General features: G+C 60.4%; 3 protein-coding genes across 10 annotated transcripts; 1 reads left to right on the forward strand and 2 right to left on the reverse strand.

The window, feature by feature from the left end:
* Positions 1–18,504: 18,504 nt before the first annotated feature.
* On the forward strand, positions 18,505–27,542 carry ADCK5 (aarF domain containing kinase 5). 5 transcript variants are annotated; one of them, XM_074986461.1, is made up of 15 exons: positions 18,505–18,567; positions 20,815–20,915; positions 22,479–22,628; positions 22,798–22,873; positions 23,322–23,522; positions 23,893–24,033; positions 24,602–24,715; positions 24,970–25,101; positions 25,530–25,613; positions 26,003–26,084; positions 26,161–26,239; positions 26,339–26,430; positions 26,555–26,807; positions 27,077–27,193; positions 27,277–27,542. In XM_074986461.1, the coding sequence occupies exons 1-15, from the start codon at positions 18,550–18,552 to the stop codon at positions 27,380–27,382; spliced, it is 1,746 nt and encodes a 581-aa protein (XP_074842562.1). In that variant the 5' UTR covers positions 18,505–18,549; the 3' UTR covers positions 27,383–27,542. The 5 variants fall into 5 exon arrangements, with proteins under 5 accessions (XP_074842562.1, XP_074842561.1, XP_074842564.1 ...); XM_074986460.1 differs by lacking the exon at positions 18,505–18,567 and adding an exon at positions 19,737–19,895; XM_074986463.1 differs by lacking the exon at positions 18,505–18,567 and adding an exon at positions 19,933–20,174.
* A 229-nt stretch (positions 27,543–27,771) lies between these two features.
* Positions 27,772–60,391, reverse strand: CPSF1 (cleavage and polyadenylation specific factor 1). 4 transcript variants are annotated; one of them, XM_074986456.1, is made up of 39 exons: positions 60,261–60,391; positions 59,488–59,655; positions 57,319–57,346; positions 56,193–56,326; positions 55,685–55,765; positions 54,589–54,633; positions 53,994–54,145; positions 53,487–53,633; positions 52,831–52,970; positions 51,670–51,780; positions 50,652–50,745; positions 49,670–49,757; positions 48,893–49,018; positions 48,283–48,334; positions 47,870–47,964; positions 47,637–47,711; positions 46,903–46,983; positions 44,963–45,052; positions 44,584–44,694; positions 43,964–44,105; positions 43,520–43,698; positions 42,269–42,405; positions 41,829–42,003; positions 40,838–41,044; positions 39,351–39,440; positions 36,195–36,338; positions 35,533–35,685; positions 34,028–34,144; positions 33,601–33,691; positions 33,336–33,420; positions 32,940–33,081; positions 32,404–32,556; positions 31,633–31,809; positions 31,463–31,529; positions 31,015–31,062; positions 29,862–30,017; positions 29,109–29,238; positions 28,350–28,488; positions 27,772–27,953 (listed from the first exon to the last, which is right to left on the reverse strand). In XM_074986456.1, the coding sequence occupies exons 2-39, from the start codon at positions 59,629–59,631 to the stop codon at positions 27,906–27,908; spliced, it is 4,374 nt and encodes a 1,457-aa protein (XP_074842557.1). In that variant the 5' UTR covers positions 59,632–59,655; positions 60,261–60,391; the 3' UTR covers positions 27,772–27,905. The 4 variants fall into 4 exon arrangements, with proteins under 4 accessions (XP_074842557.1, XP_074842559.1, XP_074842556.1 ...); XM_074986458.1 differs by lacking the exon at positions 54,589–54,633; XM_074986455.1 differs by lacking the exons at positions 57,319–57,346; positions 59,488–59,655; positions 60,261–60,391 and having other exon boundaries at positions 56,193–57,275.
* Positions 60,392–70,448: 10,057 nt separating this feature from the next.
* On the reverse strand, positions 70,449–111,916 carry SLC39A4 (solute carrier family 39 member 4). Its single transcript, XM_074985559.1, has 12 exons — positions 111,364–111,916; positions 106,753–107,037; positions 97,650–97,854; positions 96,054–96,295; positions 91,971–92,142; positions 91,435–91,607; positions 75,522–75,683; positions 73,627–73,734; positions 73,297–73,351; positions 71,759–71,911; positions 71,301–71,488; positions 70,449–70,591 (listed from the first exon to the last, which is right to left on the reverse strand). The coding sequence occupies exons 1-12, from the start codon at positions 111,571–111,573 to the stop codon at positions 70,460–70,462; spliced, it is 2,085 nt and encodes a 694-aa protein (XP_074841660.1). The 5' UTR covers positions 111,574–111,916; the 3' UTR covers positions 70,449–70,459.
* Positions 111,917–140,413: the final 28,497 nt, after the last annotated feature.

The raw sequence follows: 140,413 nt of genomic DNA on the forward strand, positions 1-140,413 counted from the left end.
CTGGGGGGTGGGTGGCTGGCCCCTCTTTCCTGGGCTCGCCCAAGAGGTGGTCCCCTCTGTCGTACGGTCAGGAACTGGTCTCTCTGAGATTCTCGGTCTCTCCGGGACTCCCTCTCTCTCCGGGACTCCCTCTCTTTGTGGGGCTCACTTTCAAACCTGGCCCGGCTGTTTGTGAAGTCATCTGCCAGTTTCCCTGCATTGTACGAATCCCCTGGCCTCCGGTCCACGAGCCACACCCTCAGGTCAGGTGAGCACATCTCGTAGAATCGCTCCAGGACCGCCAGCTCGATCAGGTCCTCTACGGACTGGACTCCCATTCCGAACGCCCACTTCTGGTAGTATTGCTTCAGGCGGGTGGTTGTATCTACATGGGTTTCCTCTGGCTTCTTCTGCGCCTCCTGGAATTTCTTCTTGTACATCTCCGGAGTCAGCCCAAACTTATGCAGCAGGGCCTGTTTGAACCGTTCATAGTCCCCAGGCTGCAGCCCCTCCAGCGGGCTGAGCACCGCTGCGCCCTTCTGGCCCAGCAAGGGGGTGAGGTGCCGGGGCCACTCAGCTGGGAGACCCTCATGCAACTCACAGGCTCGCTCGAAGGCAGTAAGGAACTCGTCCATGTCCCCTGGGTCCTGACACTGGGCCAGCACGTGCGACTCCAAGTGACTGGCCACCCCGAGCCGTCTGGCCCTCTCCCCGCTTACCGCAGCTGGGGCCTCTTGGCGTCTCGCCTCTGCCATGGCCCACTCATGCTCCCGCTCTCACTCTCTCTCCTTCCGTTCTCGCTCTCTCTCCTCCCGCTCTCGTTCTTGTAGCTGGCGCTCGTGCTCACGCTCTCTTTCCCGTTCCTGGCACTCACGTTCCCTCTGCCGTTCCTGGGCTTCCAGTTCCTTTAATCTCACCTCGAGTTCCAGCCGTCGCAGCTCTGCGGCGGGGGACTCTGCCCGCGATGGACCACCGCTAGCTGAGCGCGACCTGGCAGGCACCGTGTGTGTCTGACGGCGTCGAGCCCCTGCTCCTGTCGGAGAATCTGAAACGCTTCCCGAGGCTGATCGGCCACTTTCTGCCGGGACAGGCTCTGCCCCCCCGGATCGGTCATTCTCTTCCAGCTGGGCAATCAGGTGGGCCTCGGTCACCTTTCCCACGATCAGGCCCCTCTCTCTGCACAGCCCCACTAGCTCTGCCTTCAGGAGTCGGGTATAATCCATCTCCCCGCTGTCTCCTGGGGTATCCACTCACCAGCAGCAGCTGCAGGAATTGCTCTGTTCCACCTCTGGCTCTTGTGAGGCTCCTTCCTTCTCTTGCGCTCAGTCAGCCACTGCTGGGAGCTCATCCGTGGGTGCAGTTGTGATGGGGTTCAGGGGTCCCCCTGCACTGCACCCCGTCCGCTGGCAGGAGAGACTCTCACTCAGCAGGTACAACAGATGGTTTATTAGGCAACAGATGCCCAGTTTCTCACAGAAGCGACAGCATAGCAGCCAGAGACAGTCCTTCCAACCTGTCCTGGGGAGAAGACCCCGAGGGGTGCCCCTCTGGGGTGCAGCTTCCCCCTCCTCAGGCTGGCTGCCTTCCAGCTCTCCCTTTTCCCCCGCCTCTAACTGCCGCCCCCGATTCAAAAACCCCAGCTCAGCTCCTCCCTGCTCTTTGTTCAGGCAGAGGTGTTATCTGCCAGTTGTAGCCCCAGGGTCATCCTTAGCCACTGGGAGCTGCTGCTTGCCTCAGACATCCAGCCTGACTCACACATACACCCCCCACTCCATCACAGCAGTGCATCCCACTTCTGACACCAGTGTGATGGGGTTCAGGGGTCCCCCTGCACTGCACCCCGTCCGCTGACAGGAGTGACTCTCACTCAGCAGGTACAACAGGAGATTTATTAGGCAACAGATGCCCAGTTTCTCACAGAAGCGACAGTACAGCAGTCAGAGACAGTCCTTCCAACCCGTCCTGAGGAGAAGACCCCAAGGGGTGCCCCTCTGGGGTGTAGCTTTTCCCCTCCTCAGGCTGGCTGCCTTCCAGCTCTCTCTTCCCCTAGCCTCTAACTGCCGCCCCCAATTCAAACCCAGCTCGGCTCCTCCCTCCTCTTTGTTCAGGGCAGAGGTGTTACCTGCCAGTTGTAGCCCCAGGGTCGTCCTTAGCCACTGGGAGCTGCTCTGCTTGCCTCAGACATCCAGCCTGACTCACACATAGCTGTGTCTACACGTGCACGCTACTTCGAAGTAGGGGCACTAACTTAGAAATAGCGCCCGTCGCGGCTACACGCGTCGGGCGCTATTTCGAAGTTAACTTCGACGTTAGGCGACGAGACGTCGAAGTCGCTAACCCCATGAGGGGATCGGAATAGCGCCCTACTTCGACGTTCAACGTCGAAGTAGGGACCGTGTAGACGATCCGCATCCCGCAACGTCGAAATTGCCGCGTCCTCCATGGCGGCCATCAGCTGGGGGGTTGAGAGACGCTCTCTCTCCAGCCCCTGCGGGGCTCTATTGTCACCGTGGGCAGCAGCCCTTAGCCCAGGGCTTCTGGCTGCTGCTGCTGCAGCTGGGGATCCATGCTGCATGCACAGGGTCTGCAACCAGCTGTCGGCTCTGTGGATCTTGTGTTGTTTAGTGCAAGTGTGTCTGGGAGAGGCCCTTTAAGGGAGTGGCTGGCTGTTGAGTCCGCCCTGTGACCCTGTCTGCAGCTGTGCCTGGCACCCTTATTTCGATGTGTGCTACTTTGGCGTGTAGACGTTCCCTCGCTGCGCCTATTTCGATGTGGTGCCGTGCAACGTCGAAGTTGAACATCGACGTTGCCAGCCCTGGAGGACGTGTAGACGTTATTCATCGAAATAGACTATTTCGATGTTGCTACATCGAAATAAGCTATTTCGATGTTGGCTTCACGTGTAGACGTAGCCATGCACTCCCCCCACTCCACCACAGGTGGTGGAAAGACACTCACCCTCAAACTGCTCCCCCGGCTTAACCCTCACCATCAGGGGTTTGGAGAGTCACACGCAGGGGCTGGAGGGGAGCTGGGGTCACCCTGAGGGGCTAGGAGTCATTCGAGGCTGGAGAAGGCTAGGGGTGTCACACAGGGGCTGAAGGGGGCTAGGGGAGTCACAGGGACCCACCATTTGCTCCAGCCACGCAGGGTGTGGGGGGAACCCTGACCCCCACAGAGAGATACCCTGGGCACCACTCTCAGCTTGTTCAGAGGGTTTCCCACAGCACCCTGCACGTTGTACATTTTGACAGGTTTTGGCACCAGTCACACATCAGCTGCAAACGGTAACAACACGTCCAGGAGGAGGCCACAGGTGTGAAGTGCTCCTGTCGTGCCTGCTACCTGCCAGCTCTGTGTTTGTGGGGAAGCAGAGCACGCTCGCCTGTCAGCCCTGTGTTCTCGGGGAGCCAGGCAGTCACACTCATGGAAAACAAATCCCCCTCTCCCAGGCCTCTGCTAGGATCAAAGACAAAGCGCTGACACGGGCAAGGGTGGACACACCTAAATCTGGCCAACGAGGGTGATTGGATTGAAGAAATGCCCCCAGCCTCATCTGCATTGAAGATGGAACAGAAAGACCTCTTCATTAGCACAAGGAACGGAGACCAGCTCTTCCAAAGCAGGAACCCCACTGAAATATGGGATATTGAAAGCAGAGGAGCATGGCCTGATGGGAAACCTCTGCTCCAGATGCTAATGAACCCAGGCCTGCTCACACCCCAATTAGTCATTATCAGACCAAGCCTAGTCATGGATCCTATTGACACCCAAAATACCGAAACTGCCTAGTTGCACTGTGAGCTCCTTCAGGGAACATCACCCGTAGCCAGACACGAGCAGCCTCTATGGTCTTGCCTGTTTACCCATTATCAAACCCAGAGTTCTTCTTGAACCATTGTCCTGTCTCTACAAAAACCCCGACCCAGGCTCAAGAAACTGTTCTGATGTCTGGATGTGAATTCCACTTCAGTTCCATTGAGACCCACCATCTCCTGCCTGACCTTGCCAGGGGCTCTGCTTGTCTCCTGCCCTCTGGATCGTCAACTACCATCACCATCTGAGACCCCCAGTCAGTGCAAGCTCCACAGAGTGGTGAGATATCTCTCCTTCCCCCTCTCTCTCTAGGCACAGCCTCCTGACCTGCCTTGTGTAAGCAGTTCTGTGGCTTGCCCAGACATCTGTAATCAGTTTATTTACTCTTGTAACTGTTAAATAAGTAACAGCAACGAAGGGTCCTGTGGCACCTTATAGACTAAAAGAAAAGTTTTGAGCATGAGCTTTCGTGAGCACAGACTCACTTCATCAGATGCTGGTCTTGGAAATCTGCAGGGCCAGGTATAAATAAGCCAGAGCAAGGGTGGGGAAAACAAGGTTAGCTCAGTCAGGAAGGGTGAGGCTTACTACCAGCAGTTGATCTGGAGGTGTGAACACCAAGGGAGGGGAAGCTGCTTTTGTATTTAGCCAGCCATTCGCAGTCTTTGTTTAAGCCTGAGCTGAGTGTGTCAAATTTGCAGATGAATTGTAGCTCAGCAATTTCTCTTTGGAGTCTGGTCTTGAAATTTCTTTGCTGTAGGATAGCTACTTTTAAGTCTGCTACTGTGTGGCGTGGGAGATTGAAGTGCTCTCCTACGGGTTTTTGTATATTGCCATTTCTGATGTCTGATTTGTGTGCTTTTATTCTTTTACATAGAGACTGTCCAGTTTGTCCAATGTATATAGCAGAGGGGCATTGCTGGCACACGATGGCATAAATTATATTGGTAGATGTGCAGCTGAATGAACCCACGATGGTGTGGCTGATCTGGTTAGGTCCTGTAATGGTGTTGCTGGTGTAGATATGTGGGCAGAGCTGGCAACGCGGTTTGTTGCGTGGATGGGTCCCTGAGTTAGAGTGACTGTGGTGCGGTGTATAGTTGCTGGTTAGGATTTGCTTCAGGTTGGCAGGTTGTCTGTGGGCAAGGACTGGTCTGCCTCCCAAGGCCTGTGAAAGTGGGGGATCATTGTCCAGGATGGGTTGTAAATCCCTGATGATGCGCTGTAGAGGTTTTAGCTGAGGACTGTAGGTGATGGCTAGTGGTGTTCTGTTGGTTTCTCTCTCTGGCTTGTCCTGTAGTAACAGGCTTCGTGGCACACGTCTGGCTCTGTTGATCTGTTTTTTCACTTCCTCAGGTGGGTATTGCAGCAAATCCTGAAGCAAATCCTAACCAGCAACTATACACCGCACCACAGTCACTCTAACTCAGGGATCCATCCATGCAACAAACCTTGTTGCCAGCTCTGCCCACATAGCTACACCAGCAACACCATTACAGGACCTAACCAGATCAGCCACACCATCGTGGGTTCATTCAGCTGCACATCTACCAATATAATTTATGCCATCATGTGCCAGCAATGCCCCTCTGCTATATACATCGGACAAACTGGACAATCTCTATGTAAAAGAATAAACGCACACAAATCAGATCTCAGAAATGGCAATATACAAAAACCCGTAGGAGAGCACTTCAATCTCCCACGCCACACAGCAGCAGACTTAAAAGTAGCTATCCTACAGCAAAGAAATTTCAAGACCAGACTCCAAAGAGAAATTGCTGAGCTACTATTCATCTGCAAATTCGACACCCTCAGCTCAGGCTTAAACAAAGACTGTGAATGGCTGGCTAAATACAAAAGCAGCTTCCCCTCCCTTGGTGTTCACACCTCCAGATCAACCGCTGGTAGTAGGGCCTCATCCTTGCTGACTGAGCTAACCTTGTTATCCCCAGCCTTGCTCTGGCTTATTTATACCTGGCCCTGCAGATTTCCATGACCAGCATCCGATGAAGTGAGTCTTTGCTCACAAAAGCTCATGCTCAAAACTTTTCTTTTAGTCTATAAGGTGCCACAGGACCCTTCGTTGCTGTTACAGATCCAGACTAACACAGATACCCCTCTGATACTTGTTAAATAGGTATGCACTGCCCAGAAGTAAATCACTTTCCTTGTCACCCTGCTTGCTTCTCTCTTTTTTTTCTTCCTCAGGGCGTTGTTTTGGCTTCCCCGTTCCCTCTGCACCAACGCTTCTTGTATTAAGCCAGAAGATCCCTGTGGTGCCCAGAACTCCTGTGGGGTTGGCCCAGCGAGTGGGTCACAAGTACAATGATTGGGCTGTGAAAGTGGGGACTGAGGATGGGGTGCCGAACCGGGAGGCATATGAGGGTGGCCGCTGAAGGTGCGGTTTAACCCAGCCACTGAGTCAAGCGAAACCAGCCCACTGCGCACAGGGACGTAGCACATCTGGTAACAGCTGCACGTTTTGCAGCCTCAGAGCTGCGGCAGACAGACACCAAACCTTCGCCAGCTTGCCGAGTCTCAGCTGTCACCTCTTCCAAGGCTGCGTCCCATCTTGAAGAGATCCCTTCCCATCCCACCCCATCTGCCTTCTCCTCCCCAAGCTCTGCTTCGCCACGGAATCAAGGGTCATGTCCACTGAGAGGCTGCAAGGCGGGTCCACGGTGTGGAGAGATGGGACTTCACCTGCCCTCCCCTAGCGTCTAGAGAGGTTCCCTGCCCAGTGGTTCTGCTCTGCGCACTCAGCTACCTGGGCTGTCCATGGAACCTGAGACGCTCACAGTGCCCTGACAGAATCAACCCACCATTGTCCTCCCAGAAACCTGGTCAGTCCCAGCCCCTGGCTCATCACAGGCCGTTCCAATTCTCTAGCTGTTTTCGCTTCCCCAGCACCCCTACGTGACCCACCCGGGGTTGGAGAAGGCCCACGTTCAACAGGTAAGGTCTAGCTCTTTTGAACAGAAACAAGTCTCCCTTGAAAGATGCCACCTTCTCCCGACAGATGCGCGCCCTGATTCACCTCAGTCAACTCTCTTCCATGCCCTTCTCCTACAGCAAACTGCCAGCAAAAACCGCCACGAGGAGTCTCGTCCTCGGGAGCTTCTTGGCACAGCAGGTCACCGTCACCTGGCCCTACCAACCGCTGAGCCACAGCCAGCTCCTCCGGCGTCCCACACCACCCCAGAATCGGCTCTGGCCCCTCAGAGAACTTTCCCACAAACCCCTTTCAAGCAGAGACTCACTGGCTTAAAAAGTCAGAGGCGCCCTCCATCCCCTGGCAGATTTGCATCACGCGTGTTCTCCAGCCCAGTACACGCAGGGGTGGGGCTCATTTCTTCCTCCTCGCGGGTTTCCACGCTGTTGAGGGGAACAAAATTACGTCACCTTGTTAATCTCCTCATGCCCGGGCTAGGCTAGCACCTGAGCAGAGAGAGCTGTCTCGCCCTTTGCCAGCAACACACTAGCAAGAGCTAAAACAGCAGCGAGAGAACACTGGTCTCTGGGATTCTGCCGTGATGCTGCCAGGACACCACCTAGTTACAGCACCACGCTCCCTAGCAGACACCAAGGCCCGTTCCCTTTGTTGAAGCAAAGGACTTCTCTGTGTTAGGCGGCTACCATTCAGCTTTATTGAATTCAGTAAGGCAACGGATGAGCCAAACTGGACAGCAGTAAAACCAGGTCCAGCAAGGCTGCTTGATGCAGCTAACACTGGTATTTTATACCCTTCCACAAACAAGTCCAACGTCAGAGGCAATTAGTTAGAGAATCATTTTCAGAGAGAAAACTTCAAACTCTCTTAGACAAAGGGTTAATGGGCACAAAACAGGCATAAAAGCACTCCTGATCCACACACCGGTCAGCCAGCATTTTAACTGGTTAATCAACATTTTAACGGAGTGGGGCCATTCTGTTAATGATTTAAAAGTTTGCATCTTACTGAAGAGGAATTTTCACACTACTCTGGAAAGAGAGGCGGCTGAACTCTCTTTTATATTCATATTTGACACATTAACATGGGGTTTGAACTGGGAAGCGAATTTTCTGGGTCCCTCTAGGGGCTCGTTTGCATATTTGGCTTTATCTAATTCTTGACGCCCCCCCCACAACCCCCCCGGCCCCTTGACTCTCTGATTTGCTCACCTTGATCATTTTTTTTTCTCATTTGTCCTCCTTGCTTGCTGTTTTTGGTTCTCTGTGCCTGAAGTATTGAGTCTGTTCTGGTCTGGCTCTGGTCTGAAGAAGTGGGTCTGTCCCACGCAAGCTCATCACCTAATAAATTATTTTGTTAGTCTTTAAAGTGCTACTGGGCTGCTTTTTTGTTTTGTTATCAGTAAAGAGGAACAGGTATCAGGGAGTAAGAGCCCCAACTCCAAACAGTTGATGAATGCATTCCGCTTAGCTCAGCCTCCCGGCCATTCCCAAATTGGTCAGGAAAAGTCCAAGCTCTTGGGTATGTACAGAAATAAGAAACAAGAAATGGTTCTATGATATAAAATGGCTTCCACACCTTCCTGGGCTTTAGCTGTATTGGGAAGCAACTCTGAGACAACTGCCCCCTCCTCAGCCACCACAGGCTGAGAGGCGCCTCCTGTCTGTCCCCAGACAAGGCAGGGAACCGCTCTTCACCAGACGCACTGCCATTCAGAACGGGCAGACCAGTAGGAATCGCCTGTCGCTCTCCCCAGGCCCTGCCTGGAGATGGGGCAGCTCCCTCCATGGCAAGTCAGAACTGTACCGGCCACAGGGACATTTCCTTCACTGCCAGTTCTCTAGCCCAGGAACAGGTAAGGTTGAGGGACACTCATGCTGCACCACCCTTCCCTGCTGTGACTGCTGATCAGCCCACAAGGCTGCCTGACCCCTCCTTCTCCCAGCACCTGGGATGTTCCAGGCAAATACTGGGGACAGGGTGTGACCCCTTCCCAGCCAAAACGCCACTGCCACCAGATAGACGGCAGCAGAGCACGCCACGCTCCTTCAACCAGTCCCTGGTGTGATGGGGTTCAGGGGTCCCCAAGCTCTGCACCCCGGCTGCAGGCAGGAGTGACTCTCACTCAGCAGGAGAATAGCGGGTTTATTAGCCGACAGGACACAGCGTCGTACAGAGGAATCAGTGCAGCCGGCAGAGACAGCCAGTCCCATCCATGCTGGGGAGAGGAGGCCCCGAGGGCCCCCAGAGCCAGGGCCTTGTCCCCTCCTTGGTCTTGCTCTCTCCCAGCCCTGACTCACTGCTTCCAACTCCCAGTTGCAATTCAAACCCCTCAGTCTCCACCTCCCCCTTTGTCTGCAGCCCAGGGGTGTCACCTGGTCGCCAGGTTACCCTCAGCAGGAGCCCCCCACCCTCTGTGAGCCCCACACGTACACACACATATCCCCCACTCCATCACACCTGGTACCTCCTTTGGATTCACTTCACTGAGAGAAGTGGGGTCTTGCTGGGGGGACTCAAAGATTTGCATCCAGGCAGCGGGGGCAGGGATGGCTCTGCATTTCCCTGGGGGCGACTGATGTAATGAGGGGAAGGGAGAGGGAACTTGTTGGCACCAGCAGGGGAGACCCCAGTGACTGGTGCCCATCAGACCCAGCTGGATCTGGCCAGTGAGAGGACAATGGGCTGTGCAGAGACGATGCTGGTGACCTGATCAGCTGGTCCCAGCCCTCTCCAGCTCCCCATGGCCAGAGGACAAAGGCCAAGTGAGGAGCGGTTGTGGGGATATCAAGGGCTCAGCTGGAAGGAGGGGGCTGCTGCATTGGGCCGGGGAAAGATGGGGCAGAGCCCACCTGGCTGTAGGGCAGACTCAGCTGTGCAGTGCTAGGGAAGCCAGGCCAACAGCCCTGAGCACTCCTGTGCTGTGTTCACTGTGTGTTGCTGGCCGAGAGTCCCTCCGGCAGGAGAACAGGGCTGCCTTGTTCCCTCTGGGGGTGGAGGCCCTGGGGGCCCCGAGTGAGGGGACACCCGCGGGGGCCCACAGCAGAGACCAGTGTGCTGGGGGCTCTGAGAGATGCGGTCCCAGGAGGCCAAGGGGCTGAACCCCCAAAGGAGAAGGGGCTGTTGCATGAAGGGCCCCCCCCAACAACCCCAGGGTCTGTACGGGCCAAGTGTGGGCATGGCCTGTGAGCCGTGGCAAGCACCAGGCAGACGGTCAGCGACTTCATCCATGTCCACAGCCGCACCTTTGGAGACCCCCTCCCCTCGGTAAAGTAAAGCTGGTCACACGGCAACAACCGCTCAGAGCCACGCGCCCCTCCGCACCCCAGAGGTGCTTTGCGCCTTGTGTGTGCCACTACCCACTAAACACACCTCTCCTCTTCCGGCCACCCCACGCGCCAGCCTGGCTCCGTGGGACTTCCCAGAGGGCACATTTCTGCTGTCTTGCTTTGGAGCCTTGCGCCTTGCCCGGGCTTCTGCTGCCGTTAGCAGCTTCTCCCTGCACCTCTGCAACCTTTGGTTTTCCCATTAAGCAGAAGTCAGCATGTTTGGTTCAGGATCCAGCCACGGTTGTTTCCTGCCTCCTGCTCTCACTGTTTCTGCAGCCCTTCTGCCACTAACAAGGAGCTCGCCCCTTGATTGGTGGCTGTCCTGCTGACAGCGATTCCCTTCCATCAACACAACTCTTCCGAGGCTTTTCCGCCAAGCCCCTCAGATCACCAGCCACTCTTTGCAGCACCAACTTTCCCAGCAAAGCTCTCAGTCCAAACGCGCAGATTTTGCATAGCTGGGCATCCCGGTCTAAAGCTTAATGGACCTGGTCCTGTGGGTCCAACCACAGCAGTGCCACAGTAAGAAGGAGGATTCTGCGGAGCACACCAGAAAGTCACACCTTATAGACTAACAGATGTTTTGGATAGTAACAGAGAGAAAGCCGGGTTAGTCTATATACTAGCAAATCACAAAGCAGTCTAGTAGCACGGTAAAGACTGACAAGAGATATTTTGGAGCATCAGCTTTCATGGGCAAAGACCCGCTTCATCACATGCATGTGATGAAGCGGGTCTATGCCCACGGAAGCTGATGCTCCAAAATATCTGTTAGCCTATAAGGTGCCGCAGGACTGCTTGTTGTTCTTGAAGCTACAGACTAACACGGCTCCCTCTCTGAGACTGGACTCCAGCAAGTGTCATTCCAAGGCAAATTGAACACAACAATGGCCAGACTGGGTCAGAGCACAGGTCCGTCTCGCCCGAGGTTTCCACTACCTCCCGGCAAACAGCTGCACAGGTCGACTGTGAAGAAATTATTTCTTGGTTGTGGGTTTAGCTCTGCTGCCTGTGAATTTCTTTGACCAAGCCTCTTGTGCGATGTTAGCGAAGGTGTGCACAACATTTCCTTATTCTGGTTTTCCACACCGCTCGTGATTCCCTAGGCCTCTAGCACAGGGGGTCCAGCATCTTCAACACTGTGGACACATGGACACACCTGTGATGGAGTGGGGGATACCTGTGTGTATGTGAGTGGCTCACAGAGGGTGTGGGGTCCTGCTGAGGGTAACCCTGACAACCAGGTAACACCTTTGTACAGGAGACAAAGGAGGAGGTGGAGCCTGAGGGGTTTGAATTGAAACTGGGAGTTGGAAGCAGTTAGTCTGGGCTGAGGGAGAGAGAAACAAAGGAGGGGGCAAGGCCCCAGCTCTGGGGGCCCCTCGGGGCCTCCTCTCCCCAACATGGATGGAACTGGCTGTCTCTGCCGGCTGTACTGACTCATCTGTACGATGCTGTGTCCTGTCGGCTAATAAACCTGCTGTTTTCCTGCTAAGTGAGAGACTCTCCTGCCTGCGGACGGGGTGCAGAGCTTGGGGGACCCCAGAACCCCATCACACTGGTGTCAGAAGTGGGATGTTCTGCACCCCGAGGATGGAGCATCCAGCAGTAAGTGACTGGGGCCCCGGAAGAAGTGGGGCCTGCGAGACCCAGGTGTGCTGAAAGGCAGTGAGGTGCAGTCCCCAAGGCGGAGGGGCCTGCGGCCGAACCCAAGCAACTGCGGTTGTGGTCCTCGAGAGGGGGTGTCACACCCGAGGAGGGGTTACTCCTGGGAATCTGTTGGAGTCGGTCCCAGAGGGTGGAGGGGCCAAGAGCCCAACCCCCAGGAACAAGTGACCCCTGAGAAGGCTGACGCTAAATGAGTCCTTCCCAAGACAGGGTGCTCATGGTCCCTGAGAGCGGGTGTCACACTGAAGAAGGGGTTCCGCTGGGAGTCTGTTGGAGTCGGTCCCAGAGGGCAAAGGGGCCTATGGCCTAACCCCGGGCAGCTTGTGACCCGCAAGGAGCCTGGCACACTGAAGGGATTCTTCCAGGAATCGTGGGGTGCAGAGGGCATCAGCCTAAGAGCCTGCAACCACACTGAGCAACTCTGCTGTGAAGTGGCAGCACCTGAAAACAAAATCGAGATTAAAAAAGCTGGACAAGGCAGCGTGGATGTGCAGTGGCAGAGGTGAGGGTTAAGGAAAATCCTGCAGAGGTGAGCCCGAATCGGGGCAGGGAACCCTGGACTGCATGGAGCTCTAAACCGAGTGGCCTGCCGCAGCTCAAGGAGGGAAGGAGCGATTCCAACCCATCATCTACTAGTGGCCAAGACAGACCTGCGAAGAGTTTTCCAGGCCTGGGCCAAGGAAGGTGCCTGTGTGTCTGTGCAGGAAAGCAGCTGATCCACTGGGAATGGCAAGTTGTCTGTGAGAGAAGCTGCTTCACCTTCTGTGTGTGTGTGGAGACCAGCCGGGGGGCTGGGACAAAGGAGAAAGTGTCTCCCATTGCCTGTCTGTGTTGAACAGCAGCAGCAGCCTGGGGAGAGAGCAGAGCCTGCGTTTGGAAAAGGTGCCAATGAGGAAACTAGCCCATTGTCTGAGGAGGATTCCTCAGCCTAGGGTGGCTGGAGAGGGATCCACCAAAAAAGAGCATTCCAGGTGTGTCTCTGAATCCAGCCATGGGGGCTGGAGCAGAGGGAATGGCTCTGGGATGGGCAGTGGTATCCCTGCTAAGGACACTGGTCCTTGGTGCAAGAAAAAGTGCTTCTGCTTCTGGGGAAGTGAATCCTTTGCCTGAGCCTGTGGGGGCTCAAGATGGAGCCAAGATCCCAGAGCTGGATCTGAGGGCAGCTGAAGCCCAGATGGGAAGTGGGCCTACCTCTGTGTCTCTCAGGGGGGATGATGCTTTAACTTGGTCTAATCCAGTTAGTATCATCAGGGAATCCCAGAGACCAGACGATTCTGGTACTTGTTCTTTGCCTGATGCTGAGGTGTTACTGGGAGGGGGTGAGAGGACTCTGTCCTACCAGAGTCATCCTCTCACCAGGACACAAGAACAGACGGGCAATGGAGTTACGCTGACTGATGAAGATAAAGGAGCTAGTAGCAGAAGGGAGGAAAGGGATCCTAACCTTCTGTCCGGTGGTACTGGCTGTCTGCCTGGAGGGGGATTACGTGGGAATCTGCCTAATGGGCCAGAAGTGATCCTGGGTGTAGGTGAAACCCAGGAGCTGGTTGTGGCTCAAGGGAGCAGTGCCCCTGTGGAGCCAGATGGGTGAGTTATTGTTTGGCGGAGCTCTTGAGGAAAAGAATTTCCCTAAAACTTTTCCTGACCCGTCTGTGGGGACTGCAGAAAATGGGAGTGAGGTGAAGGAGAGTGAACAGGAAAGGTGCATGTCTGTAAGAGCCAGAGCAGCCCTTTGCCTGGGGAGAAGTTTGTTTCAGCTCCTGATGGCCAGGACCTGCCTCAGTATGAAACCACTGGCTGTGCTCTGAAAGGGTCCAAAGCAGGCAGTGTAAAAGTTTCTCAGAAATTGGAAGTTGGTGCAAGTAAAGTAAAAACTATCAGGGAATGTGAGCAGCCCTGTAAAAACCAAATAAAACAGCTGCACAGTCAGTCTCTGTAGCATGCAGAAGAGCGCCAGCAATTCCCCATCTCCAGATGGTGAAAACACTTATATTCTTATACTGGACTCCACTTCTAATTCCATGGGGAGGCAGTAGTTGGAGGTGGAAGAACAAAGAAGCTTTGGGCCTGGTGGGCCAGTAAGGGATAAACAGGGATTCCTTCATGTGGATTCTGCGTCTGGAACTCACAAAACAACTCTCAAAAAGCAGTTTGGTTTGCAAATTTCCAGACTGGTAGGGAGGGGGCCATCTCCCTGAGATCATCAATGGCCCAGCTCTTGTTAGAAGGGAGGGCACAGCCAGAGAGATCAAATTTCCACCCCAGGGGGCAAGGGAGAAGATTAGAACTTAATGGTGCTAAGAAAGGCCTCAGCCATTTATCCCCAAAATACCAGATTCTCAAGGAGGTTACACAAAAGTTGTGGTCTACCAAAGAGCAACGTAAATGTACAGTTGCAATGGGTTTGTTCTGTTACTCATGCTAACTACTGTAACCAAGGGGGTGCTGCTACCAAAAGCTGTAAAATTGTACCATGCACTAAATGTTTAAAAAAAGCCATTTAACATAATAACATTAATGTAAAAGCATAAGTTGTATGTTAAAGAAGTCTGTAACTCTAAAATGTCACCATTGTTCCCTGTAACTAGTCTTGCAACCTCTCACATGAGGAGGAACATTCCAAACCTATTGTGGGGCATGGAAGGGAAAACTGAGGCACACAACCATTTTGGTGGTCTGGCTAAATGCCAAGGGTGGAAGCATTTGTACCTTCTTTTACTGGACTGTAACTAAATTCCAGACATTGGCCGGAGCAGCTGTATGGACTGGTGGTCAGATGGGGCAGGACCCAGACCACAAAAGACCTGTTTAATCTGTTGGTGCTGCAGCATCTGTATGGGCTCTGCCTGCCCAATTTGAGAACGTGGCTAACGGACCGGGGCTGAAGCAGGGAGACCGACCAACCTAAGGGAACTAAAGGGACTTGCCCGGCTGCATCACATGAAAAGGGCCAATACCAAGCTCCTAAGTTGGAGCCTCCCCCAGCAGGATTATAACATGGAGGTGGTGCACATCAAGGGAATCACTGAGGGTGCAGCCGATGCCCAATCACGAGGGGAGGGCCCCAAACTTCCCCAGGTCACTGGCTGAGTGACCCCGCTCAGTTCGGTCTGGAAGGGGGGAGAGATGTGATGGAGTGGGGGATACCTGTGTGTATGTGAGTGGCTCACAGAGGGTGTGGGGTCCTGCTGAGGGTAACCCTGACAACCAGGTAACACCTTTGTACAGGAGACAAAGGAGGAGGTGGAGCCTGAGGGGTTTGAATTGAAACTGGGAGTTGGAAGCAGTTAGTCTGGGCTGAGGGAGAGAGAAACAAAGGAGGGGGCAAGGCCCCAGCTCTGGGGGCCCCTCGGGGCCTCCTCTCCCCAACATGGATGGAACTGGCTGTCTCTGCCGGCTGTACTGACTCATCTGTACGATGCTGTGTCCTGTCGGCTAATAAACCTGCTGTTTTCCTGCTAAGTGAGAGACTCTCCTGCCTGCGGACGGGGTGCAGAGCTTGGGGGACCCCAGAACCCCATCACACACACCACCGAAGGTTTGCAGACCATGCCTGAGAAGGCGCTGCAGTTTGCCACTTCCCTCACTGAAACAGTATCCTTTGGTGTCTGAAGTTGGCTTTTCAGGTCCATCAAAACAGCATTTTGTGATTTCCCTACATCCTGCGCGCACTGGGCTCTGTGCATTGTCTCACAATGTCGCTGTGATGGAGTGGGGGGTTGCGTTTGAAAGAGTCAGGCTGGATGTGTGTGTGACAGGCAGAGCAGCTCCCAGTGGCTCAGGATGACCCCCTGGGCTGTAACGTAAGCTGGCAGAACAAAAAAGCAGTCAAGTAGCACTTTAAAGACTAACCAAATAATTTATTAGGTGAGCTTTTGTGGGACAGACCCACTTCTTCAGACCATGGACTGCAGTTTTGTTTTGATAGTATATAGACTAGCACAGCTTTCTCTTGATCTTTTTCTTCTGATTTGTCCTCCTTGATTACCGTTGGTGGTGCCTTAAATGTTGAGTCTGTTCTGGTATAGCTATGGGCTGAAGAAGTGGGTCTGTCCCACGAAAGCTCACCTAATAAATTATTTTGCTAGTCTTTAAAGTGGTCCTTGACTGCTTTTTATTTTGATAGCTTTCTCTCTGTTACTAAGCTGGCAGGTAACACCTCTGACCTGAACACAGAGCAGGGAGGAGCCGAGCAGGGTTTGAATCAGAGGCCAGCAGTTAGAAGCTGGAGGGTGAGGGAGTTGAAAGGAGCCAGCCAGGCTAGGGGGGAAGCTGGACCCCGGAGGGGCACCCCTCGGACTCCTCTACCCAGAACAGGTTGGAACAACTGTACTGACACCTCTGTGCTGAGCTGGGCCTCTGTTAGCTAATAAACTTCCTGTTCTACCTGCTGAGTGAGAGTCACTCCTGCCTGCGGCCGGGGTGCAGTGCTTGGGGACCTCTGAACCCCATCACAGTCGCCTCCTATTATAGTCTGTCACGCCACAGTGAGGGTTAGTAGGCACACAGGACATAGCAGCTTTGCGTGATTTTCAAGGAACAGAAATTCTTCCCATTTTGCGTTAAACACTTACCCGCACCAATTTCTTTATCCCTCCCACTCTTCAGGGACGCACACACCTTTACCCAATCTGTAGGGTTCAAGATGCAACCCTGCTCATTTAAACGCCTCCTCAGTCCCTAGGACTCACGGCGTAATTCCCTGCAGTTCTGCAGGATCCGTGCCACAGAAAAAGCCTTACACTGTAATATTCTTATTCTCTATTTATGCAATTACCAAGCAAGCAGAATACATGTTAAGCACACAGCATCATGCTCACCAGTCCTGATAAGGCAGGCAGGCAGCCTTCCACTGTTGGGACAGGCAAAGTCAGGTTCTAGATGCTGGTTGCTGCACCTCGGAGGCTGGCAGTGCTGGTCTGGGTGGGGAGTGGGTGAGTCTTCCCAGGTTCTTCCCTTAAGGCGCTCATTCTTCCAGCCTCTGAACGTGCGCAGCTACGCGGGGGACCTTTTTGAAAGGACCCACACCTTTCGAAATCCCCTTATTCCACTCGCTGAGTGGAATAAGGGGATTTCGAAAGGTGCAGGGTCCTTTTGAAAAGGACCCCCATGTAGCCGTGCCAAGCCGCGCGCTTTCGAAGTGCTGCAGCCGGAAGCATCCTAAGGCTAACGAGGTGCTGAATATCCAATTCAGCGCCTCATTAGTAATCTTCAAAATATGGCTATTTCAAAGATTTGTGCCCGTGTAGACACAGCCCATAGGCGTGGCTATGGCCTGAAGACATGGGTCTGCCCCACAAAAGCTCAGCACCTAATAAATTCTTTTGTTAGTCTTTAAAGGGCTGCTGGGCTGCTTTTTTCTTTCCACACTTAAGCCACGGCGAACGAAAAACGGAAATCAAGGTGACACGTCTCAGAGAGGAGCTGTGTTAGTCTGTAGCTTCGAGAACAACAAGCAGTCCTGGGGCACCTTGTGGACCGACAGAGATTTTGGAGCATGAGCTTTCGTGGGCAGAGACCCCCTGAGTCAGATCTTTGCCCACGAAAGCTCATGCCCCACAGTCTTTGTCAGTCTGTGAAGTGCCCCAGGACTGCTTGTTGGGCTCAGTAATCAAGGTGAGCAAATCAGAAAACAATGGTCATGTTGCCTCCTTCTTAAGGTGGCACAGTGGCAGTTCGTGCCCGGTGTGCAACGCTGGCCCAATAACACACCGAGAGTGGAAGAAGAATCTTTATTTGGCCTGCCAAGTAAGGTGCAGGGGGATCTCTCCTCAAAGCCTGCATGGCTTGCAACAAGAGATGAGCACTACTTATACCTCTCTCCGCCTTTGTTCATCCCCCCTCCTAACAAGCCAGGGGAGAGTTTCTCATCATTCCCTTATCCACTCCTCCAATTCAAACTGAATTCCTGCTGCTCATGACATTCCGCTCTGGTAATTCCCTATTGATCAGGAGGTAAAGTACCAATAGATTATTAACAGAATGTAAGTTACAGGGAGGTAGAGTTATTCAGTCGTATAGAACATGGACCGGATTTCAGTAACAAAACAATGCTGAATTTCATGAGAAAATTAAGCAGGATTCACTAACAATGCTAAATACAATATTGAACCTCACGGGAGCATCAGCGCGCGTTCATTTACAGAACTAGGTTTCTATGAGTACAGAAAATAACAACGTTTCCCCCGCCGACAGTCAAGGTGAGCAAATCAGAGAGCAGGGGCGGGGGGCGGAGTTAAGAATTAGATTAAGCCAAATATGCAAACGAGCCCCGGTAATGAGCCAGCACATTCCCCTCCCGGTGCAAACCACGTGTTAGTGTCTCATTTGCATATGAAAGAGAGTTCGGAAGTTCTCCCTGGGGCGCGTGGGGCGGGGGCGTCCCGCACCCCGGGGTGGGAAAGTCTGGCACGTGACACCCCCCCCCCCAGGGCGGGGGCGGGGCCATCCGGCCGCCCCACCCCCGCCCGCAAAAGACTGCGGGGGCGGAGAATGATCTCAGCGCCCCGGCACTCAGCGTCAGGGGCGGGGCCAGCTCAGGGCCCCGCCCATTCTGCCCACCAATGCGAAGCAGCCCCCTGGCCAATCAGCGCACACTGTGAGTAGGGGGCGAGGCCGGGATCCGCAGGGTTCAATCAGCGCGGGGGAGGGCAGAGGCGCTAAAGGCAGGCGAGCCAATCGGCGCGCGCGCGCGGGCGCGAGGGGCGGGGCCTGGGGCGAGTGGGCGGGCCAATCGGCTCATGGGAGGAGGGGCGCGGCACGGGGTTAGCGGTCAGTAGTGGCGGCCGGGGGCAGCGGTGGATCATGGAGCTGCGGCGGACGGTGAGGAGACCCGCGGGCCTCTCCCTTGGCAGGGTCTTGTAACGTAGCGTTACGGTACCTTCCCCCGTGCTTCCCGGGGGCCGGTTACCGGGTGCGTTACGGTACCTTCCCCCGTGCTTCCCGGGGGCCGGTTACCGTGTACATTACGGTACCTTCCCCCGTGCTTCCCGGGGGCCGGTTACCGGGCGCGTTACGGTACCTTCCCCCGTGCTTCCCGGGGGCCGGTTACCGTGTAAATTACGGTACCTTCCCCCGTGCTTCCCGGGGGCCGGTTACCGGGCGCGTTACGGTACCTTCCCCCGTGCTTCCCGGGGGCCGGTTACCGGGCGCGTTACGGTACGTTCCCCCGTGCTTCCCGGGGGCCGGTTACCGGGCACATTACGGTACGTTCCCCCGTGCTTCCCGGGGGCCGGTTACCGGGTGCCTTATAGTAATCCCCTCCCTGCCTCCAGAGGGCTGGCTCCTGGGTTCATCACGGGTCGGCCCCCCACCCCGGGCTCCGGGACTGTGTGCCTTAGGGCACTGTCCCTTCCCCAGCGCTTGGCATTCTGTGCACGGCACCAGACCCCCTTCCCCCACGCACGGGCGGCTCCTGAGCACTGGTGGGAGTGTGCATGGTTGTGTAGGTGCACACGCATGCACACGCACGCACACGCGCACACACACGCGCACACGCGCGTGCTCTCCGTGAGCCCTGGTGCTGGAGGGGCCAGGGGCACCCATGGGCCGAGAGCCTCAACCTTTGTGCTGCCGGTTTCCCCCTGCCCTGCCCTGCCCCATCCTGGCTCGCCAGCCCCTGAGCAGTGCGGGGCCCAGCTGGCTGCCAGTGGCCGAGTCTGTCCCTGCGAGCCGGCTGCCGTACCCTACAACCACTGGCCTTGGCAGGGCTAGCCTGGGGCAGGCAGCTGCTGTGGACAGCTAGGCATAGGCTGGGCTCCCCATGCCTGGTGTGCCCCAGATTGCGTGGCACCAGGGCCCCTTGCCGGGCTGGGAGAGGAGCCCTGTGCCCAGCACAGGGGAGCCAACCTCTGCCAGGGCACCAGGTCCGCCACCCGGTCCTGCACTGGAACACCGCCCCGAGGCGGCTGAGGAACCGCTCAAGGCCAGCCGGGGTGGCGGCGGGGGGGGGGCTGTGCTGCGGGGGAGGGGGCTGCGGTGGCTGGAGCCTTGAACCTCTGCTGCCAGGAGCGGGTGGGAGGCCCTTTATGTTTCCTGTTCCCTCCTTCCCTCAAGGCCGAGTTGCTCCAGCCTGCTGCACGCGCTGGTCTCCTGGACGGGCGCTGGGAGTGCCCCGTGGGGCTGTGCACAGCCTGGCAGGAGCGCTGCAGGTGCCAGGTCCACGGGGCGCACGGGGAGGGTGCGAGGCGGGAGCCGGGGCGGGTGTCATTGGCAGTGCCTTGGGACAGTGTCCCCAAGCAGCCGCCAGAGCCCAGCCCGTGCTGATTTCTGGCCTGGGAGTGGGAATCCTTCCCCAGCCCTGTGGTTGCAATGCAGCAGCACCCCCACTTCCCTCTGCCTGCCTGCTCCCTGGGGGATCCCTCTGCTTTTCCCAAGCAGCTGCGAAAGTGGGCCTCCTCCGTCAGACTCCTGGCTTCTGCTGCGCGGTGGTAAGAGTGAAAATGGGGCTGGGGGCACAGGGGTAAGATGTGCCCCCAAAAGACAGAAACCTGGCTGCCGAATTGGCTCTGTACAACTGGGGACAGCTCATCACCCTACATCCATGCTCTGCCACTGGTCATGTGCCTGGGTCCCTCTCGCGTCCCCCCTCCAGCAAAATGCAGTTCACTCCTGGGGGGAGGCAGCGACTCTGGCCCCCGCGGTGGTGGTCTGCTGCGGGGGGGCGTAGAACAGCAGTGGAGGCTGCAGGAGGTGGTGGCTCCGGTTCTCCGCTCTGGGAGGCGTCCCACGGGTGGCTGTGCTCTGCCTGAGCCATGACCAGCAGCGTGGTGGGCATCTGTGGGAGGGGGCCAGCCCTGCCTGGCGCTTGGCAGGACACACCCGGTGGGGTTGGCAACGTTACGGGTGCACCTGGGTGTGATGGGAGGCTGCCCCCTGGGCTCTGCTCCAGCCAAGCTCTGCCTGGTGCCCAGCACAGCCAGTTGTGGTGCTCACGTTGCTCTGCTGCTGGGAACGGTGGGGCGAAGTGGCCTGGGTCCCGGCGGCCTGGGGAGGGCCGTGAGCCACGTGTGGGGTGGCCGATCCTCGCCTGCACTCGGGGGTTCCGCTCATCTCTGCCGTGGCCCCCAGGTGCAGCTCTGCCGCTTTCACTCCCGCCTGCTGCAGCGGAGGTGCCCGGGGCAGCTGCTTGCCCTGCACTGCAGACACAGGAGCAGCCCTCCGATGCAGCGGTAAGCCTTTTGCCAGGGTGCTGGGGCGGGGGCTGGCCCCTCGTTACCCTTCTGGGCAGTTGGAAATGCCCCTCCCTCCCCACAATGCCGTGCCAAGCTGAGCCAGGGCCTGTCTGCAGCTGCCAGCCAGGCCGGGGGCGAAATAAGGGGGTTGGTGACCCTTGTGCTGGATGAGGGGCCACGTGAAGATGGCTCAGTCAGAGCAAAGTGCAGAGAACGGGGCAGCCCGTCCCCGAAACTGCTGGGTTCTTCTAACAATGGCTTGGCTGAGCTGGCAACAAACCCGCTTCCCCAACCCCTGCGACTGCCCCCACTCCCCGAGCCACCCAGGCCAGGCGCCTGTCCCCGCCACACCCAGCAGGAGTAGCCCATCTTCCTCCTTGCACGTAAAGTCCTGTTGTTCCCGAGGGACTGGACGTGGCCCCACCAGCCCAGGGTTTACCGAACACACAGAGCCTGGTGGTTCCGAGCTGGGTCTGCGCCCAGAGCAGGGCAGCGACGTGAGCAGCTGGTTACGTCCATGGAGCGGTTGGCGGTGGTTCTCCCTCCGCCAAGGCTGGTGCGGGGAATCCAGGCTGGCCCCGCAGGCCTGTCTCACGGCTCAGGCTTAAGCAGCTGTGAGCTGCGCTGGGGATCTCTGCCCGGCTGCGCCAGCCTCTGCAGGAGAGCCCTGGTTCCAGGTGCAATCCCCCGCCGAGCAGCTCCCGCTGTACTAGACTTCCAGGGGACTACAGCCAGTGGCATTCTCCGAGCCAGTCCCCCCGGGGTGAAGGTCGCCGCCGGAGCGCTGGGCTGCCCCCACGCCCGATGGGAGCCCTGCGGCCCGGGGCGGGGTTTGCCAGCCTGCTTGTGTCCCTGAGCGCTGGGCTGGTTAGCAGGAGTGGCCCAGTTCCCAGGCCTGGGCTTTTCTACAGCTGCTTATGGGCAGAATGGGAGTCAGTTTGTCTGGCTCTGTGTCACAGGGGTCAGGCACTGCCCAGGCCTGGCAGCCTCCCCACTGCCTCTGTGCTGGCTGGGCCCCCAGCCCTGGCCTGCGTGGGAGGGGTGGGGTCGCTGTGGTGGGGCAGGGAGCCCTTGGGGGAAGAGCAGGCATGGGGAGTGTGGAGGCCAGGGGGCAGGGCGGAGGTTGTGGTGGCCAGGGGAGGGGAAAGGTGGGCGGGGAGGGGGGTGTGGTGGCCGGGGGAGGGGCGGGGCAGTCGGGGAGGGGGGTGTGGTGGCCGGGGGAGGGGCGGGGCAGGCGGGGTGGGGTGCGTGGTGGCCGGGGGAGGGGCGGGGCAGGGCGGGGCAGGGGGGCTGGGGTGCGTGGCGGCTGGGGGAGGGGCGGGGCGGGGCAGGGCAGGGGGGCTGGGGTGCGTGGCGGCTGGGGGAGGGGCAGGGCGGGGCAGGGCAGGGGGGGTGGGGTGCATGGTGGCCAGGGGGAGACATGAGTGGGAGAGAATGGAGTTCACCTCGGGGCGCGGTGGGCAGGGAACTGGGCCATGGCAGCAGGAGATGAAAGTCCTGGTGAGGGCAACAGGGTGGCCATGGGGGGGCGTCTCTCACCACTGTCCCTGTGTCCCCCAGCTGGGGCTGGCGCAGGGGGCTGCTGAAGAAGGTGCTGCTGGCTGTGGGGCTGGGGCTGCCCCTGGCTGCCAGCACGCGTTATGGGCTGGCTGACGCCCGGGAGCAGAGGAAGATGCGGCTGCTGCTGGAAGGCATTGGGCGCTTTGGCAGGTGGGTATCAGCTGTACCCCCCGGCCGCAGGGCATGGCCCAGCAGGTCCAGGCCTCAGGAGAGGCGCGAGCTCCCTGGCCCCATTGCAGTGGGAGTCAGGACTCCTGGGTTCTCTCTTGGCCTCAGGCTCTGTGTGCCCCTGCTGAGCTGTCCCGCACTGTCCCTGCAGGTCCCTGCACCTGGGCCTGCAGATCTCGCTGGATTACTGGTGGACGGCCCATGTGGTGCTGCGGGGCATGGAGGAGGTATGTTCCCCGCCACGGGGGGACCCCCCACATGCCTCTGGGTGTGACCCAGTGCCAGTTCCCCCACCCGGAGCCTGGCAGGGCACAGTGGTGGGCACGGGTCAGGATGCTGGGGGTGCCTAGGAGGACTGGGTGGTTGTTTAGAGGGGGAAGTCCCTTTCCTGCTGCTGCTGTGGTGTCCTGGGCAAGCCTGTCTCCTAGTGCAGCACCCCAAGCTGGCGGCCTAGTCCCTCCCTCCCCTGTAGCAGCTCCGTCGCACCCAGCTGGATGTGCCCAGGCACCGGTGTCCCCGCCGTCCATGCCTTCATTAGCCGCAGCCAGATACCAGTGCCCTGTGCCGATCCCACCCAGGCGCCCGCACCCCTGACAGCCCCGGCCAGACGCCCGTGCCCTGGGCTGGCTATGCCTTGCAGTGCTAACGGCCGCTCCCTGCTGCGGCTGCTGTCAGAACAGCCAGGAGTACCAGGAGGTGATGTCAGCCTGTCACCAGCGGGCAGCTGACTGCCTGGTGCTGGGTGCCATCCGCAACGGCGGCCTCTACATCAAGCTGGGCCAGGGCCTGTGCGCCTTCAACCACCTGCTGCCGCCCGAGTACATCAACACCCTGCGCGTGCTGGAGGACCAGGCTCTCAAGAGGGGCTATGGGGAGGTGAGTGCTGGCTCCAGGGCAGAGCCACAGCCCCCCCAGGACGAAGGGCCAGGCTAGCAGCCCTGCCAACTGGAGCCCCTTGGCCCTGGCTTGGCCCAGCTGCACAGGGGGGCTGGGCAGGGCTCTCCATTCTGTACTGCCTGCTGTAGGGTGGTGCTGAGCCAGCCCAGCGCCCTCTGTGCTGTGCAATGTGGGTCCTGGCTGCTCCTGCAGGCTGTGGGAGGGGATACCTGCTCTACAGCTGGAAGCTGCAGATTGGTCTCCATGGCCCTGGGCCTGCTCGGACCCAGAGCCACCCCCAGTTGCACTGGGCATGAGGAATCTGGAGAGCAGCTCCCCAAGGGCCGGCTTGCCCCATCTCCCACCGCAGGTGGATGAGCTGTTCCTAGAGGATTTCAAAGCTACGGCCGCTGCGCTCTTCCGGGAGTTCGACTATGAGCCGGTGGCTGCGGCCAGCCTGGCCCAGGTGCACAAGGCCCGGCTCCAGGACGGCACCCCGGTGGCTGTGAAGGTGCGTGAGCTGCCAGGAGGGGTCTGGCTCCATGCAGGGCCCTTGTCTCCCCTGGGGTCCCAGTCAGCACTGCTGGGCCAGGCTCATGGAGCTGGCAGTAGACCCCCTGCAGCCCAACAGTACTGGCCCTAGCCTGGGCTGACACCCTCCCTGCTGCTGGGTGGGAGCCGGGGCAGGCGGCTCAGGATGATGGAGGGGGGCCTGTGGGGCACAGGACAGGGCAGGATGCCAGGTGACTCCCAGGCCTTGCCAGCATGGGGAACCTGCAGCAGCTGCCCTTCTTCCCCCCAGGGCTGGGATCAGGAGGGAGGGGGGGGGAGCTCTGTCCCGGCAGGTGTGCAGAGCACCCAGGGCAGAACAGCCCTGGTCCAGCTGCTCAGCCGGGGGCCAGGCGCTGTGGGGCTGCAGTCTGAGCTGCTGCCAGCACTGGGGACAGACAAGAGCATGGGGGGCCCGGCCCAGCCCGGCCCTGCCCCAGTGGGGGCTGGTGAATTGCAGGCTGGTGCATGTCAGCCAGGCCCTGGGGCCTGAGGCCAGGTTCCCAGGGCACTGTCTCCGCCCTCCCCAGGTGCAGTACATCGACCTGAGGGACAGGTTTGATGGGGACATCCGCACGCTGGAGCTGCTCCTGCACCTCGTGGAGTTCATGCACCCCAGCTTTGGCTTCAGCTGGGTCCTGAAGGTACCGGCATTGCCGCGGGACCCGACCCTTCCCTGCCTGGGCTGCAGCAGCCAATGCTGGCCCTGCTCGGGGCAGGTGCTCCAGGCCCCCTTCACCTGATTGCCAGCCAGTTCCATGGCACAGGAGCCGCTAGCGCCCACCAGGGGCCCTGCCTCCTGCAGGAGGGTGGGAATGGGGCAGTCAGTGCTGCAGGCCTGGGAATGCCCCAGCTGGCCCAGCACTGCCGGCGCCTGCCCACCGCCCCCGCCCCCCAGGACCTGAAGGGGACGCTGGCCCAGGAGCTGGACTTTGAGAACGAGGGCCGGAACGCGGAGCGCTGTGCTCGGGACCTGCGCCGCTTCCCCTACGTCGTCGTCCCCAAGGTCCACTGGGACAAGTGCAGCAAGGTGGGTGTGGGCCGGCCAGGCCCCAGCTGACGTTTCCACCCACCCCTGGGGGGGGGCCCTGGCTGCCACAGCACCCACCAGGCCCTGGGGGGGCTGACATCACCTGCCTGGGCTGTGGTCCGGGGGGGGGAGGGGGGGTGATAGCCACATCTCCAGGTGTCTGGGGGCAGGATGCCCAGCTGCAGCTTGGGCTAGGGCAGCGACACAGGCACCTCTTCTCCTGGGCCCGGGTGGGTTTAGCCCAGCTGAAGTCACCCCCCACTTCATGGAGACCAGCTCCTTCTCCTGAGGGGTGGCAGATCCTCGCCCTGGTCAGGAAGGGACCGGCCTGGGCCCTGGGGCGGGGGGAAAGGGGGGCCGACCCCAGCTCTCTGCAGGCTGCTCCTGGGACAGCAGGGCCCTGACCCCACCATGGCCGCTCCTGGCAGAGAGTCCTGACGGCCGAGTACTACGAAGGCTGCAAAATCAACAACGTGGAAGGCATCCGGGCGCAAGGCCTGTCTCTCAAGGATGTGAGTCACTGGCCTCGGGCGAGGGGGCGGCTCAGCAAACGGCCCAGGTAGCAGGAGCCAGACGCTTCCTGGGCTGGGCCCTGCTCCCCAGGAGATGGGGAGAAGGGGGCAGGGAGCCGCACGGCTGCCATGTATATCTCCCCTGCAGGCGGGCGTCGCGGCAGCCCCGCTGCCCCCAGCAGTAGTAGTGCAAATGGCTGTCTCCTGGCACGTGCCGGGGGCCCTTCCCTGTTCCACGGAGCCCTAGCGCTACTGGGCTGAGCCCCTCCCTGCCCCCAGGCCGCCTCCGTGGGAGCTGCGCCTTTGGCAGCTAGCCCAGGCCTGGCCCGGCTGCTGCTGTGGGGTGAACAGCGGCCTTGGGCACGCAGCAGCTCTTCCATCCCTTGCAGACTGCAGAGAAGCTGATCCAGGTGTTTGCCGAGCAGATCTTCTACACGGGCTTCATCCACGCGGACCCGCACCCTGGGAACGGTACGGGGGTGGGGGAGGAGGGGGGCTTGCTGGGCTGGGCGGGGTAGGCCGGGCCGTGACCCGCTCTCTCTTGCAGTGCTGGTGCGGAGGGGCCCCGACGGGAAGGCCCAGCTGGTGCTGCTGGACCATGGGCTCTACGAGTTCCTCAGTGAGAGGTAGGGAATGGGGGTGGGGGGCAGCACGCCAGCCCTCCTGCCTGCAGGCTGCGTGGCCCCCCCCTCCCCCAGCACCACGAGGTCCCTCTCCCCTGGCAGGGACCGGATGGCCCTTTGCAAGCTGTGGCGAGCGATCATTGTGCGGGACGACGCAGCCATGAGGGCCTGCTCGGCCCAGCTGGGCGTGCAGGGTGAGTCGTGGGGGAGCTGGGGTACAGCTCTGTCCTCCCTGCGGGGTGCAGAGCCTGAGCCCGTGACGCTCCCAGAGCTGCCAGCCCCGGCTCCCCGCTGACCGCCCGGCCTGTCCTCGCCCAGACTACTTCCTCTTCTGCGAGATCCTGATGCAGAGGCCGCTGCCCCGGGGGCAGCTGCGCCTGGCCAACATGCTGACGCGGGAGGAGACGCTCTACATGCAGACCATGGCCCAGCAGCACTTCGACCGCATCATGCAGGTGCTCAAGGACCTGCCCCGGCCCATGCTGCTGGTCTTCCGCAACATCAACACCGTGCGCAGCATCAACATTGCACTGGGCACCCCCGCCGACCGCTACTTCCTCATGGCCAAGAGGTGAGAGCGGCGGCCGGGGCCCACGTGGCCCCCAGCCCCTCGGTACGGCCCGAGAAGGCTGTGGGGGGGGGGAGCCTGGCCTGTGTCTCTCCCCCCAGCCCCTCAGTATGGCCAGAACAGGCTGCAGCTGAGCCCCACATTGCAGAAGCTGGCTGCCCTCCCTCAGCGACCCCTGTGCTAAGGGCACCTGGCCTGGGCTGTGCCCAGTACAGAGGGATCTAGGGGCAGAAGGGAGCCCTAGTCTACCACTGGCTGGTCTGTCCCCGCAGTGCTGTGAAGGGTTGGGGCAGAATCGCTAGCCACAGATCCTCAGGACTCGGCCGCAGCAGCCTCTTCCGTTGGCTCCGGGTGATGTGGGAGAGCCTGAAGTTTGAGGTCACCCTCAGGTAGGGGCGTGGGCTCCAGCGCGTGGGGGGGGGGACTCCTGACTGCCAGCGCCTGCTCCATGTGTCTTCTGCTCCCTCCCCAGGCTGGAGACGTTCTCCATGAGGCTGACGGTCTCTCTCGTCCGCTTCCTGGTCTACGTGGGCTTCCTCCCTGCCAGTGACCAGCTCTACGAGTACCTCCAGGCCTAGGCGAGCCACCTGTGGCGACCAGGACAGGGCTAGGCCTGCTGCCCGGCGGGCCGGGAGCAGCAAGCTGCCCCGGTGAGAGCCTGGCCCTTTGCTTGTGGCTGCATCAGCTCCAGGGCCAGCACAGACTCTGCCTTTATGCTAATAAAACAGCTGCAGGTGACCCAGCAGGTGTCAGTGATGCTAAAAGGGGCAGGTGGGGGAAAGGTGCCAGCTGCTGATACCATGGGGCAGGGGCACCCGCTTCTCCAGACAGGCTGCCGGTGCAGTCCTGGTCTCTTGCCTGCTGCAGCTTGGAGAGCCAGCAGCTCCCCCGAGCCAGCTGGGCCCCTGCCAGGTAAACACACGCTCCCAGCCAGCCCTCGTACCCAGCAAACACTCCACAGCAGGAGTACAGAGTGTCTTTTCTTTACAAACGCCTTCGAGTGCGTACAAAGCCAGGCTGGCCCCTCTGAGCCCAGGCTCCCAGGCATTTACAAAAGCTGCAGCCGGCGCTGGCCCTGCACCCGGGGCCACCCACAGTCCATCAGAAATGAGCTGTGACACGGTCAATCTCCAGCAAGTCCTCCAGGATCTGCAAGGACAGAAGCAGGCAGGTCAGGAGAGGGGCCTGACGATGGTGGGGTGGTGGTGATGGTTTAGTGGGTTTCAGAGATGTGGTTTCGTAATTGGCAGCAACATGCAAATGAAACAATTAACTGGAATTTTAAACCCTGGCCAGTCACCTGGCCCAGGAAGTTCAGAAACAGGCCATGCTAGGGCCTGACGCCCCCTTGAAGGGCTCTGGCCCAGGCTTAGGGCCTGCTGCGAGGTGGGGCAGCTTTCCCCCTTCTCAGTGAAGTGCTGTTCGGGGGAGGCTGAGCCCCAGCACCAGGCCAGGACGAGGAGATGGGGTGGACAAGGCGACACTGGTACAGGAAGTATTCCCAGTAGGGGCAGGTCGAGCTGGGGGCACTGGGGCCCTACTCACAATGTCGGGCGTGGTGCCGATCTTCTTGGCCAGCTCGCTGCGCTCCATGGCGCTCAGGTAGAGGTAGCGGTTCAGCAGCTCCCCGTCCAGGATGTTGCGGACGGCGTTCTGCAGGATCCGGCGCTCCACGTGCAGCATCCTGCGGGAGAGGAGCCGCAGCTACCTGCAGGGAGGCCAGGGAAGCTGGCCAGGGCAGCGGCCCAGGCTGGTGCACCACTGCTGCCCCTCCCGCATTCGCAGGGCGCTTAGGATGGGCTGGACAAGGTGCTGGGTGACAGCCCCAGGTGTCCCGGCAGGGAGCAAGCTAGGGGAGTGGCGTGGCCCGGCCTGGCCGAGGGGCCCACATGGAGCCCCAGCTCTTCTCCCCCAGGGCCCTGCAGCAGAGAAAGGGTTGGTGTCCCGATCCCAATCAGTCCCAGGAGAGGCTGCCCATGGCCCACAAGCTCCACAGCCCACTCTGCGATCCCTCTGCCCTTCCTGGAGAGCTGGGGGCCCCAGGCCGGAGTGCGGCCCCAGCCAGCACCTCTCTGCCCTGTCTTCCTGGCCACTGGCAGAGGCAGCTGAGCCCAGGCCATGCCAAACGACACAGCCCTTCCCCCTGAGGAGGGAACTGGCACCAGCAGCTTGTGCCTGTGCTCCAAGGTCCAACAGGCTAAAAGTCATCGTCCCGAGGGGGCCCACATGCAGCCACCTCTGGGATGGAGAGGCCGTGGGGCCAAGGGCCCTGCAGCAGCTGGCAGGAGGGGAGCCGGGCGTTACCTGAAGGCCCGAGGGTTGAGGCCAGCATGGTGCGGCAGCATGGTGGTGAGTGCGTTCTGCAGCATCAGCAGACGCCGGTACGTCTTCTCCTGCATGGGGAGGAGGAGGCCAATCCCGCCGTCGAGTGTGGCTGGGGAGGGGAACAGCCCCGTCAGGGAAGCCAGGAGGCCCAGCTTGGAGGGGAGGCTCCCTGGCTGGGGCAGCAGCATGCACCAGCCCTGGGCAGAGCAGGGGCTCCTAGCTGCCCCTCCGGCCTCCCCAAGGGAACCCCAGGGAGCTGGTGCAGCAGCCGAGCCCTGGTGACCCCTGCAAGGCGCCACCCTCCGCTGCGGCAGAGGGCAGGATGTGCAGCAAGGCCGCAGCTCCGGTGCCCCCTGCCAGCCTTGTCCTACTCTAGACAGCAGCCCAGGGGAGTCGGCCCTAGCCTCCAGGGGCCCTGCAGCCCGCTCTCTGGCCTGCCCTGTGGCTGCTCCGGGGTCCCAGCTCAGCCCTTCTGCTGCCGGCCTGTCCCTCCGACAACCTTGTCTCCCCCACTTCCCAGCCATCAGCAGGAGCAACTCCCACCCAGCAGCCCTCAGGCTGCTCCCTACTCCCAGGGCACAGTCCCACTGTAAGGAGTGCAGAGGGGCAGGGCAGGCGTGAGGGGAGTCCCTACCTGACTCTCACCCCCACGGCAGCTGCCCCAGCAGAGAGGAGCTGCTCTGCATTTGGCTGAACACCCCCAGCATGTGAAGGGGGTCGGGCCTGGCCTACCGAACCAGGTGATGTGCTTGCTCTCCCAGGCGTTGGACTTCTTGTTGAGGCCGTCGGAGGCCCAGCGGCACGGCGTCCTCCAGAAGGTGTTGACGTGGGCGCCCACGTGGAAGTCGGCCCGGCGCAGCAGCCGCATCCCCCCGAAGCTCTCCTTGGCTGAGAGAAGCAGCGGGAGCTAGTCCAGTGGGCAAGGCAGGCGACAGAGCACGGCACACCGGGTGCAGGTGTCTCCAGGAGCCGCACTCCCAAGAGGCTCTGGCGGCAGGGGTGGGAACTGACCCCCGGGTGCAGGGAGCTGCACGCTCGGCTCTGTCTAGGGGCCCCCCAAAGTAGGGCAGGCGACCAGACACACCACCACAGCCGGACGGGCTGAAGGACGTTGGCCCAGAACCACAAACCGAACGGGACATTTCCAGGGGCCGCCCCGGGGTCTGGCGGGGGAGGTGCTGGTGGGTGGCCCTGGCTAGTCAGGCTGTGGGCTCGTCAGGGTCGAAGGGTACAGACAGAGCTCTGGACTCTTGCCAACAGAAACTGGCCCTGAAAGAGTTGTCTCCTCCCCCACATGGTGGCTTGACCCCTGGCCCCAACACTCCTATGGCCTAGATGAGTCCTAGGGTCACCCTGTCTGTGCTGGAAGGGAAGGAACCCACCCCACAGCAAGTCCCTGGGAGAGCAGGGGCTGCCCCTAGCTGGGTGTGATGGAGTTGTGGGGGCGGGGGGCGATAGTCAGGCTGGATGTGTGTGACAGGCAGAGCAGCTCCTAGTGGCTAAGGATGACCCCTGGGGCTGTATACTAGGCTGGCAGGTAACACCTCTGCCCTGAGCACAGAGCAGGGAGGAGCCGAGCTGAGTTTCAATGGGAGGTGGCAGTTAGGAGCTAGGGGGAAGGGAAACTACACCCCAGAGGGGCACCCCTCAGGCTCCTCTTCCAAGGATGGGTTGGAATGACTGTCTCTGCTGGCTTTACTGACACCTCTGTGCTGAGCTGGGCCTCTGCTGCCTAATAAACTTCCTGTTCTACCCGCTGAGTGAGAGTCACTCCTGCCTGCAGCCGGGGTGCAGAGCTTGGGGACCCCTGAACCCCCTCACACCAGGCATACCCTGCAGGCTGGGGCCCAGCTCTGACGGAGGCAGGGGCGGCAGCAGGCCTTACCTTCAGGCAGATACATATAGACCATGAGGTTGCGATCGCGGTCCGACACTGCCGGGGGAACAGAGAGCGACATGGTTGCTCCAGGCAGCATTTCAGCCCTTCCAGGAACACTTCCCAAGAGCCCCTGCCCCTGCAGTCACACTGCCCCCACCCCAGCCCTGGCAGTCACCCCACAACTGCCACTGGTCATACTCCCCGCAGCCCGTCCTGGCGGTCACGCTCCCCCACCCTGGGTCCAAACCTGGATCCAGGCCATAGCTGCTGGCTCTGCCCTCACATCCCCTTTACCCCAGTTCCCGGCACAGTCCCAGCACTGAGCAGCGGGGCCCAAGCAGTACCAGCCCCACCAGCTGGCCCAGCCTGGACTGGGGCCTCCCTCCCTCATTGGCCTCCCTGAGCTCAGGTGGCTCTGGCTGAGCCCTATGCGAGGGGTGGAGAAGGCGCATACCCAGGAAGCCCAGCTGGCCCGTGTCCACCATGAAGTCCACACTGTACACCTCCAAGGGCTTGGCATCCTGCGGCAGGAGAAGCAGGGTCAGGGGGGAACTCGGGCCGGGCTGTGCCCTGCTCCCGGACTGGGCCACCCCCTCCTGCCCTCCCAGCTCCCGCCGCCCGCACCCGGCTGACGAGCGAGAGCGTCTTGCTCTCCTCCTGGTAGCGCAGCAGCGAGATGCTCTTCATGACGTCGGCGGCCAGGATGAAGTTCTTGACGCTGATCATCTGGTGGATGTAGAGCTGCGTGTCGATGAAGGCCATACCCGTCAGCTCGTTGTCCTTCAGGCTCCACAGGAAGATCTGCAGCAGGGCAAGGGTGGGGCTCACAGCCACGGACAGGCAACGCGATGGGGGGGGGGACTGCCAGCCCCAAGGCGGGGCCCCACTGGAACCAGGACCCCAAAATACCTCAGGCCCCACCCTTGTCCCTGGGCTGGATCACTCGCCAGGTCCTACACCCCATAACCCAACCACACAACTCCCCCCAGGGCTGGAGCGGAGCCAGTGCTTCCCAGAGGAGGCAGACCGGTTCTCCATAACCCCATCCCCAGGGCCAGCCATTCCCCCCCGCGACCGATCAGAGTCGCTTCTGTCCAGAGGGTTCACGTTCTGCACCCTGCTCCCGGCAGCGGCTGTCCCGTCGTGTCTCAGGCTGGCCCAGGTCCCCACCCAGGGCGCTTGTCTCCTCCAGCTGGCCTCGGGGGGCCAAGGTGCCTGCCTTGAAGTGAAGACGCAGGCTGCTGGGGCAGCCACAGGAACGGGGGGGCTCCGAGGGCTCATTTGTGGCCCCCAGACCCCTCTGGACTGGGCTCCTCATACCCAGTGCCTGGGGAGGCTGCTGGCAGCCCCTGGTGGCCCAGCTGGGGAATGGGCTGGGCTGGCTGCTGGCCTCACCTTCTGGCCAATGGCTGACACCAGGTAGCCATGGCAGTGGCAGAGCGCCGTCACCGGGCCCTTCTGCTCCTTCTCGTACAGCACCTTGAACTTGTTCTTGGTGAGCGGCTGCCCTGGCTCTGGCACCACCTCGATGATGTCCATGATGAGGATCTGCAGAGCCGGGGGGGGGGGGGGGGGGCTGTGAGCAAGGGGCAGCTCCCTCCCTGCTCCCCGACAGCTCAGCCCCGGCTGGGGGAAAAGAGGCAACCCCCCGACCAGGAACACGCAGGCAATGGCCCTGTGGCAGACAAGCCGTGGAGAGCACAGGGTCCATAAGGAGGAAGGCTCCATGGAGTCAGCCCTGGAAGCAACCCCTGCCCCCGCGCAGCCCAGCCACCCCACACGGTGACCTGGCCAAAGTCGGGGTGCAGGAGAGGGGAACACCAGGCCAGGAGCGGCACAGGCCAGCCCCCATGGAGCCACTGGGGCAGCCAGGAAGCGCCAGTCCGGCCCCCTGAGACGCCGCCGCAGGAAGCCAGCCCAGCTGCACTCACCCGGCCACGGCAGGTCACCTCCTCGCCTTGCATGAGGCAGGTGCCAGTGGCGATGTAACCCTTCAGCCCCGACACCGTCTCCTCGCTCTTCAGAGACACCGTCTTCATGCAGGTCACGTGCTCCCACTCCTCCAGCTCTATCCTGGGCAGGCGGGCGGGAGAGGCGGGCTGGGGTCAGGGCCCAACAGTGCCAGGCTTCTCCTCCCAACCACAGCCACGTCCTGCCCTGAACCCTCTCCCCGCTGCTGTGGAGGGCGGGGGGAAGCCAGCACCTGCTGCTTGGCTTCTGCGGCACACGGAGGGGCTCTTGCCCGTGCAGCATGCCCAGGGCCAGCCTCCTTCCCCCGCTTCCCGGTGACAAAGCCCCAGACACCTGCCCCACTCACGGGCCATTACCGGGTGTTGGGGATGGTCTCCCAGCTCACTGGCGAGATCAGCTGGATGGAGAAGGCTTCCTGCTGCGGGTGGATGTAGCGCTCATCTGGGAAGAGACCAACCCACCTCAGCTCCCTGCTGAGGGCGAGGAGTGGGCACCACAGCCTCCCTGCCCCATGGGGCAGACCCTCAGTGCCCCAGGCAGCCAGCCCTGCAGGAACTGCTGCCAGCGTTGTGCACCCAGCGCCAGGGCGTGCCCCACGCGGGCAGGGCAGGGCCTGCTCACCACGCTCGATGCTCTCAAACTCCTTCTCCTCTCCCGTCATGCGGGGGATGCGGGTGCAGGGGTTGACGACGCTGGTGGCCACGGCGTAGACCTGCCGGAGACGTGCTGGTGTTAACAGGCTCCCGGGCGTGGCGCACAGACCAGGGTGCCCCTCCCATCGCCTCCCTGACCACTGCCAGCTGCGCAGAGCAGAATCTGGAGAGACCAGCTGCTTCCCTCTGCCCCCATCTGGCGTGGTGCAGGCTGCCAGCCTGGGGCACCTGGCAGAGCTGGACAGGAGGGGCAGGCGGGTTGGCAGCACTCCCGAAGGCCAGGATGGGGGGAGCAGCGTGGGGGGCCTGGCCTGGCCCGGCCTGGCCAAACTACCAGGGGATGCTGTGCCCCAGAGGGACCCTCAGAGCACCGCCACGGCCAACAGCCCCTGTACCTTGGACTCCACGTGGTAGGCCACGTAGTGTGTGGTACAGCGCAGCGGGATCTTCCTGACGGGCCACGAGGCGTCGTAGGACAGGTACGCGGGCAGCACGCTGATCCGCAGCTCTCCCTGCAAGCAGAGCCGCCGTCAGCCCCACCCTCCGCTGCCCCAGGAAGAGCTGCTGGCCGGTAGGACGTGCCCAGATTGAGCAGGACATGCTGGGACCAAAAGGCCCTCGTGCCCCACTTCCAAGGGGCTACAGCTACCCGCCCCTGCCCGCCACAGCCCACTTCCAAGGGGCTACAGCTACCCGCCCCTGCCCGCCACAGCCCACTTCCAAGGGGCTACAGCTACCCGCCCCTGCCCGCCACAGCCCACTTCCAAGGGGCTACAGCTACCCGCCCCTGCCCGCCACAGCCCACTTCCAAGGGGCTACGGCTACCCGCCCCTGCCCGCCACAGCCCACTTCCAAGGGGCTACGGCTACCCGCCCCTGCCCGCCACACCCCACTTCCAAGGGGCTACGGCTACCCGCCCCTGCCCGCCACAGCCCACTTCCAAGGGGCTACGGCTACCCGCCCCTGCCCGCCACAGCCCACTTCCAAGGGGCTACGGCTACCCGCCCCTGCCCACCACACCCCACTTCCAAGGGGCTACAGCTACCCGCCCCTGCCCACCACACCCCACTTCCAAGGGGCTACAGCTACCCGCCCCTGCCCGCCCCAGCCCACACACCCCACTTCCAAGGGGCTACAGCTACCCGCCCCTGCCCGCCACAGCCCACACCCCCCACTTCCAAGGGGCTACAGCTACCCGCCCCAGCCCACACACCCCACTTCCAAGGGGCTACAGCTACCCGCCCCTGCCCGCCACAGCCCACACACCCCACTTCCAAGGGGCTACAGCTACCCGCCCCTGCCCACCACAGCCCACACACCCCACTTCCAAGGGGCTACAGCTACCCGCCCCTGCCCGCCACAGCCCACGCACCCCACTTCCAAGGGGCTACAGCTACCCGCCCCTGCCCGCCACAGCCCACGCACCCCACTTCCAAGGGGCTACAGCTACCCGCCCCTGCCCACCACAGCCCACACACCCCACTTCCAAGGGGCTACGGCTACCTGCACCTGCCCACCACACCCCACTTCCAAGGGGCTACAGCTACCCGCCCCTGCCCGCCACAGCCCACTTCCAAGGGGCTACAGCTACCCGCCCCTGCCCGCCACAGCCCACGCACCCCACTTCCAAGGGGCTATGGCTACCTGCCCCTGCCCACCACACCCCACTTCCAAGGGGCTATGGCTACCTGCCCCTGCCCACCACACCCCACTTCCAAGGGGCTATGGCTACCTGCCCCTGCCCACCACACCCCACTTCCAAGGGGCTATGGCTACCTGCCCTTGCCCGCACATCCCTCTTCCAAGGGGCTACAGCTACCCGCCCCTGCCCGCCACAGCCCACACACCCCACTTCCAAGGGGCTACGGCTACCCGCCCCTGCCCGCCACAGCCCACACACCTGCCGGTTGAAATAGAGAAAGCCCTTGGGGCAGTTGATGTTGTGGAAGGGAGCAAAGGACTCAATTGAGCCATCGATTGTCATGGGGTGCAGGCGAAGGGCCCCCCGGGCCGTCACCAGCAGCCAGTGGGGGGAGGGCCCACAGATGAACACCTGGGAGCAGAGACAGCGCTAGTCAGAACAGGGAGCCAGAGCCTGCAGACAGGGCCCCACCTCCCGCTCTCCCCTGCAATGCAGGGCTGACCCACCACCCCCTAAGCCCTGCCCAGAGGCTCCCCTCCCAGTGCCAGCCCAGCCAGCCCCCGCTTGTCTTCTAGGCTCTCTCAGGATGGGAGCCTGCGACAGGTCAGGACACCCTGCACTGCCGCCTCCCAAGTGACGGTGGCCAGGGCCACAGTGAACTCCAGGGCAGCACAGCCACAAACAGGCAGTGGCCAACCCCCACCAGCACCCAGAAGGGTCTCTCTGACCCAGGGAGCTACTCCACCGCCGAGCTGGAATCCCCCTCAGACTCCTCCTGGACACACACACTCCCAGCTCCCAGGTAGCAGCAGTCAAATTGGGGGCCAATCTCAACAAGGAGGGACTGCACCAGAGGAACGTCTGCTGCCCTGCCAGCCCCTGGGACAAGCCTGCCCAGCCCCCGGCACAGCGTGGCTCACCCCTGAGTAGCCATAGATGTCCTCGAAGAAGCGGAAGCGTGCCACCCGCCCCCGCGCACCCCCCAGTTCCTCGCCCGTCATGCTCTCCGATTTCTTCTTGGACGGCTTCAGCTTCTTCTCCCGGAAGTTGATATTGTGAGGCACCTGGCAGGGAGAGGAGAGGGTCACAAATGAGGCCTTGGATGACCAAGGGCCTCCCGGCGACAACGGGACTGGAGCCCTGCAGGGAGCAAGGACCCAGGTGGGCCATCCTCACCTTTCCATGCCCACAGGATCTCACCTGCAGGGGGCACTGCAGAACACACCTCCACTTCTCCCAGGTCCCACCCAGCACTGGCCCCCCAGGGAAGCAGCTGGGGCCGCCCAAACCACAGCCTGTCAGCCACCTTCCGCCCCCCAGGACACAAACCCTTCAGCCCAGACCAGTGCCCAGGAAGGACTGAGCTACTTGTGAGTTTTACCTCCCAGTGGGTCAAGATGGTGCCCGGCCTATGGAAGAGACCGTACGGGGTCACGGCAGGGCTCTGAATCCTCCAGCCACCCTTGGAAGGGGTTTGTCTATCTTGATCTTAAACATGACAGAGATTCCCCAACCTCCCCAGGCAATTTGTTCCATTGCTTAGCCAGTTATTCCTAAACCTCCCTGGCTCAATTTAAACCCCACATTGCTTCTTGTCCTGTCCTCCTGGTAGCAACCTTTTACACACTTGGAGACTCTTATCCTGCCTCCCTCAGGCCTCTCCAGACTAAACAAACCCTGGGCTTCGAGCTTCCCTCTCGGGTCACGTTTCCTGGTGCTTTCATCCTTCGGATGCTCCCCTCTGCGCTTTCTGCTCATCCACAGCTTCCTGAAATGCAGCGCCCAGATCTCCCATTCATTGACAAAGGCGGCTCACTTAATGAGCCCCCCCGGGTAAATCTTTTGCGCAGAGAGAAATTTATGTGGGTTTCGATCCCTTTTGGGGATTGATTTCCTAGGAGCTGGGCCCTAGAACTGCACCCTTCCAGAGCTGTGGAGAATCAGTGCCCACATGGCTTTGCAGCGAGGCAGTAGCCCCCAGTACTGTGCCTTGGCTGGGGGAGACCAGGTTCTGGCCCAGCAGAACAGGACAATGGGGAGGCCCAGAGAGCAAGAAAGGTGTCAGCAGTATGATCAGCATCTCCAGGGATTTTCTGTGACCCTATCACAGTACGACTGGTTAGATAACTGGTTACGGTATGTCAGGATCGACGAATAAAATTTGAGTAGAACAACCAGTTACGATACAGCTAAACAGGACTCAGGTTTCACTGTACAAACTGGGGCCCAAGAGGAATTCTTGGGGAGCCCACTCCAGGACACAGCTCCAAGATAAGAGCTGCCAGACCTCAGCTCTCTGCCAATGACGCTGGGCAGACAGAGAGTCCTCCAGATGGACTGGCCACCAAGACTTACTGGGAGTGGCAAGCACTGTATGCTTAGCACAGGCATTCTGGTTTTTATGATTGTCAATACACAGAGGTTAAGCAGTGTATGATTGTGTCAGGCTCTTTCAGAAGTAAAAAACTATCACAGAATCATAGGGCTGGAAGGGACCTCAGGAGGTCATTGAGTCCAGCCCCCTGCCCCCCCTCAGGATCAACCCCCACTAAAGCATCCCAGCCACGACCTTGTCCAGCTGGGACTTAAAAACCTCCAGGGATGGAGAATCCACCACCTCTCTAGGCAACACATTCCAGTGCTTCACCACCCGCCTGGGGACATAGTTTTTTGTTAATAGGCAACCTCGACCTCCCCCTCTGTAACTTCAGACCATCGCTCCTCGTTCTGCCACCTGTCACCCCTGGGAACAGCTTCTCACCCTCCTCTTTAGAGCTCCCCTTCAGGAAGTTGAAGGCTGTTATTAAATCACCCCTCAGTCTTCTCTTCTGTAAACTAAACAAGCCCAAATCCCTCAGCCTCTCCTCACAGGTCTTGTGCTCCAGCCCCTCAATCATTTTTGTTGCCCTTCACTGAACCTGCTCCAGCAAATCCACATCCTTTTTATACGGGGGGGGCCCCCAAACTGGACTCCACAGACCTGCAGAATGTAAGGTTACACCTGAGCCCATAAAAGGGGGGTGGGTGCCCCTCAAGTGTGGGAGCAACAGAGAATTTTGTGCGAGTAACATGCCAGATCCCTTCCTGCTTTACTCTTTCCTAGGGAATCCCATTCTGTGTGTGTGAAACTGACTGCTCCTCCCTAGGTTGGTGTCATCCACAAACTACAAGCGCAAGCTCTGTGCCATTGTCTCAATCGCCGCTGAAGATACTGAACTGAACTGGTCCCAAAAGTGACCCCTGCGGAACCCCACTTGTTATGTGAGACTGTGCACCACTGACAGCTATCCTCTGGGATTGGTTACCCAGTCAGTTACACACCCACCTTATAGTAGCTCCATCTAGGGTGTACTTTGCTGGTGTTTTTGACAAAAAAGCCCCTTTCCAAAGCCAAGAGAGACCTCACTCCCACCATCCCAAGGCTGGTTAGACATGATTTGTTCTAGCTCACAAAACTGGAAGAAATCTTCTGAAGCCATGGAGCCCAGCCCCCTGCCCTCACAGCAGAACCTAGCACCTTCCTGGGCACATTTGAACTCTCAACCCTGGGTTCAGCAGGCCAGTGCTCTAACCACTGAGCCATCCCTCCTCTCCCAACTATGTATTATATGGAGATATACCAATCCCACAGAGCTGTAAGGGACTGAGAAGTCACCAAGTCTGGTCCCCTGCCCTCATGGCCAGGCCTATCACCATCCCTTCACTCTTTTTTTTTTAAATCTACTTGCCCCAGACCCTGAAGTGCTGCCCTCGAGGACTGAGCTCACAACCCTGCGTTCACAAGGCCAATGCATGGGCCTCTGAGCTATCCCTCCCCCTCAGCAACTGCCCACTGACTGTTACTTATCACCTTACCATCCTCTCCACTAACAGCCTGCAAACAGACTGCTGATTTCATCCATTATCTTTCCAGTGTTGCAGTGAAGCTGCCTGGCCTGGAATTCCCCAGGAGCCTTCACACTGGGGTAAAGGGTGGCTGGAGCAGAACACCGTGTGGTGCTTTGGGTCCCCTTGCTCCAGGCTGGCTGGGCCTGCCGGCTGCAGGGCACATGGGTGGGCTTGGACATGCCTGTTACCTTCTTAAACCGGACTTTCAGATTACTCTGGCCCAGCTGGGAGTCGTGGCTGAAAGCTTCATAAATCAGCAGCTCCTGATCCACATGAACCTGCAGAGGGGGTGAGAATGGCTGAGACTCCCGCCCTCCTGTGCCATGACCAGCCCCTCCCCCATCATCCCACAGGTCACCCTCGGTCTCGGCTCCTGGCAGCAGAGCTGGGGCAGCAGCGGAGGCATGTGAGGCTGTGGAAGGAGTCCACCTAGCCTGGGTCCAACCACCCCGACCAGGGCAGCACCTTCAGATCAACACCCAGAGAGGGGCTCCCACGCTGCCCTGGGGAGTCCCTTGTGCAGCAAATGGACCCCATGCTGCTCACCCCCTCTCTGCCCGGCACATTCACACCACCGGTCTGGAGCGCTACAGCCCCCTCCCCTCCCCCAGCACGCTCACACTGCCCCCCCCGCCCCCCCGCCCGGCATGCTACAGCCCCTCCCCTCCCCCAGCACGCTCACACTGCCCCCGCCCCCCACCCGGCATGCTACAGCCCCCTCCCCTCCCCCAGCACGCTCACACTGCCCCCCCCGCCCTCCCGCCTCGCATGCTACAGCCCACCCCCCTCCCCCAGCACGCTCACACCGCCCCCCCCTCCCACCGCCCGGCATGCTACAGCCCCCCCCAGCACGCTCACACCGCCCCCCCCGCCCCCCATGCTACAGCCCCCTCCCCTCCCCCAGCACGCTCACACTGCCCCCCCCGCCCGGCATGCTACAGCCCCCTCCCCTCCCCCAGCACGCTCACACCGCCCCCCCCCCCGCCCGGCATGCTACAGCCCCCTCCCCTCCCCCAGCACGCTCACACCGCCCCCGCCCCCCTTCCCAGCATGCTACAGCCCCCTCCCCTCCCCCAGCACGCTCACACTGCCCCCCCCGCCCTCCCGCCCAGCATGCTACAGCCCCCTCCCCTCCCCCAGCACGCTCACACTGCCCCCCCAGCCTGGCATGCTACAGCCCCCTCCCCTCCCCCAGCACGCTCACACTGCCCCCCCAGCCTGGCATGCTACAGCCCCCTCCCCTCCCCCAGCATGTTCACACTGCCCCCCCAGCCTGGCATGCTACAGCCCCAGCCCCTACCACCCCCCAGCATATTCCCACTGCCCCCCCCCGGAGCGCTACAGCCCCCTCCCCTGCCACTTCCCCAGCACACGCCCACTGGCTTCTTTTAGCTCTACCCTCCCAGGCTCTTGCTGCCCCCCAGCTCGGCAGGGCCGCACCCTCTCTCGGAGCGCTCCCCGTGCCATTGGCTCAATCGCCGACGAGGCTGTGGGACCCCGAACTGCTCCCTGCAGGACCACATGTGTCACACCCTCCTGCAGGACTCTCGGAACGGTCATCCAGCCATTGTGCACCCCAGCCACAGCACACAGCCGCCCGCACGCCGCCTGGCAGGGGCACACAGCCCCCGGGAGGCCTGCCTGGGCAGCACCGCACACCCACCACCCAGCTCACCAGCAGGTACGGCCGGCTCTGGCGACTGCCCAGGGCTACCAGCAGCACCTCCTTCACCAGGGGCATCTCCCCCTGCCGGGTCACCTCCTCCTTCTTGGTGTCCCCCTGGGCCGCAGGCTGCCCGAAGGAGCTGTCCACCAGCACCCGCTGGCCCACGGGGAAGTTCTTCACCAGGAAGACCAGGCGCCAGTCAGGCAGCTGATAGATCTGCAGGGAGCCAGAGAGACGCTGGGCTCGGTGGGGGCTATGGTCAGAGCAACCCTCTCCCCCCGGCCAGAGGAAGCTACAGAGAACCCTGCGGGGGCCACCCTGCCTAGCGGCCCCTGGAGAAACACCTCCCAAGGCCCTCCCTTGGCGCCTGGCTCAGACCCTGCGGTAGGACGGCTGGGGCTGTCACTCACTATCCGTGGGAATGTCCTGGGCTTTTTACACTTGGATTCAGCCTCGTGGCCAGGAGCAACCCTGGATAGTTGCACATGGGGTCAATGTTATTTCCCGGTGTCAGTGTAACTGCTCCCCTTTCGGGCACCTGGGCTGAGGGAGCCATGTCATGCTGGGGGAGCCCCAGATGCACCCCAGAATGGGCCCAGCAGCAGCAGGGCTCATGGCTTGGCAGGAAGCCTGTCCCCAGCCAACTCTTCAGGGGATTGAGATGGGAGAAGGGCCTCACCTCTGTACGCTGGGGGTGAGGTGACTAGAGCCTCAGCTTCACATCTTCCCAGCAGCAGCCCAGTGCCTCCTGGGGTCAGACCCCCAGACTCACTCATGCCAGTGCCGCTCTGGGGAACCAGTCAGCCGACTCCAGGGGAGGCCCTGTGACTCAGCACTGCCACCAGGCCCCGCTTTGAACCCAGGGGTCTCCCATCCAAGCCCCAGTTGGGCCGAACCTTGCCTGGCTGACAAGATACAAGGGGCTCAACGCCAGGGGGCAAAGGCAGCCTCTGGCAGCACCAGATCAGCCTCCTTCGCGTGGGGCTGAGCCAGGCCTCACCTCCATAGCGCCGTTCTCCCGCACCAGCACGCACCAGTGCGTGGGCTCCACCTTGTACTGGTGAGGGTCCCGGTCCGCCAGCGGGAGGCTGCTGCGGCGCGGCTCCTCCTTGCTGGGGCTGAAGAGCGAGCTGGAGTCCCCATAGAGCATCTCTTCTTCGTCATCCACCGTGTTACTGCGCCCGGCAGGGAGAGGCTGTTACGGGGGCCCGGGCTGCTGCCCTCCCCTCCTGTACCCGCTCTCGGGCAGGGGAGGCAGGCACAGAGCACAGGGTTCGGCTGATGGCTCACACGGCCCAGGTGAGGGTACCCCTGTCACAGACACGGAAGCCCTCGTTCACAGCAGCTGTCCACCTCATGGGCTCTCTGGCTTGACCACTGCTCCCCCAACCCACCTGCCTGTCCCTGCCGGCCAGGGAAAGCCCCCTGCCTCTCTTGCACCTGATATCCTGGATGACCATCTCCACCTCCGAGTGGCTCCGGAAGGAGAGCTCGTCCTTGGCGCTGCTCGTCTTACTCTCCGTGGTGAACATGCCGCTGACGTCCCGGTACAAGCACAGAGCGATCACCTTCGATTGCTGCAAGGGACAGGACTGTGGGTAGAATGTCTGAAGCCTGAGCCGGCGCATGCTAGGATGGCACAAGACTCCACCTTCACAGCCTGCATCTACCCTGACAACCTTAGAACTAAACACTCAGCACGTGGTGGCAGCATCAGCCAGGTAAAATGTGTATGCAACACATACGATTCCCGTCTGGCGGGATTAACAAATGCGCCAACTCCCACAGTGCTGCCCAGGCAGAAATCAGCAACCAGGCCTGGCCTACACAAAGGGACGGGCAGGCTGCTTCGTTTGCGTTTATGCAAGAAACAGTCACCAAGCAGGGAGGCAGACAAAGGAATTTCCAACAGGTGAGAGAAAGCAGCAGGGAACATCCTTCCACTCAGATTGTCTCCCGGAGCCCAGCTGGAAATACTTTTCAAGAAGGGGTTCGAAACTGGAGGAATGGGGGAAAAACACCCCACCACATTCACCCCTCCTGAGGAGACAAGGAAAGCAGCTGCTGGATGCTGTGGGGAGAGGTTTGGTCCCTAACCCACTACAGCACATGGTGAGTAACTGTTTGAATCTAAACCAGGTTGTTAGCTTAGTAAATGTCTCATTTTTTATTTCTGTAATCCTTTGTGAGTTGCAGGTCTCATCACCTGGACTCCTAATCTTTCTGTGTGTGGAGCTGATCCGCTATTGTTAGTTTTTACACAATTCAGTGTGTTTAAACTGTAGCATGGGAATACCTACCTGGCGGGTCATTCCCTGAAGTATTTGTACTGCCCAGGCCAGGGCTGGGCAGTGCAGGCTGTACATTTCTAGAGGGAGATCTGGGGTCACCCTGCAGCGTAACCACGGCTGGTGACCCAGGTGCGGCTGCCAGGCCGCAGTCACACACATGCACTCAGGGTATGGCTGGCAAGCTGGCTGTGAGCAGCTCTGGGGGCAGCTGCCGCAGCACACAGTACCCCCGGCATTCTGACCTGTACCCTGGTATGTTACACATGCCCACCCCAACCAATAGCACCAGGGCGAGTGCCTCAGCCCCACCCCGAGGAACAGCACCGGCGTCCCCTGCAAGCACGTGCCAGGATAGGGGCTTGGCAGCATGTCCCCCACAGCAGCCACTGCTCAGACTCACGTGGTGCAGCTGGGGCTTCTGCAAGGTGAGCCGGTGAGTCCTGCCGCCGTACGTATCGCTCTTCAGCACAAACATGGTCACCTGGCCCTCAGCGCTCATGATCACCACGTAGGGGTCAGCCACAGCGCAGTGCACGATGGGGGAGCCCAGGTCCACCGGGATGAAGTGCAGCTGATTCACTGGAAAACAGAGCCACTGCCACACTGGGGCACGGCCACGCCCAGGGCCACGAAGCCCAGCCCAGCAACCCCGCGCCCCCGTCAGATCAGAGCAGCAGGTGCCCCCGATACCCCAGACTAACGGGGTCCCGCTCCCCTATCAGAACGGGGGCCACAGAGGTTCGCAGCCTGCACCAGCCCTGCCAGTGCCAGCCACTCGGTCACAGCACAGTGGTGGGGGTGAACAGGGGGCCTGAGGGTGGCAGCTCAGTCCCATGATGCCCACCTCCTTCCAGCAGCCGAATGCCAAGAGGTGAGACCTGGACAATGTAGCGGTTCTCGCCAATGTTGCCAGCGAACACAGTCGGCCCCTGCGTGGCAAACCCGCTGGTGTCCAGCTCCATGATTTCCTGGCCCGTCTGCAGGATCTGAGGGGCAATGACCAGGGGATAGTCAGCATGGAGAGGGCCCCACACTGCCCTTGGGATGAGCCCCTACACTAACCCGCCTGTGCCCGCCTCGACAGACAGACCAGGAGCCACCCCTGCCCCTTGACAAAGCAACAGGTACCCCAGCACAGCCACCTCGGAGGTGGGGCGTGTCAGTAACACTAGGGAAGGCAGAAGATGAACCCAGGGGAAATCGGGGAGTTGGAATGAAGCCACCAAGCTGAACACGGGGGTTCCACCCACACGTGCTGGGAACAGGGCCAGGGCCTTTGTTCTCTGTTCCTCAAGCAGCACAGTGAGCCCAGGCCACCCCAGCGCCCGCTTCCCCTGCCCGGCCTGCCAGGGCTGAAGAGGCAGCGTGGGGCTGGAGCATCCCCAGAGACCAAAGTGACTCTGCACACACCCAGGGCCCACTGCCTGGGGCCCCAGCGCCCCCCCCACATCAGCAGAGCCTTACCATGGTGGAGTCCTCGCGGCTCAGGATCAGGAACCCATGTCTCTTGCTGTCGTCCTCGTGCTCAGGGGGGCTGGGCTCCTTCTCCGCACTGTCTCCTTCGGCGCTCTCATCCTGCAGGAGAATGACACCGGGCAGGAGAGCGCACAGCACGGCGTGAACCAGCCGGCACGCCACCAAGAGAGCATGATGCTCGGCTCGCCAGGCCGGACACAGCTAAGGAGCGTGCTGTCGGCAGAGTGAAGGGACCTCCCCAGCAGGAGCCTACTCCGCCCTGCACACGCTGGCATGGGTCTGAAGTAACCAGGACTCGCTGGGGAGGTGCCAGCTGCTGGGACAGCCCAGACCTCCCCCTCCACACTACGAGCAACCTTGCACTGACCTCCTCCTTCTTCTGGGGCGAGATCACCGTCCACATGTCATAGCAGCCAGGCAGCTCAAAGGTGGTCACCACTTGGGGGCGGATGCTTTTCTGTTGGCAAGAGGTGGAGGCCAGAGCTGTAGCTTCCCAGCCCCAGCAGAAGCACCGAGATTCCAGCCGTCCTCTCTGGAAGCCCCACACGTTGGCAAGGAGCCAAGGGCCACCCCTCCCCACAGTCCCAGCCAAGAGAGCAGCCTGCAGAGACCAGCACTGTACGCTGGTATGTGGCTGGGGAGAAGGGGCCACGCTCCTGCCAGCCCTTCCAGCAAGTCAGCGTGAGGGGTAGCAGAGTTCATGCACCAGCCACGCCTGCTCCTCCCCCAGACAGGGCCTGTCTCTGCCCTACCGAGGGCTCCCCCTGCAGGGATTCCCAGGCACCCCACGCCTCCCACAGCCTCAAGGCAGAGGTGCCAGGCAGAGAGGCCTGGAGCCCGCAGCATGTGCTCGCCCTGGACTTGTGCAGCAAGCGCAAGGCACTTGGCTACCCTACGAGCAGGTGGCTCAGCTGCAGGCATAGGCTCAGCCACAGGGCAACGAGCCACTCCTGCGTGAACCAGTAGCAGTTCCTGACAGCAAGGGAGCCAAGGTGCTCCCGGCACACACAAGGACCTGCTCCCAGTACCCCAGCTTGTCCTCCCAGTGCCCCCACCCCATGTGCCTGCTGGCCCCCACCTGGGTGTTTACAGAACACAAGAGCAGCCACACCAGGTCAGACCAAAGGTCCATCTACCCCACTGCCCTGTCTTCGGACAGTGGCCAATGCCAGGCGCCCAGAGGAAGTGAACAGAACAGAACAGTTGAGCATTGAGTGGTCCACCTCGTGTCATCCACTTCCAGGCTCTGATGACCATTGGCCAGGGACCCCATTCCTGCTCAGCCTGGCTAACAGCCACTATGGACCTAAGCTCCATGAGTTCATCTACTTGTTTTTTGAAGCCTGTTAAAAGTCCTGGTCTGCACAAGATCCTCTGGCCAGGAGACAGCCCTACCATGCGCCGGGTGAAGAGAAACTTCCTTCTGTTCGTTTTAAACCCGCTACCCAGTAATTTCACTTGGTGACCCCCAGTTCTTATGCTAGGGGAACAAGTAAATCACTTTCCCACATTCATTTTTTTCACACCAGTCGTGACCTTACAGACCTCCATCACCTCTCCCTTAGTCTCCTCTTTTCTAAGCTGAAAAGGCTCAGTCTCTAATCTCTTTTCATATGGCACCTGTTCCAACAACCCCCCTACATCACTTTTGTTGCTCTTTTCTGAACCTTTTCCAAAGCTAATATTATATATATATATATATAATTTAGATGAGGTGACCACATCTCTAGGCGGTATTCAAGATGTGGGCGTACTACGGATTTATACAGAGGTAATAAGGTATTCTGTGTCGTATTCTCCATCCCTTTTTTAACGATTCCTAACTTTGTTTGCTTTTTTGACTCCTGCTGCAGTCAGTGGATGTTTTCAGAGAACTATCCACGATGACTCCAATCTCTCGAGTGGTTATGGCTAAGTTGGTCCCCAGCATTTTGTATGTCTAGCTGGGACTTTTTTCTCCAATGCAGGTTACTCTGCATTTATCAACATTAAAAGTTATTTGCCACTTTGTTGCCAGTCACCTAGTTCTGAGGGATCCTTTCGAAGCTCCTCACAGCCTGCTTTGTTCTTAACTGTCTTGAGCATTTTAGTATCACCAGCAAATTTTGCGCCCCCCCCGTTTACCCCTTTTCCAGATCAACAGGCTGTGTCAAAGATTTCTGAGCACAGGGAAGGCGACAGCACTAATACCTGCCCTGGCCAATCCAGGCCTCTGCATGGGGACAGCTCTCCCAACCGCATCGGACCAGCCCGGGCTCACCAAGCACTCACCCCCGGCCCTGGCACTCCCTGCCACCCTGTGCTCACCTGCAGGACCGACAGGGCCCCGTTCTTCCCATAGCCTGAGCAAACCACGATCTCCAGGTCCGGCTCCAGGCTGTTCTGAAACTGCATCAGAGACAAGCAGCAGGTGTCAGAAGCTGCCTCGCACAGGGACAGACGGTCCCAGCCCACAGAGCAACCTGCCGCCGGGGGGAGCGTGGGCCCCGGCGGAGGGCTGGTCTGCAGCCCTGGGGCTGCTGCTCCTGCATGCTGACCGATCTGCACACCTCAGCCCCACCACACCCACCTCTCCCACTCCACCCTTCCATCACCCCATGGCCCGCATTGGCCCACCTCTGCTCGCAGCCCTCACCCCTGGACTCCCCAAAGCACTGGAGCCAAGCGGCAGCCCCAAGCCTGCTCCAGCCCTGCACCCATCCTCAGAGCCCCGACCTCTCCCCCTGCTGCCCTGCAGCAACAGGGACTCGGGCGGGCAGGGAGGAGGCCAGTGCTAGTGACCCAGCCTTGCAGGGATCAGACAGGACACAATGAAGAGCTGGACTTGGCTGTGCTGAAGGCAGAGACAGAATAGGTGGCTTAGTGGAAATGCACCCACCTTATCCCCTGGCTCAAGCTGCACACAGCACAGCCCTCAGCCCCCAGGGAGCCTCTGGGTCCCAGCATGCACTGCAGCCAAGCCACCTGGAGCCTGTTCGCAGCACACGGCCATCGGGGAGCAGTGCGCTGCTGGCTCCCCAAAGCCGCCAGGGCATACGCACCTCCTCAGACAGGAAGGCAGGCTCCCCCATGGCCGCATTGGCACAGGGCCCGATGTTGAGGATGCTGTCACACACCTGCAGGATACACAAGGGGTCAGTGCCACGCTGCAGACCAAGCCGAGGGAGCTGGGTGGGTCAAGGCCTGGAGAACGGGGGACAGGCCCTGCCACAGGAAGGCCCCCTCAGGGACGGCAAACGTGGGGTGTTCCGACAGCTGCAGGCAGAGAGCATACCTCGAAGGAGTAGGTGGACAGCTGGGTCCCAGACTGGGCCTCGCTGCCGTACACCTCGATCTCATCCACCTCGTCCTGCGGGGCCGACTTCCCCCCTGCAACGTAATGGACAGATGCGGTTTGGGACAGAGCCGGGCCAGCGCTCCGAGCCCAGCCTACTGAGCCCCCGTCTGCCCCCGCCCTGAACCATGCCTGCCTCCCACGTGCCCCCCGCATCATAAAACAACGAGCCAGGGCCTGGGCACTGCTATGCCCCCAGCCTCCTGTGCCCGTCGTGAACCCTCCCAGCCTCCCACATGCCCCCCGCATCACAAGACTGAGCCGGGGAAGGAGACAAGGCAGCGGGCTCAGTTGGCCCCCCCCTCGCTGTGCTCACCAAGTGCCCCACCTGACCCCAAGGGGGCGCCACCTACCAGCCCAGTTCCCAGATGACTCCAACCGCTTCTTCTTAACAGGGGGCTCCTCCTGCAGGGAAGAGGGGCCAGCAGTGAGGGGACTGCCTGCCCCAGGGGTCCATCCCCTCACTCTGCCATGGGAGGAAGCCAGGGGCTGTTCGCTGGCAGGAGCTGATAACCAGGCCAGGGCTGACCCAGGGGCCACTCAGAGGGAGGAACTGGACGTTCTCAGGCCCTCTAAGGGGAGCCACAGCCCACAGCAGCCTCCAGAGAGACCAGGGACCAGCTGGAGACAGAGACTTGTAGGGTGTCACCTGGGCTGGCCGGGCTGGCACAGGGCTGACCCGGGCACTTCTCCCGGTGCTTTCAGCAGCTCCGGTTCCCCAGCTGTCCAGCAGGAGACCACAGAGCCATGCTAAGAGGCCCTTCACCATGCACCAGCGACTATGCCAAGCCCCCCCCCGATGGACAGCGCATCAGCGATGCAGGGAAGGCAGCCAGGCTGGCATGGGAGCCTCAGAAGCCCAGAAGAGGCAGGACGGTACTGCCCAACGGAGCCCAGGAAGGGTGGGGCAGAGACAACAGCCCAGGGAAGAGGGAGCACAGCCAGGCCCTGGGCTGCACTGACCTGTTTGTCGGCCGGGTCCTTGACGACATTCGCAGGGGGCTCCTGCAGCTTCTCCGTGTACTTGAGGAGGAGGGAGTTACCAAGCCGCGAGCCCAGGAACAGGTAGCCCGGCTCCATCGTGATCATCTGAGGGCAGCACAGAAACTGACGCCCTGTTCTGGGACTCGCGTGCCCGTGCCAGGCACAGCCAGGCAGCCCCCGCACCAGGCAAAGGGCCGACGCCACCAGCCGACATGCAGATGCTGCGGCTCAGGTGGCGCAGCCTCGGCGGCAGAGGCACTGATGAACCTCATCCTCACAGCACGGCCTCTGCAGCTCCTCCCGGAGCCTGCACAGACCTGCCCTGCAGAGGGCAGTGGAACCAGGCTCGGGGCCAGGAGCCCCTCCAAGGCCCCAGGGCACCTGGCTCAACCGCAGAATGCTGACACGTGACTGATCCCCCCAGGGCCGGCCTTGCAGCCTGGCCAGTACGACAGCCCCTCTGCCTCCAACCGGTCTCACCCCGCACACCAGTGCCTGCTTGTGGGGGACCCCTACCTGCCCCGGAGACCCCTGACTCCCCTCCCCCCAACTGGGCCACCAGCTCACCCTCAGGCACAAGAGAGGGGATCGCTGGGGAGAACGGCCCCCAGCCCCAGCTTAGGGTCTCTGGAGCTCAGGTATCCTGGCAGAGACATGGGGGAAGAGCCAGGATCCCAGCGCATCCACCACCCAGGCCCAGCAGACTCCCCTTAGCAATCCCCAGCCGGGGGGCCCCTCCTCCGCCCAGTGACTTACGCAGGTGGTGAGGACGCTGGCTGCTGCCTTGTCAAAATGGAAGGAGCGGACACTTCTCATCCCATCTGTGATGAGGGTCAGGACGTAGCTGAGGAACGACAGGGAGAGCAATGAGGCCAGGACCTCATCCCAGGCCCCACAGGGCTGCTCTGGGCCACCTGGAAGCTCTGCAGAGCCGCTCAGAGGGGCTCTGTGATCAGCCCCCACTGCATGGCCCAGGAGAAGACCCCGAGCAGGCTCTTGCCCACCACCCAGCAAGTACCCAGGGGCTGATCTCCACAGCAGAACAGAGCCTGCACCCTGCGTGGCACATGGGTGCAATCGACGGGGGAGGGGGATCCCCTGTCTGGGCAAAGATCACACCTGCCAAGTCACAGCAAGAGCCCCAGGAGCAATAGCCCTGCAGGAGAGGTCTCTACCACCGGGGCGCTGGCTGCGGAGACTGGCAGGAAAGCAAGGCAGAGCCGAACAAGGAGATGCCCAGAATTTCAGGTGCCTGCTGGCCAAGCTGCTCGAGTTCCCTCCCGGCCCTGGGCCCCGCCTCCCAGCAGTGTGTCCAGAGCCCACCCCATTTTCCCAGCTGCGCAAGTTCCCTCCCGCCCCCCGGGGGGCGCACCCCCTGGCCCCTCACACAGCCTTTGCTCTCAGGGTCCAGCCTCACTTTGCACTGGTTTGCCAGCCAGCAGCACCTCCGACACACAAGCCAGCACTGCCAGCCTTGGCTCAGGGCACAGGCGTGCCCAGGGCACTGAGGGAAAAGAAGACACCCGGAAAGCTGCCTCCCCGGCTTCCACACTAGCCACTAGGTTCCACTGCCTCCTCCCCAGCTCCCCTGAAAGCACGGCTTCTCTGGGAGACGTCCCGCCAGCCAGCGAGGGTGGGCTCCTTTCAAACCCTGCCTATCCACAAGCTGGAGCATCCCACGCCCTGAGCTAAGAGCCAGAGGGGACGCGCTCTTCGCTCCCAACGGCCGGGGTCTTACATCTCCCCTCCTTTCAGCGAAATCACCATCTTGTCGTAGGAGATGAATGTCGCCTGCGCACAGTCCAGCGTGATCTTCACTCCCTCCTGGACGCCTGCCGAGAGAGGGCCCAGCTCAGCACCAGCCTGGCAGCATGACGCAGCACCACGCTAGATCCCGGGGGAAGAGAAACAGGGCAGGCGCCATCCAAAGCAAACCGGCCCTACGGACGACATGGCCCGGCCAGCCCCTGCAGAGCCTTCCCAGCATAGGCAGTGCCTCTCTTGTAAACTCAGGACACTGCAACAAGCCTAGGGCCTGTGCTGCAGCAATCTGAATGTTGCCCTTTTCCCCTGGCATGCAGCACCGCAAATGCAGGGGGCACAGCCCCTCCGGAGGAGCTGGCCATGGACGTACCAGATCCCCCACACACTGTGCCCCAAACCAGAGTGAAGTCACCTCTCGCCTGACAGCTGCTGGCTTGAGGGCAGGTTGGTTTTACTGTCCTCGCTTGTCCCTGCGGCCCTGGCTCAGCGTGGCACTCAGCTCCCTGCCCCCTTGCAGCCCCAGGGCTGGGGCAAGCCAGGAGCAAACACTCTGAGGAGGTGGCCAGGGAAAGCAGCACCTGAGTCATCTCTCTGGAGGGGCCGCCCACTGGGCAGGCAGGGGCACACCCGGCTGCACTGAGTGGGCAAGAATTCAGCACTGGGGAAGGGCTACGGAGCCGAACTCCAGGAACAGGATAGCCGCTGTTCATGCCTGGCCCTCAGAGAGCAACGCGAGGTCTGCTCAGATCAGGCACCAACCAAGCCAGTCAGTACCACCCCCTCAGCAGCTTCACGTTGGCCTCTCCGGACAAGATCACCCAGCTGATCCCCCACCATGCTGCCCGTCAGCTCCCCGAGCTCTGTGCACACAACCACTCTCCAGAGGCTCCGAGCCACCTGAGGGCAGATGTCCCTCCTGCACACCAGGGCCGAGGCAGCCAGCGGCAGCGCAGACACCCCGCCTGAGGAGGAGGAAAGGTGCGCCAGCTTACGCAGCGGGAACACCGTGGTCCCAGCAGTCAGGCTGTTGAGGGACACTCCGTAGGGCGGGACGCTCTGGTTGAGGTACAGCAGAGAGTTGACAGCGAAGATCACCACGCCTCCTGGGGAGAGAGCAGCCCAGCAACAGCATCAGAGGAGTGGACGGGATCGCCCTGGGGACTCAGACCCTCCATGCTACATCACGAGCGCTGAGCAGAGGGCAACTGGCGCGAGAGCCAGGGGCTCACTGCACACACGGCACCAGGCAGCCCTCCAGGCCAAGCTGGCTGCAGACACAGGGCTCCGGGCCCCATCCCAGAACCCCCCTAACTAGACCTGCAGCACAGCCCGCTCTCCAGGGAAGGCGTGTCTGAACCAGGGGGGGCGAGGCTCAGGGCCCCTGGCCTGGGCGGATCGGAGCCAGGGCTGGGAGCAGGCCAGGTCCGTCTGCTGAATAGGCACCTTCCATGCCTATGCGTGGCGGTCTTGCAGGTGAAGTTAGGAGCAGGAAGTGCAAATCTGTTTACAGTTCTGAAGGTGCCACTAGAGCCACCAGTGAAGTGGGAGGAAATGGGACTCGGCCCCTTGGGGGTCCCGTTAACTCCACCTTCGGCCCCCCTGCCATCGTGCTCGACGGCAGCGAATGCCTGGCACAGCAGATGCCATCCAGTGTTCCCTGAGCTGAGCGCGTGGGTGGCTGCCCAGCAGAGATTGATACCACCCAGCAGACTGGCCGAGCGCCCCCCGCCGGCAGCAGGCGTCTCCACTGGTGGTCCACAGCCGCACATCTCTGTGCGCACCAAACATTTCCGCCTGCGCCTGGAAAACACTAGAGGACCCACCAGGGCTGCCCTGTCCGCACGGGTGAGGAGCACCAGCCCCTGCCCTGCCTCGGGCAGACACAGACTGTCAAACCAGACAGGTGGCATTCACACTAAACTTCTGTGCTCTCCTGCCACCCGCCCGGCCGTGTGCAAACCCCCCCCGCTCCCACCCACGCCCTGGAGCAGGCCACCAGCCGTCCCACCTTGCAGGGGCAGACGACGGCTCAGAGGGACCGAGCGACTGGGCCAAGCCCATGAACGGCGAGCGGCACGGGAAGGCAGAAGCACTGCTAGCCCCAAGCTCTACCACCAGACCTCCCCCACAACTGTGAAGCCGACGCATCTCACCTATTGGTTTGGGCACAGCCAGGGCCTGCGTGCAGTCGAAGGGCAGGTTGCTGAGTGACCAGATGACAGGATGCACCTTCTGCATGATGTTCAGAGAGATGGCCACAATGCTGCACGTGTCCTGGCGCACGGCCACCCGCCTGCATGGGGAGGAAGGAGAGACAGCAGCTTGCACGCAGTCCGCCCCCAGCCCTGCTCAGGGAGTCCAGAACACGCTGGCTGCGGCAGCCTCAGAACGGCGCGGGGAAAGGTGCCACGGCTGAGGCGGGTCTCCCGCAGGAAGCAGACCACCCTGTGCTGCGGGGTCTTGGGTCACACCCTCCCTGCCAGCTCCCCTTTCCACTGCTTTCCCCACAGCTGCATCTGTCTCTGTGCTGCTCAGCACCTCCGTGCACCAGGCAGCGAGTCCTGCTGCAGCACTCACCAGGACCGAGCCTCACTCCAGCTGGGCAGGGAGCCCAGAGCCCCTGCAAGCAGAAATCATTTCCCACCCCCCCACCCCACCACGTGGCAGCGTCCCCCACAGCAGCACTGGCTCCAGGGCCCCCTCAAGCAGAAAGGCCACTGCTGAATCGCCGCCCAGCAGGCACGGAGCAGGCCCATCCACACACGGAGGCTGAGTCACTCAGAGCCTGCGGCGGGCAGGCGGGACGTACCCCGGCCAGGTCTGGTTGGGCTCGAACAGGATGAGCAGGGTGGGCTCGTAATAGCCGTACAGGAACTGCATGTCGATGATGTTGAGCAGCTTCTCATCCAGCTCCCGCACGTCGATGATGTAGCTGGGCAGGAAACTTGATTTCTGGCTGCAAGGGGGGGTGGAGAGAGGAGGGAAGAGCCAGTCACACGGAGGAGATCCTGGCCCCTCAGATCCTGCTGCTCCCATCAGCGGCCTGCCACTTCCGCCCCTGAAACAGGGCTCCAGCAGCCAGCCCCCCGCCAGTGCAGCCTGCAGGTGAGCGTGGGCAGCCAGGCTGTGGGGCACAGAAGTATGCCAGCCCCTCCGCAATCACAGGGCTCACGTAGGACAGCAAGGCAGTGGGCAAAACAACGGGACCCCGTGAGGCAGCCTGAGCTGGGAACAACCTGGAGATGGCACCAGGGCACCACCTGGTCCTGGGAGCTCCCACACTCACCCGCATTCCAGGGCGAGCCCTGGACCTTACCCCTCTCCCACGACAGCCTCGTGCTCGTCGGTCAGCGTCTCTCTCCGGAAAGGCAGCACCACCAGCCGCGTGCCATAGATCAGCATGACAGCACAGCGCCCATCGGGGTCCACCCGCACCTTGGGGATGTGAACGTTCTGCACAAAGCCATCCTGGGGGCACAGACAACGCAGAATGAGTCGCGCCGGCCTTGCAGTGCCAACCCAGGACAGCCCACGATGGAGCCACCCAGAGACCTGGGGGCCTGGCACCCCCCCCAGAGCCTCACCAGCCCCTTACACAATGAGTCTGCCTCGGGCAGCCCAGCCCAACGGTACAGGCCAGCCTGACGCTCACTGAACATAAGAACGGCCAGACTGGGTCAGACCAAAGGTCCATCCAGCCCAGTAGCCTGTCTGCCGGCAGTGGCCAGTGCCAGGTGCCCCAGAGGAGGTGAACCGAAGACAATGATCCAGTGATTTGTCTCCTGCCATCTGTCTCCAGCCTTTGACTAAAGGCTAGGGGTACCATACTTTACCCTTGGCTAATAGCCATTTATGGACCTAAGCTCCAAAAATTTATCAAGCTCTATTTTAAAATCTGTTAGAGTCCTGGCCTTCACAGCCTCCTCCGGCAAGGAGTTCCACAGGTTGACTGTGCGCTGTGTAAAGAAAAATTTTTTTTTATTAATTAGTTTTGAACCTACTACCCATCAATTTCATTTGGTGTCCTCTAGTTCTTATATTACGGGAACAAATAAATAACTTTTCAATATTCACTTTCTCCACACCCTTCATGATTTTATATACCTCTATCATATCACCCCTCAATCTCCTCTCTTCTAGACTGAAAAGTCCCAGTCTCTCTAGCCTCTCCTCACATGGGACCCTTTCCAAACCCTTAATCATTTTAGTTGCCCTTTTCTGAACTTTTTCTAATGCCAGTATATCTTTTTTGAGGTGAGGAGACCACATTTGGTCACAGTACTCAAGATGTGGGCGTACTATGGTTTTATATAGGGGAAGTATGATATTCTTCGTCTTATTTTCTCTCCCTTCTTTAATAATTCCTAACATCCTATTTGCACTGGGACCCATGGCACTGAGTTCCCGGCTCTCTCTCCTCCAAGGAAGTGGGGGCGCTGCGCTCCTAGGGTCATTCCCCAGTTCCCCTCTGGCTCTGGGAAGCTGAGCAGCAGATCCCAGCCTGGTGAATGCAGACCAGCTCCATTCAGATGCACAGCCACGGTGTCACTCCGCAATGGGGGCTCAGATGCAGACGGGATCAGAGGAACCTGCCCGGCTCCAGCAGCTGGGCCATCATGTTCATGGCAGCTTGTGGCCCACAGATACCACGCACGTCTCCCCAGTGTGGATCTGGAGGATCTACTCAGCACAGCTCAGCCGCCGCGGCACAGCACTGACACTGGTAGCCCACCTCTTCCCAATACGCAGCGGGCGTGGGGAACAACCAGCCCCATGGGTCGTCCGCCTGCTCAAACACCTTTCCTGGCCATATTTCACCCCATCCCTCAGGAGCCAAGGGCCAGCCTGAAGGGACAGGAAGGAGCACAGGGCTTCCAACACGGGGGAGCACAATGCCACAGGGCCTGTGATTGTCACCAAAGCAGCAGAGCAGCCTCCAAAGCTGCATCCATGCTGCAGCAGGCAAAGAAAGGTGCTGACCCCCCACGGCAGCATACAGGGACCGACCTTTAGCTCAGACTCCTCAAAGTAGTGGAGGGAGAGGGTCTTCAGGTCATGGGTGCCAGGGTCATACTCCACCACTGAGAGCTACGGAGGAGAGAGAGACAAGAGATGGTGCCCCTCAGTTCAGGCATCTCCAGGGACTTTGAAGGCCTGCAGGGAGCCCTCTGCCCCACTCTGAATCGCAGCCGCATCCTGGGAGGAGCACAGCAGATACATATTGGGCATGCCCTCTGCATCCCACACTCGGGCTGGAAGAGGGCCCCTTCCACGGCACAGCACCCCGTGCGGCACGGGCTCGGCAAGGATGGACTGAAGAGCAGCACCCGAGACGGTGCCCAGCTCTATTCTGAAGCACACCGAGCTGCTCCCCGCACCTCTGCCCCTTCAGCCCAGGCCCTACACTCCAGTCCTGCAGCCCCACGGCTACTCCACGTCTGGGGATAGATCTCACCCCTCCTGCTGTGACACCCTCCAGAGCCTGCCTCCCACGCCGCTCCCCCGAGGAAGTTACCTTGGCATCCTTGAAGCTGAGCAGCAGAGCGTCCCTCTTGGCACCTGCCAGCTGCACACTGGCCATGGACATGACATTGCCGAAGAAGGAGAAGGAGGCCACCAGCTCCAACTTCTCCTTGTGACCTTTGCCCTCTGCTTGGGCCAGCAAGACAGAGCGTGAGGGAGAGGCTGAGACTCCAGAGCTGGGCTGTGCTCCTTGGCCAAGGCAGGCCCAGCACACCCTGCAGAGCTCTGCCTGATCGATTTCTGCCCCCTCCCTGCAGAGTAGAGCCCACAGCCTCGCAGACCTCACCAGCAGAAAGCATGCTGGGACCATCAGGCCACACTGCCCTCTCAATGCACACCATGATTCCTCCCCTCCAGCCCCACTGTGACCAGCTGGTGGGGCCACAGCCTCTGCACAGGGCCCGATGCGGTGCTGGGAATTATCCCAGGTACTCCGACAGGAGTCCTCTCCCTCCCTGGGGGAGGGTCACGTCCTTCACCCCTCCCTCCCTCTCTTATACACACACACTAGCCGTAGATTTGCCAGTCTGGCCAGCTTGCACACCTCCTCTTCTCTGGCCAGCCTCTGATTACTCCATCTGCCCCCTCAGCCTGTGAGCACCAAGAGACAAGCACTGCCCCTACTTCTGAGGGACTACAGCCTGAAGGGCTGCTCCAGGGGAGAGGACAGTCGGCAGGGAAATAGTTATCAACACTGGCGTGTGTGCGGCTGGCAGGAGGCTGTGGATGGAAAGCCCCAAGGAGATTTCCCAGGTCTCAGCTGCTGGCTCAGTCCGTCCATGGGCAGCTCATGCAGGGGAGGGCATGCGCTTGCCCTGGGTGCTCAGAGGAGGCCTGTTTCTGAGTCAGGCTCCTGTGACCCAACGACCACCAAGTGCAACATGGGCTCTACTTCCACCTGCTCAGGAGCTCAACAGGAAGCCGAGGCCCACTAAGTAAGCGGGGACAGGAGACACACTGCTGTCAGTCTTGGGTTCCACCTCTCATTGTTGATTCCAGCCCCGCCCCAGGCCACCCCAGGAGCTTCAGCAGAGCCCATGGTCCAGGCCTGACCTGGCCCAGGCAGCCCCAGGAGCTGCAGCAGAGCCCAGACGGCCCCAACTCCCTGCCCCACGTACCTGTGTTCCTGTCTCCTTTGGTGGAAGGCTGGAAGGAAGAGAGAGAGCTGTATCACCAGTTACTACAAGAAAGCCTGGATCTCACGAACTCAGCCAAGGCAGCTGGTGCTCTGCTCTAGGCCAAATGGCCAGGGCATCTCAGCTCAGCGCCTGAATGACATTAGTGTGCCTGGTGCTGAGGGACCCAGTCGAACTCAGAGGGGCAGCTCCAAAGCAGGCAAGAGATGTAGGAGTTTCCCCGCCCCCAGCTCAATCGCTGCCCCCTCAGCTGTGGCCTGCGGATCCCACTGGGTCTACCGCTGCCCCCAGGCTCTGTCCATGTCTCTCAAGCCTGACCCACAAGCCCTGCCCCCCAGGTCCGTGCATCTAAACCCCTGTGAAAATAAGATGTGATGCAAATGCTGAGTACTCTAGTAATGGGGTGACTGAGCTAACACAAGCACAAGCCTCTCTCAAGTTCTCCGTCTCCCTAATATCTGCCCTGTCCTATCCATCCACACAGCCAGAACTCCTGTGCAGGATCTCACTAGCTTGCATCTCCATGACCACGACCTCCATCACACTGGCCTGGCTCTGCTCAGTGCTGCTGCACAGACCTTCTCCCAGCCTGTCACCTGTGAATGGGGCACCCCATCTCACTGCTGGGGAGGGATTTTGTGTCCCTGGAAGCGCAGAATTCATGGGCCCCACAAATTTCTTTGCTTCCCCATGTTTTAAAAAACAAGGAAGCAAAAGGACAGCAGAGGAGTGGTTCTGAGGTGGGGTCTCAGAACAGCTAGAATAGAGGTGGGTGGGTGGGTGGGTGTGTCCATAAAATATTCTAGGGATGTCCCAGCCAGTGGCTCCAACCCTGCACTGGGCTCAGCTGCTAGTCCCACCTGGACCAGAAAGAACAGGACTTCCTCTTCCCCTGCAAGCAGCAGTCAGGGCTGACCCACTCCCAGAAACCTTCCCTAGCTTTAGGTAGTTCTGTCCTCATTGCTCCTCCCCTATGGGGGGAGAGGTCATTATAGGGGTCCCCTCCACCTGCCCAATCCCCATGCATCTGGACCTCCTCATACCACGAATCACTGCCAAAACTCACCCCCTCAACTCCCAATGAGCCTCATTCACTGCACACAAACCACCCCCTTTCAAATACATCCCTTTGTGTGTTCTGCCCCCCTGCACCTCACATTTAGGAGGTACTCATTGTAGACAGCCACAAAACTACTTCAATACCCTTCAACACCCCTCTCAAAGCTCACCCTTGCTAGAAGGCCTATAAAAATCTTAGCTGGAAGGCTGAGACCACAGCCTGGCCTGCCCACCACCACTGTCTCACAGTGTCCTTCTGCGCTCACTGCCTATAGCCAACTGTTGTCTCTTGTCCTGGACTTAGACAGGAACCTTAAGCAGACAGGAGCTACACTTCCGTGCTGTTTGTGAAACCCCTCTCACAGTGGGGTTCCGGCCCATGACTACGGCTCCAGAGCTGTGGCAATACAAGTCATAGAACGTCAGGGCTGGAAGGGACCTCAGGAGGTCATCTAGTCCAGCCCCTGCCCAAAGCGGGATCAACCCCCACTAAGTCATCCCAGCCAGGACCTTCTCAAGCTAGGACTTAAAAACCAAACAGGGATGGAGAATCCACCACCTCTCTAGGCAACGCATTCCAGTGCTTCACCTCCCTCCTGGGGACGTATTTTCCTAATATCCAACCTACTCCTCCCTCTCTTCAACTTCAGACCCTAACTCCTTGTTCTGCCCTCTGACACCACTGAGAACAGTCTCTCCCCATCATCTCTAGAGCTCCCCTTCAGGAAGATGAAGGCTGCTATTAAATCACCCCTCAGTCTTCTCTTCTGTAAACTAAAGAAGCCCAAATCCCTCAGCCCCTCCTCATCAATAGTTGTTTACAAACACATCCAGATGTCCTCCCCTCTTTGCAGTTTACGAAGGAAATGCCCCAGAAGGTGCACCAGGACTTGCAGCTCCACTCAGAGAAGAAAGGGTGCTGAGTTCCCAGGGCCGGGGGGCAACGCCTATGCAGATTGAGATTGCTGAAAACATGCGCCGGATGCGAGCCAGGAATGCGGGACTGCCTGGGGAGCTCCTGGGTCATCCTACCCGGTGGCCGGCACCCCAGGGCCCCGGGGGGAGGCCCGAGCCGGGCTGGGAGCCAGGTACCTCAGAGTCGTGGTTGAGCCGGTACACGTAAAGCTGCGAGGTGCCCGCCACGACCAGGTTGCGCTCGGCGTTGGAGAAGAAGTTGCAGTACATGGAAAACTCCACCCCGGTCGGGGGGTGCGCCTGGCGGTACACCGCGTACATCCTGGCCGGCGCCGCGACCACCACCTGCCCGGGCGGGGGGGACAAGCGGGTTGTGAGACCAGCATGCAGCCCCAGCCCAGCCCGCCCCGCCTCACCAGCCCAGCCCCAGCCCCAGCCCCAGCCACACCGTCCCCCCCAGCCCAGCCCAGCCCAGCCCAGCCCCAGCCCCAGCCACACTGTCCCCCCCAGCCCAGCCCAGCCCAGCCCAGCCCAGCCCCAGCCCCAGCCCCAGCCACACTGTCCCCCCCAGCCCAGCCCCAGCCCAGCCCCGCCCCAGCCACACCGTCCCCCCCAGCCCAACCCCTGCCCCCCCTCACTCCCCAGCCCAGCCCCCACCCCTACCCCTGTTCCCCCAGCCCAGCCCAGCCCAACCCCCACCCCTGCCCCTCTGTCCCCCCTCAGCCCAGCCCAACCCCCACCCCTCCACCCCAGCCCAGCCCAGCCCCCACCGGCGCGCGAGGGCCAGGCCGAGGGCGGGAAGGCGCAGCCTCCCCCCGCGCGCTCAGGGCTGGGCTGTTGCCATGGCAGCCGGCGCCCCTCCCCCGCCCAGCACATCCCAGCGTTGGGGGGGCACGAACGGGGGAGCGGAGCGCCGGACCCACAGTCACCCGCCCCCGCCCCGGACCCACCGCTCCTCTTGCTCCTCACGCGGCCGCCGGAAGCGCCGGGTCCCGCGGCGCTGGGACTGCCATAGAGCAGCGACGTTCAGGCTAGAACGGCCGCGACGGGGCGGGGCTGGCCGGGACCATAGAGCCCGGCGGGGCGGTTCGGGTCACGTGACGTTACGCGCACTGCGCACGCGCCGCCGAGAGGCGGGGCTCGGGTGTAGGTGCGGGTGCGCGTGCGCGTGCGCGTCTCCTGCGCAGGGATGCCTGGGTCCGTGCTGCGGGGGGGCCGAGTCGGGGGGGATGTGGGGCCGGTGCAGAGGCTGAGCCGGGGGGGATGTGGGGCCAGGGCAGGGGCCGAGCCGGGGGGGGGGATGTGGGGCCAGGGCAGGGGCCGAGCCGGGGGGGGGGATGTGGGGCCGGTGCAGAGGCTGAGCTGGGGGGATGTGGGGCCAGGGCAGGGGTCGAGCCGGGGGGGGGGGAGGTGGGGCCGGTGCAGAGGCTGAGCTGGGGGGATGTGGGGCCAGGGCAGGGGCCGAGCCGTGGGGGGGATGTGGGGCCGGTGCAGAGGCTGAGCTGGGGGGATGTGGGGCCAGGGCAGGGGCCGAGCCGGCAGGGGATGTGGGGCCGGTGCAGAGGCTGAGCTGGGGGGATGTGGGGCTAGGGCAGGGGCCAAGCCGGAGGGGGGATGTGGGGCCAGGCAGAGGCTGAGCCGGGGAGATGTGGGGCCAGGGCAGGGGCCGAGTCGGGGCGGGGGGATGTGGGGTAGGGTATGGCAGGGGCTGAGCCCGGGGGAGGATCTGGGGCAGGGGCTGAGCTGGGGGGAGGTAGGGGGTAGGCACAGGGGCTGAGCCACCGCCCACTCCCAGGTTCCTCCAGCAGCTGCAGGGCTCCTTGTCCCCTCACCCCTCCCTGCTGCCCCCATTGCCTCTCCAAGGAGGGCACACTGTGTGGGGAGTCCCCCTCCATTGGCTCAACTCCTCTGCATCCGGACCAAGGTTTCCTCCCATCTTCTCCATCGGTGTGCGGAGTACATTTCTGCATGCCCTGAGGCGTGGGCGAGTGTGCAGCACCTGGAGAGAGAAAACACTTCCACGTGGGCACATTGCTAATCAGCTGGGTTCCTGTGGGACCACACAAGCCTGCAGCTTATGGGAATACTGGCCCAGCCCCCTGCTGAGCCCCATCCATCCCAACAGCCAGATACCCCCGACTCTGCCCCAGCCACCTTCACCAGAACCCACCTCTGCTGAGTCCCATTCCGCCTGCTCCCAGAACTTGGCAAACCCCTGTGCATCCACATCCCGGCCCCTGACTGACCTGCCCACACCTACATGGCTGCACACAGCACCCTCTCAACCTGCACCTGGATCCCTCCACACTTGGATGCTTCCAGGCTGGGCCTGCCTGCCTTCCCACGGCAGGATCGGCAGCCTGGCACGGCATGCGTGTCATAGACTCTCGCTAGCTTGGTGCACCTGCATGGAGGGGAAGGAGACAAGCTTTGGCAGTGCATCGGTTTGATGTGTGCACTGCATGTACTGAAGAAAATCGTAATTACTGGAGAGCATCTTTTCTGGGCCGAGAAAACAGACCACCCCAGAAGCGATCAGGCCTCCCATCCCAGGAGACCAGGCTGTGTTTCCATAGACAAAGGTGACAGAGGGACGGAGTGAACCTGACCTTATGGTGATGGTTTGGACTATATCAGTAAAGCCGAGAGGGGAACACTGGTGTCTGGGCAGCCCAGGGTCCCAATAATTGCCCAAGCTTGCACCTGGAGAGGTACTCCAGCATCGCTAACAGCGTTGAACCAACACAGGAGGTAACAGATACCGGTTCAACAGATGCAGCAAGGACTGTCACTCATGTGGGTCTTCACAGTCACAGCTGACGCTGCAAATGAGGATGCCAAATGGAACTACAAAGGGCGCGATCCATAGTCTACGTAGACTGAAGGATGCTACTATTGCTGTTACATATCTGGGTTTTATTTCTGTTGTGGGAGGGTGACGACTGCAAGGTGTTTTTTTAAATGCCATTAACAGGCGCGTCTGCTCTGTGCAAGGTTGAGCTGTGGGAGCCACGAGGCACGCTTTTTGCAGCAATCTCTGGAGTGGGCCATACGAATCTTGTGGCTGTTGCTTCTCATCTCTCCCCTGCCGCCCCCCCCCCCCCTTTCGCCTGGAATTTGAGGAACAAACTGAAAGCTGAAATTCTGGTTTCAGGTTCTCACCAGGGGACTCGGGATCACTGGAGGCCCAAATGCAGCAGTCGTGGCCGGTCCACAGGGATGGAACTAGCTGGTGTCCTTAGAGACATCACCGGGCTCCTGGGCCTCTTCTAGCTCCCCCAACAAAGCTAGACCTCAAAGGGCAGGGCTACGCTCCAGAGCGAGGGAGCATGGGGAGGGTGCTTTAAGCTGAGGGGGGAAAGACGCTCTCCTGCCAGCATAGCACAATAGCACAGTCTGGGCAGGAGAAGGGGTAGGAGGCTGGGGACGGTAGCACAGGGACCCTTTTCGTGCCCTTTGTGCTTTAGTTACGCCACAGTAAGGCTGTATGTACAGTACAGTCTGGACCCATGCTCGGAGATCAATGCACCAGCAGTTGATTTAGCACGTCTAGTGAAGATGAGAGTTTCTACAAGGATGTTAGCCACTAGAAGGTGGTCAGGGAAGGTGTGGGGCCCTTCCTTAATGGGAAAGGGAACCTTGTGGCAGATGATGCGCAAAAAGCTGACGTACTCGATGCTTTTCTTGCCTGAGACTTCCAAGAGATGGTTAGCTCCCAGAGTGATGCCTCGGGCAGCAGAGCGTGGGGCGGGGGTGGGCAGCCCTCAGTGATGAAAGAACAGGTTAAGGACGATTTAGGAAAGCTGGATGGTCCATGGGGTGGGACCTAATGCAGCCAAGGGTGCTGAGGGAGTTGACTGATGTGATTGCAGAAATATTGGCTGTGATCTTAGAAAACTGGCTATCGGGGGAGTCCGTGGGTGACTGGAAAGAGGCAAATGTAGTGCCCATCTTTTAAAAGGGCAGAAGGACAATCCAGGGAAGCAGAGACCAATCAGCCTCACCTCAGCCCCCAGAAAAACCATGGAGGGATCCCCAAGGACTCTGTACTGAAACACTTGGAGGAGAGGACAGTGATCAGGAATATGGATTCACCAAGAGCAAATCATCCCTGACCAGTCCAATTGCCTTCTGTGTTGAGGTAACTGGCTCTGGGGATGTGAGGAGAGCAGGGGATGTGATATACCTTGACTTTAGCAAAGCTCTTAATATGGTTTTCCGCAGTATTCATGCCAGCAAGTTCAAGTGTGGCTCGGGTAAGTGGATAGAAAGCTGGTTAGACTGCCAGGCTCAACAGGTTGTGATCAACGGCTCAATGTCTGGTTGGCGGCTAGGATCAAGTACAGTGCCCAGCAGCTGGTCTTGGGGCTGGGTTTGTTCAACATCTGCATTAATGATCTGGATGAGTGGGTGGTTTGTACCCTGAACAAGTTTGCAGAGTAATACTAAGCTGGGGGGACAGGTAGATCTGTTGGAGGGTAGGGATGGGGTCCAGCGTGATTTAGATAAATTGGAGGATTGGGCCAAAAGAAATCTGACACAACAAGGAGAAGTGCAGAGTCCTGCCCTGTGGACGGAAGAATCCCCGGCACTGCTACAGGCTGGGGAGTGACCTACGTGGCAGAGCAGCAGAAAAGGACCTGGGGATTACAGTGGGTGAGGGGTTGGATATGCATCAACAGTGGGCCTTGTAGCCAAGAAGGCTAACGGCATAGTGGGCTGCATTAATAGGAGCATTGCCAGCTGATTGAGGGAAGTGACTGTTCCCCTCACTTGGCACTGGTGAGGGCAATAATCTGGGCCCCTTTGATGGGATTTGGGGTCCCCCAAGCTCTGCACCCTGTCTGCAGGCAGGAGTGACTCTCACTCAGCAGGAGAACAGCGGGTTTATTAGCCGACAGGACACAGTGTCGTACAGAGGAGTCGGTACAGCTGGCAGAGACAGCCAGTCCCATCCATGTTGGGGAGAGGAGGCCCCAAGGGGCCCCCAGAGCCGGGGCCTTGCCACCTCCTTGGTCTCGCTTTCTCTCAGCCCCGACTCACTGCTTCCCAACTCCCAGTTCCAATTCAAACCCCCCAGGCTCCACCTCCTCCTCGGTCTCCAGTACAAAGGTGTTACCTGGTCGTCAAGGTTACCCTTAGCAGGAGACCCACACGCTCTGTGAGCCACTCACATACACACAGGTATCCCCCACTCCATCACAGCCCCCCACTACAGGAAGGATGTGGATGCATTGGAGAGAGTCCATCAGAGGGCACCAAAAATTATTATGAGGCTGGAGCACAAGACCTATGAGGATAGGCTGAGGGATTTGGGCTTCTTTAGTTTACAGAAGAGAAGACTTAGAGGTGATTTAATAGCAGCCTTCAACTTCCTGAAGGGGAGCTCTAAAGAGGAGGGTGAGAAACTGTTCTCTGTGGTGTCAGACAGCAGAACAAGGAGCAATGGTCTGAAGTTGAAGAGGGAGAAGTGTAGGTTGGATATTAGGAAAAACTACGTCCCCAGGCGGGTGGTGCAGCACTGGACTGTGTTGCCTAGAGAGGTGGTGGATTCTCCATCCCTGGAGGTTGTCAAGTCCTGGCTTGAGCAAGCCCTGGCTGGGATGACTTAGTTGGGCTGGTCCTGCTGTGGGCCAGGGGTGGGACTCAGTGACGCCTCTGTGATTCTTCTCAGACCCACCATTGACTGCAGATTGCTCTTCAGTCACCCCCTCCCGTCCTACCCCACCCAGAAGAGTGAGGTGAGTGGGCTGGAGAGTTTCTCCTGTCAGTCCCCTTTTGGCAGATACCCTAGTAACTCCCGACGGTGGGCAGTCCAGCTGCGGGTTGTCACCTCCAGGAGGCGTGATAAATTGATCAATCACCTGTCAACTCAAGTACTTCACCTCAACAAGCGCAAGGGGTTCAGTGGGAGACTGTCTCCTTTTGACCAGCTGTAGCGGGGGCTCTGTGGTAAGCAGACCTTCACCTAGCTACAGTCGCACAGCTTAGATCATTGTTCCCTGGTGACAAGGATCAGAGGGGTAGCCAAGTGAGTCTGTAGCTTCAAGAACAACAAGTCCTGTGGCACCTTATAGACCAACATATATTTTGAAGCATAAGCTTTCGTGGGCAAAGACCCACCTCATCAGATAGTGGTGTGGGGGATAGCTCAGTGGTTTGAGCATTACCACCCACCTCCAAACTCAGGGTTGTGAGCTCAGTCCTGGAGAGGACTATTTAGGGGTCTGGGGCAAACAGATTAAAAAACCTCAGGATGGTGTTTGACCCTGCTAAGAGTGCAGGTAATAGACTCCATGACCTCTCAAGGTCCCTATAAGATCTGTATAGCAGACCTTTGCCAAAGACTCCCTGGCTTTAACAGGAATTAGATAAATCACCTCTAGCAGGGTAGAAAACACCTACAGACGAGTGTCCTTTAAAAGTTTTAACTTGAGTAAACGAGTGCCCCGTTTCAACGTAGGTCCATCGAAGTATTTTACTTGAAAATCTAAAAGAGCTAACCCAAGAGAAAGGTGTTTGTTTCTCTATTAAGCTAAAGCTAGTTCTATATTAAAACAACTCTAAAACCAGGAAGACCTGAGTCATAATTACATGAAAATGCTCAGTTTGATTTATTCAGGAATTTGCTTTTATGCTAATATTGATTTTGAAGGGGTAGCTGACAACTTTCCCTCTAATTATTATTTTCCATCCCTGGGCAGAATGAATTTTGTTACATGCACCAAGGGAGGCACGGCTGTGCACCACCAATAGAAACACAGGCTGCCAGCTGTGAGCTCTCTGCCAATCAGCTGGGCAGCACCTGAATTTCTCCTGGCCAGCGCCTACCAGCTCATCTCCCAGGGATCGCTGCTAACTGGTAAACGGGACAAATAATTAAGTTAAAATAAAAAGAAGGGATTAAATAACTGTAAACTGTATTTGTGATTTCAAGTCCATTTGTCATTTGCCTACTGCTAAGAATCAGTAAATCCAGAACTTAGATCTCCATGTATTATTAAGCCGCTTGACCCCACCAAATATAGATGTCTCAGTTTGCCCACAGAGGGGGGACCTTGGTTTGCCAGCTGCCCTCCGGTGCAGAAGGACTCAAGGCCTCGCCATGTGGGCTGCCAGACTTGTCTGGTCCCTGAGGGCCCATCTGGGAGCTGTCCCGCCAGCGGGGAGGGATTGCTTGAGCCTCTGGCCACGTGGCTCCTGGCCCGGGGTCTGGGGTGCTGGGGGTTGGTGCTGTTCCCAGGGAGCAGCCCTGTGACATACCAGCCCCTGGCATGGCCTCAGAGTAGCTGCCGGGGGGTGGGGGGGTGGAATTGTGGGAGGCTTATGGGCAAAGCTGACCGGGCCGTAGGACAGTTCGGGGCAGCCGCCCCCCCCCCACGCTTTGGGGGGCCCGCAGCAGCTGCCTCAACTGCCCTCTGGACGGGACAGTGCCCCATATTGATGTCAGCTGCCGCAGTGGGGCCCAGGGCAGCCTGGAGGATTACTGAGGGAGGCAGGCTGGGATGGCAGCGGAGATCAGACGCCCCCAAAGTCAATGTGGCAGAGCAGGATGCAGAGCGACCCTGCAGCCTGCTCCGTTCTGCCACCCTCTCCCAGCCGGGTCACTCCACTGGCCCGGCCCTGCCCACACCACTCGCCCGGCAATGCAGGGCTGCAGAGAGAGGCCTGGCGCTGGGCTGGGCTGGGTGGGGAGAGGGCAGCAGAGGGTGGTGTGGAGTAGGCCATCGAGTGGATGTGGGAGGGCCTGACCCTATGGCGACCCTGCACCAGCCCCTGGTGAACCCCCAGTTCGTGTCTCGCAGGAGAGGCAGCTTTGGGGAAGGGGTGGGGCTTGGGGCAGTGGATGGCGCAGGGATGGGGTTCTGGGGGATTGCTCCACACCCCTTAGGCATGGTCCTGATGGTGCCCAGGCATGTCCCCCCACACTGCCAGGCCTGCTTGCTGGCCGGAGTCCCCTGCCGCAGGCCATGGCAGCCCCAGCAAGGCGCCGTCCAGCCGGAGCCCAGCCGTGGTGGTGGCAGGCAGAGCCCTGCAGGACGGGCCTGGCACAAACCCTCACAGATCCCCTGGCAGAACCAGGCTGGCAGCCTCCTCCCCAGCCCTGCGGGGAAGGCCTGAGTGTGAGCAGGCGAGGGGCTGTGGCTCCTTAGCTGGGCAGCCCCATGGAACCGGCCGGGGAGGGAGTTCAGGTCTGTGGCAGACTGTGGGAGGTGGTGGCACTGGGAGGCCCTGGCAGAACTCAGGGCCTGATGGGGTTGGGTACTGTGCAGGTAACAGGACGTGCCAGGGAGCCCCAGGGTGTCCCTGTCCAGAGGGGTGCCCAGTGCTGGTCCCAGTGGCATCGCCTGGGGCAGCGGGTGGGAGGCAGAGGACACAAGCCAAGCCCCAGGGAGCGGCGCTGCACGGGCGGAGCTGGGCAGTGCCATGACAGGGCAATCCCTGGGGCAGGACAGAGAACCTCTGACATCTGTCAAGGGGCTGCTCTGGGAACCCCCTGCCGGGCACCAGTCTGCCTTGCTAGTCTGAGCGAGCTGCAGGGGACGGTCGCACCATCCTCCTGGGGGCTGGGTGTGAACAGTGCCACGTCGCTGAGTGCCACAGAGGGCCTGGGGGGCTGGGTGTGAATGGTGCCACGTCTCTCAGTGCCACAGAGGGCCTGGGGGGCTGGGTGTGAATGGTGCCACGTCGCTGAGTGCCACAGAGGGCCTGGGGGGCTGGGTGTGAATGGTGCCACGTCTCTCAGTGCCACAGAGGGCCTGGGGGGGCTGGGTGTGAATGGTGCCATGTCGCTGAGTGCCACAGAGGGCCTGGGGGGCTGGGTGTGAATGGTACCATGTCTCTCAGTGCCACAGAGGGCCTGGGGGCTGGGTGTGAATGGTGCCACGTCTCTCAGTGCCACTGGGGGGCTGGGTGTGAATGGTGCCACATCTCTCAGTGCCACAGAGGGGCCAGCGGGGGCTGGGTGTGAATGGTGCCACATCCCTCAGTGCCACAGAGGGCCTGGGGGGGCTGGGTGTGAATGGTGCCACGTCGCTGAGTGCCACAGAGGGCCTGGGGGGCTGGGTGTGAATGGTGCCACGTCGCTGAGTGCCACAGAGGGCCTGGGGGGCTGGGTGTGAATGGTGCCACGTCTCTCAGTGCCACAGAGGGCCTGGGGGGGCTGGGTGTGAATGGTGCCATGTCGCTGAGTGCCACAGAGGGCCTGGGGGGCTGGGTGTGAATGGTACCATGTCTCTCAGTGCCACAGAGGGCCTGGGGGCTGGGTGTGAATGGTGCCACGTCTCTCAGTGCCACTGGGGGGCTGGGTGTGAATGGTGCCACATCTCTCAGTGCCACAGAGGGGCCAGCGGGGGCTGGGTGTGAATGGTGCCACATCCCTCAGTGCCACAGAGGGCCTGGGGGGGCTGGGTGTGAATGGTGCCACGTCTCTCAGTGCCACAGAGGGCCTGGGGGGCTGGGTGTGAATGGTGCCACGTCTCTCAGTGCCACAGAGGGGCCTGGGGGCTGGGTGTGAATGGTGCCACGTCTCTCAGTGCCACAGAGGACCTGGGGGGCTGGGTGTGAATGGTGCCACGTCTCTTAGTGCCACAGAGGGCCTGGGGGGGCTGGGTGTGAATGGTGCCACGTCTCTCAGTGCCACAGAGGGGCTGGGTGTGAATGGTGCCACGTCTCTCAGTGCCACAGAGGACCTGGGGGACTGGGTGTGAATGGTGCCACGTCTCTCAGTGCCACAGAGGGCGTGGGGGCTGGGTGTGAATGGTGCCATGTGCCACAGAGGGCCTGGGGGCTGGGTGTGAATGGTGCCACGTCCCTCAGTGCCACAGAGGGCCTGGGGGGGCTGGGTGTGAATGGTGCCACATCTCTCAGTGCCACAGAGGGCCTGGGGGGCTGGGTGTGAATGGTGCCACGTCTCTCAGTGCCACAGAGGGGCCTGGGGGCTGGGTGTGAATGGTGCCACATCTCTCAGTGCCACAGAGGGGCCAGTGGGGGCTGGGTGTGAATGGTGCCACGTCTCTCAGTGCCACAGAGGGCCTGGGGGGCTGGGTGTGAATGGTGCCACGTCCCTCAGTGCCACAGAGGGCCTGGGGGCTGGGTGTGAATGGTGCCACGTCTCTCAGTTGCACAGAGGGCCTGGGGGGCTGGGTGTGAATGGTGCCACGTCTCTCAGTGCCACAGAGGGGCCAGCGGGGGCTGGGTGTGAATGGTGCCACGTCTCTCAGTGCCACAGAGGGGCCAGCGGGGGCTGGGTGTGAATGGTGCCACGTCTCTCAGTGCCAAAGACGGGCCTGGGGGCTGGGTGTGAATGGTGCCACGTCCCTCAGTGCCACAGAGGGGCCAGCAGGGGCTGGGTGTGAATGGTGCCACGTCTCTCAGTTGCACAGAGGGCCTGGGGGGCTGGGTGTGAATGGTGCCACGTCTCTCAGTGCCACAGAGGGGCCAGCGGGGGCTGGGTGTGAATGGTGCCACGTCTCTCAGTGCCACAGAGGGGCCAGCGGGGGCTGGGTGTGAATGGTGCCACGTCTCTCAGTGCCAAAGACGGGCCTGGGGGCTGGGTGTGAATGGTGCCACGTCTCTCAGTGCCACAGAGGGGCCAGCAGGGGCTGGGTGTGAATGGTGCCACGTCTCTCAGTGCCACAGAGGGGCCTGGGGGCTGGGTGTGAATGGTGCCACGTCTCTCAGTGCCACAGAGGACCTGGGGGCTGGGTGTGAACGGTGCCACGTCTCTCAGTGCCACAGAGGGGCCTGGGGGCTGGGTGTGAATGGTACCACGTCTCTCAGTGCCACAGAGGGGCCCGGGGGCTGGGTGTGAATGGTGCCACGTCTCTCAGTGCCACAGAGGGCCTGGGGGCTGGGTGTGAATGGTGCCATGTCGCTGAGTGCCACAGAGGGGCCAGCGGGGGCTGGGTGTGAATGGTGCCACGTCCCTCAGTGCCACAGAGGGCCTGGGGGGGCTGTTGCTTCCCCAGCACAGAGCACAGCGAGGGGTGCAGGCTCTGTGCAGTGCCCCTCCCCTTGCAGGGACCCCACTCTGGCAGATCGGTCCCTGGGCTGCGGGGAAGAGTAGCCTCCCTCAATCCTCCCCACGGTCCAGTCACCCCCTCTCCCCAGGCAGCCCCCGCCCTCCACTGGCGTTGGTCCGTGGGGGTCAGAACAGGGCAAGGTTCTCCTCGTAGAGCGACAGCAGCAGCAGGATGGCCCAACCCGCCAGCAGCCCCAGATTGTGCAGGGTGAACAGCAGCCATGGGCGTTTGTCCTTCACATTCATCATGGTCGGCAGCTGGAAGGGAAGGGGTCTCAGCTCGGCCTGCAGCCTCCGTGTCCAGCGCGGAGCCCGTCTCCAGGCGCGTGGCCCGGTAGCCTCCCTCTGCACCGTGAGGGCGACTCCCTCAGGTTACAGCCCCGCCCAGCTCTCCCAGCAGGATTCAGGGCGCCCAGCACTGAAATGCAGCCACCTCTGGGGTGGGCCAGGGCAGGAGGTTCCTGGCCACAGCACCACAGCCCAGCCAACTCCCTGCTGTGGGAGCAGGGTGAAGGGCAGCCCCCACGTGGGGTGTGGCCAGCATTGTCAGGGGGCGCCCATGGCCCCAGGGGCAGCAAAGGACCCGGGGCGGGACCAGCAGCACCCACTAGTGCTGGGCTGGGACACCTCAGCCATCAGGGACCCCGACAGGACAGCGCCCCCAAGCGAGTCCCCCCCCCCACACCTCACTTTCTGCACCTCAGCCCCTGCACAGGCCATGCTGGGCTCTGCCGGGCCAGGGAGCCGGCGCCCTGCTCTGCCCTGCCTTCCTGGAAGGCCTCCGGCCCTGGAGCGCCCCTGCTGGCCCACGGCGCTCTGCTGAGCTCCCCCGGCTGGGCGCCGGACACGGGGGGGTGAGGAGGCTGCGGTGACACCCCCCAGCCTCAGCCGAACAGGGACTTCTGGGCCTCCCTGGCCCAGCAGGGCTGGCAGAGGCTCCGCGAGCGCCCTGGGGGCAGGTGCTCACCATGTCGCACAGGGCCACGTAGAGGAAGAGCCCCGTGGCCACGGTGAAGATCCAGGCCTGGAAGGCCTCGCCCGTGGCCACCGAGAGCGCGATGTAGAGGCCGAGGAAGGCGGTCAGGCTGCTGCCGACGTTCAGCGCCACGGCCGTCTTCACGCTCAGCCCGGCGTGCAGCAGGGCCGCAAAGTCCCCTGGGGGCAGAGGGAAGCACGTCAGGGGGCAGCTGCCACCAGCCCCGGCTGCCACCCCCCCCACCACGCCCAGCCCCAAGGAGCTGCCTGGGCCAGCCTGGGCTGGGCATCCCCTTCCCTGGGCTGGCCCTCAGGAGCCGCCCCAGCTAGCCGGGTTGAGCCCCTCAGAGCCGGGCCCAGGCCAGGCCCTGGGAAGGCGCCACGGTCTCAGCCTAGTGCCAGCAGAGCACCGGCGACCCTCCAGCCCTGGGGCCCGGGTGAGCCACCCACCTAGCTCGTGGGGCAGCTCGTGGCACAGCACGGCCAGCGAGGTGGCCAGCCCCGTCCGCCAGGAGGTGGAGAAGGCGGCGCCCATGGCCAGCCCGTCGGCGAAGTTGTGGATACCGTCTCCGATGGTGATCATGTAGGGGATCATGCGCTGCTCTGCGGAGCGAGGTGAGGCAGGGCTGAGCTGGGCCTCTTCCGAAGGAGAGACCCTGGGCAGCCCGGTCCTGCCCAGCCGCCCACACCCCCTGCCCCACGACCCCTGTCCTGCCCAGCCGCCCAGACCCCCTGCCCCACCAGCCCGGTCCTGCCCAGCCGCCCAGACCCCCTGCCCCACCACCCTGGTCCTGCCCAGCCACCCAGACCCCCTGCCCCACCAGCCCGGTCCTGCCCAGTCGCCCAGACCCCCTGCCCCACCACCCTGGTCCTGCCCAGCCACCCAGACCCCCTGCCCCACCAGCCCGGTCCTGCCCAGTCGCCCAGACCCCCTGCCCCACCAGCCCGGTCCTGCCCGGTCCTGCCCAGTCGCCCAGACCCCCTGCCCCACCACCCTGGTCCTGCCCAGCCACCCAGACCCCCTGCCCCACCAGCCCGGTCCTGCCCAGCCGCCCAGACCCCCTGCCCCACCACCCTGGTCCTGCCCAGCCACCCAGACCCCCTGCCCCACCAGCCCGGTCCTGCCCAGCCACCCAGACCCCCTGCCCCACCACCCTGGTCCTGCCCAGCCACCTAGACCTCCTGCCCCACCAGCCCCATCCTGCCCAGCTGCCCAGACCCTCTGCCCCACCAGCCTGGTCCTCCCCCAGCTGCCCAGACCCCATGCCCCACCAGCCCCATCCTGCCCAGCTGCCCAGACCCTCTGCCCCACCAGCCTGGTCCTCCCCCAGCTGCCCAGACCCCCTGCCCATTGCCCCCAGCCATCCAGACCCCCTGCCCTAGTTAGCCAGATCCCCTCCCCACCAGCCTGGGAATCCCTGCTCCTGCCAGCCTCGGATCCCACACCCCGCACCTCCAAGCCCAGCCAACCTGGACCTGCCTCGCCCTGCACAGGCTCAGTCCAGCTGCCCTGGTGCCCATCTCTGAGACCAGTGCACAGTGGCTACTTTAGGGATGCGTCACAAAGCCCCAAAGAGCCCCTTGGCCCCATGCAGGAAAGCTCTGCCTGGGCTGGCCCCTGGGCTGGGGCAGAGCAATGCATGCCAACCAGCCTCCCCCACTGCAAACCCCGTGGCCAAACAGATAAAGTGCCAGGCGCTGGGGATTGTGGGTTCAAGTCCCACCTGGGTCAGGGTAACAAGTCTCTGCTTTTCCTGGGTTGGATGAGTGCCCTGAGGCAGCAAAACTGCCGGGCACCTGCCGGTCTCTCTCTCCAGTTGTGTGAAGGCAGGGGACTGTAAGGCCCTACCCTGGCCCCGAAGCGGAGGGCAGCCCATAGGCCATGCGCATCCTCAGCTCCAGCCTTCCAGTGCCTGGGTCTGGGATGGGTGCCTGATGGGTGGAGCTGGCACCACCTGGGGAGGGGCTCGCAGGGCAGAGACACTTACCCCGGCTGCGTCTCCCATGTCCCATCTTGCTGGCACTGGTTTCCTCGGTGGAGACCTGGGAAGGACAAAGGGAGCATGAGGAACAGCCCCAGGGGGATGGGGGAACCCCTCCGCTGAGAGCAGCTGCCAGAGGCTGCGCCATGGGGCCCAGACCAACACCCCAGCAGTGAGCCGTGGGCCCCCAGCTATGCCCCCAGGTCCCCGGCGCAGCTGGCGTGGGGCACGCGTCCAGCAGCAAATGCCTGTTAGAACTGCCCCTTAACCCCTTCCGTGCTGGCTGGCCCCAGAGGGCAGGGCAAGGCAATGCTCAGGGGTGCGCCGGGGCCATACCAGCTCGGTCTGCGAGGCTCCCTTCTCCTGCTTCTTCCTCTTCCGCTCAGCCTGGTATTGCTGCAGGGACATGGTGTGGTCGTGCGAGTGGCCCCCGCCAGCCTCCTCCTGCCAGAGCAACACACACAGCTGGCACCGCGGGGCCCCCAGCCCCTGCCTTGGGGGGCAGCAGCCCGGGGCACAGAGACACCTCAGGGAACAACCAGCCCTGTCGTAGCGAAAGGGCCGGATCTTTAATCCTTTGCAGCAGGACAGCTCTCGTCCCCTGCCCCCAGGGCACTGGGCTGCCAGGCAAGTGTGACAGGACTGGGCGGTGAGCTGACCATACAGAACACTGTTTCAACCACTGTTCTAGGTTCGCACCAACTCGTGGGCCAAGGGTGGGTCTGTGCCAAGCCGACGGTTTGCTGTGGCTGCTCACGCTGCTCGTGTGCTGGGAGCCTTTCTGTACACCATGTTACGAGTCTGGCCCTTGTGCTGGAGTGCGGGGGGCATGTGTGAGACTCAGGCTGGATGTGTGAGACAAGCAGAGCAGCTCCCAGCGGCTAAGGATGACCCTGGGGCTGTAACCTACGCTGGCAGGTAACACCTCTGCCCTGAGCACAGTGCAGGGAGGAGCCGAGTGGGGTTTGAATTGGAAGCGGCAGTGAGAAGCTGAGGGGAGAGGGAGCTGGAAGGAGCCAGCCTGGCGAGGGGGAAGCTGCACCCCAGAGGGGCCCCCCTCGGGCTCCTCTCTCCAGGACGGGTTGGAATGACTGTCTCTGCCGGCTGCACTGACTCTCCTGTAAGAAACTGAGCCTCTGTTGCCTCATAAACTTCCTGTTCCACCTGTTGAGTGAGAGTCCCTCCTGCCTGCGGCTGGGGTGCAGAGCCTGGGGACCCCTGAACCCCCTCACAGCCCTGCACTTGCATTTCAAGCTGCAGGCTTGGCCAGCATCAAGGGCTCCTGGTGCAGCCAATAGCAGCACCGCCCTGACCTTGGGCCTCCAGCGGTGCCAATCCACGTCAGAGGAGCTTTGCTGGGAACCTTCAGACCAGCAGGGAAGCCGTGGCTGCTGCACATACATGTCTCCTCGACCTGGAAGGGACCTTGGGAGGTCATCTCATCCAGCCCCCTGCTCTCTTGCTGCCTAAGAAGGTCTGAGTCAGGCCTGGACAGGGCCTGTCCCACGTGACAGACTCCATCTTGGAGATCCCTGTCACACAGCCAGCCCAAAGGGGTTCCCTCCACGTGGGAATAGGTAGAAAAAGGGCCCTGGCGGTTTCTCTAGTTTGTCTTCATGCCAACCAATCACCTCTGTCGGGGCTGTGCTTCAACCTGAAGCCAAGGAGGGTTCCAGAGACTGAGCTCAGAGAGCTGTAGGTCATTCCACCTACAGGCCGGCACCAAGAACTCTGCAACTAGGGCGTGGGACTTGATTTCTTTAACAACTTTAACTCTCCCTCCCTCTTTCCTTCTTTTTTAATCTTCAGAGTCCAGAGTCGAAAGGACTGGCGAGCAAGGTGCTTTCTTAGGTCCGAGCTGAGGTGCACATTGGCCTGGGGATGTGGCTTGTCCTTTGGGACGGGAAGAACCTGCGTGGATGGGGTGAGATTGGTTTGCATAACCTCTCATCCCTCTAAGGAGGGGACTCATGATAGCCCAGGGAGCCGGAGTGGCAGAGGGAATAGTCTGTGTGGTTTCTAGCTGGCCAGCACAGCAAACAAAGGTGCTTTGTGTGACAGGTTTGGCCCCCAGAGACACGCCCCCCCGGTGAGCCCTGTCCCACTCTCCACTGCCCCTTGCCCCTTGCCCCTATTGAGCCCCTGCCCTGTCCCGGGGTCAGCACCATCTGTTCAGTGCTGTGCACCCCTCCAAAATGCCCCCCGTCCTCCCGCCTCCGGCGCCCCCAGACCTTGTGCTCCCCATGCTCCAGGAGGCTGAAGAGCTTCTCCAGGAGGAAGAAGGCATAGAGGCCACCCAGCACAGCCAGCAGCTTCCAGGTGCTGTCTGAGGTCCCAGCCGCCTCGGCCCCATGCGCCTGCCCGTCATCAGCGTGGGCGTGCAGGCCCAGGAACTGCAAGGGCAGAGCTAGGCAGTCTTGGCCAGGAGAGCAGGGGAGGGGTGCAGCACTCACTTGGATGTGCTGGGACCCCTCGTCTCTGCCTGCCCCCCTGTCCCCATGCTGGCCAGCACACATCTGCACGCCCAAAAGCCCATCTGCACACCCACACGCCCATCTGCACACCCACACACCTATTCACCCACCTGCACGCCCACACGCCCATCTGCACACCCCCACACCTATTCACCCACCTGCACGCCCACACGCCCATCTGCACGCCCACACGCCCATCTGCACACCCCCACACCTATTCACCCACCTGCACGCCCAAATGCCCATCTGCACACCCACACGCCCATCTGCACACCCACCTGCACGCCCACACGCCCATCTGCACACCCCCACACCTATTCACCCACCTGCACGCCCACACGCCCATCTGCACACCCCCACACCTATTCACCCACCTGCACGCCCAAACGCCCATCTGCACACCCACACGCCCATCTGCACACCCACGTGCACGCCCACACGCCCATCTGCACACCCCCACACCTATTCACCCACCTGCACGCCCACACGCCCATCTGCACACCCCCACACCTATTCACCCACCTGCACGCCCAAACGCCCATCTGCACACCCCCACACCTATTCACCCACCTGCACGCCCACACACCCATCTGCACACCCCCACACCTATTCACCCACCTGCACGCCCAAACGCCCATCTGCACACCCACACACCTATTCACCCACCTGCACGCCCACACGCCCATCTGCACACCCACACGCCCATCTGCACACCCACACACCTATTCACCCACCTGCACGCCCACACGCCCATCTGCACACCCACACGCCCATCTGCACACCCCCACACCTATTCACCCACCTGCACGCCCACACGCCCATCTGCACACCCACACGCCCATCTGCACACCCCCACACCTATTCACCCACCTGCACGCCCAAACACCCATCTGCACACCCCCACACCTATTCACCCACCTGCACACCCACACGCCCATCTGCACACCCACACGCCCATCTGCACACCCACCTGCACGCCCACACGCCCATCTGCACACCCCCACACCTATTCACCCACCTGCACGCCCACACGCCCATCTGCACACCCCCACACCTATTCACCCACCTGCACGCCCAAACGCCCATCTGCACACCCACACGCCCATCTGCACACCCACCTGCACGCCCACACGCCCATCTGCACACCCCCACACCTATTCACCCACCTGCACGCCCACACGCCCATCTGCACACCCCCACACCTATTCACCCACCTGCACGCCCAAACACCCATCTGCACACCCACACGCCCATCTGCACACCCCCACACCTATTCACCCACCTGCACGCCCAAACGCCCATCTGCACACCCCCACACCTATTCACCCACCTGCACGCCCACACACCCATCTGCACACCCCCACACCTATTCACCCACCTGCACGCCCAAACGCCCATCTGCACACCCACACACCTATTCACCCACCTGCACGCCCACACGCCCATCTGCACACCCACATGCCCATCTGCACACCCCCACACCTATTCACCCACCTGCACGCCCACACGCCCATCTGCACACCCACACGCCCATCTGCACACCCACACGCCCATCTGCACACCCCCACACCTATTCACTCACCTGCACACCCACACGCCCATCTGCACACCCCCACACCTATTCACCCACCTGCACGCCCAAACGCCCATCTGCACACCCACCTGCACGCCCACACGCCCATCTGCACACCCTCACAACTATTCACCCACCTGCACGCCCAAACGCCCATCTGCACACCCACACGCCCATCTGCACACCCCCACACCTATTCACCCACCTGCACGCCCAAACGCCCATCTGCACACCCACACGCCCATCTGCACACTCACCTGCACGCCCACACGCCCATCTGCACACCCCCACACCTATTCACCCACCTGCACGCCCACACGCCCATCTGCACACCCCCACACCTATTCACCCACCTGCACGCCCAAACGCCCATCTGCACACCCCCACACCTATTCACCCACCTGCATGCCCAAACGCCCATCTGTACACCCCCACACCTATTCACCCACCTGCACGCCCACACACCCATCTGCACACCCCCACACCTATTCACCCACCTGCACGCCCAAACGCCCATCTGCACACCCACACACCTATTCACCCACCTGCACGCCCACACGCCCATCTGCACACCCACACACCCATCTGCACACCCACACGCCCATCTGCACACCCCCACACCTATTCACCCACCTGCACGCCCAAACGCCCATCTGCACACCCACACACCTATTCACCCACCTGCACGCCCACACGCCCACCTGCACACCCACACGCCCATCTGCACACCCACACGCCCATCTGCACACCCCCACGCCTATTCACCCATCTGCACGCCCAAACACCCATCTGCACACCCCCACACCTATTCACCCATCTGCACACCCCCACACCTATTCACCCACCTGCACACCCACACGCCCATCTGCACACCCACACGCCCATCTGCACACCCCCACACCTATTCACCCACCTGCACGCCCACACGCCCATCTGCACACCCCCACACCTATTCACCCACCTGCACGCCCAAACACCCATCTGCACACCCCCACACCTATTCACCCACCTGCACACCCACATGCCCATCTGCACACCCACACGCCCATCTGCACACCCCCACACCTATTCACCCACCTGCACGCCCACACGCCCATCTGCACACCCCCACACCTATTCACCCACCTGCATGCCCAAACGCCCATCTTCACACCCACACGCCCATCTGCACACCCACCTGCACGCCCACACGCCCATCTGCACACCCCCACACCTATTCACCCACCTGCACGCCCACACGCCCATCTGCACACCCCCACACCTATTCACCCACCTGCACGCCCAAACACCCATCTGCACACCCACACGCCCATCTGCACACCCCCACACCTATTCACCCACCTGCACGCCCAAACACCCATCTGCACACCCCCACACCTATTCACCCACCTGCACGCCCACACACCCATCTGCACACCCCCACACCTATTCACCCACCTGCACGCCCAAACGCCCATCTGCACACCCACACGCCCATCTGCACACCCCCACACCTATTCACCCACCTGCACGCCCACACGCCCATCTGCACACCCACACGCCCATCTGCACACCCACACGCCCATCTGCACACCCCCACACCTATTCACCCACCTGCACGCCCAAACACCCATCTGCACACCCCCACACCTATTCACCCACCTGCACACCCACACGCCCATCTGCACACCCCCACACCTATTCACCCACCTGCACGCCCAAACGCCCATCTGCACACCCACCTGCACGCCCACACGCCCATCTGCACACCCCCACACCTATTCACCCACCTGCACGCCCACACGCCCATCTGCACACCCCCACACCTATTCACCCACCTGCACGCCCAAACGCCCATCTGCACACCCACACGCCCATCTGCACACCCACACACCCATCTGCACACCCACACGCCCATCTGCACACCCCCACACCTATTCACCCACCTGCACGCCCAAACGCCCATCTGCACACCCACACACCTATTCACCCACCTGCACGCCCACACGCCCACCTGCACACCCACACGCCCATCTGCACACCCACACGCCCATCTGCACACCCCCACGCCTATTCACAAATCTGCACGCCCAAACACCCATCTGCACACCCCCACACCTATTCACCCATCTGCACACCCCCACACCTATTCACCCACCTGCACACCCACACGCCCATCTGCACACCCACACGCCCATCTGCACACCCCCACACCTATTCACCCACCTGCACGCCCACACGCCCATCTGCACACCCCCACACCTATTCACCCACCTGCACGCCCAAACACCCATCTGCACACCCCCACACCTATTCACCCACCTGCACACCCACATGCCCATCTGCACACCCACACGCCCATCTGCACACCCCCACACCTATTCACCCACCTGCACGCCCACACGCCCATCTGCACACCCCCACACCTATTCACCCACCTGCATGCCCAAACGCCCATCTTCACACCCACACGCCCATCTGCACACCCACCTGCACGCCCACACGCCCATCTGCACACCCCCACACCTATTCACCCACCTGCACGCCCACACACCCATCTGCACACCCCCACACCTATTCACCCACCTGCACGCCCAAACACCCATCTGCACACCCACACGCCCATCTGCACACCCCCACACCTATTCACCCACCTGCACGCCCAAACACCCATCTGCACACCCCCACACCTATTCACCCACCTGCACGCCCACACACCCATCTGCACACCCCCACACCTATTCACCCACCTGCACGCCCAAACGCCCATCTGCACACCCACACGCCCATCTGCACACCCCCACACCTATTCACCCACCTGCACGCCCACACGCCCATCTGCACACCCACACGCCCATCTGCACACCCACACGCCCATCTGCACACCCCCACACCTATTCACCCACCTGCACGCCCAAACACCCATCTGCACACCCCCACACCTATTCACCCACCTGCACACCCACACGCCCATCTGCACACCCCCACACCTATTCACCCACCTGCACGCCCAAACGCCCATCTGCACACCCACCTGCACGCCCACACGCCCATCTGCACACCCCCACACCTATTCACCCACCTGCACGCCCACACGCCCATCTGCACACCCCCACACCTATTCACCCACCTGCACGCCCAAACGCCCATCTGCACACCCACACGCCCATCTGCACACCCACACGCCCATCTGCACACTCACCTGCACGCCCACACGCCCATCTGCACACCCCCACACCTATTCACCCACCTGCACGCCCACACGCCCATCTGCACACCCCCACACCTATTCACCCACCTGCACGCCCACACGCCCATCTGCACGCCCACACGCCCATCTGCACACCCCCACACCTATTCACCCACCTGCACGCCCAAATGCCCATCTGCACACCCACACGCCCATCTGCACACCCACCTGCACGCCCACACGCCCATCTGCACACCCCCACACCTATTCACCCACCTGCATGCCCAAACGCCCATCTGCACACCCACACGCCCATCTGCACACCCACCTGCACGCCCACACGCCCATCTGCACACCCCCACACCTATTCACCCACCTGCACGCCCACACGCCCATCTGCACACCCCCACACCTATTCACCCACCTGCACGCCCAAACACCCATCTGCACACCCACACGCCCATCTGCACACCCCCACACCTATTCACCCACCTGCACGCCCAAACGTCCATCTGCACACCCCCACACCTATTCACCCACCTGCACGCCCACACACCCATCTGCACACCCCCACACCTATTCACCCACCTGCACGCCCAAACGCCCATCTGCACACCCACACACCTATTCACCCACCTGCATGCCCACACGCCCATCTGCACACCCACACGCCCATCTGCACACCCCCACACCTATTCACCCACCTGCACGCCCACACGCCCATCTGCACACCCACACGCCCATCTGCACACCCACACGCCCATCTGCACACCCCCACACCTATTCACCCACCTGCACGCCCAAACACCCATCTGCACACCCCCACACCTATTCACCCACCTGCACACCCACACGCCCATCTGCACACCCCCACACCTATTCACCCACCTGCACGCCCAAACGCCCATCTGCACACCCACCTGCACGCCCACACGCCCATCTGCACACCCCCACACCTATTCACCCACCTGCACGCCCACACGCCCATCTGCACACCCCCACACCTATTCACCCACCTGCACGCCCAAACGCCCATCTGCACACCCACACGCCCATCTGCACACCCACACGCCCATCTGCACACTCACCTGCACGCCCACACGCCCATCTGCACACCCCCACACCTATTCACCCACCTGCACGCCCACACGCCCATCTGCACACCCCCACACCTATTCACCCACCTGCACGCCCAAACACCCATCTGCACACCCACACGCCCATCTGCACACCCCCACACCTATTCACCCACCTGCACGCCCAAACACCCATCTGCACACCCCCACACCTATTCACCCACCTGCACGCCCACACACCCATCTGCACACCCCCACACCTATTCACCCACCTGCACGCCCAAACGCCCATCTGCACACCCACACGCCCATCTGCACACCCCCACACCTATTCACCCACCTGCACGCCCACACGCCCATCTGCACACCCACACGCCCATCTGCACACCCACACGCCCATCTGCACACCCCCACACCTATTCACCCACCTGCACGCCCAAACACCCATCTGCACACCCCCACACCTATTCACCCACCTGCACACCCACACGCCCATCTGCACACCCCCACACCTATTCACCCACCTGCACGCCCAAACGCCCATCTGCACACCCACCTGCACGCCCACACGCCCATCTGCACACCCCCACACCTATTCACCCACCTGCACGCCCACACGCCCATCTGCACACCCCCACACCTATTCACCCACCTGCACGCCCAAACGCCCATCTGCACACCCACACGCCCATCTGCACACCCACACGCCCATCTGCACACTCACCTGCACGCCCACACGCCCATCTGCACACCCCCACACCTATTCACCCACCTGCACGCCCACACGCCCATCTGCACACCCCCACACCTATTCACCCACCTGCACGCCCACACGCCCATCTGCACGCCCACACGCCCATCTGCACACCCCCACACCTATTCACCCACCTGCACGCCCAAATGCCCATCTGCACACCCACACGCCCATCTGCACACCCACCTGCACGCCCACACGCCCATCTGCACACCCCCACACCTATTCACCCACCTGCATGCCCAAACGCCCATCTGCACACCCACACGCCCATCTGCACACCCACCTGCACGCCCACACGCCCATCTGCACACCCCCACACCTATTCACCCACCTGCACGCCCACACGCCCATCTGCACACCCCCACACCTATTCACCCACCTGCACGCCCAAACACCCATCTGCACACCCACACGCCCATCTGCACACCCCCACACCTATTCACCCACCTGCACGCCCAAACGTCCATCTGCACACCCCCACACCTATTCACCCACCTGCACGCCCACACACCCATCTGCACACCCCCACACCTATTCACCCACCTGCACGCCCAAACGCCCATCTGCACACCCACACACCTATTCACCCACCTGCATGCCCACACGCCCATCTGCACACCCACACGCCCATCTGCACACCCCCACACCTATTCACCCACCTGCACGCCCACACGCCCATCTGCACACCCACACGCCCATCTGCACACCCACACGCCCATCTGCACACCCCCACACCTATTCACCCACCTGCACGCCCAAACACCCATCTGCACACCCCCACACCTATTCACCCACCTGCACACCCACACGCCCATCTGCACACCCCCACACCTATTCACCCACCTGCACGCCCAAACGCCCATCTGCACACCCACCTGCACGCCCACACGCCCATCTGCACACCCCCACACCTATTCACCCACCTGCACGCCCACACGCCCATCTGCACACCCCCACACCTATTCACCCACCTGCACGCCCAAACGCCCATCTGCACACCCACACGCCCATCTGCACACCCACACGCCCATCTGCACACTCACCTGCACGCCCACACGCCCATCTGCACACCCCCACACCTATTCACCCACCTGCACGCCCACACGCCCATCTGCACACCCCCACACCTATTCACCCACCTGCACGCCCAAACGCCCATCTGCACACCCACACGCCCATCTGCACACCCCCACACCTATTCACCCACCTGCATGCCCAAACGCCCATCTGCACACCCCCACACCTATTCACCCACCTGCACGCCCACACACCCATCTGCACACCCCCACACCTATTCACCCACCTGCACGCCCAAACGCCCATCTGCACACCCACACACCTATTCACCCACTTGCACGCCCACACGCCCATCTGCACACCCACACGCCCATCTGCACACCCCCACACCTATTCACCCACCTGCACGCCCACACGCCCATCTGCACACCCACACGCCCATCTGCACACCCACACGCCCATCTGCACACCCCCACACCTATTCACCCACCTGCACGCCCAAACACCCATCTGCACACCCCCACACCTATTCACCCACCTGCACACCCACACGCCCATCTGCACACCCACACGCCCATCTGCACACCCCCACACCTATTCACCCACCTGCACGCCCAAACACCCATCTGCACACCCACACGCCCATCTCCACACCCCCACACCTATTCACCCACCTGCACGCCCAAACGCCCATCTGCACACCCACACGCCCATCTGCACACCCCCACACCTATTCACCCACCTGCACGCCCAAACGCCCATCTGCACACCCCCACACCTATTCACCCACCTGCACGCCCAAACACCCATCTGCACACCCACACGCCCATCTGCACACCCACACGCCCATCTGCACACCAACACACCTATTCACCCACCTGCACGCCCAAACGCCCATCTGCACACCCACACGCCCATCTGCACACCCCCACACCTATTCACCCACCTACACGCCCACACGCCCATCTGCACACCCCCACACCTATTCACCCACCTGTACGCCCAAACACCCATCTGCACACCCACACGCCCATCTGCACACCCACACGCCCATCTGCACACCCCCACACCTATTCACCCACCTGCACGCCCAAACACCCATCTGCACACCCACACGCCCATCTGCACACCCCCACACCTATTCACCCACCTGCAGGCCCAAACGCCCATCTGCATGCCCACACGCCCATCTGCACACCCACACACCCATCTGCACACCCCCACACCTATTCACCCACCTGCACGTCCAAACGCCCATCTGCACACCCACACGCCCATCTGCACACCCCCACACCTATTCACCCACCTGCACGCCCAAACGCCCATCTGCACACCCACATGCCCATCTGCACACCCCCACGCCTATTCACCCACCTGCACGCCCAAACACCCATCTGCACACCCACACGCCCATCTGCACACCCACACGCCCATCTGCACACCCCCACACCTATTCACCCACCTGCATGCCCAAACACCCATCTGCACACCCACACGCCCATCTGCACACCCCCACACCTATTCACCCACCTGCACGCCCAAACACCCATCTGCACACCCACACGCCCATCTGCACACCCCCACACCTATTCACCCACCTGCACGCCCAAATGCCCATCTGCATGCCCACACGCCCATCTGCACACCCACACGCCCATCTGCACACCCCCACACCTATTCACCCACCTGCACGCCCAAACGCCCATCTGCACACCCACATGCCCATCTGCACACCCCCACGCCTATTCACCCACCTGCACGCCCAAACGCCCATCTGCACACCCACATGCCCATCTGCACACTCCCACACCTATTCACCCACCTGCACGCCCAAACGCCCATCTGCACACCCACACACCCCTCTGCACACCCACATGCCCATCTGCACACCCCCACACCCCTCTGCACACCCTCACACCCCTCTGCACACCCCCACACCTATTCACCCACCTGCACGCCCAGTCACCCATCTGCACATCCACTCATCCATCTTCACACCCACTCACCCATCTGCACACCCACACAGCCACTCGCCCATCTGCCCTCCCACACACCCCTCTGCACACCCACTCGCCCATCTTCACACCCACTCATCCATCTGCACACACACTCACCCATCTGCACACCCACTCGCCCACCTGCACACCCACACGCCCATCTGCACACCCCCACACCTATTCACCCACCTGCACGCCCACACGCCCATCTGCACACCCACACACCCATCTGCACACCCACACGCCCATCTGCACACCCCCACACCTATTCACCCACCTGCACGCCCAAACGCCCATCTGCACACCCACACACCTATTCACCCACCTGCACGCCCACACGCCCACCTGCACACCCACACGCCCATCTGCACACCCACACGCCCATCTGCACACCCCCACGCCTATTCACCCATCTGCACACCCCCACACCTATTCACCCACCTGCACACCCACACGCCCATCTGCACACCCACACGCCCATCTGCACACCCCCACACCTATTCACCCACCTGCACGCCCACACGCCCATCTGCACACCCCCACACCTATTCACCCACCTGCACGCCCAAACACCCATCTGCACACCCCCACACCTATTCACCCACCTGCACACCCACATGCCCATCTGCACACCCACACGCCCATCTGCACACCCCCACACCTATTCACCCACCTGCACGCCCACACGCCCATCTGCACACCCCCACACCTATTCACCCACCTGCATGCCCAAACGCCCATCTTCACACCCACACGCCCATCTGCACACCCACCTGCACGCCCACACGCCCATCTGCACACCCCCACACCTATTCACCCACCTGCACGCCCACACGCCCATCTGCACACCCCCACACCTATTCACCCACCTGCACGCCCAAACACCCATCTGCACACCCACACGCCCATCTGCACACCCCCACACCTATTCACCCACCTGCACGCCCAAACACCCATCTGCACACCCCCACACCTATTCACCCACCTGCACGCCCACACACCCATCTGCACACCCCCACACCTATTCACCCACCTGCACGCCCAAACGCCCATCTGCACACCCACACGCCCATCTGCACACCCCCACACCTATTCACCCACCTGCACGCCCACACGCCCATCTGCACACCCACACGCCCATCTGCACACCCACACGCCCATCTGCACACCCCCACACCTATTCACCCACCTGCACGCCCAAACACCCATCTGCACACCCCCACACCTATTCACCCACCTGCACACCCACACGCCCATCTGCACACCCCCACACCTATTCACCCACCTGCACGCCCAAACGCCCATCTGCACACCCACCTGCACGCCCACACGCCCATCTGCACACCCCCACACCTATTCACCCACCTGCACGCCCACACGCCCATCTGCACACCCCCACACCTATTCACCCACCTGCACGCCCAAACGCCCATCTGCACACCCACACGCCCATCTGCACACCCACACACCCATCTGCACACCCACACGCCCATCTGCACACCCCCACACCTATTCACCCACCTGCACGCCCAAACGCCCATCTGCACACCCACACACCTATTCACCCACCTGCACGCCCACACGCCCACCTGCACACCCACACGCCCATCTGCACACCCACACGCCCATCTGCACACCCCCACGCCTATTCACCCATCTGCACGCCCAAACACCCATCTGCACACCCCCACACCTATTCACCCATCTGCACACCCCCACACCTATTCACCCACCTGCACACCCACACGCCCATCTGCACACCCACACGCCCATCTGCACACCCCCACACCTATTCACCCACCTGCACGCCCACACGCCCATCTGCACACCCCCACACCTATTCACCCACCTGCACGCCCAAACACCCATCTGCACACCCCCACACCTATTCACCCACCTGCACACCCACATGCCCATCTGCACACCCACACGCCCATCTGCACACCCCCACACCTATTCACCCACCTGCACGCCCACACGCCCATCTGCACACCCCCACACCTATTCACCCACCTGCATGCCCAAACGCCCATCTTCACACCCACACGCCCATCTGCACACCCACCTGCACGCCCACACGCCCATCTGCACACCCCCACACCTATTCACCCACCTGCACGCCCACACACCCATCTGCACACCCCCACACCTATTCACCCACCTGCACGCCCAAACACCCATCTGCACACCCACACGCCCATCTGCACACCCCCACACCTATTCACCCACCTGCACGCCCAAACACCCATCTGCACACCCCCACACCTATTCACCCACCTGCACGCCCACACACCCATCTGCACACCCCCACACCTATTCACCCACCTGCACGCCCAAACGCCCATCTGCACACCCACACGCCCATCTGCACACCCCCACACCTATTCACCCACCTGCACGCCCACACGCCCATCTGCACACCCACACGCCCATCTGCACACCCACACGCCCATCTGCACACCCCCACACCTATTCACCCACCTGCACGCCCAAACACCCATCTGCACACCCCCACACCTATTCACCCACCTGCACACCCACACGCCCATCTGCACACCCCCACACCTATTCACCCACCTGCACGCCCAAACGCCCATCTGCACACCCACCTGCACGCCCACACGCCCATCTGCACACCCCCACACCTATTCACCCACCTGCACGCCCACACGCCCATCTGCACACCCCCACACCTATTCACCCACCTGCACGCCCAAACGCCCATCTGCACACCCACACGCCCATCTGCACACCCACACGCCCATCTGCACACTCACCTGCACGCCCACACGCCCATCTGCACACCCCCACACCTATTCACCCACCTGCACGCCCACACGCCCATCTGCACACCCCCACACCTATTCACCCACCTGCACGCCCACACGCCCATCTGCACGCCCACACGCCCATCTGCACACCCCCACACCTATTCACCCACCTGCACGCCCAAATGCCCATCTGCACACCCACACGCCCATCTGCACACCCACCTGCACGCCCACACGCCCATCTGCACACCCCCACACCTATTCACCCACCTGCATGCCCAAACGCCCATCTGCACACCCACACGCCCATCTGCACACCCACCTGCACGCCCACACGCCCATCTGCACACCCCCACACCTATTCACCCACCTGCACGCCCACACGCCCATCTGCACACCCCCACACCTATTCACCCACCTGCACGCCCAAACACCCATCTGCACACCCACACGCCCATCTGCACACCCCCACACCTATTCACCCACCTGCACGCCCAAACGCCCATCTGCACACCCCCACACCTATTCACCCACCTGCACGCCCACACACCCATCTGCACACCCCCACACCTATTCACCCACCTGCACGCCCAAACGCCCATCTGCACACCCACACACCTATTCACCCACCTGCATGCCCACACGCCCATCTGCACACCCACACGCCCATCTGCACACCCCCACACCTATTCACCCACCTGCACGCCCACACGCCCATCTGCACACCCACACGCCCATCTGCACACCCACACGCCCATCTGCACACCCCCACACCTATTCACCCACCTGCACGCCCAAACACCCATCTGCACACCCCCACACCTATTCACCCACCTGCACACCCACACGCCCATCTGCACACCCCCACACCTATTCACCCACCTGCACGCCCAAACGCCCATCTGCACACCCACCTGCACGCCCACACGCCCATCTGCACACCCCCACACCTATTCACCCACCTGCACGCCCACACGCCCATCTGCACACCCCCACACCTATTCACCCACCTGCACGCCCAAACGCCCATCTGCACACCCACACGCCCATCTGCACACCCACACGCCCATCTGCACACTCACCTGCACGCCCACACGCCCATCTGCACACCCCCACACCTATTCACCCACCTGCACGCCCACACGCCCATCTGCACACCCCCACACCTATTCACCCACCTGCACGCCCAAACGCCCATCTGCACACCCACACGCCCATCTGCACACCCCCACACCTATTCACCCACCTGCATGCCCAAACGCCCATCTGCACACCCCCACACCTATTCACCCACCTGCACGCCCACACACCCATCTGCACACCCCCACACCTATTCACCCACCTGCACGCCCAAACGCCCATCTGCACACCCACACACCTATTCACCCACTTGCACGCCCACACGCCCATCTGCACACCCACACGCCCATCTGCACACCCCCACACCTATTCACCCACCTGCACGCCCACACGCCCATCTGCACACCCACACGCCCATCTGCACACCCACACGCCCATCTGCACACCCCCACACCTATTCACCCACCTGCATGCCCAAACACCCATCTGCACACCCCCACACCTATTCACCCACCTGCACACCCACACGCCCATCTGCACACCCACACGCCCATCTGCACACCCCCACACCTATTCACCCACCTGCACGCCCAAACACCCATCTGCACACCCACACGCCCATCTCCACACCCCCACACCTATTCACCCACCTGCACGCCCAAACGCCCATCTGCACACCCACACGCCCATCTGCACACCCCCACACCTATTCACCCACCTGCACGCCCAAACGCCCATCTGCACACCCCCACACCTATTCACCCACCTGCACGCCCAAACACCCATCTGCACACCCACACGCCCATCTGCACACCCACACGCCCATCTGCACACCCACACACCTATTCACCCACCTGCACGCCCAAACGCCCATCTGCACACCCACACGCCCATCTGCACACCCCCACACCTATTCACCCACCTACACGCCCACACGCCCATCTGCACACCCCCACACCTATTCACCCACCTGCACGCCCAAACACCCATCTGCACACCCACACGCCCATCTGCACACCCACACGCCCATCTGCACACCCCCACACCTATTCACCCACCTGCACGCCCAAACACCCATCTGCACACCCACACGCCCATCTGCACACCCCCACACCTATTCACCCACCTGCAGGCCCAAACGCCCATCTGCATGCCCACACGCCCATCTGCACACCCACACACCCATCTGCACACCCCCACACCTATTCACCCACCTGCACGTCCAAACGCCCATCTGCACACCCACACGCCCATCTGCACACCCCCACACCTATTCACCCACCTGCACGCCCAAACGCCCATCTGCACACCCACATGCCCATCTGCACACCCCCACGCCTATTCACCCACCTGCACGCCCAAACACCCATCTGCACACCCACACGCCCATCTGCACACCCACACGCCCATCTGCACACCCCCACACCTATTCACCCACCTGCATGCCCAAACACCCATCTGCACACCCACACGCCCATCTGCACACCCCCACACCTATTCACCCACCTGCACGCCCAAACACCCATCTGCACACCCACACGCCCATCTGCACACCCCCACACCTATTCACCCACCTGCACGCCCAAATGCCCATCTGCATGCCCACACGCCCATCTGCACACCCACACGCCCATCTGCACACCCCCACACCTATTCACCCACCTGCACGCCCAAACGCCCATCTGCACACCCACATGCCCATCTGCACACCCCCACGCCTATTCACCCACCTGCACGCCCAAACGCCCATCTGCACACCCACATGCCCATCTGCACACTCCCACACCTATTCACCCACCTGCACGCCCAAACGCCCATCTGCACACCCACACACCCCTCTGCACACCCACATGCCCATCTGCACACCCCCACACCCCTCTGCACACCCTCACACCCCTCTGCACACCCCCACACCTATTCACCCACCTGCACGCCCAGTCACCCATCTGCACATCCACTCATCCATCTTCACACCCACTCACCCATCTGCACACCCACACAGCCACTCGCCCATCTGCCCTCCCACACACCCCTCTGCACACCCACTCGCCCATCTTCACACCCACTCATCCATCTGCACACACACTCACCCATCTGCACACCCACTCGCCCACCTGCACACCCACTCGCCCACCTGCACACCCACACACCTATTCACCCGTCTGCCCACCCCCTACCCCCGGTTCCACGCAGCGCTCCTAGTCCCCTGGGGGGTCCCATGGCAGCTCACCTGGGGGATGAGGTGGAGTACGGCGTCCCCCGTGAGCGAGCCCACAGCCAGGCTGACAAAGCCCTGGATGACGTAGGGGTAAGCGCCGGCGCAGGCGGTGCACAGGAGCAGGACGATGCCAAACAGTGCACACAGGCAGATCACCAGCGTGGCCAGCGAACCATAGATGTACCCTGCACAGAGCGGGGCCATTACCACCCTGGCCCGGAAACCCCGGCCTGCTGGGGGCCTGCAGCCCTGGCCGGTTCCTCCCCACACACCTGGGGCTGGAAGGAGCATTCGTCCCTGCAGGGCACAGGGCACGGAGGGGGCAGGGGCTCTGCTCGGTTCTGGGATGTGAGCTGCTGTGCGGCCACAGAAGCACCAGACCCACCCGCTCCCATGCCACCACCAGGGGGTCAGAAAGGGAGAGGTGCCGGGGGCTGGCCCTGGATCCAGCCCAGATGGGACCTATCCCACAGGCACCGCCAAGCACAGCGGCAGGACGCCCCCCGCCCCCTCCTGCCCAGCCATGGCTCAGCACAGAAGGGGCTCACTCTCTGCCACGGTGAGCCGGCTGTCGGGCACGCTCTGCTGAGGGAGGGCACAGGCCCGGCTGAGCTGCTGCTGGATCAGAGCGGGGCTGAGGCTGGCGAAGTCAGGGCCGGAGATCCCTGCGCTGGGGTCCAGGCTGTAGATCTGCAGGAGCTCGCTGGGGCTCAGGCACAGCTGGAAACACAGACAGTGAGAAACGGAAGGTGGCAGTAGGAGCCTACCCACGGATCTGCCCCACAGAGCCCCCTGCAGCCCCCCCGCACCCCCAGCAGAGCTCCCTGTGGTACACAGCCCACCACAGAGCCCCCTACGGCCCCCAGGCCCCCAGCAGAGCCCCCTATGGCCCCAGCCCCCAGCAGAGCCCCCTCTGGTACACAGCCCCCCACAGAGCCCCCTATGGTCCCCAGAGCCCCCTGTGGTACACTGCCCCCCACAGAGCCCCCTATAGCCCCCAGACCCCCAGCAGAGCCCCCTGTGGTACACAGCCCCCCAGCAGAGCCTCCTATGGCCCCCAGGCCCCTAGCAGAGCCCCCTGTGGCACACAGCCCCCCACAGAACCCCCTATGGCCCCAGCCCCCAGCAGAGCCCCCTGTGGTACACAGCCCCCCACAGAGCCCCCTGTGGCCCAGCCCCCTGGCAGAGCCCCCTGTGGTACACAGCCCCCCAGCAGAGCCCCCTGGGGCCTACGCCTTCCCCCTTACAGCCAACAGCTTTGTTCGGGGACGGTGACACAAGCCCTGAGGTAAGTGGGGAAGGAAGGAGGAATAACAAAGGACGACCACTCGTTCGAAAGGAGAAAGTCGGCCAATCAGCTAATTATCTCAGGTGTTTCTACAGGAATGCGAGAAGCCTGGGAAACAAACAGGAGAAATTAGAGACCCTGGCAGAGTCAAAGGAGTATGAGGTGACTGGAAGAACGGAGACATGGTGGGATGAGACACATAACTGGAGCACGGTCATGGAATGGTATAAACTGCTCAGGAAGGACAGGCTGGGGGGAAAAGGAGGAGGCGTTGAGCTCCATGTGTGGGAGCAGCATGATGGCTCAGAGCTCCAGTATATGGAGGGATAAAAGCCAGTTGAGAGTCTTTGGGTTGAGCTTAGAGGCGGAAGTAACAGAGGTGATGTTGTGGTTGGTGTCTGCTACAGGCCACCAGATCAGGGGCTGAGACGAAGGAGGATTTCTTCAGACAGCGAAGAGAAGCTTCCAAATTCCAGGCCCTGGTTCTCAAGGGAGACTTTAATCATCCGGACATTTGTTGGGAGACCAGTACAGCAGCACACAGAGAATCCAGGAAGTTTTTGGAGAATGTTGGGGATAACTTCTTGGTACAAGTGCTGAAGGAACCAACCAGGGGCCGTGCGCAGCTTGAGCTGCTGCTCACAAACAGGGAGGAACTAGCAGGAGAAGTAGAAGTGGGTGGCAACCTGGGCTGCAGTGACCATGAGATGGTGGATTTCAGGATCCTGACAAAAGGAAGAAAGGAGAGCAGTAAAATGGAGACCCTTGATTTCAGGAGAGCAGACTTCGACTCCCTGAGAGAACTGATAGGCAGGATCTCCTGGGAAATGAAGACGAAAGGGAAAGGGGCACAGGAGAACTGGAAGTATTTTAAAGAAGTCTTACTGAAGGCACAGGAACAAACAACCCCGACGTACAGTAAGAAACGCAAATCTGGTAGGCAACCAGGTTGGCTTACCATGGAAATCCTTGGTCAGCTTATACTGAAAAAGGATGGGTATGAGAAGTGGAAACTTGGACAGATGACTAAGGAGGTGTAGAAATAAAGGGCTGGAAAATGCCGGGTAGTAATCAAGACAGCAAAGGCACAATTGGAACTGCAGCTGGCAAGGGATGTGAAGGGTAACAAGAAGAGTTTCTACAGGCCTGTTAATAATAAGAGGGTTATCAGGGAAGGTGTGGGGTCATTACTGGAGGAGAGAGGTAACCTAGTAGCAGATGATGTAAGAAAAGCTGAAGAACTCAATGGTTTTTCCTGCCTCTGTCTTCACAGACAAGGACAGCTCCCACACTACAGCACTAGGCAATGCAGTATGGGAAGAAGGTGGACAGCCCTCGGTGGGGGAAGAGTGGGTTAAGAGCTATTTAGAAAAGCTAGATGCACACAAATCCGTGGGTCCAGGTTTAATGCATCCAAGGGTACTTAGGGAACTGGCAGATGTCATTGTGGAGCCTTTGGCCATTAGCTCTGAAAACTTGTGGAGATGGGGAGAGGTCCTGGATGACTGGAAAAAGGCAAACGTAGCGCCCATCTTTAAAAAAGGAAAGAAGGACAATCCAGGGAACTCTAGACTGGTCAGCCTTACCTCAGTCCCTGGAAGAGGGGAAAGTGATCAAGAGCAGTCAGCATGGATTCACCAAGGGCAGGTCGTGTCTGATCAATCTGATTAGCTTCTATGATGAGGTAACTGGCTTTGTGGACGTGGAGAGGTCAATGGATGTTTGAAGTGGAGTGCCTGTTCTAGGGCTGGTGTTGTTCAACATCTTTATTAATGACTTGGCTGAGGGGAGGGATTGCCCCCTCCGCAAATTTGCAGACTACACTAAGCTAGGGAGAGAGGGAGATACACTAGAGGGCAGGGACAGGGTCCAGAGTGACCTAGATAAATTGCAGGACTGGGCCAAAAGAAATCAGGTGAGGTTCAACAGGGAGAAGTGCAGAGTCCAGCACTTAGGACGGAAGAATGCCAGCCACTGTTACAGGCTGGGGGCCGACTGGCTAAGTAGCAGCACAGCAGAAAAAGACCTGGGGATTACAGTGGATGAGAGGCTGGGTAGGAGCTAACAGTGGCCCTTGTAGCCAAGAAGGCTAACGGCATAGTGGGGTGCATTAGGAGGAGCATTTCCAGCAGGTCTAGAGAAGTTATCATTCCCCTCTACTCGGCACTGCTGAGGCCACATCTGGAGTATTGCGTCCAGTTCTGGGCTGCCAGTATAGAAAGGATGTGAATGCATTGGAGTAGGTCCAGTGGAGGGCAACAAAAATGATTAGGGGGTTGGTGCACGTGACGTATGAGGAGAGGGTGAGGGATTTGGGCTTGTCTGGTTTGCAGAAGAGAAGACTGACGGGCAGTTTGATAGCAGCCTTCAACTTCCTGAAGGGGAGCTCTCAAGAGGAGGGTGAGAAACTGTTCTCAGTGGTGTCAGACGGCAGAACAAGGAGCGATGGTCTGAAGTTACAGAGGGGGAGGTGTAGGTTGGATATTAGAAAAAAACTACATCCCCAGGAGGGTGGTGAAGCACTGGAATGTGTTGCCTAGAGAGGTGGTGGAATCGCCAGCCCTGGAGGTTTTTAAGTCCTGGCTGGACAAGGTCCTGGCTGGGATGATTTAGTTGGGATTGATCCTGCTTTGGGCAGGGGGCTGGACTCAATGACCTCCTGAGGTCCCTGCCAGCGCTGGGACTCTCTGAGTCTATGAACTGCCCCCCAGCAGAACTCCCCTGTGGCACGAGGCCCCGACAGAGCCCCGTGCAGCTCAGCTGAGCCCCACTTGGCTCGCAGCCTCCTGCTCCCCCGGGCAGAGCCCTCTGCAGCCCACAGAACCCTTGTCTGGCTGCGGGTGGCTTCGACGGGCTCTCCTTTCCCCAGATGGATCCCCTTCTGGCGCTCGGGAGCCGGCCCTGCCCCAGTTCACTGCCAGCGCCAGGCCCGAGCGTGGCCTCCACACTGCAGGGGCTAGTGGGCCTTTGCTTCCCTCTGCTGGGACCTGCCTCAAGGTCTGAGGCTGGACCTGACCTGGCCCCAAACTCAGGCCTTGTGATCGCCCGACCCTGCCCGCAGGCTGCTGCCAGGCAGCGCCAGCTGCCAGGGGAAGGGCAGTTCTCAGCCCTGGGCGGGAGCGTGGCTGGGGCGGGGGGAGCTGGGGTCAGGACTCCTGGGTCCGACTGCAGGACAGCTCCCCTCTGATTGTGGGGAGAAGACTGACCGGGGCTGGGGCCGATGGGGGGCTGGGGATCGGGGGGGGCAGGGCTAAGCAGCCCGGGGCTGGGGCTCACACCCAGCAGGACACAACGGGGGGCCCTGCCCTGGATGCAGGGTGCCTGGGCCAGGCCTGCTGCCTACCGTGTCCCAGACGAGCCCAGGACTGCCCGACTCCCCCTGAGCAGGGAGGCTCCGTGGCAGCTGCCTGGGCGTGGCACCGTGGCGGGGGCCCAAGCGATCCACAGGGCCGGTGTGGTTGCCGTGGCGTCGGCTGTCACGGGGACCTGGTGTCGTCGGGTCCCCCAGCGCGGCGTTGTCATGGTGATGGTCTCCGTGCTCGTCCTTGGGTCCCAGGGCCAGCTGGCCCATCAGCGTGGTCAGGCCTGTCACACGCCAAGCCCGTCAGGCAGGCTCCCCTGCCCCCCACCCCTGCAGGATCGGACCCCCAACCACAGCCCACCCCCGCGCAGCCCCTCGCCCGGCTCCTGCCCCATCCCAGCCTGACTCCCCATAACCCTCATCCCCCCACTGGGCTCTCCCCCCTCACAGCCCCTCGCCCGGCTCCTGCCCCATCCCAGCCCGACTCCCCATAGCCCTCATCCCCCCACTGGGCTCTCCCCCCTCACAGCCCCTCGCCCGGCTCCTGCCCCATCCCAGCCCGACCCCCATAGCCCTCATCCCCCCACTGGGCTCTCCCCCCTCACAGCCCCTCGCCCGGCTCCTGCCCCATCCCAGCCCGACCCCCATAACCCTCATCCCCCCACTGGGCTCTCCCCCCTCACAGCCCCTCGCCCGGCTCCTGCCCCATCCCAGCCCGACTCCCCATAGCCCTCATCCCCCCCACTGGGCTCTCCCCCCTCACAGCCCCTCACCCGGCTCCTGCCCCATCCCAGCCCGACTCCCCATAGCCCTCATCCCCCCACTGGGCTCTCCCCCCTCACAGCCCCTCGCCCGGCTCCTGCCCCATCCCAGCCCGACTCCCCATAGCCCTCATCCCCCCACTGGGCTCTCCCCCCTCACAGCCCCTCACCCGGCTCCTGCCCCATCCCAGCCCGACCCCCATAACCCTCATCCCCCCACTGGGCTCTCCCCCCTCACAGCCCCTCACCCGGCTCCTGCCCCATCCCAGCCCGACCCCCATAACCCTCATCCCCCCACTGGGCTCTCCCCCCTCACAGCCCCTCGCCCGGCTCCTGCCCCATCCCAGCCCGACCCCCATAACCCTCATCCCCCCACTGGGCTCTCCCCCCTCACAGCCCATCGCCCGGCTCCTGCCCCATCCCAGCCCACCCCCCCAATAACCCTCACCCCCCACCCAGTCATGCCTGCAGGATCAGACCCCCAACCACAGCTCACCCCCTGCAGCCCCTCACCCAGCTTCTGCCCCATCCCCAGCCTGCCCCGCTGTAACCCTCACCCCCTGCCCTGCTGGACTCCCCCCTCACCTGCTGCCCCCCATCTCCCCGCCCAGTCACCCCGGCAGGAGCGGCCCCCCCGCCAGCAGCCCCTTGCCTGTTGGTGAAGCTGCCCACGCCAAGCGCTAGCTGTCCATGGAGCTGGACTCATTGCCGGGTGCCAGCCTGCCCCATAGGGCAGGGGCTCAGTAGAGCGCTGGGCTGGGTCTGCTCCAGAAGAGCCCTCCCTCCCCAGGCCCCCCGCTGAGCCTGCCGCACAGGCTCTTGGGGCCCTGCCAGGAGAGCCCCTTGGTTGCCCCGGGCGATGGCTGCCCCATCTCACCTGCCAGCGTCAGGTTGTGGGACTCGTTGCCGTAGCGACGGAAGAGGTACCCCAGGAAGTAGTGGGGGGGCGGCAGGGCCTGGAAGCAGTCCCCCTGCAGCACGTGGTACGCGACCGTCACCAGCTCCCGCCCAGCCCCCTCGGCTGCCACCCGGCCCGAGACCAGGGCGCTCTCCCGCAGGACGGCGTCTGCGTCCAGGCACGGCTGGGGAAGAAAGGCCTGATGAGAGCAGCTCCCAGCCCACCCCACCTCCCCGCCGAAGCTCTGGGATCCTCCAGCCGCCTGTGGGGGGGTGGGGGGGGCGCGAGGGCAGGCTTAGGGGGTTGAGAAGGAGAGGGAGGGGACCCACCACAAGATGAGCCCTGCCACTGCACAAGTTCTGGGCTCTGCCCTCTGGCTGGGGGGTTGAGACCAGCTGCCGTCCCAGCCCCCAATCAATGGGGTGGGCTTAGAAACACCCCTGGGGGCAGCTCCTGCTTTTCTGAGCAGCTGGCAGGGGTGGAACCTGCTGGGGCTTTGGGCAGTGAGTTGCCCATAATCCCCTGACTCCTGGGCCTGGAGCCGCAGGACCCGGGGTCACGGGCAGAGGGGCTGAGCCAGGTCCTCCTCTGCATGTTGATGTTTTCAGAGAGCTACTCTAAGCTGGCCGCAGCGTCCGCCCTCGTGCCCCAGCTCTGCCAGGGAGGGTGGTACAGCCATGCCCCAGGGGCTGCAGGACTTGAGTTTAATAGTCAGTGCACAGGGCCAGCGGGCGGGAATGGGATTGTGCAAAACCCAACACAATCTACATCAGCCACTGTTACACCACAGCACACTGCAAACCTGCAGAGCACACGCCAGCTCGTTATGCTGAAAGGAGGGAAGCCAGGGCTGAATGAGTGCTTCCTGCCAGCTCCTACGGGGGGGTCCCAGCAGCGCTAACTGGGAGTGAGGAGAAACCCTAGGCCCATTTCTGTACACACTTGCCACTTGCTCTGCTTAGATTGCTGGCTAGTCAACAGGTGGCACTCACTGTAATCAGCTGGGCCAGTGTCGGGTCACAATTACGTTGGTCTGAATGCAGAGATGGTGAGATATGGTTCCCTGTGTTCTTCTTGGCAGTTTGTGTTATAATTATTGTGGGAATACAGAAAAGCAGAACTGTGCTTAACCTGTCCCAAAGCAGGGAATCACCCTTGGCTGGAAGAAGCTCAGTAGGCCAGGGGATCTCATGTCAGAGTCCTGGGAAAGTGCGGGGTGGGGGAGAGGAGGCGGCGGGGGCAGGGCTCCCACTCAGAAAAATCAACTAGTGTCTGGTGTAAAACTGGTTCTTTCTGTTCCTCCCTTTGTTCAGAGAAGAGAACTAAATAGGCTCTATTAGGTGCCTCCTTTCTTTATAAGTTGCTCAATCAGAGCTGAAAGCATTGGTGGCAGGACTGCAGTTCTACTCAGAGCTAAAATCACTGAGCACTGAAGTCACATGAGGTGGAGCAGATTTCCACCCAGCCCACAAAAAAAGAAGAGGGAGCAGAAGGCAACATTCTTGTCCATAAGCTAAGGAAATACGGGTTGGATCCTTGCACTATAAGATGGATAGAAAGCTGGCTTGACGGCTGGGCCCAACGGGTAGTGGTCAATGGCTCAGTATCTGGATGGCGGTCTGTTTCAAGCAGAGTGCCACAAGGCTTGGTTCTGGGACCAGTGTTATTCAACATCTTTATTAATGACCTGGATGAGGGACTGGATTGCACCCTCAGCAAGTTTGCAGATGACACAAAACTAGAGGGAGAGGTAGATACGTTGGAGGGTAGAGAGAGAATCCAGAGTGACCTGGATAAATTGGAGGACTGGGCCGAAAGAAATCTGACGTGGTTCAACAAGGAGAAGTGCAGAGTCCCGCACCCGGGTTGGAAGAATCCCAAGCATTGTTATAGGCTGGGGACCGACTGGCTCAGCAGCAGTACAATGGAAAGGGACCTTGCGGTTATGGTGGATGAAAGGCTGGATATGAGTAAACAGTGGGCCCTCGTAACCAAGAAGGCTAACGGCATACTAGGCTGCATTGGGAGGAGCATTTCAAGCAGATCTAGAGAAGTGGTTATTCCCCTCTATTCAGCACAGGTGAGGCCACATCTGGAATATTGTGTCCAGTTTGGGGGCCCCCCTGTATAAAAAGGATGTGGATTTGCTGGAGCAGGTTCAGCGAAGGGCAGCAAAAATGATTAAGGGTCTGGAGCACAAGACCTATGAGGAGAAGCTGAGGGATTTTGGCTTGTTTAGTTTACAGAAGAGAAGACTTAGAGGTGATTTAATAGCAGCCTTCAACTTCCTGAAGGGGAGCTCTAAAGAGGAGGGTGAGAAACTGTTCTCTGTGGTGTCAGATGGCAGAACAAGGAGCGATGGCCTGAAGTTACAGAGGGGGAGGGGGAGGTTGGATATTAGGAAAAACTACTTCCCCAGGAGGGTGGTGAAGCACTGGAATGTGTTGCCTAGAGAGGTGGTGGATTCTCCATCCCTCGAGGTTTTTAAGTCTTGGCTGGACAAGGTCCTGGCTGGGATGACTTAGTGGGGGTTGATCCTGCTTGAAGCAGGGGACTGGACTAGATGACCTCCTGAGGTCCCTTCCAGCCCTAGGATTCTGTAAGGCAACAACTGAATGACAAGCGGCCAGCAGGGGAGGTGCGAGGAGCAGCCACAGAGAGGCAGAAGGAGCAGTCAGCAGGATGGCTGCGGAGAGGCGTGAGGGTGGTTGTGGAGAGGTGCAAGGAACAGCCTGAGCTGGGTCTGTGTTGGATGGATGGAGCAGAACCCCTAGAAGCTGACCCAGGCCCTGGCTGCTGCTGGCTCCACACAGCTGAAGGGTCCCGTGTCATTAACATCCTGACTCTGGCGTGTGGGCACAGAAATACAGCTGGTCCACTGGACCACAGATGGGTCTGCTCCTGACTCCTGCCCTAACACCTGCAGCCAGAGCCCCCTATCACACGCTGGGTAGTGCTGTGAAGTCACTAATAACCAGCACTTGGTTTGTGATGTCATTGTCTAGTTTTACAAACCAATGTAGATGGGCAGGCCGCAGTGTGATGGAGTGGGGGATACCTGTGTGTGTGTATGGCTCACAGAGGGTGGGGAGGGGCTCCTGCTGAGGGTAACCCTGATGACCAGGTAACACCTTTGTACTGCAGACAAAGGAGGAGGTGGAGCCTGAGGGGTTTGAATTGGAACTGGGAGTTGGAAGCAGTGAGTCTGGGCTGAGGGAGAGAGAGACAAAGGAGGGGGCAAGGCCCCGGCTCTGGGGGCCCCTCGGGGCCTCCTCTCCCCAACATGGATTGGACTGGCTGTCTCGGCCTGCTGTAGTGACTCCTCTGTACGATGCTGTGTCCTGTCGGCTAATAAACCTGCTGTTTTCCTGCTGAGTGAGAGATTCTCCTGCCTGCGGACAGGGTGCAGAGCTTAGGGGACCCCAGAACCCCATCACACTGGTGTCAGAAGTGGGATGTTCTGCACCCTGAGGATGGAGCATCTAGTAGTAAGTGACGGGTGCCACGGAAGAAGAAGAGGGGCCTGCGAGACCCAGGTGTGCTGAAGGGCAGTGAGGTGCAGTTCCCCAAGGCGGAGGGGCCTGCGGCCGAACCCAGGCAACTGCGGTTGTGGTCCTCGAGAGGGGGTGTCACACCCGAGGAGGGGTTACTCCTGGGAATCTGTTGGAGTCAGTCCCAGAAGGTGGAGGGGCCGAGAGCCCAACCCCCAGGAACAAGTGACCCCTGAGGAGGCTGACGCTGAATGAGTTCTTCCCAAGATAGGGTGCTCATGGCCCTTGAGAGCAGGTGTCACACTGAAGAAGGGGTTCCGCTGGGAGTCTGTTGGAGTCGGTCCCAGAGGGCAGAGGGGCCTACGGCCTAACCCCGGGGAGCTTGTGACCCGCAAGGAGCCTGGCACACTGAAGGGATTCTTCCAGGGATCGTGGGGTGCAGAGGGCATCAGCCTGAGAGCCTGCAACCACGCTGAGAAACTCCGCTGTGAAGTGGGAGCACCTGGAAACCGAATCGAGATTAAAGGAGCTGGACAAGGCAGCGTGGATGTGCAGTGGCAGAGCTGAGGGCTGGGGAGAATCCTGCAGAGGTGAGCCCGGATCAGGGCAGGGAACCCTGGACTGCCTGGAGCTCTGAACCGAGTGGCCGGCCACAGCTCAAGGAGGGAAGGAGCGATTCTAACCCATCATCTACTAGTGGCCAAGACAGCCCTGCGAAGAGTTTTCCAGGCCTGGGCCGAGGAAGGTGCCTGTGTGTCTGGGCAGGAAAGCAGCTTGTCCACTGGGAATGGCAAGTTGTCTGTGAGAGAAGCTGCTCCACCTTCTGTGTGTGTGTGGAGACCAGCCGGGGGGCTGGGACAAAGGAGAGAGTGTCTCCCATTGTCTGTCTGTGTTGAACAGCAGCAGCAGCAGCCTGGGGAGAGAGCAGAGCCTGCGTTTGGAAAAGGTGCCAATGAGGAAACTAGCCCATTGTCTGAGGAAGATTCACCAGCCTGGGGTGGCTGGAGAAGGATCCACCAGAAAAGAGCATTCCAGGTGTGTCTCTGAATCCAGCCATGGGGGCTGGAGCAGAGGGAATGGCTCCGGAATGGGGCAGTGGTATCCCTGCTAAGGACACTGGTCCTTGGTGCAAGAAAAGTGCTTCTGCTTCTGGGGAAGTGAATCCTTTGCCTGAGCCTGTGGGGGCTCAAGATGGAGCCAAGATCCCAGAGCTGGATCTGAGGGCAGCTGAAGCCCAGATGGGAAGTGGGCCTGCCTCTGTGTCTCTCAGGGGGGATGATGCTTTAACTCGGTCTGATCCAGTTAGTATCATCAGGGAATCCCAGAGACCAGACGATTCTGGTACTTGTTCTTTGCCTGATGCTGAGGTGTTACTGGGAGGGGATGAGAGGACTCTGTCCTACCAGAGTCATCCTCCAGCCAGGGCACAGGAAGAACAGATGGGCAATGGAGTTACGCTGCCTGATGAAGATAAAGAGGCTGGTAGCAGAGGGGAGGAAAGGGATCCTAACCTTCTGTCCGGTGGTACTGGCTGTCTGCCTGGAGGGGGATTACGTGGGAATCTGCCTAATGGGCCAGAAGTGATCCTGGGTGTAGGTGAACCCCAGGAGCTGGTTGTGGCTCAAGGGAGCAGTGCCCCCGTGGAGGCAGACAGGGGTGAGTTATTGTTTGGGGAAGCTCTTAAGGAAGAGAATTTCCCTGAAACTTTTCCTGACCCGTCTGTGGGGACTGCAGAAAATGGGAGTGAGGTGAAGGAGAGTGAACAGGAAAGGTGCTTGTCTGTAAGAGCCAGAGCAGCCCTTTGCCTGGGGAGAAGTTTGTTTCAGCCCCTGATGGCCAGGACCTGCCTGAGTGTGAAACCACTGGCTGTGCTCTGCAAGGGTCCAAAGCAGACAGTGTAAAAGTTTCTCAGGAATTGGAAGCTGGTGCAAGTAAAGTAAAAACTATCAGGGAATGTGAGCAGCCCTGTGAGAACCAAGTAAAACAGCTGCACAGTCAATCTCTGTAGGATGCAGGAGAGGTTCAGCAATTCCCCATCTCCAGATGGTGGAAACACTTATATTCTCACACTGGACTCCAATTCTGATTCCACAGGGAGGCAGAAGTTGGAGGTAAAAGGACAAAGGAGCTGTGGGCCTGGTGGGCCAGTAAGGGATAAACAGGGATTCCTTCATGTGGATTCTGCATCTGGGACTCACAAAACAACTCTTAGAAAGCAGTTTGGTTTGCAAATTTCCAGGCTGGCTGGGAGGGGGCCGTCTCCCTGAGATCATCAATGGCCCAGCGCTTGTTAGAAGGGAGGGCACAGCCAGAGAGATCAAATTTCCACCCCAGGGGGCAAGAGAGAAGATTAGAACTTGATGGTGCTAAGAAAGGCCTCAGCCATTTATCCCCAAAATACCAGATTCTCGAGGATGTTGCACAAAGGTTGTGGTCTACCAAAGAGCAACGTAAATGTGCAGTTGCAATGGGTTTGTTCTGTTACTCACGCTGACTGTTGTAGCCGAGGGGTGCTGCTACCAAAAGCTGTAGAATTGTACCATGTACTGAAGGTTTGGAAAGAGCCGTGTGACATGATGACATTGATGTAGAAGCATGAATTGTATGTTGAAGGAGTCTGTAACTCTGAAATGTCACCATTGTTCCCTGTAACTAGTCTTGCAACCTCTCACATGAGGAGGAACATTCCAAACCTATTGTGTGGCATGGAAGGGGAAACTGAGGCACACAGCCATTGTGGTGGTCTGGCTAATTGCCAAGGGTGGAAGCATTTGTACCTTCTTTTACTGGACTGTAACTGAATTCCAGACATTGGCCGGAGCAGCTGTATGGAGTGGTGGTCAGACAGGGCAGGGCCCAGACCAGAAAAGAACTATTTGATTTGTTGGTGCTGCAGCATCTGTATGGGCTCTGCCTGCCCGACTTGAGAACGTGGCTGACGGACCGGGGCTGAAGCAGGGAGACCGACCAGCCTGAGGGAACTAAAGGGACTTGTCCGGCTGCATCACATGAAAAGGGCCAATACCAAGCTCCTGAGTTGGAGCCTCCCCCAGCAGGATTATGACATGGAGGTGGTGCACATCAAGGGGAGCACTGAGGGTACAGCTGATGCCCGATCACGAGGGGAGGGCCCCGAACTTCCCCAGGTCACTGGCTGAGTGACCCCGCTCAGTTCGGTCTGGAAGGGGGGAGAGATGTGATGGAGTGGGGGATACCTGTGTGTGTGTATGGCTCACAGAGGGTGGGGAGGGGCTCCTGCTGAGGGTAACCCTGATGACCAGGTAACACCTTTGTACTGCAGACAAAGGAGGAGGTGGAGCCTGAGGGGTTTGAATTGGAACTGGGAGTTGGAAGCAGTGAGTCTGGGCTGAGGGAGAGAGAGACAAAGGAGGGGGCAAGGCCCCGGCTCTGGGGGCCCCTTGGGGCCTCCTCTCCCCAACATGGATTGGACTGGCTGTCTCGGCCTGCTGTAGTGACTCCTCTGTACGATGCTGTGTCCTGTCGGCTAATAAACCTGCTGTTTTCCTGCTGAGTGAGAGATTCTCCTGCCTGCGGACAGGGTGCAGAGCTTGGGGGACCCCAGAACCCCATCACACGCAGCCATACCCAGACCCAGCCTCCCCAGCCCGTGCTCTGGGACTGAGAACAACCGGAGAAAGGAATCTGCCTGCAGGGCGTTTGAGGGACCGCGCCGACCAGGGGATAAATGCAGTGGGAACACACGGGTGGATGAAGCAAACAGGCCATAAAACAGGGCTTAGTCTATTGAGTCAACTGCACTCTAGACATGGCGCTTCTGCAAGATGAGGGGCAAATGTCCTCCTCCCCTCTGCTAGGGAATGGAGCCCAGAGACAGCTTGGGCCAGGGCTTGGCCTGGAGGCTGCGAAGCCGTCAGGCCGTCAACTCAGGTGGAAGTTCATTGCCCAGTAGAGGGCTTAGAACTTGCTGAAGCAGCACGCTGGGGCTCCGGGCTTGGACCCTGGAGGGGTGTCAGAGAAGAGCTGCAGTAGGGGGGCAGGTTTCAGCCCTCCTGCCCCACCGTGGGACCGAACGGGGGCAGAGGGGCTCCAGGACAGAATCTTTGAAGAGTTAAGCCCTGCTCCAACGCGTGAGCTTGGGAAAGTTGTGGCTAGTTCACGAGACAGTCCCGTGAACATATTCCAGCCAGCACCATGTTCCCCCCTCATCCCAGCCCCGGCCTCTACAAGCCAGGGGTCCCACATCCGGCGAGCTCACCGCAAAAGCTGTTTCTATGGGAACTGGTCCTGGACATGGGCCCTGCTTGCGGAGCTGCCCTCCCGCGGCTCAGCCAGGGCCTGGCCTGGGCCACACGTGCACACACCTGTAGGTAGCATCTCGGCTACACGGCTGGTGTGCCAGCACCGCTGCCCAGCTTTGTAACCGTCTCCTGGTTCCTGTTTGTTCTCCCCACCTGCTGCCCTCCTGGGGATGGGGAGCTCTGCGTAGGGAGCGATATTTGGGCAGCGCCTGGCGCGGCAGGGCCTGGACACGCGTATACTGCGCACTAAGCCACGGCCCTGACTCAGGGGTCTGCCCCGGCTCCCTTTCTGTCCTCACTCAAATCAGTCTGACTTGGGGGTCAGCCCCACCTCAGAGCCAGGTCCGCGGACCCACCGGGGGGCAAGGCACAGCTTGAGGCCTGTCCCTGGGCAGTGTGGACGCCACTGAGCCACAGAGCTGAGTCAGGAGGGCTGCATCCTCCAGCGTGGACGCCTTAGCAGGGTTGCCAGTCCTGGGCGTGCGATTGTAAGCCCAGATTGAAAATGCAACATGTCTCCTCAAGAGCAGGCATGGAGCCAGTAAGCCACAAGCCCCGATTGCACAGACAAGGCAGGGTAACCACTGCTGAATACAAATAATAATGACACCTGGCAGCCGTCACCGGGGGGCGCTGTGAGGTACAGTGTGATGATTTGCCATGCGTGAGCAAGTGCTCAGTCTTGGGAGAACCCCCTGAGTTGCTGTTTGGGGCCTCAGGAGAGGGAGCTGTGGGAACTGCAGGCGTTTGCTCTGTGCCAGGGTCAGTTCTTGAGGCCGACGAGCTCACTGTCAACCAGGAGCGGATTCGTGGAAAAGGGGATTACCCTGTATGCTGGGTGGCCGCCTCTTTTGCAGATCCCAGCGCATGCATGTAAATAAACAAGTTACACTGGGAATATACCTAGGCCCTGGGTGTAATTTCCGTGCCACTGCTCAGCTGACCTGCAAAGTGCTGGATGTCTGCTGCCCATGGGCAGTGAGGGACCCTGGCTCAGCTCCGAAGGCACGACAACAAGAGTCACTTCTCATTCCATGCAGCAGAGGTCAGCAGTAACACAGCCAGGACCCCGCAGCAGGGAGCAGACGCAGACACACACACACACACGCAGCAAGGGGCGCACGCGCGCACACACGCACACACAGAGCAGGGGGCAGACACACACACACACACACACACACACACACACACACGCAGCAGGGGGCGCACGCGCGCGCACACACACACACACAGAGCAGGGGGCAGACACACACACACACACACACACATTCTCTCTCTCTCTCTCTCTCTCTCTCTCTCTCTCTCTCTTACCTGGTGCCTGTCCGCGTCTCTGTAATGCTCCCGCAGGTTGCCCAGCAGCTCGGCCACTTTCTCAGCAGAGAGCCCGGCGGTGGTATTCCCGCTGGAGAAGCTGGCGAGGAAGGCCCCAGCCTTGGCCGCCCACTGGCCGCCCCTCACGGCCGTGCAGGTGGCAGGGGGGTCCGTCAGGTAGAGCAGCAGGCCGGCACTGAGCGGCAGGAGTTCCCCCGCCGTGAGGTTGGCCTCGCCGGTGCCTGCCTTGCCCACAAGCGTGAAGACGTCTGGCATGAAGATGCACTGCGGGGAGAGGGGCAGAGCTGGGCACGGGCAGGACCAGCCTCCAGCCAGCACATCCCGCGCCACACTGAGACCGGCAGCTGCCTCTTGCCATGAATGACAACCCCCGGCTGCCCAGCATGCCTTGCTGCTCCTGCCCTGGGCTCTGGGCTTGGCCCAGCCACGCTGGGGGGTGGCACTGGGGTAACTACCCAGCTGCATCTGCAGGGTGGGGAGCCTGTTGCCGTCACGGGCAGCGAAGGGGCATTTATTTCACCCCAGCGTCAGCCCCGGGTGCCCTGGGGCTGGGGTCCCTAGCACACACAGTCTGTGAGCCGGGTGAGCCTCAGCCCTGCTGCTTCCAGCCGGCAGTCGGGGCTGGGGAGGGGTCCGGGCCAATCCCAGGCCCCTCCCCCGATCTCTCAGCTGGAGAGGGGCAGGTTGGTTGGGGTCCCAGGGTTAGACCCTGCCTGGAAGCAGGACCCAGGGGCCCTTCGCCTAAGGAAGTCCTCATTCCACGGGAGACGACAGCAGCTCTTGCTGGGGTGCTGTGCCCTGGGCGCCGACAGCGGGGCCGACTGCCTCACAGCCGGACTCTGACACCAACGCCCAGCCCCATGGCTGAATGCTCGGCTGAGCTGAGCGCACAGCCGCTTGCTGGGGGGTGGCACTGCGCAGAGGGCCGGGCGCGTTGGCTGCTGCGTGCCTGGGTTTCCCCAGTCGGTTGGCAGCGGGTAACACTGGGCTCGCTCGCCAGGGTCTCGGCCGTGGGTCTGGGCTCGCTCGCCGAGTCTTGGCAGTGAGACGCCCTTCGCTGGCGCCCCAAGGCCGTGATGCGAGCACAGATCGAACTGTGTCCGGGTCAGGAGGGGACGCTGCTGCTAGCCTGGCCCCGGGGTAGCCCTGTCCTAGCCAGCTGTGGCCCTTCTGCCCTTCAGCAGCTCTAAACGTGGTGAGCCAGCCAGGCAGGGCAGAGCAGGGCAGCCGTGGGCCTGGCAGGTGCAATGCTCTGCCCCGGGCAGCGGGAACAGCCAGCTTCCTGCACGCTGGGAGTCACAAGCAATCCCCGCCTCACGGCAGCCAGTCTACAGCCTCATCGACGGCGGTGCCGTCACGCCAGCTTGTCTGGCTCTAGGCTCTGAACCCCAGGGCGGGGCAGGGGCTCAGAGTCCAGGCTCCAGCTGCTTTTAGCACAGTGCAGTAGCCCCAGGCTCTCAGCCGTTCTCGTCGGGCAGGTCGGCTTTTGCAACACCGCTGGAGCCAGCTGGGCTGGGACACCTGCAGCCAGAATCTCTGGGCCTGCTCTGGAGCCTGGGAGCGGCTGCAGAGCCCAGCACTGCCTGCAGCTCCTGGCCCATCTGATGCAACCCAGGCCTGCTCCAGTGCCCGGGGCCAGGGAGGAAGGTCCGTCCCACTACTGCATTCAGGAGCCTTCTGCCTTCCCCGGCTGCGTGGGGGTACCAGCTCTCCTGCAAAACAACTCCAGTCACAGGAGGAAGCGGCTCTGGTGACTTAATCCGTTTGTTAGCCTTTAAGGCGCTCCAGGGCTGCTTGTTAGTGGTGTCGGCCTTGCAGGCTACCCCGTGCACGCCTCACCCTGCTCATGCCCCTGTGCACACGCTCTGCAGCCGCCCCCTGCACTGTACCGCCCGGCCAGGGGCAGGAGGGCAGCTCAGGAGACAGCCGGGCTGGGGCTGGGGGAGGACAGGACACCGCCGATTCAGCAGCCAGGGGAAAGCAGGGCCAGCTGGGCTACCAGCCGGGCTTGGAAGTCCTGCCAGTCGGGGGTGGGGGGAAGCGGAGGAGGGAGGGAGGCAGAGGGCGTGAGATAAGAAGAGACAAGACAGATAAGGAGATGGCGGTTTGAAAGGCCAGGGGGTGGGGGGAAGGGAGCAGCTGGGCAGGAGAGGAGCTGGGCTCCCTTCCCCTGGCCAGGCTGAAGCCCTGACCCTGGCCAGGGGGGAAGGACCCACCAACTCGCCCCTCACAGGCAGAGGTGGAGAGGCGGGACCCAGCCTGACACGGGGGCACCTTGCCGCAGCACGTGCCGAGCTGCACTGCACACATCCCTGCTCCCGTATGCAGTGTGCGCCTGGCACTGCAAACAATTCCCTGTGCCCGTACGCACTGCACGCCTGGCACTGCACACATCCCTGCACCCGTATACACTGCACGCCTGGCACTGCGCACACATCCCTGCGCCCATATGCACTGAGCGCCTGACACTGCACACATCCCTACACCCCTATGTAGTGTGTGCCTGGCACTGTGCACACATCCCTGTGCCTGTATGCACTGCATGCCTGGCACTGCACACATGCCTTCACCTGTATGCACTGCGTGCCTGGTACTGCGCACACATCCCTGCGTCCATCTGCACTGTTTGCCTGGCACTGCGCACACATCCCTGTGCCCATATGCACTGCGTGCCTGACGCTGTGTGCCTGGCACTGCGCACGCATCCCTGCGCCTGTATGCACTGCGTACCTGGCACTGCACACCTGGCACTGCACACACATCCCTGTGCCCGTATGCACTGCGTGCCTGACACTGTGTGCCTGGCACTGCGCACACCTCCCTGCACCCGTATGCACTGCACGCCTGGCACTGCGCACACATCCCTTCACCTGTATGCACTGCATGCCTGGCACTGCGCACACATCCCTGCACCCATATGCACTGCGCGCCCGGCACTGCGCACACATCCCTGCGCCTGTATGCACTGAGCGCCTGGCTCTACACACACACACACACACATGCTCCCCCGCGTGCTGCACAGCCACACTGGTGTGCATGCCCCAAACTCTGCCTTGCGTTCACGCTGCACTCCACGCACCCCGCACTGCTCACACACACGTGCACAAGACACTGCAAGCTGTGTGCTGACGTGCACACCCTGCACACTCCATGCCGCAGACCGACGCACACGCACACTCGGCACGTCGCGTACTGCACACCCTACGCTGCACACACGCACCCCCACACGTGCAAGGGCATGCCGGGGGTGCGTGCGAGCACAAAGCACATGCGTGTACCTCGGGCTGTGGGTCACTGCCCCACATAGGGGCACCCAGACCCCTTACAGTGACAGACTGAGCTCCTCTGCGGCTGAGAGCCAGCTGCCTTCTAGGTCAACTTGTAGAGCAGGGGCCAGCAAACGCCACTCGGGGCACATAAGCCGACTCAGCAGCACGCAAGGTGGGACCTCAGCCCCTCCCCTCCTCCCCCATGCAGCCGGGAGCTTGCCCAACGCCCGGCCACCTGTGGATCACCGAAAGACCAGCTAATACCGGTAAGCTCTGCACCTGAATGTATTTATTAACCCAGCTGCGCTAAGTAAGAGCGTTAGTGACTTTAAAAAGGGTCACTGGCCCTCGGACCCCCATTTCCATGCTCTGCCTTGAACAGGTTGCTGAACGCTGCTGTAAAGGCTCCTGCACTAAGCTCCAGAGGTTCGAGTCCGCCTGGGGGAGGTTACAAGCACCCCCCCACCACCACACTGTGTGGCACAAAGCCCCCCCCCGGCCCATGGCTGGCCATGCCACCCGTGCGACGCAGCCCTGCCAGGCTTGCTCTGGCTGCAGGGAAGGGCGAATTCGCCTTTCTGAGTCTTGACTCCACTGAAGCTCCCTGAGCAGCCTTTTCCAGGGTCAGGCCTCGGCCCGGCTAGCAGCGCCCGGACCTGCAGTCCAGGACGTGGGGATCCCATGGACGTAGGGGCTTGGGCTGGCTCTGCCCTAGCAGCCCCTGGGCACTTGCCCCAGCCCCGGTGCAGGTCCCGGGTCCCCCACCCCAGTCTGGGCCGGTTCTTCTGTTAAGGGGAAGGAACAGCTGGCTCCTGTCTACACCAGGGGGGCACTGAAAGGGGCAGGGGCCTGTGTGGCCTTGGCCCAGGGAGGAACCAGCCAGGAGAGGGGGCGGAGGGGTGGGCTCTGTGTCAGGGTGAGAAGCCCTGTGTGCAGAGTGGAGGAGCCGTCTCCAGGCTCCCTTGGTGCCGGTCAGGCCTGGAACCTGCTGGGCCAGTCCTGCGAACCCAGCAAGGCCAGGAGTCCCCCCAGCCTTCAGGAGATGCTTCTCCAGCCAGAGCCATCCCTGCCTGCCCCCTCCCTAACAGCGCCCCACTGCACCTGGCCCCCACAGTCACACCCACACCCACACCCCCCGGGCGGCCGGCCGGCAAGCTCCCCATCAAGCCGGTGACGCAGGCTGGCCGGGACGCCCGGGCTGGGAACCTGGCACTCCGGCTGCCGCGGCCCCTCCCATCAGGCTGGAGTTTGACCCCCTCTTTGCTCCCGACCCGCAGCAGGAGGAAGGAGGGGAGCGGGCTGCGGCTGGCTGCAGCGTTACCTTTTCACACGGCACTTCTGCGCACTGCACACGGGCCGCCACCGTGTTTAAGAGGGAGTCGAGGGCAGCGTGGGACAGAGAGCCTTCGCCCGACGCCAGCAGGGCCCACATGCTCTGCAGCGCTTCCTCCAGGCTGGGCACCGGCGCCCCTTGTCCCGGGCGCGCAGCTGCCCCCAGGCAGAGCAGGACCAGGGGCAGCAGGAGAGCCATGGCCACGTCCTCGAGGGCTACGTCGCTTTGGGGAGCCGCGGCAGCTCCGGGCCGGGGAGCCAGAGCTGTGGGGAGCAGGGGCTCTGATCCCGCAGGTACCGCTGCTGCCGCTGCCTGTGACTGGCTCCGGGAGAGACTGCCTCGGGTTAACCACTCCACAGACGCCGTCCAGCTCTGCAGTTCCTCCTGCAATAGTGGCTCCGAATTGCCCGGCCCAGCCCTCCGTCCCTCCAGGGAGTGGCAGGGCTCGGCTCTGCCGGAAGAGCAGGCACACCTTCACTCCAGCGCCGTCAGCAGAGCGGCCCCCGCCAGGAGGAAATGAGCGGGCAGGGCCTGCTTCCAGGCTCTTGCCCAACACGGTGCCCGGCCCAGCGCTAGAGCCCGGGCAGCTCAGCACCCAGCGGCGTCGGCTCCCCCGGGAGTGCCGGCTCCCAGCTCCCCTTGCTCTAACCACCAGGCCCCCTGGCAGATCCTGTACTCTCCCCGGTGAGGGGAGAGGCACGTTCATTCTAGGATGGGGCTGGAAGGTTCCCCATGTATCCCTGGAGGGCCCCTGCTCCCCGGGGGGTGGAGGGGGCTCTTGTTGAGGGGATGTCAGGGGACCAGGGCAGTGGGGCTGGGAGCAGCCGCAGGCACAGATCGCGGCTTCAGGTTTAACCACGTCCCACTTGCTCAGCGTCGGCCGCACTCAGCTGCTCTGCGCGAGCTCTGCGGGGCAGCAGCCAGCCCGGGGGCCAGGGCTCTGGCAGGCATGCGTGGCCCAGCGCTGGAGGCGGTGGAAGGAGGCGTTCCAGGCCCTGCAGGACAGTGAAACATCAGTGAGCCGTCCTTGGGACTGGAGAGAGAGGCAGAGCTGCCCTGGCCGGAGGGTCCCAGCACCCGGAACCTGGGCACCCTGGGCAAGCGGAATACCCCGTCTTACAGCCCCACGCACACGAGCTGCCCCGGCCTCTCTTGGCAGCTGACAGCCCAGTCCCCGGCGCTGCCGGAAGATGGTCACACGTTAGCCACCGGTCTGGCTGTGGGGTGCGCAGCGAAGCCTCGGGAGAAGGGCTGGAAGCCCTGGTAGGCGGGACAGCCTCAGGCGTGGAACTCAGCAAAGCAGGCGGCCACATTCCAGCCCCGGCAGCTGATGCAGCGGGATGGCTGAAGACGCCAGGCCTCGCCCCGCCACAGCGCTGGGAGGGCCGCTGCACGACGGCCCAGGGCGCTACAGCGGCCTGGCACAAGAGGGCAGGGCGACAGCACCGGGACGCTGCTTGGCCCGCAGCGCGTCGCAGGCTGAGGCTGCTGAGCCAGGCCGGTGGCAAGGGACAATACAACCCCCATGCCCACAGCAAGGTTCCCAGGACCCCTGGGCAGGCTCAGCTGGGGAGAGGGGCACGAGTTGCTCACAGCCCAGCAGGGCAGGATGACACGACTGCCGGGAGCGAACCCGCAAAGGAACCTGCACGGCCAGCTCCAGCGTGCCTGGGGGGACGGCAAGCACGCTGCACACTGTGTGTGCACACACACTGCACGCTGCGCGCGCACACTGCACACCCTATACTGTGTGTGCACACACACTGCACACTGCGCGCGCGCACTGCACACCCTATACTGTGCGTGCACCCACACTGCACGCTGCGCGCGCACGCTGCACACCGTGCACCCTGTACTGTGCGTGCACACACACTGCACACTGCGCGCGCACGCTGCACACCGCGCACCCTGTACTGTGTGTGCACGCGCACTGCACACTGCGCGCGCGCACTGCACACCGCGCACCCTGTACTGTGCGTGCGCACACACTGCACACTGCGCGCGCACACTGCACACCGCGCACCCTGTACTGTGCGTGCACACACACTGCATACACACACTGCACACTGCGCGCGTGCACTGCACACCCTGTACTGTGCGTGCACACACACTGCACGCTGCGCGCGCACACTGCACACTGCGCAGCCTGTACTGTGCATGCACACACACAGCACACACACTGTACACGCTGCACACCCTGCTCTGTGCGCACACACACACACACACACACACACACACACGTGCTGCACGCCCCATGCTGTGCAAAAGCACACACCCCACACTGTGCCCATACACACTGCACACTGCATCCTTACACGTGCACACACCCCCGTTCACACTTGCCACCGCACACGCACGCACACACCACCATACACGCCGTGGAGCTGGTCGAGGTGCAGGGTCAGGACTGCAGCACTGCAAGCATGCGGGTAAGGGACCACCAGGCAAACAGCCCCACAATGGCTGTGAGTCCAGAGCGGGAGCGCCAGCCCTGGGGCAGCGTGTGGGGACCCGGCCCCAGCCCCATGCTGGCTGCAAGCTCTGCACTTAGGTTGCACCAGCTGGTTACCCGGTCTGAGCTCCTCAGGCCCTACAGCAGCCGGACCAGGGAGTCCAGGCCAGGCCCTGGGGTGCTCCCTCGTCCCACCCGCCAGGGAGCCTGCCTGCGCGCTAGCTGGGCCCTTACGCCCAGGCTCACAGCAATGGCCAGGTCACCCCCCAGCCCCAAAGGGCCAGTGACCCCAGGTCACCTGCCCCCAGAGCTCACAGCAAAGCCAAGCGTGCGGCCCATCCTCCCACAAACCATCGAAAGCTTCCCTGGCGACGGAAGGGAAACAGCAGGTTATTTCCAAGGCTAAGCAGCTGGGAACAAGAGATACACAAATGAGTTGCCCATCCCTCAGAATCTGACATGTGAAGGAAGAAAGAAAATCGTTGAAAGGCTCAAATACACACACACACCGTTAGCACAGTTCTCGGGGCAGGCCTGCAGCAGAGACGGAATAAGCTGCTGTCTTAAATCAAGTCTCTGGAACAGCCCCGCAGCCGGGATGGGCATCCGTCCTTTGCTCAGCGCTCCCGTCCATAGCAAAAATCTCGACAGCAAAGGGGCAGTGCAGGACTGGAGACCAAATGGAAGGGTTCCCAGGCCCCTCTGTTTCTCCTCGGCCGTGTGGCGGGGCTCCCCTTGCTCCCTCTGTGGAACAGCCAGTCCCAAGTCGGAGTCTGGAGTGGACTGTGTCTGGACCCTGTTCTATGCAGGAAAGTCCATTCGGTGCCGTCGGTGTCTCCTGTGTTTCGTTGTCCATTGACTAGTGCTTGCTGGGCCAGTCAGCCTGACCGGCCTTTCCGCACATGCTGGCTGACTGCTCAGTGGGTGTTCCTCCAGGGCCTGATGGCTGTATTGACACCTGGCTCATGTGAGTAGCATCGACTACAAAAATGCAACACCCCCCCCAAAGTACAACCAGAACCAGCCAACCAGAAGCTTGCAATGGACGTCTGCCTGGGCCCCCCTTGTACATGATTTGTTACAAACATAGGAGAGCGGCTGCAACAACCATCTGTGAAAACGTATCACAATCGAGTAACAGCACAAGGGAAGGGAAAGCAACCCTCCTTTGTCCTCTTTATTTCCCCAACTGGCTGGCTGCTGCCAGCGAACCTTCCCCGCAGAGGAGAAGCTTACCCTGGAATCGCTCAACAAGTCCCTCGCGCGACGGGGCTCAGAAGTTAGAGGTGAGATTCACGCTGGCGGATCCAGCAAAGTCTGAATATGACCCACGCCCTTAGAAGCCTGCTACAGATCTAACGGTGCTCGTACGTAGCGAGGCCAGGCGCTTGTCTGTGTTCCCTGCAGACATGGCCATTCGGGCAGGAGCTGGCACCTGGTCGGTCAGCATCACAACTCACCAGCCCGTAGGAGGAAGAAACGATATGGACCCCGAACAAGGCCAGGGCTGAAAACCACCAGACAGGGGCTCAGGGACAAGACCAGAAGCTTGGTCCAGACGGAACGTGAGGTGACCTGTGTGAGGCGACCTGGATAAATTGGAGGACTGGGCCAAAAGAAATCTGATGCAGTTCAACAAGGAAAAGTGCAGAGTCCTGCACCTGGGGTGGAAGAATCCCAACCATTGTTACAGGCTGGGGACCGACTGTCTCAGCAGCGGTACGATGGAAAGGGACTCAGGGGTTATGGTGGATGAAAGGCTGGATATGAGTAAACAGTGGGCCCTTGTAGCCAAGAAGGCTAACGGCATAGTAGGGTGCATTAGGAGGAGCATTTCGTGCAGATCTAAGCTGCGTCTACACGTGCACGCTACTTCGAAGTAGCGGCAGTAACTTCGAAATAGCGCCCGTCGCGTCTACACGTGTTGGGCGCTATTTCGAAGTTGAAATCGACGTTAGGCGGCGAGACGTCGAAGTCGCTAACCCCATGAGGGGATGGGAATAGCGCCCTACTTCGACGTTCAACATCGAAGTAGGGACGTGTAGACGATCCGCGTCCCGCAACATCGAAATAGAGGGGTCCTCCATGGCGGCCATCAGCTGGGGGGTTGAGAGATACTCTCTCTCCAGCCCTTGCGGGGCTCTGTGGTCACCGTGGGCAGCAGCCCTTAGCCCAGGGCTTCTGGCTGCTGCTGCTGCAGCTGGGGGTCCGTGCTGCATATACAGGGTCTGCAACTAGTTGTTGGCTCTGTGTATCTTGCACTGTTTAATGAAAGTGTGTCTGGGAGGGGCCCTTTAAGGGAGCGACTTGCTGTTGAGTCCGCCCCGTGACCCTGTCTGCAGCTGTGCATGGCTCCCTTATTTCGATGTGTGCTACTTTGGCGTGTAGACGTTCCCTCACTGTGCCTATTTCGATGTTGGGCTGAGCAACGTCGAAGTTGAACATCGACGTTGCCAGCCCTGGAGGACGTGTAGACGTTATTCATCGAAATAGCCTATTTCGATGTCGCAACATCGAAATAAGCTATTTCGAAGTTGGGTGCACGTGTAGACGTAGCCCTAGAGAAGTAGTTATTCCTCTTTATTCGGCACTGGTGAGGCCACATCTGGAATATTGTGTCCAGTTTTGGGCCCCCCCGTATAAAAAGGATGTGGATTTGCTGGAGCAGGTTCAGCGAAGGGCAACAAAAATGATTGAGGGGCTGGAGCACAAGACCTGTGAGGAGAGGCTGAGGGATTTGGGCTTGTTTAGTTTACAGAAGAGAAGGCTGAGGGGTGATTTAATAGCAGCCTTCAACTTCCTGAAGGGGAGCTCTAAAGAGGAGGGTGAGAAGCTGTTCTCAGTGGTGTCAGACAGAAGAACAAGGAGCGATGGTCTGAAGCTGAAGAGGGGGAGGTGTAGGTTGGATATTAGGAAAAACTACTTCCCCAGGCGGGTGGTGAAGCACTGGAATGTGTTGCCTGGAGAGGTGGTGGATTCTCCATCCCTCGAGATTTTTAAGTCCGGCTTGACAAGGTCCGGGCTGGGATGACAGTTGGGGTTGATCCTGCTTGAAGCAGGGGGCTGGACTAGATGACCTCCTGAGGTCCCTTCCCGCCCTGTGATTCTGTGATTCTGTGACAGATGTTGCTCGGGACAGAGGGACGGGAAGCAGATGCCAGCAAGAGCCAGGCAGCCAGAGACAGGCGCGCTGCTGCGGATGTGACAAGGCCAAGCGCGTCGTAGCAATGACCACCTGAAGATCGCCTGCTCTGTTCTTTCCCTCTGGGTCCCCGGCGCCGGCTGTCATCAGAAGCCAGGGCACTGACCCAGTGTGATGGAGTGGGGGGAGTGCATGGGTGAGTCAGGCTGGATGTCCGAGGCAAGCAGCAGCTCCCAGTGGCTAAGCATGACCCTGGGGCTACAACTGGCAGATAACACCTCTGCCTGAACAAAGAGCAGGGAGGAGCCGAGCTGGGGTTTTGAATCGGGGGCGGCAGTTAGAGGCGAGGAAAAGGGAGAGCTGGAAGGCAGCCAGCTGAGGAGGGGGGAAAGCTACACCCCAGAGGGGCCCCCCTCGGGGTCTTCCCCCAGGACAGGTTGGAAGGACTGTCTCTGGCTGCTAGGCTGTTGCTTCTGTGAGAAACTGGACATCTGTTGCCTAATAAACCTGCTGTTGTACCTGCTGAGTGAGAGTCTCTCCTGCCAGCGGACGGGGTGCAGTGCAGGGGGACCCCTGAACCCCATCACACCCAGCCTGGCCGTTCTCATGTTCTGCCCACCCCCGGTGCAGGAGCGGGGGCCATCGGCTGCTCACAAGGCAGGATAACAGCTAGCCCGTCCCGGAGAACCCCTGCCACTCCGAGTACCCAGCACGGAAAGGACAGGCTGCAGGTCGGCCGCAGGAGCAGCCAGTCGCTTGTGCCAGCTGAGCCCCACCAGGGTAGGAACCGGGGCTCCCAAAACAAGCCACCGCGCTTGGCAGTGGAATTCAGAGGTGAGCGAGCGCGACACTCTCTCAGGGGGTGGGAGTACCCCGTGGCACCCCTCTGCCTCCGCAAGGGACAGCTGGGCTGGGTCTTCACCTGTGCCATGCCGGACATAACGGAAACTCCTTCACGGCCGGGGGTGCCGCAGCCCCCCGCACACGCGCACACGCGCACTCAGGGCCAGCACTTCTGCCTGGCGGCCCCATCCAGAGACATCTCTGCGACGTCCTGTCCCGCCCCGACGCTCACAACTTCCCTGCCTCCAAGGCGCCAGTCACCGGTGCGGTGGCTTTCCAGGGACGTGCTCTGGACGGTGGCGCAGAGCCGGCTCGGTGCAAACGATGATTAATTTCTCAGCAAGGAGCCGAGGTTTCCGTGCTGCTGGGCCGGAGACGGGGGGGTTCCACGTCAAACCCGCGTCGTGCGCCTCCTGCAGACAACCACTTCCTCATGAGAAGTTTCGAGCGTTGCTTAAGCTGCCCTTTACGTGGACCAGCTCCCAGCACTGCTGGCAGGAGAGTCCGCCGCGCACGGACCCCTTTGTGCGCCAAGGAGGCTGCAGCGCACACCGAGGCGTCTCCCGCACTACCAGGCCGAGATCAGACATTGCTGGGGTTACCTGGGACAATCCCCCACATGCTGCACTGTCTCCGTCCCAGGAGCGAAGTGACGGCCGAGGCTGCGGAGCCAGGGCAGCCCTGGTGGGGGGCCAGAAGCTCAGACCCAAGACCGGGAGGAGCTGACGAGGTCTCCAAGTGGGACAGGATGTGAACCAGTTTTGGGGCCAGGCAGCTGCTGGCCCCACGTTGATTGCAAGGGAGGGGTGCAGGGTGCACCAGCCCCAGGCCTGGCCCAGGCCTGACACCCAGCATGGCTGCTCAGCGTGCCACCAGCAGGGGATGGGATAGCCACCAGCTGCATGAACTGCTCCTCGGCCCCGGGGAACGCTGGGCATGGACGGATTACCGGGCGGCGAGGGCACTGCAAGCTGGGCCAGCGGTGGGCGGGCCAGGCCCTGCTGGCTGCAGTCGGTGACTGGCGGCCCCTTGCCAATACAGCAGCCTGCCAGCAACGGAGCTGTGTGCCTGGGAGGAATTCAGAGGAAAGGGCATCTGCCCACGGCTCCATCTGCCCAGCAAGGGGGAGTAGGCCCAGGCAGGAGAGCGCCGGACAGGCCCTTCCACCAGGCTGTTTCTCCCGACTCAGGCCCCAGGGAGCCGACAGCCCCTCACTGGGGCGTCAGGGCCAGACCCGGAGATCCACCCAGGGCCGCTGACGTCCTGTTGGGCAACTCCCCGTGCCAGGGGAGGGTTTCACCCCCTGCGGCTGAGCTGTCCCTCTTCCCAGCCTGGGACTGCTGCCGAGACACCCAAGCCTCTCATGGGGGCGGCTATTGCTGCGTACTGGAGGGACTGGTACTTCTGGGAATGGGGGGGCCCGTCCCGGCCGGCAACACTCCACTCGCCCCCTGGCATGTGCCAGGCCAGGCTGGCAGGCATGGTGCAATGTGCTCCTCAGAACGGCCTCACTGACCAAACCGCCCTGGGTCTGGCTCTGGGCTGGAGGGGCCAAGGAGCCCCAAGGGGGCTGTCTGGTGACCGCTGTACGAAGGGCCTGCCTGTTACCAGCGCTGGGAGACCGGCTGCAGCTGGGAGGGAGCCACGCTGAGAGGAGATGGCCAGCCTGGGGTAGGGCAGGTCAGCCACAGCCCCATCAGCCCTGCAGAGAAACACTGCCACAAGGAACCGGCCAGAGCCACACCACAGAGGGGCCTGGAGGAGTCGCTAGGGGAGCCAGGTCACACCTGGTGACCGCCCGAGAGGACCAGTGATCGGACAGGGCAAGACACGCTCAGTGCAGGCAGCCAGGGCGAGCCTGGAGCCCACAGCTGGGCACCGATGGAACCACCCAGAGCCAGGCCCTCCGGGACGTGGCAACTGAGCTGAGAGAGTTTGCGCCTCTCGGTCACAGAGGGCCTGTCGCGGGGGCCGGGGGCAGCCCAGCCTCGCTCCAGCAAGCCCCGGGGCTGGCTGAGCCTGGGGCAAAGCCAAGGCCGGATCCGACCGGCTGCGTGCTGGGAACCTGCAGCCGTAGGGACCTCAGGCTCAGGGCCTGGGCAGTTCCTTGTGTCTGATGCTCAGAGCGAACCCCAGAAGCCGTGTTGTACCCAGGGAAGGGGTGTCGGTGGCGCTGGTATTCAGGGGCCTGCGGTGGAAATCAGGCAGGAGCAGCTCATGCACGACCCTCTGCTCAGCTTAACTCACCTGCGGCTCTGGGAACAACCTGCCGGGACCCACCTGGGGAGGTCCACCCAGAGCCGCCAAAGAGCTGTTGGGCAACAGGTCTGGCCCCAGCGCCAGGGGAAGTTTCACTCTGTGGCTGAGCTACCCCTCTTCCCGGCCTGGGACTGCAGCCGAAACATGGAACCCCCCACACCCGAATCTCCCCCTCTCCCTCCGCCTTCCTGTCCCCCTTCGCCAAGGCATGAGCCTGATGGCCTTTGGCAACGACCGGTCTGGCAGCCCCACCAGAGCAGAGAGCTGTGTCCTGCAGGCCCCTTTCCCCCATCCAACGGGGGCCAAGAAACACCAGCAGGCAGAGGCACAGGACCTAGGGGAGCGTTGGGCTGCCGCACCCCCTGGCTCCAGGGGGCTGCCGTTGTACATGGGATTTACACTTCGGCTGAGTTGCTCACAACACCCTGGTGAGACACTGGTCCAGTGTCCCAGCCCTGAGTGTCAGCTGCCTGCACAGGACAGTCCCTGGGCCAGGCCCACTGGTACCCATCTGGCTGAGGGATCTGGCAGGCTGAGGGGGGATTTAATAACAGCCTTCAGCTTCCTGAAGGGGAGCTCTAGAGAGGATGGGGAGAGGCTGTTCTCAGTGGTGTCAGGTGGCAGAACAAGGAGCGATGGTCTGAAGTAACAGAGCGGGAGGTGTAGGTTGGATATTAGGAAAAACTACTTCCCCAGGCGGCTGGTGCAGCGCTGGACTGTGTTGCCTAGAGAGGTGGTGGATTCTCCATCCCTGGAGGTTGTTAAGTCCTGGCTTGACCAAGCCCTGGCTGGGATGATTTAGTGGGGGTTGGTTCTGCTTTAGGCAGGGGGCTGGACTTGACGACCTCCTGAGGTCCTGCCAGCGCTGGGACTCTAGGATTCTATGCTCTCTCCTCGTCAGGGCTGCTCCAGAGGCCCTGCAGCTCTCTGACTCTCCCCTAGGCTGGCCTGGTGGCACTACAGGGCAGCTCCATGGCGAGAGCCTCCTGCAGGCCAGCTTGGCCCCTGGGCAGGGGGACTCCTGCCGCTCTCTGAGCCCCTGGCAGGATAGCAGCTGCTGTGGATTCCTCTCCACCTCGGGGCAGGCGCAGACCCCCAAGCAGCTGAGCAGGGAGGAGGGCTCAGGAAATGGCCTCTCGCGCTCTGTGCTGCTTGGACATCGTCAGTTTGGCTGTGCCAGCGGGTCTGGGCAAAATGAGCCGCGGGTGTGCTCAGCTGCCTGCCAGCCAGGCTGCGAGCTGCCGCCCGCGGGCGGGCGCCTTGGCGGTCTCCCCTGTCGTCACACAGGAGCTCCGGAGGCAGGGGTTGGGTTGTGGTCTGTCTGTGCAGGGCCTAGTCCAGCAAGGAGCAGGCCCACAAGTGCCACAGGGGACAGCTAATCTACCTTCGCTGTCGTGCCAGGGTGGCCCTGCAGGAGGGCCCCGTGAGGGCAGGATGGTGGGTGGATGGGCTCTCCCCCATGGGGCATTACCGACCCAGCTTCGACACACCATGCAACCCCAGCCCCAGAGCCAGGCAGTCGGGCACGGCACCCCACCCGCCCCCGGGAGGGTTTGCTCGGAGTGAGCCACCCTGTGTCCCCAGAACCGGGCAGGGATCCAGTCCCGGAGTCCAGGCTGCATTTAACCCCCACCCAGCCTCCGCCAGAGGGGAGCACGGAAACCTGAGCATCACGCTGGGGAGAACCAGCCCCTTGGGGGCTCCCCGCAGCGTGCAGGGGCTGAGTCACTTAGAACCCGTCTCTTGCGTCCCACGGCGCTTTGCCTGGATTTGCCAGTGTTCCTCAGTTCATCTGCTCTGCGCCTGCCCTTCGCCCCAGAGCCAGCTGCATTTCAGCTGGGCAGCACCAGCCGGCCTTGGGGGGAGTGTGGCTGGAGGGCACAGCGCTGAGACCTGGTGTGGGCTCAGGCTCAGGTCCCGCAGTCACCGCACAACTGTCTGCCCGCTCTGCAGGCAGGAATCACCGCTCAGCTGTGCTCAGGGCTCCTTCGGGCTGTGCCCCCCCCCACCACATCAGGAGACGGCCCTGGTGTGCGCTGGGATCTGACCCAGAAGGGGCCCAGGGACTCCGATACAGACCCCCCCGCCCCGCCTGCATCCTGACAATGGGAGGGTGCAGCAAGGAATGGCCTGAAATGGAGCTTGGCCATGACAGGGTGTGTCCACCCTGAGACCTGGGGCAGGCAGAGCACAGGGATCAGCCTCCCGACAGCCTCAGCCCTGCCCCCGGCAGGCTCTGGCTTTCCGCAACCCAAGGACAGGTCCATCCAGTCCTGCGTAGTTCTGCTGAGCTGCAGTGGAAGGTGGGGGCTGCACAGCCTTTCTCCCCTCCCATGCGCATGACACAGCCCCTGTGCCACTTTCCCAGAGTGGAGCTTCCCCAGAGCCACAGGCTGTGCTAGGACGGGGTTTCTGGGCACAACCAGAGAAATCAATCAGGGTACCTTTGATTAAAATCTGGGCCACTTACAGCCCCAGGCTGGGGTTCCCTTCTCACTAAGGCAAATCCAACCAGCCACCACAGCCCCACTGCCCAGCCAGACGCCAACCAGCAAACCCACAGACTTCCCAGCTGCTCTACCAGCCCAGACCAACAACCCCCAAATTCAGGGGAGAGCTTCTTAAACCTCTTTCAGCAACTCCATACAGATTTTTGGGCCGCAGAGGGCCCAGCCCCTGACCCGGGTCAATGTGTACTTGGGTCTTACTCAAAATAACACACTTAACAATTCTTTAGAGCTAAATATCTAAAGATTTATTAATACAAAGGAAAGAGCAGGGTTAGAGAGAAGAATTGTTAAAGCAACATTTTACATGCATCAGTCATAATGCCTGACGCAGGCCAGCGATGTTATTTGCTGATTCTTGGAAGTTGTTTCAAGTAACATAGGGTCCTGTGGCACCTTATAGACTAACAGAAAAGTTTTGAGCATGAGCTTTCGTGAGAACAGACTTAGTCTATAAGGTGCCACAGGCCCCTTCGTTGCTGTTACAGATCCAGACAAACATGGCTACCCCTCCGATACTTCGAGTAACAGTTTTAGTTACTGGAGAATTGTAGATCCACCTCGCTGGGGTCCACATGGGGCCAGGACCTTTGGAGACAGAACAAAGAAGCAAGATCCCGTCTCAGATGGACCCAGCTAAGCCCACACCAAGGTTCTCTCTCTCATGTCCAGGGCCAAAGCCCTTTTTCTGTCCCACCAGGCCCTGGAGGGTCACAAGTCACCTGCCTCAGGTGAGCCACTGCAGCAGACTGCCACGGGCTGAATCCCAGGAGACAATCGCGAGTTCTTAGATGCGTATTGTCCTTTGCCTCCGTCGTGTTCCCTGCCTGGGGGCCATCACACCGCCTATGGTGTGCCTATGGTGCGCCTATGGTGTGCCTATGGTGTGCCTTCGGCTCTGAATACTACTAGAGCTAAAATCTGCAACTTTACCTGCACACACGGTGCAGGCGTATAAGCAGCACAACGAGATTCGGGGCATCACGAGTGTTCGTTAGGCACCTCACACGGCCCCAGCATGGTATTTGGTGCCAGCAGATACACTGGGCACAGAAAATGCCTCCAAAGGCAATACAAAAATCCCATCAGGTCACACAGGCGCGGCTGGGTCACGCCCTGCAGATGCTGCGGAGCCAGTCTGGGAACACCCTGTGAACCTGACCGGCCCTGGGCGTAGTCCCTCCCTGCCTGGGCTGGGGCCACTGGGCACCAGGCTGGTAGAGCTGGCAGGGCCGTGGCAGGGCGTGGCCTGGCTCAGCTCTTGCTGCCTGGAGTCTTGGAGGGAGCTGGGGCCTGATGTACTCCAGCAGCACCACCCCCGCTCGGCGCCCCAGCCAGAAAAGGAGCAGCGGGATTCTCACCCGGCTCCGGTCACATGGCTCAGCCCCATGGGCGGTGGCTGGCTGGGCACAGCGCCAGGGTCGGGGGTAGCACAGGCCCAGGGTGTGCAGGCTGCTCACACTGCCCTGCAGATGCTCCTCAGTCCCAACCCCAAGTTCTGCCCCCAGCTCTGCCAGTGACCCCAGTCCCCCACAGCCCATCCCTGGGCTCCCCAGCTCTGCCAGTGCCCCCAGTCCCCCACAGCCCATCCCTGGGCTCCCCCAGCTCTGCCAGTGCCCCCCAGTCCCCCACAGCCCATCCCTGGGCTCCCCCAGCTCTGCCAGTGCCCCCCAGTCCTGCCTCACACCCCCATGCTAGCCCAGCCATGGGCTCCCCATCCCCAGCTCTGCAGTCCCTCCTCAGTTGTGACCAATGGCCTAGCCTGGGTTCCTCTCCCCCAGCCCAAGAGCCACCCGCCCTCCTGCCCCCAGCGCTGCGGCTGCCCTGGAATCCCATCCTGCATCCCTCCTCCTCGCCGCTATCCAGTTGACTCTAGCCCGCCCCCCGAACCCTGACACATATGGCAGTGGGGCTGGGTGAGCTGAGACCTGGCCCAGGCCTTTGCAAGCGGGCAGCAGCCAGCCACGGGGAGCAACTCGGGCCTGCCCAGCGAGAGGGCTTTGTACCCACGGCCCTGCCTGGCAGGGCTGCACCATCCCACCGTGAGGACCACGGCTCAGAGCAGCCTGGTTCCAGCCCAGTGCCAGCACAGAGGGGGTGGCTCCGTGTGTGCTAGGGCAAGTGAGCCAGTAAATTACCCACCTCACCTTGAACCATCCCAGGGCTGGGTTCCCTGTCCCAGCAGCAAGGAACAAGCAAACGAGCCACCCAGCTCAGCACCTCCCAGGATGGGCCCCGGTGACCCCAGCACAGCTCGGCAGCCGCCTTTCTCCCAGAGGTCCCTGCATGCACCCGTCACCAGGACCCGATTTTTGCTAGCTTCACCCAGGGCAGTGGCTCTGCCCTGCTCCCCTGCCCAGAGCTCTATGTCCTGAGGCAAACGGAGCATGACCATCCCAGCCCTGGCCTGCCCTCCCCACTTCCCTCCTCCATCGCTGTCCCCTCCTCCTGGCCCAGCAACCTGCTCTCAGCTTTCCAGCTGGTGATTCCAACACGGGGCAAGCTCTGGGTGTTCCCTCCCACCTCTGCTTGTGCCCCAGAGTTTTCCAGCCCCCCAGCCCGAACGCAGCTGTGAATGTGAGTCTGGTCGCCTCTCACGCTGAGCGCCTCCCTCCTCACTCATCTGGTCATGGCTACAGGCTCTGCTGCTTCCACTCGCTCCCATTCCGTGGTCACCTTCCATCCACCCAGCATCGCCTTACCCCTTCCTTCCTTCCCTCCTCTTCCCAGGCTGCGTCAACTTCCAAGTGCCGAGGCCGCCCGCATGCTAATGAGGCGCTGAATATGCATTTCAGAGCTTCATTAGTAAACTTCAAAAGGGCCATTTGCATGGCCTTTTCGAAGTTTGGGGCTAGTGTAGACACGGCCATTGTGTCCAGTTTTGGGCCCCCCAGTATAAAAAGGATGTGGATGTGCTGGAGCAGGATCAGCGGAGGGCAACAAAAATGATTAGGGGGTTGGTGCACATGACGTATGAGGAGAGGGTGAGGGATTTGGGCTTGTCTAGTTTGCAGAAGAGAAGACTGACGGGCAGTTTGATAGCAGCCTTCAACTTCCTGAGGGGGAGCTCTAAAGAGGAGGGTGAGAAACTGTTCTCAGTGGTGTCAGATGGCAGAACAAGGAGCAATGGTCTGATGTTGAAGAGGGGGAGGTGTAGGTTGGGTATTAGGAAAAACTACGTCCCCGGGAGGGTGGTGAAGCACTGGAATGTGTAGCCTAGAGAGGTTGTGGATTCTCCATCCCTTGAGGTTTATAAGTCCCAGCTGGACAACATCCTGGCTGGGATGACTTAGTGGGGGTTGATCCTGCTTGAAGCAGGGGGCTGGACTAGATGACCTCCTGAGGTCCCTTCCAGCCCTGGGATTCTGGGATTCTGTAATGCCAGCGAGAAGGAGGTCGGTCCAGAAGTCCTAATGGAAAAAGACTGAGTTAGGGTAACTTAGCTGACTTCAAGGCACCAGGGGCTGATGCAATGCACCCTGGAGTACTCCAGGAGCTGCCCAAGGAGGTATCTGAGCCTTTAGCCATCACCTTTGAAAAGTCCTGGAAGACAGGAGAGATTCCAGAGGAAGGCAAAAGGCAAATACAGCACCCAAGTATAAACAGGGAATAAGCCGGAGGTGACGCGTGGGCTGCTTTACTGCCCAGCCTGCTGCTCAGAGTGTGCCCTAGAGCACCGGTCTGAGTTTACGGGGATCAGCAGCTGCTGTCACAGTAACTGATTCCAAGCCAACTGTGGGGCGGAGGGAAGGGAATCCGTATGTCCACACTCAGTACCCCAAGAATCAGGGGCACCATGCGGGAAGAGTTTAGCTACACACCCCTGCCAAGCTCTGAATGCTCCATTCCATTTTCCCTCATTTGCACCCCCCTAAAATTAGACTCAGCCACAGCTTTGCCCTCCAGTCTCCAAACATTTCCGAAGGAGCCCCCCTGCAGGCCCCAGGGAGATGGCTGTGCCTGTACGCAAATCGTCATCAATGCCAAATGCCTTCCCAACGTGGGCCAATGGGGTGGGGGTGTCCCAAGCACCCACAGAGTCCAAATAATGCTTCATTTGGTGTGCCGATGTTCTGGGAAGCAGCAAACCCCCCAGCTGTGCCCCTACGCAGCACTGCCTGATGCAGCCTTCCAGCAGGGAGTCAGAAATGACGGTGTTGAGTGGCTCCATTCAGCTCAATGGCCGGTGACTCTAAAACCTGGTGGTGGTCTAATGTTAACTAGCTTGCTGCAGACTGTTTAAACAGAGGTGCCCGTCTGTAGCACAGCCTGGCCTGGGATCTGTCCCCCTCCTCCCCGCTCCGGAGCTGTTTGCCGGAAAACCAGCTGCCCCAGCCGGTTGCTGACAGCTTTGCAAAGATCTTTGCAAAAGCTGCACAAACCTGAGCTGCTGCCCCTGTTCTCAAGCATTCTTCATCCAAAGGGCAAAACCCCTGGGCTGCGTCTACACGTGCACGCTACTTCGAAGTAGCGGCAGTAACTTCGAAATAGCGCCCGTCACGTCTACACGTGTTGGGCGCTATTTCGAAGTTGAAATCGACGTTAGGCGGCGAGACGTCGAAGTCGCTAACCCCATGAGCGGATGGGAATAGCGCCCTACTTCGACGTTCAACATCGAAGTAGGGACGTGTAGACGATCCGCGTCCCGCAACATCGAAATAGCGGGGTCCTCCATGGCGGCCATCAGCTGGGGGGTTGAGAGATACTCTCTCTCCAGCCCTTGCGGGGCTCTGTGGTCACCGTGGGGAGCAGCCCTTAGCCCAGGGCTTCTGGCTGCTGCTGCTGCAGCTGGGGGTCCGTGCTGCATATACAGGGTCTGCAACTAGTTGTTGGCTCTGTGTATCTTGCACTGTTTAATGAAAGTGTGTCTGGGAGGGGCCCTTTAAGGGAGCGACTTGCTGTTGAGTCCGCCCCGTGACCCTGTCTGCAGCTGTGCCTGGCTCCCTTATTTCGATGTGTGCTACTTTGGCGTGTAGACGTTCCCTCGCTGTGCCTATTTCGATGTTGGGCTGAGCAACGTCGAAGTTGAACATCGACGTTGCCAGCCCTGGAAGACGTGTAGACGTTATTCATCGAAATAGCCTATTTCGATGTCGCAACATCGAAATAAGCTATTTCGACGTTGGGTGCACGTGTAGACGTAGCCCTGGGCTCCCCGTTTAGCTGGTGGGCATTTGGACAATGTGAACAGGCAGGGCCCAGCTCTGCCTCCAGGCTAGAGGTGTGTGAGCCCAGTGGCTGTAGAGGGGGGTTGGTGGGGGTGGAAGTGGGGGGGTGGCTCTGGTTCCCAGCGAGGCAGTGTTAGAAGGCTTTTCCTTCACCCCGCCCCCCGCTCTCGTCACACAAGTGGAAATCAGGAGATCAGAAGCCCGAAGCAAGTTAGTTCCAAGCGAGTGCACCCCTAGCTCTGCAACCTGGCCAAATCTGCTCCCCAGAGTTCCTCTGCCAGCCTGACACCCCAGAGCTTTCACGCTGTCTCGCTTCCCAGCTCAGACGCTGCAGAACACCGCACTGGCCCCATGCCCTAACACTCCCTCTGATTAGGCCTCACTAGACCTGCAGTGTGTGCCCTTAGCCACATCCCTTATAGTCACCGTCCACTTGGGTGGGTCCTGAGACAGGAGGCTTCATCCCACCTCCTTTGTATCCCATGGGGGAGGGGTCACGGGAGAGGGTGCGTTCTGGCCACGGCCAGGAGTTTCTTTAGCTTTTACTGCTGCTTTTGCTGCCCCTGCCCCTCCCCCCAGCCCTCTTGCCCGTCCTAAATGGGCCTAACTTGACTTCAGTTTGAGAGAAGGAGCCAGGCAGCCTTCCAGAGTATGCTCCTGTATTACACTCCCACCATGGCCCGTACCACGGCCCGTAACCCTGTAACTGCTCTTATCTGTTCCCATTAGCCCAGCAAACCCAGCCAGCCAGGCAGACACAACAGGCAGCTTTCCTGTCCTTTGTTCACATGTAACTCTTCTGCCAGAAGGAGTCGGCAGCAAGCAGGGCCGGGTTCAACATCTAGGGGCTCCTTTTCACCCATTTCACACAGAAGTGGGTCCAGTCCACACCCAGTAGCCTGGGAAATGTGCACCCCCGGGCGCCTCGGAGAGGCGATGCTTCCCCACTCGCACGCACAGAGTCTGAGTGTAGAAAAGAAACTTTTAATGAAAGAGGCAGAGAAATCAGATGGCAATAGCTTGGGAAAATCCCACACCCAGAGTTCATAACCAACCCTCAAGTAACTGTCCCAGCTCAGATGGATTGAGCAGTGTCCTTTGCCTCTCAGGCTCACCAGTCCAGTACTGTAAGGATCCAATCCACACACCCAAACTTTCTCTGCGCCACACGTCAAATGCCCCACTTAAGCTCTGTCCAGTCTGTGCAGGCCCTGACACATCACCCCGATGCACCCCTCATTGAGCCTGAGGCAAGGCCAGACAACCTCTCATTGGTCCAGTGTCCTGCTTGCCCCCCCACTGGCCGTTTGTCCCCTGTATTGTGGCTGGAGGCAAAACCAGCTCTCCATGGCTTGAGCCGCCAGTTCTTCTGCTCAGCTCGTAGCAGTTTCAGCTTTGGGCCTAACTACAGCACCTACCAAGAAGGAGTCTCACAAAGGCTACGTCTACGCTAGCCCCTTCTTTCCAAAAGGGGCATGGTAATAAGCAAGGTCAGAACATGCTCATGAGGCACTACCATGAATATGAGGCACCTAATTAGCATAACGGCAGCCACAGCAGGCCGCCCATGCAGTGCAGATGGGGGCCTTCGCAAAGCCCCTTATTCCTATTTGGTTTTAGGGGCTTTCGAAGACTAGGGTGCTGTGGCCGCACTTGGCCAGAATTTCGAAATGGCCGTGCTAATGGCCAAATCGAAGAATACTAATGAGGTGCTGAAATGAATATTCAACACCTCATTAGCATACTGCCGCCCGCGGCACTTCAAAGGTGCCCCATTTTGCTTGCGTGTGGGTTGGCTACATGGGGGTCCTTTTCCAAAGGATCCTGCACACTTCAAAATCCCCTTGTTCCTATCCACTGATAAGGAGATTTTCCAGTTTGCAAGGGCCTTTCACAAAGGATCCCCATGGAACCAAGCCACAAAGTGCCCTGTCCAACAGCATGCTAATGAGGCACTGAATATTCATTTCAGCACCTCATTAGTATTCTTCCAGTCAGTTATTAGCAAAGCCATTCCAAAGTACAGCTACACTCCAGGGTTTGAAAATCCTGTCTACAAATTCCATGCCTTCTACAGCACCCCTTTTAAATTGCTAATTTTACCCCCAGGGCAACAATCCACTGCATGCTTACAAGAAAAAACCAGCAACAAAGGGTCCTGTGGCACCTTATAGACTAACAGAAAAGTTTCAAGCACAGAAAGCTCATAATTTAATCTTTTCTGTTAGTCTATAAGATGCCACAGCACCCTTCCTTGCTGTTACAGATCCAGACTAAAGCCGTGTCTACACGTGCACGCTACTTCGAAGTAGCGCCACTAACTTCGAAATAGCGCCCGTCACGGCTACACATGTTGGGCGCTATTTCGATGTTAACATCGACGTTAGGCGGCGAGACGTCGAAGCCGCTAACCCCATGAGGGGATAGGAATAGCGCCCTACTTCGACGTTCAACGTCGAAGTAGGGACCGTGTAGTCGTTGTGCATCCCGCAACATCGAAATTGCGGGGTCCGCCATGGCGGCCATCAGCTGAGGGGTTGAGAGACGCTCTCTCTCCAGCCCCTGCGGGGCTCTATGGTCACCGTGTGCAGCAGCCCTTAGCCCAGGGCTTCTGGCTGCTGCTGCTGCAGCTGGGGATCCATGCTGCATGCACAGGGTCTGCAACCAGTTGTCGGCTCTGTGGATCTTGTGTTGTTTAGTGTAAGTGTGTCTGGGAGGGGCCCTTTAAGGGAGCGGCTTGCTGTTGAGTCCGCCCTGTGACCCTGTCTATAGCTGTTCCTGGCACCCTTATTTCAATGTGTGCTACTGTGGCATATGGACCTTCCCTTGCAGCACCTATTTCCATGTGGTGCTGTGCAACGTCGATGTTGAACGCCGACGTTGCCAGCCCTAGAAGACGTGTTTCAAATGTAGCGTTCACGTGTAGATGTAGCCTAACTCAGCTACTCCTCCCATAATAAAAACCCAAAAGCTTGTTCTATCTTTTCTCTTCTTCATAAAAAAAAAGTTACTGAAAGCTTACAACATCAAACACACAACCCTTCACCAACAACAGCCCAAAAACACCCCCAACCCCCTTTCCAAAAAAATATACCACCACCCACACCCACCACACACTTGCATTTTGGAAAACCTTAACTCGCCTGATGAAAGAATCCCTGTGCAACCCATACCTTCCCAAGTCACGGTGACTACCCTCTATTGCACAAACACTTCAAGCATGGGTGAGAACCCACATTTTTTAGACTGGGTGATATGGTATGAAGAAGTGCGTCTGCCCCACGAAAGCTCACCTAATAAAGTATTTTGCTGATTTTTAAAGTGCTACTTGACTACTTTTTGTTTTGGGTGATAGCATAACTTGTGACTTTACAAGAACATGCTCATGACAAGAGATGAAACCTCACAGCTTCACCTGCTCCTATCAGACTTTGTTGAGAGGGTATTACATATGCATCTATTTAGATTTTCATGCAAATGAGATCTGAAACACACAGGGCCTAAAGCCTTTCCCAGTCCTGAGCTCCTGCTGGCACATTCCTTACACACACATATCAACAAGTCAAGCCCCAAACTCTGTCCCAGGCTGAGGAAGATGCCTATATGCTAAAATGTCTGTTGCCAAGCCACATATGGTAGACCCCCGAGATACACACCCTCAAAGTGTGTGAATCTTTGGTTGCCATGACCTGGAGTGTTAAGGAATTGATAGCTGCCTCCAGGCTGCCTCCCCACAAAAACAGCAGGCCAATGGTGTACTCCAGTTAACAGGAGTATACCATTGTCCTGCTTCTCTGAATTACAGCAAACTAGATCAAAACAAAGAGTGGTCAAGGGCTACGTCTGTACGTGCCTCAAACTTCCAAATGGCTGTTTTGAAGTTCACTAACGAAGCGCGGAAATGCCTCTTCAGCGCTTCATTAGTGTGCGCGTAGGAGCGGCGCTTTGAAATTCACGCTTGCTGTTGTCGCCGCGCGGCGGGTCTAGATGGGGCTTGTTTGGAAAGGACCCCGCCTACTTCCAAGTCCCCTTATTCCTATGAGCTGATGGGAATAAGGGGACTTGGAAGTAGGCGGGGTCCTTTTGAAACGAGTCCCGTCTGGACTCGCCGCGCGGCGGCGACGAGCGTCAATTTCGAAGCGCCGCTGCCGCCCGCATGCTAATGAAGCGCTGAATAGGCATTTCCGCGCTTCCTTAGTGAACTTCAAAACGGCCATTTGCGTGGCAATTTCGAAGCTTGCGGCACGTGCTTTAAAGACTACTGAAATAGTTTATTAGGTGAGTTTTTGTATGGCAGAACCCTTTTTTCAGACCATAACCAGGCCAGAAGGGACTCAGTATTTAAAACACAGAGAACCAAAAACAGCAGGCAAAGAGAACAAATCAGAAAAAGATAATCCAGAAAAGCAAATCAGAGAGAGGAAAACTGGAAAAAGGCACCTGAGATAAATAGGATGAAATTCCATGAGGACAAATGCAAAGTACTGCACTTAGGGAGTAACAGTTTGTTTCACGCTTACAAAATGGGAGATGCCTACGAAGGAGCACGGCAGAAAGGATCTGGGAGTCAGAGTGGGCCACAAGCTGACTATAAGTCAACAGTGTGATAAGAAAACCCTGGCACGTCATTCTGGGGTGCGTTCATTGGAGCACGCAAGATCCGAGAAGTCATTCTTCTGCTCTACTCTGTGAAGCTTAGGTCTCAGCTGGACTATTGTTTCCAGTTCTGAGCCTCACATTTCAGGGAAGATGTGGACACATTGGAGAAGGTCCAGAGAAGAGCAAGGCAAATGGAGAAAGTGCGAGAGAACATGGCCTGTGAGGGAGGATTGAAAGAACTGGGGTTGTTTAAGTTAGAAAAGAGAAGATTTGGGCAGGGGGGGGACAATTGGAACTTTCAAGTACCTGAAAGGTTGTTACCAGGAGATACGTTATTCTCCTTTACCTCTGAGGATAGAACAAGAGGCAATGGTCTTAAACTGCAGCAAGGGAGGGGTAGGCTGGACCTGAGGAAAAACCTCCCAACCCTCAGGTTGGGCAAACACTGGAATTAATTGCCTGGGGAGGCTGTGGAATCTCCACCGCTGGAGGTTTTTCAGGGCAGACAAACCCTGGCCTGGGAGAGTCATAAATGCAGAGGACTGGACTTGTTGACCTCTCATACTCTCTCGAGGTCCCTTCCATGATGCCATGATTCTGTGGGCTTCTGCTGGGCTGTTCCCTGTGCCGCACAGGGGGGGTATAACGTGGGCTTACGCACCAGAGGGAGGTGTGCTCTTGGGACGCTGGGCAAGGCCTCAGCTGCAGCCTTCCTGTGCAGCCCTCATCACAGAAGTCTGTAAATAACGTGGTAGGTGTGTCCTCCACCTCTATGTGAAGCCTTGGTAGGCTGGTGTCTGGTTGCAGCAGGACTGTGTTGAGGGAGCCCTGGCTGGTAGGTCAGGGGCTCACTGGTATCCTGGGGGAACCTGTCATACCAATTTCTAGTGCAATGACAGCCTGGTGGAGGGGGTCAGTGCAGGCAAGGTCGCCGTAGGGGTGTCTTCCAGCTGTGAATCTGTGACTCCCCTATGTCAGGTACATCCTCCCTAGGTCCTGGGGAACACTGGCCTGCCTGCATCACCTTCCCTGCGTATAACATTTGCAGCTGGCTCACGAGTCCTGGTGTTCCCGGTCCAGGGCTCCAGCCAGGCACCTGCTGTGACAACAAGGGAGTTTGGCAGGCTTCTCCCAGCTTCCTCTGCAGCCCCTGAGATCTGCCCCAGCTGGACACAGGGCTCCTGGGGAGCAGGACTGCCTGGCTGGTAGGCCTCGTCCACACGCTCAGGGTCTAACTCGGGAGGCTGAGTGTCCCCAAACAGCCAGGCAAGGCCCCGCTGGGGACCAAGGTCCCTTGGGGAGAGGGAGGCACTTTCGAGCCACCTGGAGCTTGTCTTCAGGTCTGGGCAAGGTGCTCGGAGAGTCCCGGGTTGAGTCTGCTCCCGTTTGCTTGCTCTGGAGTGACACAGCTACAACCTTCACCCCCGTGCAGGCAGACGAACCCCTCCCTCTGACACAGTGAGCACCTCTCTGGGAAGCGGATTAACTACGCTGGCGGGAGACCGTCTCCCTGTTCGCACAGAGCAGCCACATCTGTGCGGACGCAGTGCCTGAAGCGTAGCCGGGCCCGTGGCTAACAACCCGGTGGAACAGATCGTTGAGCCCAAGGAGTTGATGTGCGTTCCAAGGGAAGTGACCCGTGGACAGCTCTGCAGTCCTGGGGGGAAGGCAAAGCCAGAGGAGGCCTGTTCTCTGCCCTGGACAAGGCCACCTATTAACCCTCCAGCTAAGAGTTACTAGGCCCCCTCAAGAGATAACCCCCAGCACTACTGAGAACAAGACACTGCCCCAGCCCATGTGAGAGCCAAGGGCTGGACTCGCTCAGTCTTTGACAGGCCCATGAGCCTGCGCGCAGCCTTGGGTCGTTGCGCTGGAGGGGCTGGGCACACATGGGCCCACCTGAGCCTGAGGGGCCAGGCCAGACAGGTGACTGCTGCCAGCCCCTCTGCCCCAGGCACCGCTGGTCGCCTTGCCTACTATTCTGCATGGCTGAGCCAGCGCAAAGCCCGGCCCAGGGCAGTGCACGGCGCCGGCAGTGTAATCCTGCACTGCACAGGCTGCACCCCAGCCCCTCACTCCTGGGACTCCTGGCTCCCTCCCGACTGTTGATTGCAGCGATTCCCATCTGCATGTCAGTGATGGAGCTTTGCACAGTTTGCACCTCAGGCTCCTGCCCCCAGCCCCTGGGGCAGAACCCGGTGCTGGCTGCCTCTCTTTGGGCTGCCCTCCCCTATGGCCACCCACCCCTGCCGACAGGAGGCAGAGCCAGAACCAAACCCCGCTGGCAGCGGCTCGTGCTCCCAGGCTGCTCTGCAGTGCATCCTCCTGCCCTGGGGCTGGGGCTCGGGCTGGGGCTGGGACGGGACACCAGCCACACCAGCGCACCTTCAGGACACTTCCTGCATCCCAGCTCCAGCTCAGCCCAGCCGCTCTCCCTCGTCCACCCAGAGATGCCTGACCTGGCCACGCAACCTTCCTCTCTTCACCTGGGGGTGCAAAAGGACTGTGTCGGAGGGTGGGGCTAAGCGCCATACTGCCTGACAGGGCCAGCCATGCTGGGAGGGGCCCATCACCCTGGCATCTGGGCTGCCAGAGGCAGCGCTGGTAATACTGCCCCTGCTCATTCCGGACCTGTGCACACGAGATGGGCCCGTCACCTGCAGCGGCACAAGGTGCCTGCCTGGCTGGGCTGGCTGACAGCTCACCGCAGATTGGCCCGTGTGCGTTGCCGGGGCGGGAGATGTACATCCCCCGAGGGAGTCCTGGGCATGCTCTGCCCCGGCGCTGCCTCCCCGGGAAATGAGATCCTTCCTCCTGCTCTGCAAGGCGGCCCCAAGCAGCGGGACAGCCTGTGGGAGCCCTGGGCTCCATGGCAGGTCGGGGTTACCTGCTCCCCAAAAACCGACCCAAGACCCGGGGCCTGGAGTGTGCCCCCCCGTGCTCCCCCCGCTACTACTAAGAGCAACGGGAGCCCACAGCCTCCTCCAAACACAAGGTTCTCTGCCTGCCCAGCTCGCCCTGCTGGTGCCACCTGCCTGGCTGCCCTTTGCCCACTGTCCTCAGCCGCTGTTAGGAAACGAGCTGACATCTGCACTCTCCCTTGGGACCGAAAGGAGGCTCATAAACCTGGCTGGGAGCTGACTCTTGGTCTGGTGCACTCGCTGCTCTTCCAGCGTGGCACTGGAGGTGGCTGCCCTGCCCTGCCCTGCCCTGCCCTCCGAGCTGATCTCAGGCACCCAGACTCAGAAGAAGCAGGACTCGGCTACACAGAGACTGGGAAAGGAGAGGGGATGGGGTCTGCTCACGGTGGAACTGGGAGATGGTCCAGACGGAATTAGCCTCTGCAGCAGGGCGTCCACCCCAGCCTCCAGTAGCCAGGAGGGTACAGTTACGTGGGGCCTCATCGGCACTGCCTGGATAGGCACTACGGGGCAGGCTGGAATTCCCCCCTGGTTACTCCAGACCAGGGCTGCAGGTTCTGGAGTGAGCACCTCTGGTTTCCAGGGAATTTTGGCCAATTTCTTACCCAGGCCAGCGATCTCAGAACATGGCCCCCACAAATCACCTGGCTGGGCTTAGCCCAGCAGGGGCAGCAAAGCCCTGAGACTGGGGCATGTGGGAGTCAAACTGAGATCCGGCTATGAACATGGAGCTAACCACAGCCGCAGCTCCAGCCTGACCTACAGCGCTAGTGCTGCAAGTGGACAAGAGGGCTAATGCTCCAAGTGGACAGCTGCAACAGGCCAGGCCCTGCAAGGTCCATGATACACACTGGCCGGAACATGGAATGCGCACGCCTGTCGCGGAGCCCGTGAAATACCCCCACCGCGCCTCAGGGCCCCGCTACGTTACTCCCCCAGCCCACGACTTTTCACCCCAAGGGCCCATTGCGTCACTCGTGAACTCCAGCTCGGCCACCAAGCCCGAACCGTGCTAGCCCGACAGCCCACCGAGTCCCTGCAGGAGTGACCCAGAGCCAATGCTAGTGGCATAACGGCCGGGAGGTTCTGGGCACGGCTGGAGAAATCACTCCAGGGCACCTTTGCTTAAAGTGCAGGCCCCTCACAGCCCCAGGCCGGGATCTCCTTCTCGCCAGTTTGCCCCACTCCCCAGCGCGCTCCTTGAGGCGTGTGTCTCTGTCCGGGCCACCTGCAGTACTGTCAGTTGGCTACCATACAGCCCTGGTGCCCTGATCCTGTTTGCTGCCCTGCATGCTGCAGTGACGTGGATGGCCGCCCCACGGCGCTAGGCGGAGAACCAGAGGGTTAGAGATAGGCCATGCTGTCATCTGGCTGAACTTTTGTGTGGGGTCTGGAAGCTATTTGAATTCCCAGGGTGGCTATTGGCCCCAAATGTTGTTCCTCGGGCGGGGAGGGGGTATGTGAGGTGTCGAATGAAAGCTGCTGATGCCCTGAAGCTATATGTGCTACTTGTGTGTCTGTAGCATGGACGTCGGCAGAGTTATAGACATTTAGCTCTGCAGCTGTGTGAGAAATGCTTCAGTGCTGAGGTTCACAGAGGGAGGTGGGGCTCCACCCCAGCCAGGAGAATAGACTGAGAAGAGGCCCAGACGGCCAAAGCTCACTTTGTGATGGTGGGTTTCCTGCTGGGCCTGCAACGAATGGGAACTCGGCACAGTGACCCACCGGCTCAGGTGGTGGGCCAAGGCCCATGGAGCAGAATAGAATTGTCCCTCCGCGTATGAAAAGCTGTGAGATGGGCCCTGGCAGGGACTTTCTTGGTTCCTCAGTCTTCATGAGTTAAGCCTGTCTGGACTGGGGGCCCATCCCTCAGCAGGATGAGGTGGATTTAGCAGTGTCCATATTGGATCTTTTGTCTTGTGGTCTCCAAGGGGCCATGTTCCAGCATGTGGACTCCAGCGGGCCGGACCTACGGTGCTCCAATGACTGCATCTATGTAACATGCAATGAACTTTCAGAGACTTTCAAGAATCAGCAAATAACATCGCTGGCTGCGTCGGAAGTTATGACTGATGCAAGTAAAGTTTTACTTTAACAATTCTTCTCTCTAACCCTGTTCTTTCTTTTTTGTTAATAAATCTTTAGATATTGGATCTAAAGAATTGCTGAGTGTGTTGTGTTGGGTAAAACCCAAGTATATATTGACCAGGGGCTGGGGCTGGGCCCTTTGGGACCTGAAACAATCTGTGTGGAGTTTGGTGAAATAGGCTCAAGAGCCTCTCACCTTAATTTGGGGGTTGTTGGTCTGGGCTGGTAGAGCAGCTGGGAAGTCTGGGGGTTTGCTGGTGTGGCTCTGGCTGGCCAGTGGGGTGGCAGAGGTGCTGTGGTGGCTGGTTGGATTTGCCTTAGTGAGAAGGAAATCGCAGCCTGAGGCTGTAAGCAGCCTGGATTTTGAGCAAAGTTTCCCTGGATTGCGTTCTCTTGCTGTGCCCAGAAACCCCGTCCTATTTCACCTGCCAACACACTCTAGTCCTTTCCCTTGCAGGGATTTGCTTTCCAAGCATGGGATGGTTGGTGGGAGCCTTTCTGGGCCATTGGCAAACACCAGCTGCTTCTAAGAAAGGTCCCACTTGAGCCTAATCAGGCACTTGGCTGCCAACGTCTGGAAGTGAGAAATTCCTTCCTGACCCCCGCACTGGCAGAAAATTTAGGGGCGGCAGCTCAGTAGCCTTCATCACACTCAGAAGCAAAAAGCCTGTAATCTACAGCCAGACCCAGTAGCCTAATGGAGGATTGCAGAGTTGTGGATTCAAGTCCTACCTGTGTTGATTGTGTTTCATTTTCTGCTGGGAAAGGGAGCCACTCCTGGGAGCACAGCAGTGTCACTGCCTCTCCCAAAGATGCTCTCGTCCCCTGTGACTCCTCCTGTACTAACCAAACATGGATGACGTCTTTCTAATTTGGACCCCTGGTATAGAGATTCTAGGAGAATTCCACAGAGACTCTAACAATCTGCACCCCACCATCAACTTATGCCTTGACCACTCCACACAAGAGATACCTTTCCTGGACACTACAGTACAAATCAAGGATGGCCTGATCGGTACCACACCCTACCGGAAACCCACTGATCGCTAGACTTACCTACATTCTTCTAGCTTCCATCCTGCACGCACAACACAATCCATCATTTCTAGTCAAGCCCTGAGATACTATCGCATCTACTCTGATCCTAGTGACAGAGGCTGAAAACTACAAGATCTCTACCATTGATCCGAAGAAGTGGGTCTGTCCCACGAAAGCTCATCACCGAATAAATCTTTTGGGTAGTCTTTAAAGTGCTGCATTTCGGCTGCTTTGTTTTGTAAGATCTCTACCAAACATTCATAAACCTGAATTACCCACCAGGTTAAATAAAAAAAAAAAAAGAACAAATCAGCAGGGCTAGATGAATACCCAGAAACCAACTACCCCAAGATAGGTCCAAAAAAGCCAAGAACAGAACACCACTGGTCATCACCTACAGCCCCCAACTCAAACCACTGCAACGAATTATTAAAGACCTACAACCTATCCTTAATCATGATGCCACACTCCAGAAGGACCTCGGTGACAGGCCTGTTCTCTCCTACAGACGACCTCCCAACCTTATCAGGCTTCTCTCTACCAATCATAGGCTGTACCACCAAAATACTAATCCTGGAACTTTTCCTTGTAACAAGCCCTGTTGCCAGCTTTGCCCACATATCTGTGCTGGAGATTTCATCCCTGGACCTAACCACATTAAGTACAGGATCAAGTGTTGACGCTGATAGAGAGAGCGCTGAGGTCACGCTTGCATGCGTCCTTGTACAGCATTTTAGGTCGCCCTTTCGGCCTCTTTCCAGACGCCAGCTCGCTGAAGAGGAGGTCCTTCGGTATTCAGCCATCCGTCATGCGTGAGACATGGCCCAGCCAGCACATACGCCTCTGTTTGAGAAGGGTGACCATGGAGGTGGCGCCTGCCCTCTCAAGCGCTGCGCTATTGGGGACCTTGTCCTGCCATGAGATACCGAGTATGCGCCTAAGGCAGCGCATGTGGAATGTGTTGAGCCTCTGACCCCCTCTACAATGCTCACACACCACGTATATCGGACAGACCACAAAAGCTCTTCGACAAAGAATGAACGGACATAGAGCAGACATTAAAAAACTCCAAATACCCCAAGCTCTCAGCCCGCACTTTACTGGAGCGGGCCATTCTGTTAAAGACCTGAGAGCTTGTGTGCTACTGAAAAGGGACTTTAACGGCCGTCTACAGAGGGAATGCTCAGAACTAACATTCGTATTCAAATTTGACACATTAACATGTGGTTTGAAGATGGACAGCAACTACCTGCCCCATTATAAGGATTCTTTTACCTTTTAAGTGCTTTCTTGTTTTATCTAACTCTTAACTCCCCCCACCCCAGCCCTGCCAGCCCTCTGCTCTTCTGACTTGCCAACCTTGATGACGATTTGTGGACCTCTCTGCTTTATATATTGTGTCTGTTCTGGTCTGGCTATGATCTGAAGAAGTGGGTCTGTCCCATGAAAGCTCATCCCTGAATAAATTATTTTGCTAGTCTTTAAAGCGCTAGCAGACTGCTGTTTTGGTTTGCTAGAATACAGACTAACACGGCTCTCTCTGTCCCAAAGAAGCCGAGGTTAAGGATCTTGCAGACGGGCAAGCTGGAGGTGACGCATGGGCTGCTTTACCGCCCAGCCTGCTGCTCAGAGTGTGCCCTGGAGCACCGATCCGAGTTTACGGGGATTAGCAGCTGCTGTCACAGTAACTGACTTCAAGCCAACTGTGGGGCGGAGGGAAGGGAATCCATACGTCCACACTCAGTACGCCAAGAATCAGGGGCACCATGTGGGAAGAGTTTAGCTACACACCCCTGCCAAGCTCTGAATGTGCCATTACATTTTCCCTCATTTTCCCTCCCCTAAAATTAGACACAGCCACAGCTTTGCCCTCCAGTCTCCATACGTTTCCGAAGGAGCCCCCCTACAGGCCTCAGGGAGACGGCTGTGCCTGTACGCAAATCGTCGTCAATCCCAAATGCCTTCCCAACATGGGCCAATGGGGTGCGGGTGTCCCAAGCACCGACAGAGTCCAAATAATG

The sequence above is a fragment of the Carettochelys insculpta genome, chromosome 2 (genome assembly GCF_033958435.1).
Source record: "Carettochelys insculpta isolate YL-2023 chromosome 2, ASM3395843v1, whole genome shotgun sequence".
NCBI classification, from domain to species: Eukaryota; Metazoa; Chordata; order Testudines; family Carettochelyidae; genus Carettochelys; species Carettochelys insculpta.

What these genes read in the sequence shown, in the direction of transcription:
- ADCK5 (XM_074986459.1), top strand. Translation starts at nt 20,605, where the DNA reads ATGGGAGGCTGCCCCCTGGGCTCTGCTCCAGCCAAGCTCTGCCTGGTG. An exon ending in GCTTCAGCTGGGTCCTGAAG is followed by an intron (nt 24,716 to 24,969) that starts GTACCGGCATTG and finishes CCCGCCCCCCAG; the next exon opens with GACCTGAAGGGGACGCTGGC. An exon ending in GGCCCAGCTGGGCGTGCAGG is followed by an intron (nt 26,431 to 26,554) that starts GTGAGTCGTGGG and finishes GTCCTCGCCCAG; the next exon opens with ACTACTTCCTCTTCTGCGAG.
- CPSF1 (XM_074986455.1), bottom strand. Translation starts at nt 56,510, where the DNA reads ATGGTCCCAGCATGCTTTCTGCTGGTGAGGTCTGCGAGGCTGTGGGCT. An exon ending in AGGACCCGGCCGACAAACAG is followed by an intron (nt 48,335 to 48,892) that starts GTCAGTGCAGCC and finishes TCTTCCCTGCAG; the next exon opens with GAGGAGCCCCCTGTTAAGAA. An exon ending in GGGAGAACGGCGCTATGGAG is followed by an intron (nt 41,045 to 41,828) that starts GTGAGGCCTGGC and finishes GGCTCCCTGCAG; the next exon opens with ATCTATCAGCTGCCTGACTG.
- SLC39A4 (XM_074985559.1), bottom strand. Translation starts at nt 111,573, where the DNA reads ATGGCTCTCCTGCTGCCCCTGGTCCTGCTCTGCCTGGGGGCAGCTGCG. An exon ending in TGGAGCATGGGGAGCACAAG is followed by an intron (nt 73,735 to 75,521) that starts GTCTGGGGGCGC and finishes TTGCTCTGGCAG; the next exon opens with GAGGAGGCTGGCGGGGGCCA. An exon ending in ACATGGGAGACGCAGCCGGG is followed by an intron (nt 71,912 to 73,296) that starts GTAAGTGTCTCT and finishes CTCGCTCCGCAG; the next exon opens with AGCAGCGCATGATCCCCTAC.